We start from the raw sequence: 144,179 nt of genomic DNA, 5'->3' as shown, positions 1-144,179 counted from the left end.
AATGACTCGGTCAAAGAAATTGAAAAATAGATCTTTGAAGTCTGAAAATCCTCCCCAAATTGATATAAAATCCAAAGGATATCCTCTTTTAATGTTCCATGTCAGCTTGGAGAAAAGGGATCCTGAAGGACACTTGCTATCTGATCCTATATCCTGGCAAATCTTCCGACTAGAAAGAATTCAGGGACCAGACTGAATGTGGAGTGGATGTTTGTCCTCCCAGCCTACCTAATGGAGGGACTTTTCATCATAAGGGTAGCCACCATTAAGGCCAGGATCTGCATTGATGGATGCAGATATCTTGGTATATCTGTGGTGGATTAAGAATCCAAGGATCTAGATTCCAATCCTATGCCTGCACTTAACCCCTAAAGAGAAATGATTATCAATAACCAATATCTTGGGGGAAATTCAGGAGTTTTCTCTTTCCAAATCCCTGATTTAAAAAAGTTTAGTCTTTTGAATTAATTTGAATTAATGATAATGAGATTTTCTTGTTCAGACTCCACTCAACTTTTCCAGGAATTTAATTTAAAGTGGGAAAGCCCATTGTCCTCTACTCAAGCTTAGATGGAGATAAATCCTTTTGTCTAGATAGCCTGAGGCTGGGAGTGGTCTGAGAGTCGGTGATATGATGTCACTGGCAATCCCTCATCGAATACCTACTTTTAATAGGGTCTGTAAACTGTGATTCCTGTTGCCATGATGGTCTTTGGTCTAAGAGAGATGGCTAAATGGTCAGCCTTTTATTAATAACCTGCTGTCCTTATTAATAAAATTACTAAATTATTGAGAAATTATGTTCCTTAAATCTTTTTTTAACCATCACACTTTTCTGCTTTAATTTCCTTGTGAGGAAAATGAAGTGGTCAGGATGGGTGAACTCTGAGATCTCTTCTTTAATTCAATTGATTAAAGAATTATTAAGTGCCTATTCTGGCTCTATGATCATTGTTAAGTCACTCACTAGTCCCAAGCTACTCTTTAATGTTCCTAGAATCTATAAGTCTGTGAAATTGATGCACTCAGAAATTAAGTGATTTGGCCAAGGTCACAGAAGTAAAAATCCTAAGTTATTGGAAATATGAATTTCCAATTTTCATGAGTGGAAATAGGTTCCATATCTTGAGTTAACCTCATTGATAACAGCTATTAGGACTATTACATAAGGAAAGGACTAGTCTTGTTCTGCTTGGCCCCTGAAGGCAGAAGTTGGAAAGTTGCAGTCTCTGAGAGTCTGATTTTAGCTCAATAGAAGAAAAATTGCTTGGTACTTAGAGCATTTAGAGTTGTCAAAAAATGAAATAAGCTACTGATGTGGTTAGGGAACCAAGTGATGAGGTCATTCCTGGTCAGGGAACCAAATGATGTGGTTAGTGACAGTGCAGAGAGTTGTGGGAACCCCTCTTTGGTCGGGTCAGGTCCTATGTGAAAGAATTCATGAAACTGAAATATTAGACTGGCAAAAGGAAATTTATTGGCACTGAAAAGTCAGCTTTTGCTAGGAGACTGACTTCTTCAGTGGCAAGGTCCTGACAGAGAAATAAAGGTCCTAGCAGAGAAATCCTGGCAGAGAGATAAAGAGAGGTTAATGCTGAGAAGAGAATGTCTTCACAGTGGGCAGGGGTCCTGGCAGGCAGCTATGCCAAAGAGAGGTCCCTTGGCAAGACATGGTCCTGTGTTAGGCCTCTGCAAAGAAATGAGCCCCAAATTTCTCTTTAAATAGGAAATCTGAGACTGAAGTTTCAATTAACTGAAATTACTTCAATGTTATCACTGCCCCCAGGCCTAGATTTCCAATTGAATGAGACCACTTAAGCTCAAGCTAAGTAGGAGTGGTCCTGGACTAATTTTCAGCTCAATAGAGGGTGCAGTTACTCAATAGAAGTATCAGGGACAGATCTCCAGCTAAATGAGATCACTTGAGTTTGAACTAAGTAGGGAGTGGTCCTGGGCCAATCTTAATGAAACCACTTACCTGCCCCACGGGTGGGTCCCTGTCAGCAGAGTTTCAGGGACCACCCCAAAAGTCAAGGACAGTTTCAGGGTTCCCCCATCACTACCTTGGAAGATTGTAAATTCATAATCACTGAAGTTCTTCTAGGGCATCTTGGGATTCTGCAGCCCATCTATCATTCATTAGAGACCATCTAGTCTATACTTGAATAAAGATTTTTCAATACTGTATTCCCATCAAATGGTCACTTTGCCTTTGAAGAACTTACTCCTCTACATATAAAGGGATCTCTCAACCATTATCTTATTCCACAAATAATATAACCATCAGTGAATCCCTGCCCTATCCCAGGTCAACTGCTTGGGAATAAAATAGTTCCATCTCTTCAGTTCTTTTGTTAAGCTATTCTTCCGACTACAAAAGAGACCTCTCCCTTGAGGTGGGGTAGGGGAAGAATGTGTGACTTCAACTTTCTTCTTGGATTTGGTAATTCAGCTAGTTCAGAATCAAGGTAACTAGTTATCCCATCATCTATTATACATTTTTCCATAGTATTAGCAGAATATTGTGATCTACTTTATCAAATTACTTGCCAAATGTCACAAATTTGAAATGTTATTTCCACAGTATTCCCTGAATGTCAGTTATCAAAAAGGAAATAAAATTAGTCTGGCCTATGTGACTTGTACAGAATACACCAGGTTGGTTCACAGTGATCAAGTAATTCCTTTCTAAGGTTTTTGTGAGGTTCAAATGAGACAATATGTGCAAAGAGCTTAGCATGGTGCCTGGCACAAAGAAGATGCTTAACAAATACTTATTTTAAAAAATCTGGGTTTCTATATACTTTATCTTATTGCTTCTGTGGGCTATTAAATCACTGTAAATCATTTTTCCTATCTTCCCCACTTCTCTCTCTCTTTTTAAAAGGGAGTTGAATAACTGTCTTCTCTATGCCATCTCTGAACTCCCTTTTGTCTCCAACATAGCTATAAAAGCTCTTTTTTGTTGTCTTACAGAATCACAGATTCTCAGTCAGAAAGGACCGATATTGTATGCTGGCACAAGAATCTCCTCCAGTGTCAGTGATCAGCCAGTTTCTGCTTGAAGTCTTGCTTCCAGAGAAAGGGAATGCACCATATCCAGAGGCCATTATTATTATTAGGAATCTAATGACTTTCTAGTCTCTAATTTCAAGTCTCTAATTGTTAGGAAGTTTTCCCTAACTTCAAATCTGTCTCTACAACAATCTCCACAATTCTCTAGAGATTTACTTTCATCTCTAAGAGATCTGTCCTATGTCATGACATGGTTTAGAATACTAACTCCTGACACTTACCTATGCTCTAACAGATTTTTACTGACTGATGGACATAAAAGAGATTGATTGGAAAAATATAAACAGATGGCCATAAATCCACTACAGGAAACCCACTCTGAGCCCCTGCTGTTCTGAATGAAAAAAAAAAAAAAACTAACTTCATTATGAGAGCATAATTTTTAGTTACTATATTTTTATTTGCCAGGGAACTGTTTCATTTAGTTATTGCACTTAATTCTGTGAACATATACCCATGTATTATGCTGTAACTAAATTAAGACAGGAGAGGTTTTAATAATTTATCACAAAATTATAAATATATTACATGTTGGTCACTGAGATGTGGTAATACCAGTTGCTACAAGTACAATTAATACTCGGCTCGTGCCTTTTAGGCCTGATAAGTAATATCCACTAACAAAGAGGTTATATAAAGCAGCATAAGCATTTTACTTAAATTAAATTAAATTAAAGAAGAGAGAACTAGTTTTGATACCCAGAAAAGAAAAATGTGTGGGTAAATTATTTTTCTATTTTTAATATTTCATATTTATACATTTATATATAAAATATTTATGTTTTTAAAATGTAATTTTATATTTTAAATAATAATTTCATTAGTAGATAATTGTACATAATTGCTAATATTTTTTATTAAAGGAATAATGATAGGATATGATTTTACTGGCACATTGAATTCTGGGATAAGGAAACTAGCTTCAAATTTTGTATTATTTTAAAATAGAATAGACCCTATAAATGTATGGGCTCTCCTACAACCAAAAGACATCACTCCTAAGCTCAATACATTCCAATGACTACTTATCAAGAATGAAATATAAATTCCTCTGTTTGGCATTTAAAGCTTTTTATAATCTAACTCTAACCTATATTTCCAGCATTATTAAACACTACTCCCCTTCAGATATCCTAAAATTCAGCCAACTTGCCTTTCTTTCATGATACTCATATATGCCATTCCATTTCCCATCTCTCTGCTCTTTGCATTAGCTGCTCCCCGCCCATTCCTCTACTTTTTAGAATCTGTAATTTCCTTCAAAACTCAGCTCAAATGTCATGTTCTTAATGAAGTCTTTCCTGATACCCTCAACTGCCAGTGAGAAATTTCCAAATTTTCTTTATATATATTTTGTACATAACTACACATGACCATGTTGCTTCACCTACCTAGATTTTAAGCTCCTTGAGATCAGAAACTGTCTTGTTTTTGTCTTTGTAGCTCCCAGGTAGTGCCTGGCCCAATTCTTGTCAATATATTGAATATGTACATTGAATCATAGTTGATAATATAGATCTGGGTTCATAAATTTCTGGACATTATTTTTTAATTTTTTTCTTATTTAACATATTTTCCCCATGGTATATAAAAACTTTTTTTTTCTTCAAATTTTGAGTTCCAAATTCTCTCTCCTCTCTCCACATTGAGAAGGCAAGAAATTTTGACATAGGTTATACATGTGTAGTAATGCAAAACAAATTTTCACATAAGTCATTCTGTGAAAGAAAATGTAGACCCAGCAAACCTCCCCCCAAAATAAAGAAAAAGTATCAGCTCACATCTCTTCTTTTTATTTATGTTTTGGTTCCTTCTAACTGCCCTAATAATAAAAAAAAAGTTTTTAGGAGTTATAAATATCATTTCCCATGAAGGAATATAAACAGCTTAAACTTATTGAATTCCTCATGATTTCTCTTTCCTGCTTACCTTTTTATGCTTCTTTGCATCTTCTGTTTGAAAGTCAAATTTTCTATTTCTGCCCTGGTCTTTTCATCAGGAATGTTCATTCATTGAATGTCCATTTTTCTCCCTGATGAATTATACTCAATTTTTCTAGGTAGATAATTCTTGGTTGTAAACCTACCTTTTTTGTCTTTCAGAATATCAAAATCCAAGTCCTCCATTCCTTTAATTTAGGAACTGCAAAATCTTGTCTAATCCTGACTATGGCTCCACAATATTTGAATTGTTTCAACTCCTTCCAGCATTTTCTCCTTGATCTGGGAGAATTGGAATTTGGCTATAACATTTCTGGGAGTTTTCATTTTGGGATCTCTTTCAAGAGATTTTTGGTGGATTCTTTCAATTTCTAATTTGCCCTCTGATTCTAGAATTCAAGGCAGTTTTCTTTGATAATTTCTTGAAAGATAGTGTCTAAAATCTTTTTTTTTTTATCATGATTTTCAGGTAGTGCAATAATTCTTAAATTATCTTTTATGAAGTTATTTTTCCAATGAGATAATTCACATTGGGTTCTATTTTTTTTAATTCTTTTGATTTTGTTTGATTGTTTCTTGATGTCTCATAAAGTCATTAGTTTTCACCTGCACAATTCTATCTTTTAAGGAATTATTTTCTTCAATGAGCTTTTGTAATTTTTTTTCCATTTAGTCAATTCTACTTATTAAGGAGTTCTTGTCCTCAATGAATTTTTGTATAGCCTTTTCCATCTGACCAGTTCTGCTTTTCAGGATGTTCTTCTCTTTATTGGATTTTTATATCTCTTTTACTGTTTAGTTTATTCTGTTTTTTAAAGTGTTATTTTCTTTGTGTGTGTGTGTGTGTGTGTGTGTGTGTGTGTCTCCTTTACCAAGCTGTTGATTTTTTTCATGATTTTTTTTGCATCACTCATTTCTCTTCCCAAATTTTCTTCTACCTCTCTTGATTTTAAAAATCTTTTTGGAGCCCTTCAATGGTCTGACACCAATTTTATTTTTCTTTGAACCTTTGTTTTCAGCATTTTTTCTTTGTTCTTTTTTGATCTTTCTTGTTTTGATTTTTCTTGTAATAACTTTCTAAAGTCATAACTTTTTTCCCCCTGTTGTTTGCTCATTTTCCAAGCTATTTCTTGACTTTTAAATCTATGCTAAAGTAAGGCTCTACTTCCCAAGTAGAGGGGGCACTGTCCCAACTTCATGTTTTTTGTGCAGTTCTTTTCACTCTCCAAACATTAGCCATTGGAATGGGGAGGAGAAACAAGATATCATAAGAAGCCTGAGTCAATAAATAAGACCTACTGCCAAATGACTCCAGCCAGGACTTCAAACTGCACTTGATACAATGCTGTGTGCAGACTCCTCCACCTATAGAGATATCTTCTACATGTCCACCAATTTGGGATGAAATTATACAGCTGAAGTCATATGTGAATTCTGTCCAGTCCTTGCAGTTCCAGTTTCCAAGCATGGAATGCCCCAGGCCTCTTTTGCTATTTTTGGGGGCACATTTGAGAATTAAGGCTCTTGTTCAAAATCCCAAGGAACAATAGCTGGCTTTAGGAAACTGGAGAGGAATGTACAGCAAAGGAAGATCCCAGACACTTTTAAGACTGGAAGTAAGATAAGAATCAAGCATTTTTAAACTTCTGTCCAGTCACTGTCTTGTGACCCATGACCTGAATAAAAAGACCTGAGAAGAGTCATCATATCCAACTAGGGGAGATAATATTTCTCCTAACTATAAGCTAATGCTGGAAGTCTCCACTCCTGAATTACTGCTTTCTTCACAGACCTTTGTCACAGGATTCAATCACAATATTGGAAAGCATCAACTGCAATCCAAAGACAAGAAACATGTCTTACTTACCCCCAAAGCCTGATAGAATATAGCCCCCATTGGAAGTGTCAAGTTCCTATACCTTTGTCTGGAGACTGAAGCCAGTCAATTGTGTCCCTCAAATAGCTTCATTTAAGTCAGATTGGTATATGTGCTGTTTTTCATTTTCCGACTTACCACAAAATCACCAAATTAGAAAACATTTATTTTTGTATAATGGACAAAACCAGTAAGCTCCCCCCACCACCCCACCTCCTTAATTCATTAACATGATATGAAGACATAAAGTAGTAACTATAAAGTGAGGTGGCCATCTCTATGAAAGTTACTGTGTTCACAGCGAAAGAACTCTGGGAAATGAGTGTGAACCACTACATAGCATTTCAAATCCCTCTATTTTTGTCTGCCTGCATTTTTGATTTTCTTCTCAGGTTAAGTGTACACTATTTCAAGTCCAATTCTTCTTGTGCAGCAAAATAACTGTATGTATATGTATGTATATATATATATAGTATTTGACATATACTTTAACATATTTAACATGTATTGATCTACCTGCCATCTGGGGGAGAGGATAGGGGAAAGAGGAGAAAAATTGGAACAAAAGATTTTGCAGGAGTCAATGCTGCTGAAAAATTACCCATGCATATATCTTGTAAATAAAAAGCTATAATAAAAAAAAAGAAAAAAGAAAAAAAAGAAAGCTACTGTGTTAAGTCACAAAGACTAAAGAAAAATAAATGGTGAAAATTCTAAAACAGCCAGAAACAAAAGCCCATGAGCCTCAAAATTTACAAATGTTTAATTTGAATTTATATTTATTACAATAAAAATATTATAAAATCAGAAGTAGATTATCTCAATAGCAGATGGATTTAAGAAAAATTCTTTCTTAATCATACTGCTAAAAGAGGAAATTTAAATTAAGTTAATTTTCAATATCTTAAAAAATATTTATGCTCTCTTCTTAGCTCAATCACTGCCTTAAATAGACTATTCCAATTTGAATTCCATTCTCCTGTCCTCCATTCTGATCAGATATATTCTAATCTAATTCAATTTCATTTAACAACCATTGATTATGTGCCTCTATCTGAAAGGATGCACAATAAATTCATGCTATTGAATTTCAACAGGACAATAATAATAATCCTGTATGTTCTAGATTGTGTGTTTCTTTGTGGCCAAATTGCCTGGATTCCAGGCTGTTCCAGATTACATTCTCTGTTCATAGATCACCTATATTAAGTGTCCTGGATTGCACCTCTTTGTGTTCTAGATCACTCAGATCATGTGCCTTTGTGTTCTAGATTATCCTGATTGCCTTTCTAGATTGGAAGTTCTAGATTACCCAGATTACATGCTCCGGGTTGCTTTCCCAGATCACATGTATTTGTGGTCTAGATCACCCGAGCCATGTGTCTTTGTATTCTAGATCAACCAGATAACATACAGATCTGTTCTAGATCATCTGGATCAGCTATCCCAGATTACATCTCTTTGTGCTCTAGATCACTTGGATCAACTATCTAGGATTAAATATTTGTGTTCCAGATCAGCCAGATTACACATCCCAGAATCAACTACCCTGGATCACGTCTTTGTTTTCTAGATCACCCAGATTGTGTGTCTTTGTGTTTTAGATCACCTGGATCAACCATACCAGATTACATGTCTTTGTGTTACAGATTACCCAGATTACTCTGTCCCAGATCACATGTCTTTGTGTTCTAGATCACCTGAGCTATGTGTTTTTGTGTTCAGATCATCCGGATTGTGTGTCTTTGTGTTCTAGAATGCCTGGATTTAAAAAACATGTAATCCAAGATGATTGATCTGGGTAATCTAAAATGCAAAGACACACAATCTGGGTGATCTAGAACACAAAGACATATGATCTGGGTTGGCTGTTCTGAATGATCTGGAACACAAAGACACTTGTTTTGAGGGATCAAGAACACAAAACGTGAACCAGGTGATCTAGAATACAAAAACACATAATCCAGGTGAGCTAGAACAGAAATATGTATTTTTTGGTTGATCTGAAATGCAAAAGACATGTAATCTGGGTTGGTTGATCTGGGCGACCAAAACCCAAAATCCAGAAAAACCTATTTTTGGACCCTTAATCTTTTCTAGATTATTTTCTAGAGCTTCAATCCAGAAAAAAATCATTTCTAGGTTATTTTCTGGATCTTCTCTCTAGAAAAGAATCTTGGCTCATTCTAGATCACTGTCTTTGTGTGCTAGATCACTGAGGCTGATGGTCTTTGTGTTCTATATTGCCTGGGTCTAAAAACAAAGGTATGTAATCTAAGATACTTGAGCTGGGTGATCTAGAACAAAAAGATGCAAAATCCATGATGGTTGCATAATCTGGGATGGTTGGTCCAAGTGATCTAAAACACAAAGACTTGTATTTTGGGGATGGCTGACCTGAATGATCTAGAACACAAAGATGTGTAATCTGAACAATATAGAATGCTAAAATGTAGTCTGGGCTGACTGATCAGTGTGATCCAGAACACAAAGACACACACTATGAGGCAATCTAGAACACAAAGACACTTAATTGGGTGATCTAGAACACAAAGACAAGTATTTTGATGTAATCCAGAATGGAAATTTCTTCTTTTAGCAAGTTGCCTTCTGTAAGACACCAAGAGGGTCCCTGTCAATAGAACTAAATGCCCAGATGGGGGAATCATACAAAACGATTGTAGAAGAAAATTGATACTAGAAGTTCTTTTTTTCCCCCTAGGATTCAGAAATACCCTAACTCCCTGGCTTTCCTCCTACCTTTCTTATCTCTACTTTTTTAATATGGTATCTTTTCAAAGCTTTGTCTTGTACCTTTTCCTCTAAAACCCCACTACTCTTCTTGTACCTTGGAAGTCTCATTGTTTTAACTATCACCTCTTTGCAGATAACTTCAAGTCTTTATCTCCAGTAACAATCATTATTCTCTCCATTCCCCCCCTCCCCCATTGGTATCTTCAATTGCATAGGACAAATGTCCTCCTTAGTGTTTTAAATTTAATATTTCCAATGCCAAATTTATAACCTCCTTCTGACTTGATTAGTTCTGTAAACACAACTGTGTTTGAAATGTTGATCTTTGACTCTCCCTTCTTCCTCTTGCCTCATATCGAACCCATAGTCTCTAGCATCCAATACAAAATCCACTATTTGATATTTAAAACTCTTCATGATTTGCTCCCCTCCTAATTTTATAATGTTCTTATACATTACTCTTTCCCATCTACTCTGAACCAGTAATACTGATCTCCTTGCCATTTCTCAAACAAGATACCCCATCTTCTGACTCCAAGGACTTGCACCCATTATTGGTTATCCCCAATTTATCCTTTACATATCTTGTTTGTTCATAGTTGCTTACATGTTGTCAACCTCCCTCTCCCCCATTAGACTGTGGTTTCCTTGAGAATTAGGAGTATGCTTTTGCTTTTTTGTCTGCACAGAGCTTAGCACATATCAGGTTTTTAATAAATTCTGATTGACTAACACCTGAAAAGAAAAGTTCTTTCCCTTCTGGGAAGACCCCAGAGACTTGAAGTTATGGGCTTTGACAGGATGGAATGGATAGGTTTTGACCTTGTAGCTTGAGTTTGAAGGTTAATATTTAATTTGACTAAGAAACCTGCAATCCATTCTAAATGGGAGGGAAATGCCAGAGATATCAGAGAAAACATTAGGCATTTTATTTGACCTCAAACCTGGTGATCTGAAGCACCAGACCTAATCATTTCCCGCTCTGTTAAAGCTGGAAATAATATCCAATCCAATTCCATCCAATCAATATTTATTAAGCACCTACTATATGTCTGTCAGGCACTTTGCCAGTGGCTGGGGATACAATTAATTATTTCTAGAAAGACAATCCCTCCTCTCAAAGAGTTTACAATTTAATGCGGAGAGATAATAAGAGATAATGGGAGAGATAAAGAGAGATAATAAAAGAAATCAGGAAGATAGGAGGATGTCAAGGGCGTATGCAGTCCCAAGAACATATTGTTATATAGAGTTGAAACTAGGAAAAACAGCAGAGATTGAATGCAATGAGTTCAAAAGACCAGTTTCTGCCCTCTATAAAGTATAGCATTAAGAAGAATTTGGTATTCTCTTGCTAGCTCTCCAATCTGCTTTTTGGAGGAGTTTGGTACGGTACCTAACAGTCTTTCAATAAGTGGGAAGAGGGGGCAACTAGGTGGCGCAGTGGATGGAGCACCATCCCTGAAGTCAGGAGGACCTGAGTTCAAATGTGATCTCAGACACTTAACACTTCTTAGCTATGTGACCCTGGGCAAGTCACTTATCCCAACTGCCTCAAAAAAATAATAATAAGTGGGAAGAGAGACTGAGGGAGATAGTGTCATTTAAATCATGAGTTAGCTGTATGGTGATGACATTAGAGGTCATGAGTTTAACCTAGGAGGGGCATTTTGTTCTATGGAGTTGAAATCAGGTAGCAGATGCAGAACGGGAGTGATTGATATGCAGGGAAATTCCCAAAGAAATTCTGAAATTTTGAGACTGTTTCCTTAAACACCTTAAACATGTTGGTGTGGGAAATAACATGTTAAATTAGAAAAGACAGAATCTCCATGGGATGGGGATCAATCTATTGTTATTCATATTCCAAGATAGAAAAGGAGCCAAGACACTAAAAAAAAAAAGAAAAAGAAAAAGAAAAAAAAGAGTGGTCTCCAGAAGGTTTGGATAGATCCCATCCATGTTTGTGCAAAGGGACTTGGGACTTAAAATAGTCAAAAGTTCCACTCCTGTACATTTAGTTATTTAGTTATTTCAGCTACTGGCTAAAGGCTTGGTGCACCATCTGGTGGCCGATCCAGATATGACAATCTATAGCATCCTACAAAACTTCACTGGATTGTACAGCCCATGCTCCTGTTGGTCACATACCCAACTTTGGGTAAGTTTAAAAAAAAAAAAAAAAAAAAAAAAAAAGCAAAAGAAAAGATCAAAGAAAAAGTGCAGTGGAGAGAGGACTGTATTTGGAATTAGAGGTCATGGGTTCAAATTCATTCTCCACTACTTTCTATATATGGAAAACTGGGCAAATTATTTAATCTCTGAGGCCTCAAGTTAACTTTCTGTGAAATGAATTGAGTGTTTTGGACTGGATAATTTCATGGTGCCTTCCCACTCTTTAAGCCTGTGATTCTGAAAAAAAATCCTTTTAAATAGCAGCACAAGAAACTACTTCAGTGTCCTTGCTGGTCTCACCTTCTCTCCTTCTCCATTGTTGCTATTTAGCTGTTTTCAATTGTGTTAGACCCTTTGCGACCCCTTTTAGGGTTTTGTTAGTAAAGGTACTGGAATGATTTTCCATTGTTTTTTTCAGCTCATCTTACGGATGAGGAAACTGAGGCAAACAGGTGGGGTTAAGTGATTTGCCCAGAGTCACACTGCTTGTAAATGTCTGATGCTGGATGTGAACTCAGGCTTTCCTCATCTACCTGCTTCTAACCCCCTTCTCTCAGGATATTCAGATAGTAAAGAACAGATATTCAAACCAAAATTCTCAGATGCCAAAGTCAGTGTTTTTTTAAAATATATTTTTTATTATAGCTTTTTATTTACAAGATATATATATATATATGCATGGGTAATTTTTCAGCATTGGACAGTTGCAAAATCTTTTGTTTCAACTTTTCTCCTCCTTCTCCCCACCCCCTCCCCCAGATGGCAGGTTGACCAATACATATTAAATATATTAAAGTATAAGTTAAATACAATATACGTATACATGTCCATACAGTTATTTTGCTATACAAAAAGAATTGGACTTTGAAGTAGTGTACAATTAGCCTGTGAAGGAAATAAAAATGCAGGTGGACAAAAATAGAGGGATTGGGAATTCTATATAATGGTTCATCGTCATCTCCCAGAGTTCTTCTGCTGGGTGTGCTGGTTCAGTTCATTACTGCTCTATTGGAACTGATTTGGTTCATCTCATTGCTGAGGATGGCCAGGTCCATCAGAATTGATCATCATACAGTATTGTTGTTGAAGTATATAATGATCTCCTGGTCCTGCTCATTTCACTCAGCACCAGTTCATGTAAGTCTCTCCAGGCCTCTCTGAAATCATCCTGCTGGTCATTTCTTACAGAGCAATAATATTCCATACTATTCATATACCACAACTTATTCAGCCATTCTCCAATTGATGGGCATCCACTCAGTTTCCAGTTTCTGGCCACTCCAAAGAGGGCTGCCACAAACATTTGTGCACATACAGGTCCCTTTCCCTTCTTTAAGATCTCTTTGGGATATAAGCCCAGTAGTAACACTACTGGATCAAAGGATATGCAGAGTTTGATAACTTTTTGAGCATAGTTCCAGATTGCTCTCCAGAATGGTTGGATGTATTCACAATTCCATCAACAATGTTTCAGTGTCCCAGTTTTCCCAAATCCCTTCCAACATTCCACATTATCTTTCCCTGTCATTCTAGCCAGTCAGTGTTTTTTCCTACTGAGTTACCCTGTCTCAGGGTTCACAAGGCATTATTACTGTTTGTAGAGTTCAGAGACAATTTTTACACCAGAAAAGGAAATAATGAGTGATAACCAACTAAGAATATTTATGGGTAAACATTGCCAGAATTTATTGGATTAAGTGCTAATAAGTGTTAGGATGTTAAGTAATGACTGGTTTTAGAAAGTTTCAAAGCTTCGTTATTATAGCTGCTGGCACTGAGAGAAGCAGATGGAGGAAGACTGAAAGAAAAGTAAAAGGATCTTTAAGTGACTATTAAGAATCAATGGTGATGGGGTAGAGAGAGAAATGAGAGTTTTCTGATCTTGTCTCAACCATGGGGAAATTGATAATTGTAATAATACAATAATAACAATAACAGTGTGAGATGATATTCATTTGGACCTCTATTCTAATCAATATTAATCAATTTGATAGAATCACATCAAAGTTCTGTATATAAGGCATCAAAGCTGTGAGCTGCAGATTCTAAGTTCATTTGCTTAACTATAGGAAATTAACTAAAGACTCACCCTTGTTTTGCCTTGTCTTGGTGACCAAGTCCAGTGTGGTAGAGATCCAACTACATGGAAAGTCCCCCAAAATATTTTTGTACCTCTGGATCAAACACTTGTTCAATAGGAGCTGATAACCATCTTATGACCATTGACTATCTTATGATCACTTAGATCATGACTATGATAGCTTCATCCAGTTTGTGACCTTGCTGGTATTCATATGTTAGCCTATGCCTTATATGTTAACCAATGAAATTGCTGTTCTATATATAGCATAAATATAACCCTACAAAAGTATATCCTTAAGAGAAGGTGGCTTTTCAGATCCTGAGGAAAATATGAGCTCCACTTTATTAGAGGGAAACATGGGCCCTTTAGCAAAGTGCCATTGGCTCAGAGGTCCACCTCAGGCTTTTTTTGTTGGTGGGAAAATTTTAATTCCCACAATAGCAACAATGCTATAATTTCATTGGATTTCTTGTGTATTTATTATGCTCTGCAGTTATTGTAGTTGAACATGTGTCTATTTACCCCATAGATTATAAATGTCTTATAGAATCTAAACTTTAGAATGGGTGCTTAGAATACCAAAGTGTAGTACTTGTAAGCCCTCAAACATCCTGATCCCTATTCCTATTCTCACTGATGAGTCAGTCTCCAGGGTTTGACTAGCTCAGGGTACTAGATCTAACCCTGAGGGATCAAGGACAATTCTGTAATGCTATAGATTTGAGTTCAGACTGGTGTGCTTACCCCAAGATTATCAGGTGAGGATCATTTAGTCAGTCGATCTTAAGTAGCTTTAAGAAAGGGAGCAATTGCTTACTTGGTACAATAAGAATGATTGACACAAAATATTCTTCCAAAGGTTTATGACATCTTTTCCCAGTAGTACAAGGCTAGCTTGTATTTGTATCCCTAGCACTTAGCACAGTGCCTGGAACATGGTTAAGTCCTTAATAAATACTCTGTCTCTCTTTATCTATTTCTTATATCTAAGATGGTGGTCATAAAATCCAATTCCTTCATAGACTGATTGTGAGGGAAATGATTTTTAAGCTTTGAAGTACTATGTGAATGTAAATTTTTTTATGTCATTTTAAATTTCTTTTTAAAGTTTATTTTTAATACACATTGTTTTATGAATTATGTTGAGAGAAAAATCAGAACAAATGGGAAAAACCAAGGGAGAGATTAAAAAAAAAAAACAACAGAAAAAAGAAGCGAACACAGCACATGTTGATTTACATTCAGTTTCCCTAGTTCTTTTCCTGGCTGCAGATGGCATTTTCTGTCCAAAATCTATTGGGGTTGTTTTGGATCACTGAACTACTGAGAAAAACCAAGTCTTTCACAATTGATCTTGGCACATTGTTGCTGTTATCGTGTACAATGTATTCCTGGTTCTGCTAGTTTTGCTCAGCATCACTGCATGTAAATCTCTCCAGATCTTTTTATAATCAGTTTGTTCATCGTTTTTATAAAAAATAATATTCCATTACCTACATGTATCATAACTTGTTCAGCTATTCCCCAATTGATGGACACCCACTCCTTTTCCAATTGTTTGTTACCAAAAAAAAGAGCTGTTACAAACATTTTTGCACATGTGGATCCTTTTCCCTCCTTTTATGGTTTCCTTGAGATACAGACCCAGTAGTAGTACTGCTGGGTGTGAATGTAAAATTTCATTAACAATCCTATGAGCTTACCATACTTAACACAGTTGGTTGATGCTTGGTTATATTTGTGAAGCAATAAATACTTCTGGGATCAAGGAGTGGGTGCTTACCCTGTCCTCCTGCAAAGGGGTTCCAAGCTCTAGTTCATGAATAGATCAGGTTGAGTACTGGATAGTTTGGCCTCCAAAGGATTTATCGCCATGAAGCCATATAAAGCTTAAATGGGTTCATATCTAAAATATCCTCAGAGGACCTAAAAAAGTACTCTGGGACAGGCTTCATTTTTTTTTTTCTCACACAAAAGAAACACTTAAAACATAAAAGATTTGTAAGTGTGCACTGTTAAAGAGTTAAAATGTACTATAGCAACCTATAATTCCTATTATATTCTCCCAGGAGTTTGATACTTAAAATATTAGAACATTTTTAGTGGGATTGTTAAAATGTAGCTCTTTTTATCTCATCACTGGCTTGCCTAGACAACTCATATGTTCTGACCAGTTAAGTTAGGGATCGAGTTAATAATCCCTTCACATTTTCTTCATCTTTTCTGAGAAGTGTTCAGGTGCAGAGATTTCCTTTTACTCCTAGTCAGACCAAGGATCTAGTGACCCCCTCAGCTTCTCAGATTAATGAAGTTTTTCCAAGATTGGAAGCATCCATCTCTGAATCTCTGTTCAGTCACCTATGCTCAAGTAAAGAATAAAAGCAGAAGAATCAGTCAAAATCACGGGGCCCAGTCTTGGGCTTGCCTAGGTAGTACATTGTTAGAATCCTAGTGTTAACTCAATGGAATTGATACAATGCTTATTGCTTCACACATTAGAGCAAATCCTTACAAAGTGTTGTCACTAGTATTGACAGAAACAATGCTTAAGTTAACACCTTTGAGAGTTCATATATTAGCTCACACATCAGTTCACACTGTTGGGGAGATTTCAGGGCTTAGTATGAGATATCCAAATTCACACCTCCCACAATCCCACTCTCAGAGGAGGAGTCAACCTTTGAGTTTACACCTCTAAAAGAGCATAAAAACAGCTGAGCTCAGTCAGGAGAGTTCAGTTGAAAAGATTGAGAGGGGAGCGTCAGTTGGAGATTGAGAAGGCAAGAGTTGGAGTTGAGCTAGAGGCAGAAACAGGAAGAACTAAAGGACAAGCTGCAAGAGCTTCCTTGCAGATTCCAAGAGGAATAAAGGAGGGAGAGAGGCCTCTAAGAAAGCTAACCGGGCCCAAAGAAAGAGACAAGACTTAGAAGGAGAAAATAAACATTTGCATTTTAACATCTGGCTATTTGAAGTGATTATTACTCTGAACTGAAACTAAGGCTGCCTCCAGAGAACTTCCCAAGAAACCTGCTCCCAGAGAACCATCATATATTATACAAAAGAAGAAGAACACCACAGTACATGCCAGAGAGGAGAGATGAGAGAGAACTACTAGGAAAGAGGGAGAAAGGGGAAGAAGGAGATGGAGAAGGAGAGGGAGAAAGGGAAAGGGGAAAGGAGAGAGGGAAAGGGAAATAGTGAGAAAGAAAAGGAGGGAAGGAGGAGAGGGAGACAGAGAGACAGAAACACAGACAGCAAAACAGAAACAGAGACCGAGGGAGCAAAGACAGAGAAAGGGACTGAGGGGAGCTGTGAGAAAGGAAGAGGAGAGATTATACATGCTCTGGAGAGAGAAAGAAGAAAATAAAAGTAGAAATTGTCTGCAATGCAATGCAAGATAAGATCAGAATTCATTAAGCATCTACTATGTGTGTGGCACTGTGCTATATACTGGTGATTTAAACAAACAAATAAACAAAAAAGGGCAGTCCCTATCTTCAAGGAGCTTATGATCTAATAAAGGAAGAAAATACACAAAAGAAACCTGAGGGGATAGCATCCCTACAATCTAATAAAGGAAGAAAATACACAAAAGAAAGCTGAGGGGGGCACCCCTGTCTTCAAGGATCTTACAATCTAATTAAGGAAGAAAATACACAAAAGAAAGCTGAATGGGGGGCACCAGAAAGTATTGGGGAAGGGGCATGATGATAGTGGAGTTGAAACTAAATTGAAATCTGTTGGGAAATGAAGAGATGGCTGGAAATTCTGAGCCCCTTATAAATGGAGGCTTTGGGGGAAGTTTTTTGTTCTGCCTTCAGTCAGAGAAACAGAGGCAACTGTGCTGAGACCAAAGCCGATACACTCCATGATGGTGAATTTTCTGGTGGTAAACTTATCCTGTGGGGAAGACAGGATGCTGGCAGAGTTCAACCAAGCAGAGCAGCTGGTTGTCTCCCCCTTCAAAGTCTACCGGGCATTTTTTCCTGGCTCAGTAGCTAATCCCCTTTGACATATACACCCCTTGCCTCTGGCATTTGGGCCAAGCAACCAATAAGGCATATTGCTTCATCACCTCAGAACACCAAGTCCTTTGGTACTGACTGAGTCAGCACACATGATCCACCAGAAGCATCTCAAGGGAACTCAGCTCACCTCCACACATGTGCCACATGGAGGATGGCACCTGCTACATTTGCTAGACAATGTTTCTCTATGTGTGATTTTTGCTTCACTCTTTCTTACACACTGGAGATAACATGATTGCTTTGAACAATTTGTGTCTGTTTATTGTGTATCTTGAGCTACAATGGAGTCAGAGAAGCAGTGGGGAATAGTGGAGGCAGCTACTGTTGGAGTGAGGAAGACCTCAGGTCAAGTTCTATCTCTGACATAAACTGACTGTATGATTGAGCCAGTTACTGAGTTCCACAGTAACCCAGGTAAATCACCAACTAAGTAGGTGCCAAATCTAATTGATGGAAGGAACACCCTCACTGGATGTTCCCTACAATAATGAAGTTATATTTAGTCTCCGTCCAGCTACTTTCCTACCTTTCACACACACTCAAAAAGATATGTAAACTTGATGGATTTTTTTTTTCCATACAGTGTTTGATTTTTCTTAGTAGGTGAGACTCAGGGATAGTCGTGACTCTAAATAAGTCCCTAGATCAAATTTGGGGTATCCAAGTCCCTAGATTAATCCTTCTTTCTAATACCAACTTCTGTTATTAATTTCTTTATTGTCTTGGTTGTTCTGTACTTGGAAAAATTAATAAGTGCTAATGCTTAAAATCTGCACTTTGTTTTCAAAAGGAAGAGAGGCAAATGCATCCTGAAATAACGTCACCATTTCCAGAGGAAGATATCATCTTGGTTGACTAAACCTATTTTCTTTAGGGTTCGGCATGAATGTGTAATAGATGTATCTTAGATAAGAAAGCGGTAACTTGAATGCAGTTATATAAACAGGAAGATCAGTAGGGAATTATCCTGAAGGGTATAAAATAAGCCAAGAGCTTTCCGTGTGGCTCAGTGCTGTGCCTGTTCTTCATTGCAGTCAGGTATGTGTGCATGCAGAAAAGGTTCTTCTGAAATACAGCTCTCATGCTCTTAGCTGCTTTGAGTGTTCATTTTGTTCACTTGTAATTTTTAGCCACTGAAATCTGTTAGTATGGGGGAGGAAGGTAAAAATGTGAGTTTGCAGACTTAAAAACTCAAATGACCATAATCTTGTGGGTTCAGTGGCCCAGAAAGATTGGGACAAAAAAAATTCTCCTGATTCATTTGGGACAGTGGCCAGCTGGTCTATGAAATCATAAATGATATTGGATGGTGATAGTGATAGTTTTCTTTCCTCATTTATATTTTGGATAGTTTTGTTTTGTTTTTTAATCAAATGAGATCTGTGGTATGATAGGAATAACTTTGTCAGGGTTCCATGATTTGTGGTTACTTTTGGAAAAAAAATGAATTATAATGTTGGACTAGACATTCTTATAATTCTATTTCATTTGCCTCAACCTTTATGAAATTTAGTGATATAAATGTCATTAACTGACATTTATTGAGAAACATCTATATGCAAATGGCTGGACAAAATGGAGAAAATTAGTAAATATGTCAAACAATGAAGGGAAGACACAGATTGGAGAAAGATGTCAATGCAAGGTAGGCAATAGATGGTAAGAGATAATAGGAGTAGCAGGGTATCACTTTAAAAAATGATCAATTTCTTCAATTCAGAGACTTTTTAGAGCCAGGAAAACTTTTTTTCTTAAAGAAATTGATTTCTTCATTCAAATAAAACTTCCTCAATTAATTCTCATATTATTCTTCTATGATAAATAATGTCATATAGCTGATCTAGAATTAACATCTGAGCCAGGAAGTCTTGTGTTCAGCTCCAGCCTTAACTTCTTAGACAAATCTTCTCTCAACTCTTCCTATAATTCTTCTAGTCCTACTTTTTTTTTGGGGGGGGTATCATCCCCTTTCTGGGTCACACCATCATCAATTCACAGCAATAACATATGTAATGTAGTGGAAAACTATACCAATATAAATCTTTTAATTATCTGTCCTGTTGGTGGACCTCACTATTATTCTACATGGACTCATTCAGGAAAATCTTTTTAATGACTTCCTTATCACAAAGTCTAGGCCACCAAGCTGCCCCTAAGGTTACAAGAGTGAGGATGTGTCAGAGGTAAAATTGTACCCTGGGCCTTCCTTGTGTGAGGCTCTTTCCACTATATCACATCAGAAAGAATAATGATAGTATATATTTGTATTGGTTTTTTTGGGGAAACTGAAACTCAGAGAGTTTATGGGATTGATAGTAGACATGTAGCTAACAAGTATCAGACCTGGTTTCTAAACTTAGGTCTTCTGCTTCCCACTCTGTCACATTTTCATTGCAATGAGATTTAGAAGTGTCTTTAGATACCATCGAGTTCAATCTCCTCATTTTACAGATGAGGAGACTGAATCCCAGCAAAGTACTACATGATTACTAAGTGGGACAACTAAAGATTTCCTGATTCCAGTTCACCTCTCTTTTCCCTACACCATAAGAATCAGCCCTATCAAAAAATGGAATGAAATTTGCTCCAAAACACATTTAAAGCACCCTCCCCATCAATCAATAAATTAGCCAGCATTTATTATGCATCAATTATAACACTAGGGATATAAAGACGAAAAGAGTGTCCTTGACCTTAGGAGTTATCATTCTACTGGATGATTCCATAGCTAGATAAATCCAATTGATTTGTACCTATTTTTTTTTTACCATTCATATAGTATAATAGAGGGGAATATTAGAATTGTAAAGCATTATGAATGATTTCTTGAGAGTAAAGGTTTGTTATCTAAGTTGAACAGACGGACACCTCAGTTAATGAATTGCTTAGGGCCTGAGGTAATAGGTGGAATTAATTTTCTGGTTAGCTGAAAGATGACCAGAAAACCTCTTCTGTTGACTGACTGATCTTAGTGTAAAATCTTTATAAAATGGATTAGTTCACATTCACTTAAATAAAATAGAAGTAGATAGAACAGATCCGTTAAATGATGACTGAGGATCTTGCAGTGCTTCTAGGAAATCATTCTGAATTTTCATCATGCTTTTTTTAAAGGATTTGTTCTACCTCACATTTATCTATAGTTTACAAAGCGATTTCTATATAATAACTCTGTCCAGTGAGTATAGAGATTATTGCTACATTTGTAAAATGAGCTGGAGAAGGAAATGGCAAACTATCCCAGTATCTTTGTCAAGAAAATCTCAAATGAGATCACAAAAAGTCTCAGATAGGATTGAAAAACAATAACAATATTATCAGTGGAGCTAAATGTATTAATTTAATTATTTATTAGGTCATAACATTATCTATCTCATAAAGATGTGTGATAGACACTGGGCTCTCTCATTCATAAGTATTCACATTTAGGAACAGCACAATGCCATGCTGCAGAACAATAGCCCTCAGTACCATATTTAATCTATCTTTAATGGTGGCACCAATGGCAGCAATGGTCACCCTCCATATGTCATATCAAAAGCATCAGGGTAGACCACAGATATCTTATCCAACCTCTAATCATGATTGTGAAACCCACAAATTTATTTAAAAATTTTGGAATCTATTTACATTTTTAACTTGTGTGAATGATCTTTTGAGGGATCAAATCAACAAGCAATTATAAAAAGCCTACTCTGTGTCAGCACAGTTCTGGGAAGAGAGAGAAAAATGAAACATTTCCTTGTTCAGCCATTACTTTGCCTAGTTTACATTTGAACAGGGGAGAAAACATGCATATATGTGCAAAGTTATATCTTACATGAAAAACAAGAATAAGGTAACTTATAAGGGAAAGCACTAGCAACTATGAGGTGGGCAGTCAGAAAAGGTCCCATGACAAAGGTGGTGCTTTGGTGTTGAAGGAAATCAGGAACTATGAGAGTGAGAAAGAGAGCATTTCAGACATGGGAACCTGTAAGGTTAAAGGAATGGAGATAGATATGGAGGCCTCTCTGAAAGGAACAACAAGAAGACCAATATGGCAGGTTAAGAAGATATATGAAGGGGAGTCATGTGTGAGTAGGCTGAAAAAGTGGGATGGGGAAAGATTATTGAAGAACTTTAAATGACAGAGAAACTAATATTTGATCTTCAAAGGTAATAGGGAACTATTGGACTTTATTGAACATATTGGTTTGGAAAATAGCCCTGAATTGGAATCAGAAAGCCTGAATTAGAATTTTAGCTCCTGCATAGCTGGGCAAGTCACTTAATCTCTGTGCTTCAATTTCATCATCTGTAAAAAGGAATAAAATGATATTACCTAAAAATAAAAATGATTCACAATGTGTTTCTTTAAAGTTTACAAAATTCTATATACACATTAATCTCATAACAATAACAACAAAAGGTCCTATTAGTATCATTATTCCCATTTTACATACAGGAAACTGAGGATCAGAGAATTTAAATTTGCCCTTGATCTCATAGTCAGAAAGAGGTAGAATAGGGAATCTAGATGCAGTCCAATAAATTGATAAGCTGGCAACGAATCTTATGACACCACAGAGTCATACAATTTGGATTAATTCCCCTAAATGAATTGCTTTACACTTAAATCAGCTTACATCAGGGGTTCTTTTTGGGAATGGGGGTGAGGTCACAGACCCTTTAGACCAGTGGTTCTCAAAGTATGATCTAGAGAATCCTGGGAATCTCTGAAACCCTTTTAGAAGGTCTACAAATTAAAAAATAGTTTTTATTTCCAATATGGTAAAAGTCTATAAATATAATCCAGATAAACAAAAACGCTTTGGAGATATCCTCAATAATTTTTAATAGGATAAAGATATTGAAAACAAAAGTTTGAGAACCACTGCTTTAGACACTTTGGTGAAGCCTTTTTCCCCCCTTTCAGAATAAGGTCTTAAACTCATTGAAAGAAATTCTAAATTTCAAGTTAGAAATTGGTGAAAATAAAGTAATAATTTTTTTCCTATTAAGTTCACACACACCCTCAAAAGTATTCTAAGGGGGACGTAGGCAAAGAACTTCTGACTTAAGCTGACCTGTCACAGAGCTTGGGATTTCATTACCCAGAAACCAAAAGGCTCTGCATGTGTTAGGACCCAACTGAGCTGCGGTTGGTTAGCTACATCTAATGGTAAATTTCTAATCACTAGTAATGCTCTCTCTCTCAAAATAGTGAACATCTGATTGGTATCTGCATACAGCTAACAATCCTTGTAGTGGGCTCATTTTAACATTTTTGTCTTGGTCTTTAGCATGACTGCTACTTTCCTGATGTCTCTGCTTTTTGGACTTGCATTTGGACAAACAATGTCGTTTTGTGTTCCAACTGAATATATTATGTACGTTGAACGAACAGAGTGTGCATACTGCCTAATCATCAATACCACCGTTTGTGCTGGATACTGCCTGACTCGGGTATGCTAATATATAGTTGATTATTTTAAAGAAATTATATAGAGCGGGGAAAAGAAGCTTAATGGTATTTTTCATATTGTCACATTTGTCCACGTTACATTTTAGAAGCCAACAGATTTGAGATATTCATTATGATTTAGAAGGAGGTTTAGGAGAAATGATAACCCTATAATTTTCAGCTGGTGCCTAAAAGGAACTTGCATTGGTCTGATAAGCTACAGCAGGACACACTGTAACTTGACTCTGACATAATAATGTCACTTTGGTCCTCTTCAAAACCAAAGACAACAATCAACCAAGAGGAGACATACATATGGTTGTCAATGTCCACAATACTATTGTTTGTACCATACAAGACCATATTTTGTTCATTTTACATTTTAGATGTTGTTACTAATGACTAACTCTGTGTGACTTGGGTAAGTGACTTCACTAATCTGAGCCTTGATTTCCTCCAATGGAAAATGGAATTAAATTGGGATTCTCAAGACTTCTTTTAGCTCCATTAACATTCTAAAATTCCATTTTTAATTTTTACTCTTTAAATGAAATTTATAGCATTTTGGAGTAGAGAGGACTTTAGAGTGATTATCTTATTCAATCCTTTCCATTTTACTGATGAGAAAACTGAGGTCCAGAGAATAAATAGCAAGTAGCAGAGCCAGGATTTGAGACCAGGTTCTCTTACTCCAAATTGAGTATTCTTTTTGCCATAAACCAGGTGTCCTTTAAATAGATCCATAACCTAATTGATAGATGTATTTCCAAGTCTTCTCCTCTATAATTCTTATCCATGTTCCCCTATAAATATTCTGAAGAGACTTAACACAATATGTTGGTGGGAGGGGGCTTCTCTAGGTTTTTTTTAAACCTTGATTGGATGGCCTATCCAGATCTTAACTTTCATTCTTGATAAATGTACTTGATACTGTGTTAATGATAATGATGATGGTGGTAGTGGTAGTGGTAGTGATGGGGGTGATAGTGATAATGATAGGATGGTAAATATTTGTTGAAATGAATTGTAGAATCGAACCCAGATCTTCTCATTCCTGGATCTATGATCCAGAGAAGTTAAATAACTGTGTTAATTAGATTCTAAAAGCCTTAAGAATCTGAAATACTTGAGTTCAAGTCTTGCCTTTGCTACATACTAATTGCAAGTCACTTAACTTCTTCTGCCTACAGGTCACTCTCTGAGTTGTAGAGACAGCACCAATTTGGGAGCTCATAATGTCACAGGTCCATTTTTCCCTCTTCCCCCGGCCAAAAAATCACTGGGGTGGCAGAGGGTTTTGAGAAATATAATGCAGATTATGAGGCACAAATCCTTTTAAAACAGAAAGATCTTCAACTTCCTCTTATTTAGAGATGTGTGATGGTGCAGTAGAGTAGTAGGATATAAAGTTAGGAAGATTTTTCCCCTAATTTAAAAACATTTTAATTTAAAGTTTCAAGTTCCAAATTCAATCCTTCCCTCCGCTAGATGGCAAACAACTAGATAAAGGTTATACATGTGCAAATATATAAAGCATTTCATATCGGTGATTTCGTACAAGACTCTAAGAAAGAAAAAAAGAAAGAAAGGGGGAAAAAGGAATGCTTCAGTCTGTATTCAATCAACATTAGTTCTTTCTTTGGAGATAGTATGCTTCATTATTAGTCCTTTGAGATTGTTTTACATCATTATATTAAGGAGAATAGGTTAAATCCTTCAGAGTTCTTCAGAGAACAACATTGCTCTATGTACAACATTCTCCTGGTTCTATTTGCTTCACTTTGCATCAGTTCATGTAAGTTTTTCCAAGTTTTTCTGAAATCATCCTACTTGTCATTTCTTATAGTACAATAATATTCCATTGCAATTATATGCTACAACATGTTTAGTCATTCCCCAATTGATGGGCACCCACCATCAAAAAAAAACTGCTATAAATATTTTTAGTACAAATAAGTTATTTATCCATTTTTTGTATACCCCTTTAGTATATAAACCTAGCAGTGATATTGGTGGATCAAAAGAAACAAACAATTTTATAGGTTTTTTTTTTTTTTTTGGCATGGTTCCAAATTGCTCTCCAGAATTGTTGGATCAGTTTACAATTCTACCAATAGTGCGTTGGTGTCCCAGTTTTCCCATATCCCCTCTAACATCCAACATTTTTTCCTTTCCTTTTTAAAAAAATCATATTAGCTACTTCAGTCAGGAAGATATCAGTTTTAATCTGGTTTCAGACACTTACTAGCTGGGGGAACCTGGATAGGTCACTATAAACTGTATGCCTCAGTTTACTTATGTGTAAAATGGTAATAATAATAATACCTCCCTCCCAGGGTTGTTGTGAGGATCAAATGATAAGATGCTTGACACAGAATAGATAATATATAAATGCTAACTATTATTATTATATTATTTTCAATGTGCTGGTATCATTTATGCTCAATTTATAAAACTGTCGTCAAGTAATGACCACTTTTCTCTTCTCTTTTCAGGACAGCAATGGAAAGATGTTCCTCCCTAAAAGTGCTCTCTCCCAGAATGTGTGCACATATAAAGACATCACCTACAGAACAGTGATGTTGCCAGGCTGCCCTCGCCATGTCACCCCCTATTTCTCATACCCTGTGGCTAGGAGTTGCAAGTGTGGTAAATGCAACACAGACTATACTGACTGCATACATGAGAGTGTCAGGACAAACTACTGTACAAAACCACAAAAGCCCTCTTTGGTGGGATTTCCTGTTTAAGAGAGCTGTGTGATCTGCCGTTCAAGGTTAAATGTTAACTCTACTTCACCTATGTCAACTTAACTTAGAGCACCCAGTGATTAAAATATTTCCGTATTTCATAACAATTGTGTGTGACTTTCTATTTCATCACCTTCCCCTACTTCAAACATGCAGGAACATAAAAAGGAACTTTAAAAGTTCTTGAAAGCTGGGGGGAGGGGGAAGATGGATTAAGAATTTAATAAGCAGAGGCAGCTAGATGAGCCAGTGGATATGAGCATCAGCCCTGAAGTCAGGAGGACCTGAGTTCAAATCTGGTCTCAGATAATTAACACTTCCTAGCTGTGTGATCCTGGGTAAGTCACTTAACCCCAATTGCCTCAGTCAAAAAGAAAAAAAAATTAATAATAAAAATAATAATAATGATAAAAGAATTGTTCCAAGCATTGTGCTAAATGTGTTACAAATAATCTTCATAATGATATTGGGAGGTAAATATTATTATTATCTCCATTATCCAGTTAAGGAAACTGAGGCAGACAGAAATTTAGTGACTTGCTCAGATTCCCAGTATATAGTAAGTATATAAGGGTGTATATGAATTCATCTTCCAGACTCCAGACCCATCATTCTAATATTGCACCACTTTCCTACTCAGCTAGGTGAGAAAGAACTTTGACCACTTCAAAGGAGTTCCATTCTGAGAAAAAGAGGTGAATTAATATGAAAAAGCAGCCTGGAAAGTTCCCTAAGAGGTATCCACTTATCAGATCAGCCCTGTGAAGGGAGTTGTAGCGACAAATTAGTATTTGTATTATATGGAGGAGGGTTCAGGTAGAACTCACTGCAGAGTCCCAGGGAGAGAAGTGCTGTGGGTACAGACAAGAAGGTCATAGCCCCCTGCAGAGAGGGAGAGGAGAAGAAGGACATACAGTCAAGGGTAGGGCTGTGACAATGATGTGTGAGGAAGTAGGGCACAGGCAGAGGAAGTAATCCATTACCCTACTCCCTGGAAGACCAGTAAACAACCTAGGAACCATTCTCTCTAATTTAATTCCTTTGGTGGGCCAACCGGCTTATGAAAGTTATACCCCAAAAGGTCAATTTACAAAGCTGAGTAAAGAGGTCATGATCATTTTACATGTGGAAATTTAAATCCTTTATAGCCCTTAAGTAATAGGAGATTTTTCCCGCCTCCAGCATTTATATTAAATGCAGTTTGCCCTCTTTTCACTGCTGGTATCATGAAAAAATCATGTCACTGTGATAGGATTTTTGAGAAAATGCTTAGTGGGAACATAAAATGGCATTACCCTGAATTATAATCTGAATTGCTTTCAAGAGTGAAAAAGCTTTTCTTGGTACTTGTGCTTTTTGTTTGAATATGTCATGGTGATTGTACACTATTTCTTAAAATGGATTTATCTTTTATCTCCAAGGTCTAGCATAGTTTTTGTCATATGATATGTGCCTAATAAATGCTTGTTTAAATCAAATAAGATAGTATAATAAAAGCACTTTGCAAACCTTAAAGCATCATTGCTGTGCTTTATTCTTTATTCTTGAAGAAAACCATGACCTTAGAGAGTGGATGCCATGAAATGCAATGAACTGGACTTAAGTGAGGGAGGACTGTGCAAAGTCACCTGTCTCACTTTCTCCATCAGAGCCATCTGGATCCACTGGCCGGATATAGATCAGGATGATTGAAGATGGTCCTGGATGCAGTGGGAGATCTTGGCTTTTTAAAGCTCAATTTGACTGAGACAATGCCCTTAATCAGTGATTAAGGATTGGGAAGAAATGAGGCAGAAAAATAGCCTCTTTTACTAATAAAAAAATATATGTAAATAAATGCACCATCCTGTGTCTATTTGGCATTTACTCCCACTGCATCCAGGGCCATCTCTTGCTCTATGCACTGCAGCACTAGCTGCTTCCTCCATCTGCTATTACTACTACTGAAGTATATGATTTCCTGTTAACTTGGACATGGCCTAATTACAAATTAGGACATGAATTCTTAGGGATCAAATGCTTTACACACATTATCTTTTCTGATCTTCACAACGTCTCTATGGAATAGATACTCTTACTGTCATTTCTATTTTACAGATGAAGAAACTGAGACCCATAGCATTTAAGGGATTTGCACAAGGTCTCACAGCTAGGTTCAAAGGCAGCAACACTTACATCGAAGGTCATCCTACTGATTATACCAGGCTGCCTCTATGGACACAATGGATTGATACATTTACAATATGTTTATAATGAGTAATGGATCAACACATTAAAGCTTATGTTAATTGGTGGGATTTTCCAAAGTCATGAATATCAAGAATTACAGTATTCTTATCTAATATTCTGGAATGGGATATTAAAATTGTTGGATAGTGTCTTATCCTCCCATAATGCCAGAGAAACTGAGGCAAGACAGATTGGTTTTTAATATTTTGATTGTGGAGAGTTTAGACTAGCCAGTCGAATGAGACTAAAAAATTCGACCCTGAGCAATTTGAGGCTGAGATCTTTTAAAGGGTCCTCAGCTAATTAGCATTTACACCAGGATATAGAAACTGGGAAGGCAATTAGTCTAACATTTTACAGTTGCTGTCTTTACTTCAGAGAGAGCTGAGAGTATTTACAGCCTGGATCATGGCTCAGCTCTTGTCAGAGAAGGGAGTAGGACCATTCTTGGATAGATAGGGGCATAGGCAGGAAGGGAGATAACATAATTCTACTCCAGGGTAGTTTTGGACAAGTTTTGGTCAGAGAGGTGAGCACCTGGATCATTGTTTTTCTTTTCTATCCATCAATGTTTCACAATGGTATATAAGACTCAGTTTCCCTTCTTAATGGCAAGGAAGAGAAGGGGGGCACTCTCCAACTCTCTTTGAACAATGGACCGAGGTCCATCCTGAAAAGTGATGCTTTAACATCACAAGAACTAAAAAAACACTTTCAAAGAACTTAAAACACACACACAACTGTGGAATACAAGGAAGTTCCTTGTCAATTGCTCGCTTAAGGACCGCATTAAAGAAGTGGCCCCAAAGGAAAAAAATAAAACAAAACTAGAGATGGATTTTTGGATCAATGTCATGTTCCTTCTACTTTGCAATAATAACAGTATTTAAAAATTTTTTTGTTTATTAATTATTTTTGCTGAGGCTATTGGAGTTAAGTGACTTGCCCAGGATCACACAATTAGGAAGTGTTATCGGATTTGAACTCAGGTCCTCCTGACTTCAGGGCTGGTGATAACAGGTATTTTTAAAGCTGAATTTTCTTTTATTCTGTATAATTCACTTATACCACTAGTTTACATTGAATGATTTCCCAATATGGGGTTGTCTAAGTTGAATGCTTAAGATGAAGAGGATAATTAAGATTAGAAATTGCCACTCTGCTGGTAGAGCTCAAGGATAACTATTAGGCAATGAGTGAACACCTGCCCCAGTGGAAAGGTTCCTCCAACTCAGCATGCTGGGGCTGAGTGTAGTGCTCATTTAATCCAACTTTCTCATTATCTAGCTAATCTATTTTTAAACAGGACAACTTTTATTTCACTCTCTCACACACAAAAGCATACAGGTAATACCCATAAATAGATATGGAAATCACACAAACTATTGAAAGAACTCACAGGCGTTCCCTTTGGAAGAAATGAATCTGAGTTAGCAGCAGGCCAGCCACTCCGAAATCCCTGTGAGTCCCTACCTCTCCCACACAGTTCCTCCCAGACCTGGGAGTGCCCCCTGTGGTTTGGACTCTTCCCAGAAGGCAAACATGTTTTGGGCTTCCGGACGGGCAATCCCTTTCTTTTTTAAACCAGTACTTTCCAAGTCATTTTCAGTAATAGCAGGGAACTGCAAAGTATATGTCTTCTGCTTTCCCATCCCCAAACTTTGATCATTTGTTATTCTCCATTTATGGGGTCCGTTGGGCTATCTTCTTCTTCTTCTTTTTTTCTTACATTTTTTTTAATCTTTTTTTCTCATTTGAGGATACACAGAAAATCTTACCCTAGAAAGTCCCTTCCATATCTTCTTAAATCTGGGTATTCTTGATGCCATCTCTAAGACTGACACTGCCGCCTGAATCCCTTTTCTCTGATTGACAGCTAGATTATAGGACTGTGCTACCTGGGAAATAAAGATCTCCTTTTCTTTATACAGGAGGCTGAGATTAAGAGTATGATCTATGAATTCTCCTCTTGGCCGGTAAATACATAGTAGGGAGACAATAAGCATTTATTAAGTACCTGTTATGTGCCAAGAATTGTGCTAGATGCTGTGGGTGTGAATGCAAGCAAAAAGAAAGTCTCAGATGCTTAATCCAGTGCATGGGATATGGTAGACACATAATAAATATGAATTGAATTGAACTGAATTCAAGGGTGTTACATTCTAACAGGGGAAGATAATATCAAAAAAAGGGAGTTGAAAAGCAAGGGGAAGATGAATATGGAGGTGAAGTTCTAAGATTCAAAAGCAGAGACAGGACGGGATGAAATGGGTTCTTCCTCAGAATGGAAGCCCCTGGAAAACCTCACCAATGGAAGAACAGAGAGTTATTTCAGGGTAAGAAAGCCCCAGTTACTGAGGGAAATTCAGGGTGAGAAGGCAGCTGAGACAAAGAAGTAAATTCTAGGGTCAGAAAACGACCTGGGAGAGGAATTGAAGCTTGAGAGGGTTAGTGACTCAATTGAGGTCAATTTTTTTTTTGCCTTGCTTTGTATCCCTAAATGCTGGCACATAGTAAGTGCTTTAAAAATGTCACTTGCCTGCCTGCCTGAGTAGGTGATTTATGAAGCCAGAATCAGAGGCCAGTTCCTTCTGTTTCCCAAACATAGACCTTTCTCTACTAGAGCATTAAATGACATACTTTGTGATCAATGTAGTTCTTTTTATTTTCAAATAATTTTATATATATTATTCTTATTGGTTCTTTTTTATTTAAATAGTGGAACACAAAAAAGAAATGATTCAAAAATTAAGGCAATGGTAACAAAATATAGCAGAACCACAATACACTTCAGTACAGATTTGGGTGCAATATAATTTAGTTAGATTGCATTCCCCAAACAGGTGTATGAACAGGGGTGTGCTGGTAAACATTCACCAACTAGTTCTCTGACAGAAAATTGGATGCCTAGTGCACATTTCAGTTTAACTTGCAGTATTAATATTTTCTCCCTCATTTCCTTGACTCTAGACAATCGACAGAACAATAAATCAAGCTCCAATTTGTCATATTTGCTGATTTCCAAGGTGTAAACACTTACAGTGAATATTGAACTACGTAGCTCTTGCAAATCGGCACATTCTTGATTTTGTGTCACACATGTATGTATATGCACACAACATACATATACATGTATATTATATAAATATGTATACACACATATACATACATCCAAGACTAATAAAATAGCCTCTCAGGTGGGAGTTAATCCTTATACCTTCAGTATTACTGAATATTTCCATTTCATAGTTGATTCTCAGTATGGGATGATGGGTAGATACTTAGACTTATTTTCCCAAAGAGTGAGAATTTGCATAGGAAATCAAATAAGAGTTTTTTTTTAAGCCAATATGTGATTGCAGTTTAGAGAAAATATAGTATAAAATAACTTACAAAATTTTTGGCCATTATCAGGAAGGTTGGGTTTTGTATTTCTGCCCTAAAGTCTTGAGACAGTCTCTGAGATTAAGTTTAGATTGGCTCCAGTGCAGAGAAATGTAAAAAAAAAAAAATTAAGTGACCCAACACCTAAACTGTCACCTTTTTAATCTGATTGTCACACTTTCAATAAGTCATTTCCTTTAGAGCTGAGATTTCACTTACAAACAAAAATTACTCTCAGAGAATTATACAACTGGAGGGGTCCCCTGGTGGTTGAGTGTTATGGGTCAGCCCTTTCTGATTCTGGGCACACGGATGACTAAAAAACCAAATAGAAATGGTTATCCAGATTTTTCTAATGAATTTTTCACTGCACAACTCCTGGAACAAAGACGATTAGCCAAGGAGTGTGTTTTATTGAAATGAAGTTGTTTGTTTGCCTTCAACTAAGAGACACAGTGATTCACCTGTGTCAGTCTGGACCTTCATTCACCTTTACCCTCTGGATGTATTCCATTAGGGGTGCATTCCATTGACATCAGTTATAGGAAGGGGGTGAGGATGGATAGGTCGTGATAGGGAGTGACAGGATTCCAAGTTGGCAAATCTCATCAGCCAAGTCCGTTGAGGAGCTCAGGACACGGGCACATACCAGCCAGCTGGATACTTTCTGAAATCTCCTACCCTGCCATTTTTGTAGGGTTTTAAAAATACCACTGGTTCTTTCAAACTACATTTAGTGAATGTACTCAGCCAAAAAAGCAGATAATTTTGATTGTGAACTTGGCTTTGAATGCCAATAAACAAACTGGCCCTGGGAGTATTTTGTATCTCTCTTTTCCAGGTTCCTGTTCTAAACAGCTTCGTTAGGAGAAAATACTCATTTCTAGGGCAAGGAAGCTCATGAGAGAATGTGAGTTTATAATCTTTCATTTTTATTTATTTTAATTAGGGGGAAATAATTTGCATTTCTTGACCTATGAAGAAGAGTTTACTAAGTGAATAAATAAGAAAAGAATACAAAAATAATTAGGAAAAAATATGTAAACTCAAGTCCTGAGGTATTTCAAAGGTACAGTGCCGATAAAACACCAAATCTCTTATCCACAACATGCAATGGGCAGATAAGCTGACTTTAACTTCCTGTTCTCATTACATCCCAAAACACACAGGAGGGCTCCGAAGAAAAGCCCGTTCAAAGGCGTGGCAGCTGCAGTAGCTTGAAGAGGAGGCAAGAAAAAAGGAGGATGAAAAGGGCTACCAAAAATCTTTGCTTGCAGAGCTAGGGAAGTGTCTTTCAATCTGAAGAATTACAGGGACGCAGGATTGTCTGTGAGCCAGGCATTTGTTTCCAAATGTGGGTCCAAATGGGTATACACACATATACAGTCATCTCGACACATTGTGTGTGTGTGTATACATGTATATATATACACACAGACATTGCATATATACATATATACATACTGTGTATATATATATCTTGCATATACACATGTGTCTATATATACACTATATATATACACACATTGTACATATGTACACCACATATATACACATTGTATCTATACATATGTCTATATGCATGTGTGTAAATTATATATATACACACTTTAAGAAAAAAATATTCAAAAAAAAAAGAAAAAAAAAAGAAAGAACATTCAAATTTAGCTGTCTTTGTTCATTTTCGTTTTGCCACTACTTTGGGCTCCAAGATTCTGGTCCATTAGCTCCTGGGACCCATCACACATCCATAGTACCAATTAATTCCCACAAACAAATTCTATCTCCTCTTCCCCGGAATCCCTTGGGCCCTCACTGCTGGTGTTTGATTTTTAGAAGCTTTTCCTGTCTTGAACATTACCTTCTCAAAGTGAATCATTGCTTTTTGGTTGCTGTTGTTTTATAAGCTGGCTGTTACCCCACCCTCCCACCCCGACCCCGTGTGATCACAGAGAGAACCAGGAATTCCCCCAATGAAGGGCTTTCAGCATCCCCTGCACATACAGATGTTGCGCAGCTGCAGACAGAGCTGACAACGTTAGGACACAATCACCTGCCCCCATGGCAGGAAGGCTAGGTACCACACTCACATACATGTGCAAATGTACACTGGAAACCAAATCGTTTTAGACCTTAATGCCTTTCCACTTTAACAGCTGAGAAAGATGATGCCCTTGTGACATTTAGTAATAAAGTCCTGGATTTTCGATATCATGCAGGTGGAGTTTTAGATTACATCTCTTGAGTTACGGATCACACAGCAGAGGACCATGCTGAATATCATGCCGAAGATCTGAAACAGAAGGAACAGTGTGTTAATGGACAAAAATGGTCCCGGGTTGTTGAAGGGCCAGGGAAAGGGAAGAGTGAGATCTGGTCCACCTGGGACAAACTGATGAGTGCTGGGGCTGGTCCTTTCTCCTATTCTAGAACAGGCTATCTCAAACTTTTGGGACCAGTCTGGTGAAATCTGTGGATTCCTCAGAATCGTGCTTTTAAGTAAATGAAATAAAATACAAAGGAAAGCAATCGCATAAAAACATAGTCATACAAAATTATTGTTGTTGAGTCACTTCAGACTCTCTACGACCTCCTTTGGGTTTTTCTTGGCAAAGATGGTTTACCATTTCCTTCTCCAATTTATTTTACAGATGAGGAAACTGAGGCAAGCAGGGTGGTAAGTAAGTGAAGCCAGACTTGTACTCATGTCCTCTTGTCTCTGGGACTAGTTCTACATCCATATCGCATCTAGCTGCCCTATAAAATATTTATCAATTAAAAAAAATCAAGTTCATAGAACTTTTATTCTGGGCATGGTGGACATTGAAATGGGCACTGTTGTTTCTGGTAGCTATTCTCCTCCTTCTCATAAATAATTGGCACTAATAATACAAGGAGGCTCTATAAAGCAGGATTCAGAGGACTTCTCCTCCTTCTCTCCTTCTTCTTCCCCTTCTTTTCCTCATCCTCCCATCTCTGTCTTCTTCTTTCCCTCTTTTCATCCTCCTCCTTTTTCCCCTTCCCTGCCTTCTCATCACAACATATGTGACTCTGTGGGAAACACACTATTGTTGAACCTCTTCTGTAACACAAGGTTAATAGCTTATGTTTGTAAAATACTTTAAACGTTTCAAAGCATGTTCATGTACATATACATGTACACCATTTTCTAGAAATTCACAGAAATAGATAAGATAGGAATTATGCCCTTTTTACAGATGAAGAAACAGTCTCTGAAAGTATGATATTCATAAGAAAATCTAGTAAGGAGATAAGTGTCAAATTCAGGCCTTTTGAACCCAATTAATAACATCATCTCACTGTATTATATTTGAGATAGTGGAGTTAGGAAGACTAGAGTCATCCAGGAACTAATTCATACTGGTTCTTCTTCTTCTTCTTCTTCTTCTTCTTCTTCTTCTTTTTTTTTTTTGCTGAGGCAATTGGGGTTAAGTGACTTGCCCAGGGTCACACAGCCAGGAAGTGTTAAATGTCTGAGATCAGATTTGAATTCAGGTCCTCCTGACGTTAGGGTTGGTGTTCATACTGGTTCTTGATAACGAACTGTTAAATTTTCAAAACGAGCATTTATACCTTGGAAACAGGCAAATACTAGAAGTTAGGGTTTGATGTTTTGGTGATAATTTAGACTTAAGAGAGTGATGGAGATTAAACTTAAATGTGTACCATGCACACATTTTTGTTTTTCAGAGAGTTAATTGTTAAATATTTATCAACATTCCCTTGGTTCTGATTCATACTAGCTGTGTGACTCTAGACAAGTCACCCAACTCCTCAGTTTCACAGACAGCTCTCTGAAACGGTAAATTATTGATGAACAACAGGTTTATATTAGTAAAAGTATTTTACAAATGATTTTTTCTACATTGATAAAACCATAATTTTAGGAACTCCACCCTCCATAAACAAAACAAAGCAACCACAAAAAGGTAAGAACAATGTGCAAAAGGAAAATAGTTTTTCTTGTTTGGAGAAAAGATTGATGACAATGATGATAAATCACATTCAAAGCACTTTCCACACATGACCTTACCAAATCCTCAAAACATCCAAGTGCAATAAGTACTACAAGTATAATCTACCCCATTTTATAGATGGGGAAACTGACATCTAAAGACATTAAATGTCTTGCCCAGTGTTCCACAGAAAATAAAAGTCTGAGGTGGGGTTTGAATTCGGATCTTTTATACTCCAACAGTAATAAACAAAATCCAACCCAACAACACTATTGCTCAACCCCCACAACCATACAATAAAGATACCCCATTTCAATCCTGACCTACACAATAATTACCTAACGAATCAAACAACTCAATAGCTGAAACAACCTCAACTTTGCCAGACATCATAAATCAAATCACTTCTATTAACAAAGTAAGTAACAACATACTAAAAGCCACCAAATTCCCTACCTAACTCTGCGGATACTCCTCAGTAGCCACAGCCGCAGTATAATCAAACACCATTAACATTCTTCTCAGATAAATCAAAAATACAATCAATCCCAAAAAAGTACTATTTAAACTTACAACAATCGCACAACCCAAACCCCTGCTAATCACAAGACTTAAACCGCCATACACAGGAGAAGGCTTAGAAACAAAAGCAACAAACTCAAAAATCAATAACAAAGACAATAAAAAAATTATCATCATTTCCATAATAGTTTTAGTATGGACTCTAATCATAGCCTATGGCATGAAAACCATTGTAATTCGACTACAAAAACTAATGACCAATCTATGTAAAACCCACCCTCTACTGTACCATGCTGCCCCAATTGAGGGTTATTGTTAGTGGTCCTGAAAATAGGCAGAACCATCATTTTTTTTTCCAGTGGTGTTTTTAGAGATTCATCCCAACTCAAGCATAATATTTTAGTTTAACTTAACAACAACAAAGGTGAAAATGACAATGTTGTGTGTCCATGGCCACATTTTTGTATAAAAATCTGTTCCTCTACCTTTTGATCCAGCAGTGTTAGTACTGGGCTTATATCCCAAAGAGATTTTAAAGAAGGAAAAGGGACCTGTATGTGCATGAATGTTTGTGGCAGCCCTCTTTGTAGTGGCCAGAAACTGGAAACTGAGTGGATGCCCATCAATTGGAGAATGGCTGAATATATTGTGGTATATGAACATTATGAAATATTATTGTTCGGTAAGAAATGACCAACAGGATGATTTCAGAAAGGCCTGGAGAGACTTACATGAACTGATGCTGAGTGAAACGAGCAGGGCCAGGAGATCATTATATACTCCAACAACAATACTATGTGATGATCAATTCTGATGGACCTGGCCATCCTCAACAATGAGATAAACCAAATCAGTCCCAATGGAGCAGTAATGAACTGAACCAGCTACGCCCAGCAGAAGAACTCTGGGAGATGACTATGAACCATTACATTGAATTCCCAATCCCTATATTTTTGCCTGCCTGCATTTTGGATTTCCTTCACAGGCTAATTGTACACTATTTCAGAGTCCGATTCTTTTTGTACAGCAAAATAATGGTTTGGTCATGTATGCTTATTGTGTATCTAATTTATACTTCAATATATTTAACATCTACTGGTCATCCTGCCATCTGGAGGAGGGGGTGGAGAGAAAGAGGGGAAAAATTGGAACAAAAGGTTTGGCAATTGTCAATGCTGTAAAATTACCCATGCATATAACTTGTAAATAAAAAGCTATTAAAAAAATCTGTTGCTCTCTAAATATGCATGTTGCTGGGGAAGGTTCAAAAATTTGCTGTACTAAGGGCAACAGTAAGAAGAATCTTGCCTCTCCATTTCAAGGCTATTGCTAAGAACAGTGGTTTCTTATAATTTCATATGAAATTTACTGAATTCTCGTGATGTGATGTGGTATCTGTAACTTCTTATTTTCTAAGTATACATAGTCATAACAGGAAGTACCTAGTTAGTTGAGTGGGTAGAATGCAGGGTTTGCAATTAAGAAGACCTGAATTCAAATTCAGCATCAAACACTTACTAGCTATGTAACAATGGGCAAGTCACTTAACTACTGTCTACCTTAGTTTCCTCATTTGTGAAATAGGGATAATAATAATACTTATCTCCTAAAGTTGTTATAAGGATAAAAATGAAATAATATTTGTAAAATGTTTTTGCAAACCTTAATAAATGTATTTATTTGCAATTACTGCAAATAAATTGCAAACCTATATAAATGTTATCATTGTCATCATTGCTATCGTCATTGTTGTTACTATTATATTTAATTAAAAAGAAGACAAAAGATTGCTCCTGCCTAAAAATATCTCCCCTGATCACCTGCCAAAGTGACTGGCTTAGTGTCTTACTCAGTTAGAAACTCCTCTCATTAAAAATAGTGTTTGGGGTCAGACCACAAAGGCAAGTCTAGAGTCTCCAGTAAATGCTTAGGAAAATGCCTAGAAAAGAGAGTGCTCTGAGAGAATTGAGCCTCCCCTTGCCTTCTTTATCTGTCAAAGTGACCTCATAGAGGCACAAAGAGTCTGGCTTTACAAGGATGGAACAGAATCCAAAATGGCTAGAATTGCCTAAATTAAACTGAAGTCTAATGAGGTCACGTGATTTGCTCTGACTGGGTTGAGGAGAAAAATAGTCTATTTCTGGTATAAAAAATGGAGCATCAATAAGTTCTGGAATAATTTGAAAAAGAGTAAGCCCCAGATGATGGTAATATGGATCTGAGGCAGGTGTTGGGGCAGTGGAGGTACCTGGGGAAAAAAAGAAGCATGTATCTTTTTGGTTCCTTTTCTTGGTCCTCCTAACCCACTTCCTTCAGTTCACTCCTAGCTCTGGTCAGAATCCACAAGCTACTGGGTCCAGAACAGGTTGAACATGTTGTATTATATTCTTTAAGACAATGTAGGGCTAAGAAATGAAGTGGTGGAACCCTTAGTGATGTAGTAATAATCTCCAGATTATGGCCTTGGGAATGATGTAGAGAAAACCCCAATAGTAGTGGAGACCCCAGTCCTTTTCAAGAAATCCCCACGCTTGGGAATGATGTAGTCACCTTGGGAATGAAGTTATTGGGAGTGCTGTGATACAGCCTTGGAAAATGTGTATGAAAGAAAGGGAGTTGGACCTGACATTTTTATTCCACTGTTATCCTTCAAGGATGTCTATTTGTCCTTCAAAGGTTTGGGCTGTTATCTCACACCTGGACTCAAACAATGAATACTTAGTTTCATGAAAGAAGAAAGGAGGTGGTTATAAGCCCCCATTACCAAACTTCCCACCAATCATGTGAACCCAAACCCATGATGCCATTTTCTCTGCTCTGTCCTTTGTTCTGTACTCCCCAACTCCACCTCTAACAGTTTTCCCTCTAAATTTACCTACTTTTCCACTTGCTCTTGGATATTTTTCTTTTTTTTATATTCATTTTTTTTATAAAAGCTTTTTATTTTCATAACATATGCATGGATAATTTATCAATACTGACCCTTGCAAAACCTTGTGTTCCAAATTCTCCCTTCTTTCCCCCCTTCCCTTTCCCTAGATGGCAAGGAATTGGATATTTTTCTTCAGCCTCTCAACTAGCAGTCATTTCTGCTTTGACCAGAAATCCCAGATACATTCATTCATTCATTTAGATTTTTTTGGACTAGGCTAAAGAAGAGATTTTTTTTTGCCTCAGTTGTACTTAGTTTTAATCTCTGAATGGGTACAGCCTCAGTCAAACTAAGACCTGTCAGCTTAAAAAGGCAAAGGTCTCCCTCCCATTGCATTCAGGGCCATCTATATCCAGCCACTGGACCCAGATGGCTCTGGTTGGGGAAAGAGAGGCAGGTGCCCTTGTACGGCCTCCCTCACTGAAATCCAACTCCCTTGCACGTCACGGCATCTCTTCCCTTCGGCCATGGTCCTCTTCAAGAATGAGGGACAAACAAAAAAACAATAACCTTCTAAGCACCGCATGGTTGGGGAGGCGTTAGTTGCCTTGGTCACTAGATACATTTCCAGCCTGTTACTGGGCCATTTCAATCATGTCTGACTCTTTGTGATTCCGTCTGAGTTTTTCTTGGCAAAAGATAATGGAGTGGTTTGCCATTTCCTTCTCCAGCTCACTTGACAGATGAGAAATTGAGTTAAGTGACTTATCCAGGATCACGTCGAAAGCTAATGTGTCGGGGGCTGTATTTGAACCCAGGTCCTCCTGATTCCAGGCTTGAAGCCCTATCCACTGGGCCATCTAGCTGCCTGAGTTCTAGCCTACACATTTGATAATAATAATAGCCACAATAACTGATATTTATATGATGCTAACTATGCACCAAGTGCTGTTGTAAACACTTTACAATCACGTTCTCATTCGCTCCCCACCACAACTCTGAGAGATAGAGGCTATTTAAGAAAAGAAGGCTTGACCTCCTGGTATCCACCACAGCTAACAGACTTTGGGAGACTCTAAGTCAGTGGTTCTCAAACTTTTGTTTTCAGTATCTTTATCCTATTAAAAATTATTGAGGATCTCTCCAAAGCGTTTTTGTTTATCTGGATTATATTTATAGACATTTATCATATTGGAAATAAAAACTATTTTTGAATTTATAGACCCTCTAAAAGGGTTTCAGAGACCCCCAGGATTCTCTAGACCATACTTTGAGAACCACTGAGACTTAGATCCTAAGTGCTCCTTAAAAGATAGGACCAAGATACCCTCTCCTGCCAGAGAGATGGGTGGGGGTACAGGTGAAGGGCTCTCCACCCTTACCCTAGATTGTTGTTTCCCCCTGAGATACAAGGGATTGACGGAAAGCCCCGTTGGATAACAGAATGGAACAGATCCAAAAGTCCTGCCTCTTGAGAATCCACAGAATTAAGATTCAGCCTGGGATTGGGAGAGAGCCTCATCCTGCCAGAGGGGAGCTTCTCCTAGGGCTCTCCCTGCTTTATGCTTCATCCTGTGAGGCAGAGATTTACTGAGTCACCAAAGAAAGGCCACAGGGACCTGGGTAAAGAATTACAGCTTTTATCAAGATTAAGAACTTGGAGTTTGTTTAGCTTAATTACAGGTGGGAAGGATTAGTCTGATATTAGGTTGCCTTGACAGTCAGAAGAGACACAGAGTTGGAAGGTATATGATCAGTTCCGGTGCTAGATTTCTAAAATGAGTAGCTATAGAGATGGTGGATATGCTTAAATAAAATTGGGCTATAGTTATTATTATAATTACTAATAATATTCATGATAATAAGGATGACGATAGCTAACATTTATATAGCACTTTAGAGTTTGCAAAGCACTTTACTTGTTATTTTATTTGATCAGATAGGTGCTATTATTATTCTCATTTTACAGATGGGGGAAACTGAGATACAAGGAACTTGCCAGGTCACACAATCAGTAATTATTTAACACAAAATTTAAACTCAAGGCTTCCTGATTCCAAGTACCCCCTGCATTGATTATACCTCTAGCTGTCTACTTTGAAGTGAGTACCACAGAACTGTGGACCGGCACATCAAATTGATCTTGTTCTTTATCAAACTGACCCAGGGAACAAGAGCCGTGATAGACCGTTCTGGGCTCATCACTGATACCTTGTTTGGAAAGCTCTTCCAGGATACAGTCATAATCTAACTGAATACTAGCTGAGTCAAAAAATCTGGGGCAGAAGGAGTTTAATTCACTCCTCAAGAAACATGAGATGGTTAACTAGAACGTTTTCCTCACCGTGACGCCAGCTATTCCGATCCCGACAATCCCGATGAGCTGGAGTTTGGCACTGATCACGTTCTCAATCTCGTCTATACAGTTCTTCTGTGTTGAAAGAAGATGGGCATTATAGGAGTTTCTTTTTTTCTCAAGGTACCTTCTGATGACTCATTAGCCCGACTTACTCTCTTTAATTTTCCACAGAACATCAGATAAAAAACAGTAAAGGTTTGCCTAGCTATTCCCACACTCCAATTCACCAGTGATTTTTACTCCCCTTTCAGCTCATTCCTCATGGACACTTAGAATCACTAGGACATCCTTCCAGGTCACACAGCCAGTAAGTGTTCGAAGCAGGATTTGAAGCCAATTCTTGTAATTCTGAGTTTAGGATTCTATTCCCTACACAAGACAGCTTCTCAACAATATTGGACAGATGTCCCTTTATCATTCTTCAGGACAATAATATTTCTTTCATTTATGAAACAACTGAGAGTGTGGGTGATTTTCCAGACCCATTGGACTAAGCTCTAAACCCTTCTTTTCCCTACTGAACGAACACTCCCTCTGTCCTTTATATCAACAGTGGATGGAAAGACAAAGAAAAACTTACTTTGTGTCCTAGGAGCTCCTTTGGGCATGTGGATTGTACCTGATCAGGACTTTCTTTTCCACAGCATAGAAACTAGAGGGAATGAGAGAAAAGAGTTTAAGATAAGGCAGAGAGGAGCAGAGAAGTTCGGGCATTTTCAAGAATAAGCAGAGGACTTATTTAGTAAGCCTGCAATGGGCTACAGGAGTTATCATTCAAATAATTATATCTAAAAAGAGGAGGAAAATTGGAATCAGATAAAAAATCTGTTAGAACTCTGGTTGTCCCAAATCCGTGGAAAAAACAAAAGTCTATTTTACTGCATTAAATGAAAAAAAAAAAGGATTCTCAGAAGACATCTTGGAATTGGATGATAGTGAGTGATATGAGAAATCCAAGTGGTCTAGGAAATCAATCGTTGCTTCTATTAGCCATTAGCATTATTCTTCTCACTTCTTTTAGGGAGGGTAGATTGTGGTACTGATTGATTTCTGTATCAAAACCTTCATTGGACAGGATTTAGAATGATGGCAGCAAATTTTCAATATGAGAAGCTCAGGGCTTGCTGCTCTGACCACAGACAGTGCCAGTTCTCATTGCTGGGAGACAAACAAAAGAATGATGGAGGCTATTGGCAGAATTGAGGGGGTTTGTCCAGAGCATTCAATCAGAGGAGCTTCTATACTGATTAAAAGCAGTGGATAGCCTGAATCCAGAAAATTCACAAGTAGAGCTATAGATCCAAATGGCCAACACATTAAAGTCTGGAAGAATCCACCTCTTTTCTAAAAGCTTCCTGTTGTTTAATGCCAGTTACTATCTATCACTCTTGTCTTTACCTTCCCTGGAGCAAATTATCAAAGAATTTTGAATTAGAATTAGAAGGGGTCTTAAATATTGGATTAGTGAATCCCCTCACTTTATTGAGGAAAAAAGAGAGATGAAGTAGATTCGTTGAAGTCACAAAATGCAGCAGCAGAGCTGGGATTACAACCTATGTTTTCCAATTTGTAGCCCCAGGAGCTTCCAGTCTTCCTAGGTCTACATCACTATTGTCCAAATCAATCATGATATTTGGGAGTCTGAAATATATAGATAGAATGTCAAAATGCTGGTGTAGAGGCTAAAATATGGATGAGGAAATTGGGGCAAAATAGAAGAAATTAAGTCTATTTTCTTTATAAAATGGCCATAAGTATTTTTATAGTATATTGTTTAATCTGTTAAATTATATGCTAGTATTGATTATATTCATATATAAGAATATTTACACAATGACTACACAAGATTACATATTTATGTATAGCAAGCAAATATGCTAATGTATGAATATAATCAATACTAGCATATAATCTAACAGATTAGATAAATGAAATAATGAATGAAATTATAAATTATTTAACAGATTAAATTATATGCTAGCATTAATTTTATTAACTAACATTGTTATATATGAATTAATTATAGTATATCATATATACTATATAATTATTACATATAATATAAATCTATTAGTTAATTAATGTTAGTATCATAATATATTAGCATATGATTATATATATTAAAGTATTAGCATTATATTAGCATATATTATATATATATACTAGTATTAATTATGTTAACTATTAATATATGACAATAATTTTAAAATGGGAGGGGAAGATGGATACTGCTACTGTAGAAATTTTCTCCTAAAATTGTTTCATTCCTGTATAACAATAGGTTTCCACAAAAAGATAGCTTGGCAAACTCTGGGCTCTTATCATTTGCAGTGCTGTAGGGATCTTACTGTAGGATGAGATCTTTTTAGAGTGTACTTTCTTAGTACCTCTTTAGACAGAGGCAGGTACAGACTGACTCCAGGTTTTCTGCTCTTTTTCCCCCAGTGTATAAAACAGGATTTTGCACATAGAGGGCGCTCAATTAATGGCAAAGTTTATTTGCTGGCCTGCTTTTTTCCTCTATCCACAAGTCAGATTGATGTTGGAAGACCTGGTTCAGGGACCATTTTTTGAAATGAGGTCAGTGAAGATGGAAAAATAAATGTAGCTACTTACTGATGAATGGAAGGTGATGAGAGTTTTGTTCATCTTATCTTTAAGGTAACCATTATATGCATCTTCATACATGGTTTGAACTTCTCTTATAGCCTACAGAAAAGTCAGAGAGAATGGCAAATTTCAGATTGTTTCCTGGCCATCAAAAGCAATTCCCTGCTTTTATTCTTCCTCCTTCTCCTCCTCCTCCTCCTTCTCCTCCTTCTCCTCCTTCTCCTCCTCGTCCTCCTTCTCGTCCTCCTCTTCCTCCTCCTCCTTCTCTTCCTTTTCCTCTTTCTCTTCCTTCTCCTCCTCTTCCTCCTCCTCCTCCTCCTCCTCTTCCCCTACTCCTTCTCCTCCTCCAAAACCAAAACAAAACAGATAAAGCTTATGATTTTTCACCCTACTATTCTATATATTCAGCTCAATTTTGTTTTAAGAGTGACAGGATACAGCTTCTGTAGTCTATAGATTGCCTTAGGGAAACTGAAAGGTATTTTGATTCAACAATTATTATATTAAGTGCTACTAAGGAGTAAGTTCTGAATTAGGTGTTGGGAACATAAAGGAAAAAAAACCAGATTCTGCCCACAAGGAGAGTGCTCAAAGGATACTAATGAAGACAAGCAAACACAATAAAAGAAAAATGAAGGTGGGAGAGAGCACAATGGGAGGCATCAGGAAAAGCTTCTAGGAAGAGGTACTAAACCTTGAAGGAAGACAAGGGAAAACTGAGATGAGGTGGGTGAATATTTGGAGAATGAGAACTAGTTTATGCAAATGCAGAATGGGACATGGAGGATAGTGTTTGGGGAATGGCTAGTACTATGAAAATTTGAAGAATATGAGGACAATTAGAAGGTCATTATGACAGAGGTGATGAGCTGAGGTGATGAGCTGAATTAAGGTGGTGATTGTAGAGAGAAGGGGAAAGATGTGAGACTTGTGAATGTAAAATTGACAAGGCATGGCAAGAAACTGAATATGAGCAGGGAGGGTATGAAACAGAAGGAAGACATAAAACTAACTATGAGGTTCTAAAGATGGTAATTGGGAGAATAATGGTGCCCTCAACAGAAATAGGAAATTTTGGAATAGGGACACGTTTAGAGGTGATCTAAAATGAAGTCCATATCTAACAAATTAAGTCTGGGATGACAATGGCATATTTAGGTGATTATGTTCAGAAAATGGTCACAAATCTGGGACTTGAGTCCTCAAGAAAGGCTAGAGTTAGAAGTACAGATATGGGAGCTGCCCATATGAAGATAATCATCCAACTCTTGGAAGGTGATGAGATCTCCAAGAAAGCATGTATAAAGAGAAGAGTAGAGACTTCAAAATAGAACCCAAGGGGACACCTTCACTAAGATAAAAAAAGATAACTGATGTTCCAGGAAAGAGTACTGAGGAGTGGTCAGACAGGAGGGGAAAAGGGGACGAAGAGATATCTTGTCATAACACTGGTTTCTTCTCTCACATCTAAAACCTTAGAAGGAGTCTCCATTCAGGAGGCAGCAATACAGTAAGAAATTGATAAACTGGAAGTTAGAAGATCCAGGCTTGGGCCACTTAGCTATCTAACCATATTATAGGAAATCAGGGAAGTCAATCTCTCTAAGTCTCAGTTTCCTCGAAAGGGTTAACCTAGATGACTTCACAGGTCCCTTTCAACTTTAAATATATAAACCTAGGATCTTTCCCACTCACTTCTCAACATATCTTGCAATCTGGCTTCCAACTCTACCTCTCAACTGACACAATTCTCTTCCAAGTTACCAAAGATCTCTTAATTGCTAAATCCAAAGGTTTTTTTCTGAGTTCCTTTTCTAGTTAAGGTTAATGAGGTGGTCCAATGGCTAGAGTGCTGGGCTTGGAGGCAGGAAAACTTACCTTCCTGAAATCAAATCTGGCCTCAGAAGCTTACTAGCTGTGGGACTCTGGACAAATTACTTAATCCTATTTACCTCAGTTTCTTCATCTGCAAAATGAACTGGAAAAGGAAATGGCAGACCACTCCAGTATCTCTGCCAACAAAACCTTAAATGGGGCCACAAAGAGTCAGACAGAACTAAAAATGACTGAACAACAACATCTTACTTGAACTCTCTGAAGCTCTTGTCACTGATGGTCAAACTCTCCTTTTGGATCCTCTCCTCCCTGGATTCTGTGTCTCTTGGTTCTCCTCTGATCCATTATAGTTACTGTATCTTAATGATCTTTGCTGGCTCATTATTTGCCTCTCACCTGCAGGGCTGGGATTAGTCTTGCTTGAAATATTCTCCCTATTTGAATCCCTAAATCCTTCCATGGCTCAACTCAAGAACCACTTCCTCTTCTCTCTAGCTGACAGAACTTTTTCTTAGTTCATATTATCCTGTATTCATTTATCTTGGTACATGCTGGATCCCTCAGAAGAAGGTCGGCTCCTTGGGGAAGGGGATGGCTTTGCTTTTGTATCCCCAGTATTCAGGATACCAATACAAGTGTCTGGCATGGAGTTATTGCTTAATAAATATTTGCTGAATTGAATTGAATGCCATTTGATCTCCCAACTTTTTAGGAAATTCAGAGTTTCTCTTTTTCTCTTCTCTTCACTCCTTTCCTGTCTTTCCCCTCACAGTTTCTCTTTGGAATCTTTACAATTCCCTGGCTGATGTTTCAGTACCCATAATGCCTAGGATGAATTTAAAATCTCTTACGTCTGACAAGAATCAGGCCAAATTTTTCTCTATGAAAATGTAGGAAGAATCCTTCTCATTCTTACTCTTAAGGGATAAGGATCATTAAACAAGAGATCAGATCACATATTTCTTTTTCCCATAATTCTAATCCCCCCTTTATTTCCAGAGCGAGGATGCCCCTGACTGTTGCCTGTTTCCTGGTTTGATTGTTCTTTGTTATTCCATTTTATTTTGGGGATTGGCAATGTTACCCATATACTTTTGGAAAGAATACTTTAAACACTAAAAAGGAGACACTACAAAATATTGTTACTTACCATTCCTTTGCCTATAAATGCAAATACTCCGGTGGTTACCTCTGCAGCAAAGATTACCAGCAGGCAGGTGAAAAACTATAGAAAAGAAATATTGATCCCATTAATTTGGTTAACATCTTTTTTTTTTTATTCAAACTTAATTTTTAAGTCACTTTGCAAAATTCACAGGGTTAGAAGTGATTCAACAGGAATTTAGCAGGAAAAATTTCCCTCCAAAAGACATTAGGGCTTCTTTTTCTGGATTATGGGGAAGCAGGATATAAGTCCTCTGGATAGAGTTTTGCCTGGGCCCCCTTAGATTTCCCCCAATACAATCCTGGAAAGTCAAAGAGAGAGATGTTTGATTATTTCTTCCAGCTCATGTCCTATGCTTCTGCTAATATAGATTACATGGCATCCTTTGGACAGCTCCCAAGTTCTATAAAAGAATCTTCCCTATTTTTACCTGTTGATACCCCCTCACCCTAAGCCCAGATCAAATACTAATAATTCTATGAAACCTTCCTTGATTCCCAGATCAAAGGGATTTTCCTTTCCTTTGAGCTTTTATCATTTTACACTCATCATAGGAACTTATATTCCATTTTGTCACAGGCATCTGCATGCATGTCTTATAATGCTTCTCCCCACCCCATACAGATAACATTTTTGATAGTAAACTTATTGATGGTAAAAAACATGATTTCTTTATTTCTATTTTCCCAAATAGCTATCCCTGAACATATGGCACATAGCAAGTACTTCAATGATGAATGAATTCATATTCAGGTCATTTCTGATTCCTTTAATTCTTAGTGTCTACCCTATTACTATGTATTGGGGAATGGATATTCATATATCTTATATGTGCTTATGTGTGAACATGCTGTTGGTAACCCAGCAGAATGTAAACTCCTTGAGGGAAGAGACTATTTAATTTTTGTCTTGTACCCCCTATAGAGTACCTGCCACATAGGAAGTACTTGATAAATGCTGATTGATTGATTGATCTCTTTTGTTCATCAGATACCAGCACAGATCTTACTCTACCAGGAGTGGGAAGACTTACTGTCACTGTTAAATAGAACGTGGGAGAGAAAGAAGAATGGGAACTATGAATCAGATGTCATTTCTGACACCTAGAGATTTGAAGGAGAAAGAACAGCTAAAAACTCTACAAAAGGTATACTGTTTTCTGATAATTACCACTGCCTCTGATTCCCCATGGAGCACTACAGAACATCTTCTTTCTTCCTTCTCCCTTTCCTGTCACAGGCAATTCTGAATCCTGCTGCACATTTCCTGAACTCACTTGATTTTAGTTTTAAAAAGAAGCTACTCTCTAAAAGAGACTTCAAGAGGGACATCTGGCCAAGTTGGTGATTTTATATACCCACTGTTCTTGTAAGTAATAATTGTGTCCTGGCTACAAGGCTGTCACTTATAGACTATCATGTATATCATGAAATAGTTTTTTAAGGAGAAACCAACCATAAAGCCATAGATTTTAAGGAGATTCTTCTTCCTACTTTTAAGTAGATGATTTGATTGATTAGTTGATTGAGACTTAGTCTCCCTATCCTGGGCTAAGAGTATGGTTACTCATAGTCTTGATCCCAGTACTGATCAGTGCAGAAGAGTTTTCCTGCTTCATTTTTCCAGTCTGGGTCTCTCCTTAGGCAGTCTCATGGCCCAGAAGCTGAGTGCACCAATGCCACAATAAGTAAAATTAGTCCCAGAACTCTTGAACTCAAGCAATTTACCAGTTTCAACCTTTCTTACTAGCAGAGATCACAGGCTTGTGCCATCATGATTAGCCACATGATCTCATTTAATTTCATATCATCCTTATGAATTGAGAAAACACAACTACAAAGAGAAAATCTGAGCTCCAGAGAGTATGCAAGAGCTCCCTGGCCAAGCAGAGAACCCACGGTGGAACTAGGGCAGAATCCCTCCACTTACTGATCCGAGCAGACACTGAGACTCTCGCACAGCTCCACAGCACCCAAAGAATCCCACGGTCATCATCAGGGCACCTGCTCCAACAAGCACATACAGTCCTACCAGAGAGATGAAAGCAGACACATCAGCAAAAGAAGACTAAAGTGATTTTAAATATTTTGGAAGAAAAGTAGGGCCTGAATTTTGGAAACTTTCAGTACTGTAGACTGAATTATCAGCATTGTTTTTTCAGATACTCTGTGTGTATATATATTTTGAGAGTGCATCTCTCTATCTCATGATTCTCTATCTCTTTGATCCCACTCTTTATGGGCATGGAAGCTTTGATCTCCATCTCTGATCTGGACTTGTTTTGCAGGTCCTTAGTCTGGTGACCTCCTGCTCCTGGGAGATTTACCACATCAAGGTTGGACTTAGAGTGAATATCCAGCTGACTTTCTGGCATTCTAAAATTCAGAATTCTAGAGCTCAAGGGATCCTTCAGCCTCAGTCTACCCAATAGCAGAGATGACAGGTGTGTAGCAGCCTGCCTGACCAACTTTAAGAGATCACATAGAAATTAGGAATTGGAGGGGACCATTGGATCGTGGGCTCTTGAATCTAGATCTTGAAGGAGTCCTAAAAGTTCATCTACAAACCCCGTATTTTATAGAGGAAGAAACTAATCACCAGGAAAATTAAGTGATTTGCCTAATGTTACATTGATAAGAAGGCATCAAGTCTGGATTTGATCCCAAACTCTAGATTTGGAGGCCTTTGACTCCAAGGATAGTAATTTCACTATTTCACCCAGGATATCACATTGCCTCCATATTTGGAGATGACATGAAGAAAAAGCAGCAGGACATTAAGAATGGTTGGTAGATGGTGAGGTCCTGGAAAAACAGAGGAAATGAAACAGAACGTAAAAAGAGAGAGAGGCAAGGATTAAAGAAGGGAATAGACACTCCATTTCAAATGCTTAACACACGCCTTAGTTTTCCTGGTGACTAGTTTCTTCATATATAAAATGTGGGGTTTGGGCTCAGTGGACTTTTAGGACTCCTTCAAGATCTAGACCTATGAGTCCATGATCCAATTCCCAATTGCTATGGGATTGCTATAAGGTTGGCTACACACCTGTCATGTCTGCTATTGGACAGCCTGAGGCAAAAGGATCCTTGAGCTCTGGAATTCTGAATTGTAGAAGGGCAGATTGGAGATCCAGCCTAAGCATTTTATAAAAATGATTTCATTCGATCCTCACAACAACCCTAACGATCCTGTGGAATGGATGCTATCGTTATTCCCATTTCATAGTTGAGAAAATATGAGGCAGACAGAGGTTAAATCACCTGTCCAGGATCACACTGCTTATAAACATCTAAGGCTGGACTTGAAGTGGTCTTTTTGCCTCCAAGCCCAGCTCTCTCTCCACCGCATCATTGAGCCATTTAGAAGTATGTTTACAATTTTTTAAAAAAGGAAGAATAATAAGTGATCATAGAACCACAGAATGCTAGAGCTGGTAAGCTCTGGTGCAAGTCCATCCATTTAATCAACAAGGAAGGCAAGACTATGAAAAGGAAACAATGGTTACCAGGATTGTTGCCCTAGACCCAGTCAGGAAAACAGTTCTGGCCCCAAGTCCTGTTCTGTGGCTTACCATAGTCCTGTGAAACCCACCCAAGTCCTTACTCTCAAAGTGATGGCTTCCAGTGGCTCTCAAAGTGTGGTCTAGAGAATCCTGGAGATCTTTGAAACCCTTTTAGAGGGTCTACACATTCAAAAATAGCTTTTATTTCCAATATGGTAAATGTCTATAAATATAATCCAGATAAACAAAAACACTTTGGAGAGATTCTCAATAATTTTTAATAGGATAAAGATACTGAAAACAAAAGTTTGAGAACCACTGGCTTATTCTATATGGGTACAGTGGACGGTACAGTGGATAGAGTGCTGGACCCAGAGTCAAAAGACCTGAATTCAAATGTGTCCTGAGATACTTGTTAGCCATGTGATCCTGGGCAAGACACTTAATCCTGTTTGCCTCAGTTTCCTCAATTGTAAAATGGGGGTAATAATAGCTCCTACCTCACAAGATTGTGGTGAAGACCAACTGAGATATTTGTAAAGCACTTAGTACAATGCCAGGCACTATATAAATGCTACTTGCTAGGCTTATGTAACATTTTTAGCTTTTCAAGGCATTTTTGTGCATCTCATCTCCATTGATTCTCACTGCTCTGTGAGATGGGTAATCCATCCGTCAAGCAATATTTCTTAAATAACTACTTACGTGCCAGCACTGTGGGAAATAAAAGGGCAAAGATGAATCTTGGTCCCTTCCCTAATGATGTTTGCCTTCTTTGGGGAAGAAACATTAAATTCTTGTAGAAGTAAATAGAGATACCAGGTGTCCCAAAAGTCTGAATAAAGCTTTAAATTTTAATGGTTAAAGTTTCACCTAGACCCTTGGGAAACCTTGTATCTTGTATTTTTGGGATACTCTACATATAAAAAGTAAACAACCAAAGTAATGTTGAGAGGGTCTTTAGCAGTTGTAATGGGGAGAGAGCATGGAGCAGGAAAGGAAAAGGTTGGAGGTGGCTCCAGAAATGAGCTTTGGGGAGCTCAGAATTCTTAAAGGCAAAGACAAGAAAGGATTCCACTCTGGGTGTGGGTAACAGCGTATAAAACCATGGAGACTAGAGATGGAATGCTTCTTATATATGGAAAAATAAAAGATGGGCAAAAATAAAATAATTTGCTCCAGGTCATATGGCCGGTGGTATAACCTTGATAGACTCAGTCTAGTTTTTTTTTTTTTTTCTGTGCCATTTTCGCTTTCTGGTCTCCTTAATGATATTATTAGCTCCCTGATGACACAGACTCTACTTTATACTACGCTGTGCTATAGCACAGAGCTAGGCACATAATTGCTCAGTAATGGGGGGCTGCCATGGAGAAGGAAAACAAACAACTCACTGACCTAGTGTAGGAAGCAGAGTCTTCTATTGGGATACTGGTGAGATCAAACTTGTTATTTCCTTTGCTGATCCCTAGATGTAATAACCCAGTGTGTGTGTGAGGGGGAGAGGGGGGAGTAGCCCTCCGCCCGCTTCTCAGAATTCCCAGCATACTTAGGTTTCCTCTTAAGTCTGTACATTTTGATTGCATGAGTCATCCTGAAGCTACTGGTCTCATTCCCAAAGTATCCTGGTTTAGTAGCAACCTGGCTAAAGGTAGAAGAAGATGGGATCGTAGGATTATGGCATTTAAAAATGTAAGGATAGAATCGAATCTGATTTATAAATATAAGAGCCATTCCCCAAGTGATAAATAGTCAAGGGAGAGAAACAGGCAGTTTTCAGGAGAAGAAATAAAAGCTATTTATATTGCTCATCCATGACCTCCTAACCCCATGAACCATAGCATGTCAGTGGTGTCCATGGACTTTTCTTGGCAAAGATACTGGAGCAGTTTGCCATCTTCTCCTCTAGTGGATTAAAATAAACAGCAGAGGTTAGGTGACTTGCCACAGAGGGAGGCTAGATTTGAATTAAGGTCTTTCTGATTCCACAGACCCAATGCTCTATCCAATGAGCCACCTAGCTACTTCAAATATCCATAGTCATATGAGAAAAAAATGCTCTAAATCACTTTTGATTAGAGAAAAGCAAACTAAAATAACTCTGATATACTGCCTTACACCTATCAGAAAGGACAAGCACTGGAGGGGATAAGGTAAAAATAAGGGCACTAATGAATTTCTGATGGAATATTGAACTGTTCCAAGGCCATAGCCTTTGATCTAGCAATATCACTACTAACCTGAATCCCAAAGAGATCAAAGAAAAAGGAAAAAGACCTCTATGTACACAAATATTGATAGAAAAGAACTGGAAATCAAGGGGATGCTCATTAACTGCAGACTAGGTGAACAAGTTGTGGCATATTGATTGTAATGGAGTAATATTGTACTGTGAGAAATAATGGTTTTTTTTTTTTTTGGAAAAACCTGGTAAGACTTATTTGAACTGACTCAAAGTACTGTGAAAAGGATCAAGTGATCATTGTACACAGGAGCAACCCTGTTTTAATGCTGTGACTTATTAGTGAATAAAACTATATATACACAGTTTTATTGACTGTGAAGGACGAGGGTATTCTGATCAATACAGTGATCCAAGAAGTTATAAAGAACTTACAATAAAAAAATGCTATTTATTTCCAGAGAATAAACTGATGAACTCTGAGGGCAAATTGAGGTATAATTTTCTCACTTTGTTTTTCTTGCATCTTAAAAAAATATGGCTAATATGAAAATATGCTTTGTGTGATTTCATATGTATAATTGATAACATATTACTTGCCTTCTCAGTGAGTTGGGAAAGGAGTCATAGGGAGGGAGTGTATTTGGAATTCAAAATTTAAAAAGGAAAGAATGTTCAAAATTAATAAATGATAAACTCAAAAGAATGTTAAAGGAAACCGCAAGGACCTTTTGAGCTCAGCTAGTTTAACTGGCTCTCCTTAAATAAAAGATAATTAAAAGGTACATGAATGTAATTATCAGATAAATTAAAGGTACTAGAATTAAGAGGAGTTGGCCCAGGCTTCCTGTAGAAGACAGGATTTTTTTATTTTTTGCTGAGGCATTTGGGGTTAAGTGACTTGCCCAGGGTCACATGGCTAGGAAGTTAAGTGCCTGAAGTCACATTTGAACTCAGGTCCTCCTGACTTCAGGGCTGGTGCTCTATCCACTGTACCACTTAGCTACTCCAGAAGGTAGGATTTTGATTGGGACTTAAATGAAGCGAGAAAGGTCAATAGTCAGAACGGAGGAGAGATAGTATTCCAGGAATGGAATAGCCAGAGATAGAATGCATGGAATTGAGAGATGGACCACTCTGACACTTGTTTCTCATAATAATGCTGAGATATGACAGGGAGGGACATATTCTGTCCATTTTGTAGATGGGAAAATTGAGGCTGACAGGGACTAAATCATTTGCTAGAAATTCAGAGGTCACTTAAATCCCAGCATAAGGCTTAAAAAAAAAAACCCAACACAAAAGCTCAGTCAGCAAGGACATCCATAAGATATCAATCTCTTTTCTTGCAGAATTTTGTTGCCTTCAGCTAAGCTGGCATATCAAGAGCCTAGTTCTTAAGAGTTTCTGCCTGGAACTTGCTGACAGCTAAATCCTGGTTTAAATCTTGGAGATGAAGAACTGGAAAGGGACCTCATCTCTTCTAAGTCCCCTCCTCTAGCATCTTTAGCATGTAGTTCCAGGGGCAGATACAGGACTGCTTAACAAATCTATTGACAAGGCTGAAGCTTGGGATAAGTCCAACACTAACACAGTCTGGTGAGCCCCTGAGGAACAGAGGGCCAAAAAAGATGCAAAATGGCCAAATAATGGGATCAGTTGTGAGTGCACTTCCAGCTCTAATGTCAAAACAAATGTTTTTCTCTAATGCAAAATGAGACCACCTGAAACTACAGAACAATAGTTTGGTTGGATAATAGGAAATTTTAAATCTAAGCATTGGACTTTACATTAAACATGATAAATTTTCAAATAAATTCCATTATACTAGAATCAGGTCAATATATTTTTCATAGCCAGACTCTGCCATCCAACAAGCTAGTTATCCTTTCCAATTTTGACTCAAAGAGGCAGAGAAAAGGAAGGACAACTTCTTAGGAGACAGCCTGTGGAAGGACAGGAACAAAGAAAAAACCAAAATAGGCCATTTTGCCTGAAATGTAAAGTGGGTAAGAGGGTGTCTGTGCTTTCAGTCATTTTTTAGTTGTTTCCAGCTCTTCATGACCCCTTTGGGGATTTTCTTGGCAAAGATCCTGGAGTGATATAGCATTTTCTTTTCCCATTCATTTTACAGATGAGGAAACTGAGGTAAACAGGGTTAAGTGATTTGCCCAGGGTCACACAGCTATTAAGTGTCTGAGGCTGGATTTGAACTCAGAAAGATGAGTTCCTGACTCCAGGTTCAGCACTCTACCTAGCTAAAGATTCATTAATCTGGGAAATTCACTTATATGGAATAGACCATTCCCTAAGGATGATGGATAATGTATTCTTGTATTAATAATCATTCATTATAATGGCTTTTAGCTTTAAAAAGAAGTGGCCAGAGTTGCCTTTAGAAGAATGAACATTTTCCCCTCCCATATGGTACACCACCAGGAAGTTCTCTTTAAACATTCCCAGTGACCATCAAAAACTGGCTGTAGTTTCAAGATTCAACCCAAGGAGTGTCAACTTTGGGCCTTGTGCTCTGGGCCTGCTGAGTTGTTCCTGTTTGTGTGGGCAACCTCTTCATGGAGAAATACTGCTAATATCCTCCAGGTGCAGACATGACTTCATCTCCTAAAGCATGTGCCTTTTCTTTATAGCTTCTTGAGGGCTGATGGGGTCACATTGCCCATTCTGAACTTGCTCTGGGACCCTTAGGAGAAGAGTAGCCCCAAAGAAGGTAGGAAAAGTTTAGGTAACTTTCTTTGAGGGACTTTACTAAGTCCACTGAAAAAAGAAGTACAAAAAGTCTGGCAAGTAAGAAATGCCTGAATCATCCCTGCTGCCAGCCCTTCAACTCGTCCCTTCTTCCAAGCTACCAGAATTTCCCTTCCCTACTTTAGCAACCAGTCCCAAAAGACTCTTAACTGGTTTTTTTGGGAGGGAAGGAGGAAAAATCTCTTTGGCAGTCTGGTGAAACCTATGGATTCTTTCTAAGAATAATGCTTCTAAATATGTAGGAGAAAATATATAGTATTACAAAGGAAACCAATTACATTGAAATAAAAATATAATTTTTTCTTCAATCTGGTTCAAGGACACTCCAAAGAATCAAATGTTGCCTTTGGGACTTAACAGAGATACACAATGAATGTGGGACTCTGAAGAAGACATCTGATTAGCAAGATCCAGTATTTGAAGAGCTGCCTCCCACCAATCACTGCTGGGTTTTGCCAACCTCATTTTTTTATTACAATATGTTCTTTGTTGAACCTTTTTTCCCACTGGTTCCTTAGAAACCTCTAATCCTTCAATCCCCCACTGGACACTGAAATTGAATACCTATCTGTCATGCGGTATCTTAGAAACTAAGCTAGGAACTAACTACACTTATAGAATTGGGTGACTGATACAGAGAAAAAAAAAACTAGTAAGTGATGCCAGAGAAACACCACTGACTTATAGGGATAAAATATATCTTGATTGATTGATTGATTCACTCATTTATTCATTGAATGCCTATTAAGTTCTTTCTATAAGCACAATACTGTGTGAGGGGTAAAATTTAAGTAAAGTATCCTTTTGAACATATAAAGATGGCTTTTTTTTTCAACTATAGTACTGAAGAGGAAGAGAAAGAAAGGATGGTAATTGAAAAATTCAGAAGAATCTATGAAAGGTTTCTTTTTTTTTTTTTTAAAGGATAAGGGACATTTGAACATACTTTCAACCAAAGGGGAAACCGACAGTGGATGAAGAGAAAAAGAAAGGGAAAGGGAGCCCAAGGAAGGAGCAAAAGTGGGAAACAGACAAAAAGATAGAGATGTGAAGAAAGAAAGAAGAAAAGGAGGAAAGAGAGAGACAGAGATAAAAAGAGATAGAGATAAGAAGAAAGAAAGAGGGAGACAGACATAGATGGAGAGAGGGAAGAAGGGATGGGAAGAGGAGAGATATATACATAAATAGACAGACAGGCACTAACATCAGACAAACAAAAGATATAGGAGAGGACATCTGGGAATAAAGTCCTGGAGGGAGTAAGAAGTAATGGGTCTAAGAGAACAGATAGGATTATTAGCCTTAGTAACTAGAAGGGAAGAAAGTCAGAATTGTTGATTGGAGATTAATGCTGAGAAATTTTAAAGGATGTTTCTCATTTTTTCTTCCTTTTTGATCTGCTTTTTCTTATGCAACATGATAAATGTGGAAATATGCATAGAAAAATTGCATGTTTAACATATATTGGATGGGAGAAGGGAGGGAGAAAAATTTGGAACACAAGGTTTTGCAAGGGTGAAAACTGTCTTTGCATATATATATATTAATTTTAAAGTTATTTTTTATTATAGCTTTTTATTTACAAGTTATATGCATGGGTAATTTTACAGCATTGACAATTGCCAAACCCTTTGTTCCAATTTTTCCCCTTTCCCCCCATCCCCTCCCCGAGATGGCAGGTTGACATCAATACATGTTAAATATGTTAAAGTATAAATTAAATACAATATAAGTATACATATCCAAACAGTTGTTTTCTTTGCTTATATTTTGAAAAATAAAAAGCTAATTTGGAACTATGCCCAAAGAGTTATTAAACCCTTTGATCCAGCAGTGTTTCTACTGGGCTTATATCCCAAAGAATTCATAAAGGAGAGAAAGGGACCCACATGTGCAAAATGTTTGTTCTGCCTTTTAATGGTAAGAAACTGGAAACTGAATGTCTGCCCATTAGTTGGGGAATGGCTGAATAAGTTATGGCATATGAATATTATAGAATATTATTGTTCTGTAAGAAACGACCAGCAGGATGATTTCAGAAAGGCCTGGAGAGACTTATATGAACTGATGCTGAGTGAAGTGAGCAGAACCAGGAGATCATTGTACATGACAACAACAACATTATACAATGATCAAGTCTGATGGACGTGGCTCTCTTCAACAAGATGATTCAGACCAATTCCAATGATCCTATTGTGAAGAGAGACAGCCACACTCAGAGAGAGGACTGTGGGAACTGAGAATGGTTCACAACATAGCATTTTCACTCTTTTTGTTGTTGTTTACTTGCATTTTAGTTTCTTTCTCCATTTTTTTCCCAGTTTGATTTGATTTTTCTTGTGCAGCAAGATAACTGTATAAATATGGATACATATATTGGATTTAACACATATTTCTACCATGTTTAACATATATGGACTACTTGCTATCTAGGGGAGGGAGAAGTGGAGAATTGGAACACAGAATTTTGCAAGGGTTAATATTGAAGAATTATCCATACATATGTTCTTAAAAATAATAAGCTTAAATAAAAAAAGAAAAAGAAAAGGCTATTATTGAAAAGAAATTTTTTTAAAAGAATGAATGGGCAGGAGAGAAACTACATTAAAGGGCCTCAATTTCTTATCCCTGTTACATAATAAAGAGATTAATTTACTAGGAGATAGAAAGAGCCAACATAACCTTTTGATATTCATCTCAATAGTTGAATCCAGGAGGTTATGATATATTTCCTATAATATCTACTTGAACCCAACCAACCAAGTTTAACTATTTTTACCAAGTAACAATGATATTTTAATAGACTAATTGACTTCATTGCTTTGGAATGGGGTTCTGAAAAATGCTTCATTCAACTAGAACTGAAATCTCCTGGTCCAAAAGTACTCAGTGATTTTTCAAGATTTAGTGCTGATATTTTAAAACTTCATATTGCCTCAGAATCCTTAAATGGTATCTCAATGCATTTTTAATTTTATTGCTAAAAGATAATTATATCTCTTATTTGAAATATAATCATTATTTTTAAAAAATTGATTTTCAGTGGACATTATGGGAAGATATGGAAGGGGAAAAAAGGAACTGTAACTCTTTGGACAATGGGTTCCCTTGTCCTCAATCCTAAGAGGAGGCGTTGATCTAAGAGTCAAAAGACCTGGACTCTCCAGTCTTATGTTTATCATTACACCTACTAGATGATGATGGGAAATCTTGGACAACGCAAAATTCCTGAGCCTCAGTTTTCACATATTAAAAAATGGAATGGAAGGAAGTTGGACTAGACAACTTCAAGGTCTTTTTCTGTCAAATATTTTGTGATTCCATAGTTACCCAGTTTCCTGAACTGAGAAAAACCTGAAGTATTATTTGCAGCTTAGTTAGGTACTATCTTGGAAAGGGAAAAATAGGCAAGGTAGGAAAAAAAGAAAATAAAGGAAAACAAAATGTACCACTCTGTGGTCACTAAAAGTGACAGAATAGATATAGACTCTCCAAAGAAGTGATCCAATAGCATCATACCTTACTGATCATCATGATTTTGGTTTGAATCAGAAGATTTGTAAGATTTTTCAATTGAGATAAGCAGAAATGATTTGGAGAACTGAGGTGGAAGACTTCTGTTGCAATCATGGGTCTGTTGCTAATTAGCTGCTAGAATTTGTGTACATCACTTAAACTCCAGAGACTTAGTTTTTTCATCCATAAAATGAGAGAGCCTGCTTTATTTCTAAGGTTCCTCTCAGCTCTAAATTCGATGACCTAATTCAGGAATATATTTCTGACAGATAGAGATTCAGATCTTAAAATATACTCACTGAAGGGTTTCTGGGCTGTGTGATTCTGGATAAATCACTTATCTTGAAGTCTTAGTTTCACAAATGGGGAAAATAAGAACATGTACCTCTCAGATTGGGTATAAAAATTAAATGAGACAATATCTATTAGGCCCTTTGCAAACATTAAAGTATTCATTGTCATTAATTATTATCTCTTTTGGCAGTAGATTCAATCTGGAACAACTTTAATCGTTAGAAAGTTTTTCGTTTTGTTGAGTTTAAATCTGTCTTTCCGTTTCCCTTAGATTGTGAGCTCCAGAGAGAAGGGATTGTGTTTTTTTGCCTTTCTCTGTATTTCCAGCATTTAGCATAGTATCTGGCACATAGTAGGCACTTAATAAGTGCTTGTTGATTTGACTTATAACATTTCTCTAATAAATATATATATATATATATATTTTTTTTTTGGCTGAGACAATTGAGGTTAAGTGACTTGCCCACAATCACACAGCTAGGAAGTATTAAGTGTCTGTGACCAGATTTGAACTCAGGTCCTCCTGACTTCAGGGCTGGTGCTCTATCCACTGTGCCATCTAGCTGCCCCTCTCTATTAGTTCTTTCTGTACTTTTAGAATAATACATAAGTCCATTCCCTAAAACCTAGATTCATCTCTTAATTCCATAGGGCTAATTCACCAGGTAGGTGATGGGAGTTTGATTCACCATTTGCCTCGGTTTCTCATCTATAAAGGATAAACTAGTATTTTCAGACTGTTCTATAACTGTCACTTTAGTCAGTACTCAGCCTCAAACTATTTTTGACCTTTCAATGTCCTATTCAGTCATTCAGTGAATTCCTGTTGAATACTCACTTTGTTTTTCCAATCAAGCTTGATTTGGGCATTAGCTTCCGGCTGGCCACCCTACTCCCAGTTCTCCCTGCTCCCATTCATCCTTCACAGTTCTAACAGATTTATCTTTCCTTTCAGTCTTCTTTCACAATGCTCTCCTTCAAGGAGTCATTATTATAGTCAAGCTGGACCACTAACTGTTTCCCGCTCTCATCCTATCTGCTCTGTTCCTATATACTTCTGTACCCACTTTCCCTCATGTCTTCCTTTACATTTACTATTTGCATGGCCTTAGACAAGTCATGAGGGAGGCTGGGAACTACATGGGACAGAAGACTGACTCTAGATTCAAAGGAGCTAAATTCAAATCCTGCTTACGATGATTCCTGCCTGTGTAACCATGAGCAAATTACTTAACCTTCCTGGGACTTATTTCCTGATCTGTAAAATACGGGGATTGGGCCTATGATCACCCCTGATTCTTCAGGAGAAGAAATGTTCCCTTCCCTGAATCTCACAGTTCAGCTCTGCTTTTCCCAAGCATCTGTCTCATCTCTCTTATATTACTTCTATAAAAGAGATGAGACAGATGCTTCTAATAGATTTTAAGTTTTTGTCACTTTTCATTTTTGTAGCCTTGGTGTTTGAGCATAGGTGAGTTCTTAAAATATTTGTTTTGTCATTTTTAGGAGGAGGCAATTAGAGCTAAGTGACTTGCTTAGTCACTTAGCTAGTAACAGTTAAGATTTTGAGACTGGATTTGAATTCAGGCCTCTTGACTCCAGGCCAGTGCTCTATTTACTGCACCATCCAGCAGCCCCTGTTTTATCATTTTATCTCTCACTTTATAAACCCTTGCTGGCTGACAAGATCAAGTCCCAAACAAATTCTGTCATCCAGAATTCAAAGCCCAGCACAATGTGGTCCTGAGCTAAAATAGCTCACATCCCACTAGGGACCCTCCCCTCCAGTCAGACTGAGCTACCTCATTGTGTCCCAACCATACTTTTCACATTTTATCCTGCAAGCTTCCATTCATTCTCTTTCCCCTATCTGGTATGTTTTCCTCTTCTCTGCCTAGCCAAATTTTCCTATTTTCAAAGTTTGGGACAAGTCCAACTTGTTCCATTAAAGTTTTTTCCAGATTACCCTGGTGCACAGTGAATACTCTTTTTTTCTGAACTCTCAATCATCTTTCTGAGACTTAGGCTCCCCATCTATAAAATGGGGATAATAATAGCACATACCATTGTAGAGTTATTGAGAGGATCAATTGAAAAAATATATGTAAAATGCTTTGCAAATATTTGTTGTTGTATCAATCATTTCAGTCATGGCTGACTCTTTGTGATGCCTTCTGGGATTTTTTTTGAGCAAAAATAATGGAGTGACATGCTATTTCCTTCTCTAGTTCATTTTACAAATAAGGAACTGAGGCAAACTGGGTCACAGAGCTAATAAATGTCTGAGGTTAGATTTGAACTTCTTGGGTCCTGCAGACCCAGCACTCTATGCATTATGGCACTACTTAGCTGCCCCACTTGCAAATATTGCCCTTGCTAATATGGTGCCATATAAAGTTAGACATTATGATTATTGACTTTTCTACTTCTACTACAGTTACCCAGTTAATCTGTCCATGTTTTTCCATAGAGTTTAGGTTGGAATGGATCTCAGAGGCCATCCAATGTACCTCTTACCTAAAAAGAATCCCCACTACTGCTTCCATAACAAACAATTAACCAAATTTTGCTCTAGGAACACTTAAGGTCTTCCAAAGGCAAGCCATTCTATTTGGGAAATCATGCCAGTTTTTCTTGACCACAAGATCATAAATCTGTCTCTTTGCCCCCTCCATCTGGTGTTCCCAGTTTTTCCCACTGGGTCCAAAGCAGATGACACATAATCTTTCTTCCATTGACAATCCCTCAAATACTTGGAAGTCATAATCATGTCTCTCCACCAAATTATCTCTCCTTTGGACTCAGAAGTATCTCCAATTCCTGGAGCCCAGCTTAGAGTGACATGTTCTCAAGTCTCCCTACCATTGTGATTGCTCTCTTCTTTATACCTTCATTTGTTAGTACCTTTTCTAAAGTGTGGGGCCCACCCAATATTACAAATGTCATTCTATAGAGATAAAGTACAACCTTGAAAGTCTTGGACAATTTTCCTTTTTTCATGTGGACTACAGATGCATTAGCTACTGGCTTACCTGGAGCCTGGAGTCAACTGAAACCCCTAAATCTTTTTCACATGAACTCCTTAATAGCAGCCATTTAATAAATACCTGATTAACTGCTGAGTGCCATCTAAATGATTTTTAATCAATTGATTTACCATAAGACTTCACATTGAAATGGCAAGGTAGACAGATAAAGTTCTGGCCTTGTAGGGAGGGAGATCTAATTTTGGCTCCTGCCTCAGACACTTATTGGATGTGTAACCTCCTTGAACATATCTGTGCCTCAGTTTCCTCATCTGTAAGATGGAGATATTAACACCATTGTGCTAAGATGGGCATAATAGCATCATAATGCTATAAAGAGCTGTGAGAATCCAGTGAGATAGTATATATAAAGTGCTTTTGAAAGTATAAAGTATTAAATATTAGCGATTATTATTATTATTACTATTTTTTCCTTGCATCCTGAGTATAATAACTACTTAGATTGTGACTTTGATATTTAATAAGTGTTATTGAGATTGTACATGTATAACTTATATCAAATTGCTTACTGTCCAGTAAAGGGGGAAATGAAAGAGGGAGGGAAAAAATTTGGACCTCAAAATTTTAAAATAATGAATGTTAAAATTTGTCTATATATGTAATTTGTAAAAATACAATTTTATTTTAAAAAATAAATGCTTATTGAATTGAACTTTAAATTTTGAATTGAGTTAAATTTAAATCCTATTAAATTTTGGTTCACAAGATTTGAATTCATCTTAATTAGATCTTATATTCCCTAACTAAATTTGACTTCTTAAAGACAGCATCGATACTGTCTACTTTTTTTTTGAATTTCCCACAGTGCCTAGCCCAGTACTTTACAAATTAGATCCTCAATAAATACTTCATTGACTCACTACTCTGTTATTATTTTCTAAAATTAGAGTATGGGCTAATAATGCCAAATATCTAGAAGAAAAACCAAAAAGACTTTGCCAACTCCCTGGACATTTCCAAATATCCAAATGCTTAGTGGCACATGGGTGTAGCCTGTACTTCTTACATATCCCACATATGACCCAACTTTTAAAATAGAGTTTTCTTTAATATTCTTGGGCAATTTCTCTATTAGGCTCATAGAAAAGTCTTTTTTTTTTTTTTTTAAAGAACTTCATGTTCTCTTTCTCAAAAATGTAGGAGAAAGTACAGGAGGTAGGCAGATTTTACCATGCAAACTTCTGAATATAATGACTAGTTTATGCTTTTCTATGAGAATCAAACAATCTCTTTTTCCTTCCTGAGCTCCTACCCAAGGGTGGACCCCCTGTCTCCTCTGGGCACAATTGTACTTTCCAAGCATTAAGCCTCAAGGTTCAGGGATGGAAAATCCTGGCAGTCAGAGTAGAGGGGCCAGCACGTCTGGAACAGAAGAATAGGCCAATGTGATTCCTGGGCACACCCTGGATAAACACTGCTCCCTCAGCCCCATGCTGAGGGCCAGACAGACGGAACACTCAGGAACAGCATGCTCTGGGATTTGTAGCAACAAACTGAGTCCGTGGCTCCACGTTGCTCTGCCCTGATGGAGACAAAGGAACTTCTTGCTTTCTGGTTCTGGATGGATGGAAGATTAGAATTGGGTTGCCTGCGTGACATCAGGAATGCTGCCCCATTGTCTGAACTACCACTCCCTGTATGTACCTCCTCAAGCCCTGCCCAGTCTTCCAAGCCCGGAATGATTTTACTTTTGCCATAAGGCTTTCCCCAAACACTCTAAGCCAGTGATTCTCAAAATCTGGTCCAGAGCATCCTGGGGATCTCTGAAATCCTTTCAGAGAGTCTACAAATTCATAATTAGTTTTTATTTTTAATGTGATCAATATCTATAACTATAAACTTCATAAACAAAAACTCTTTGGACATATCCTCAATCATTTTTAATAGGATAAAGATATTGAGAACAAAAGTTTGAGGACCATAGCTCTAAGCCCACAAGCTTCTTCTATTCCTCCAAACTCATAATGCTAATTGCTTGGGCCCTTCCATGGTTCTTGACAGCCATTCCCCCAAAATACTGGAAGGCATTCAGAGGAAGCCAAACTAGAATGATCAGAGGCCTGTGCTACGTGAGAACACTTGTGGGGAACTGAAAACAAGAAGCACCAGAAATATAAAATAACTGTTGTCAAGTACTTCAAAGGTTCCCTTGGGAGAGAGCATGAGGCTTGGGATCATAGGATCCAGAGCTGGAAGGAACTTCAAAAACTAAAAAATTTTAGATCTACCTCTTTATTTTACAGATGAGAAAACTGAGGGATTTGTTTAAGGTCATCAAAGTAATTCAAGAAATTGAATTTGAACCTAGATCCCCTGACTCCAAAGTTAGTGTTCTTTCTTTCTTTCCACTGTATTCTAGTATCCTTTTTACACTGTTGAGCTCCAGAGAGCAGAAATAGGAACAATGATGAGAAGCTATATTGAGGCAAACTTTAGGTTGGAATCCAAGAGAAACAAACAATGATAGTGATTCAGAAGTGGAATGGGATGGTCTGTGAAGAAATGGGGTCTCCCACAGTGAAGGGAGAACAGGGGTCCTGTTCAGGTTTGGTTGGATTGCTATGTGGCTACTGGTCTCACCCCTCTCAGGGGTTCTGGGATTGATTCTGTCAGAATGGTCCCATCCCACTCTGGGGTTCTGGGATTGATTCATGAGAACCAGCCCCATACCACTCTGGGATTCTGGGATTGATTCTATGAGAACTAGTCTCATCTCACTCTGAGATTCTGAGACTGATTCTATGAGAATGGTCCCATTCTACTTGGGATTCAGGGATTGATTCTATGAGAATGGTCCCAACCCACTCTGGGGTTCAGGGATTGATTCATGAGAACTAGTCTCATCTCACTCTGGGGTTCTGAGATTGATTCTATGAGAATGGTCCCATCTCACTCTGGGATTCTGGGATTGATTCTATGAGAATGATCCCATCCCACTGTACATTATAGTTACTTAACAAAATGCTCATTGATTGATTAATATATTTATTTTATTGCATCTGTGGAAAGAACAAAGCCTAGGAACCAAAGGACTGGGATTCAAATCAGACTCTGCTACATACAGGTAACTTAAAACCTCAGTTACCTCACATGAGACACAAAGGAGTTGGACAATGCATCCTTTAAGATCTATTCCAGATATAGATATAATGATCTCATGATTTATGCTCCTTACAACTCTGGGGAGAGAGGTGCCTCATTTCCAATTTTTTTGATCAAGCCTGGGGTTTCTTAATTTAGGGATCTCCCATAAAAGACAGCCTCCACTGTCCCCTTCCCCCATTCCATCAGTTAGGTCTTTGAGGGAAGGGACTAGCTTTTCCATTTTTCTTTATCCCTAGAAGTGCTGTTATATAATATAGTAGGTGCTGAAGAAATGTTTGTTGATTGATCCATTGTTCAGCCACAAAGAATAAGGGAAGCAAACGTGGGAGCTCTCTTACTGAGGGCTGGGTCTAACTGCATGGGGCTGGACATAATGGCAACTAGGATACTACCTGAGGAAGCTGAGTTCAAATCTGGCCTCGGACACTTATTAGCTGTGTAACCCTCAGCAAGTCACTTAATCTCAGTTTGCCTCAGTGACCTCACCTGTAAAATGGAGATAATAAAAACACCTGCCTTCCAGTGTAGTTGTAAGGATTTAATGAGATAATAATTTGCAAGCTCTTAGCACGGTAACTGGCACACCAGTAAACACTGCATAAATGTTAGCTGTTATAGAAACAGGCAGATGTCCTCACAACCAAGTGTGGCAAATTGAGGCGATTCTTCACCTTGCTCAATGACCCAGAGCCCTGCTATTTGTACTGATACTAAATGAGACGATGCAGAATGATACAGATGTAAAAACCCCAGAACAGTGGTTCTCAAATTTTTGTTTTCAGTATCTTTATCCTATTAAAAATTATTGAGGATCTCTCCAAAGTGTTTTTGTTTATCTGGGTTATATTTATAGACATTTACCATATTGGAAATAAAAACTATTTTTGAATTTGTAGATCCTCTAAAAGGGTTTCAGAGACTCCCAGGATTCTCTAAACCATACTTTGAGAACCACTGCCCTAGAACCTTACTAAGTTACTGTGGCTCTCTTAAGCCTCAGTTTCTTTACCTGCAAGGTGAGGAGCTTGGACTAGAGGATCTTTAGAGTGCCTTCCAGATGTACAACAATGACTCTGACTGCATCACCTTCTGAACCTTGAGCCTTGTCCTCCACTGTTCCTCTCAAAACTTGGGATTTTGGTGCATCTACTTCAGAAGCTCCCACCCTGCCCCTTTCAGCTCCCAAACTAATCATGGTTTTTGAGCCTGTCACTGAGATATTGCCCCTTAACCAGAGAGGTGACTTTTTCCTTATCTCTCTTCCCTTCCACTAATCCAACATGTTTTTCCCAAACTGAGGAAGCTTCAATCCATCTGCCCCATAGAACCTGCTCAACCACAAAGACTCCAGACCAATCTTGCCCAGCTTGGGGCAGGGGGAAGTGTACGGCTTTGCCCACTGTGATAGGAATGCTGAATGACTTTGAATCCAACTGGAGAGAGGTTTCAGGAAAGCATCCTCGATGCCCTCTTAAACCAACCCCAAGGAAACCAGCTGAGTATGTGGCAGTGACGAGGGCCAGCCTAGTAAGAGAGGGCTCTTCTGGCAGAGAACTTGAAGAGAAGGATAGGAACTCTAAGCCTCCTCTGAGGTGCCTTGGTGAGGTGGCTGGAGCTTAGTGAAGTCCCAGGGCACCATCTTGCTGCTCCCTGTAGGATACAGTTCTGCCTGTGATTCATTTGGTGACCACCTCCCCTGCCCCCATCTTCATGAAGCCCTTTCGCTAATCACCGCCAAGCAGATGGATGCTCTTCTACACTCTGCCTTAAAATAACCATATACCAAAAATGAAGGCAAGAGAAGTAACTATTTTCTAAGTCACAGCTGGCTTGCTCTTAATGGAAACCCTTTATTAAATCAAGTGAGAGAATGTGAGAAGTCCATCCTATAGACTGGGGTGATATTAGATTAGAGATATTTTGGTAGAAGAGGCAGCATTTAGAAAATAATTTTAAAATATGGTCAGTCCCTTACTGATAAATAATTGACTATTAATGACATTATGGCCACAGTCTCATCAGTGCCCCTTTCCCCAGAGAAGCAATGTGACAGAAGGAGAGGACATTGAATTTGGGAGGCAGGAGGGACCTGGATTTGCCTCCTAACTCTGGCATTCGTTGGCTGGGGAATCCTGAGACATCACTGGTTGAATCTGTTTTCTCCTCTGTAGAATAATAAGATTGTGAGCTGTAAAGGATCACAGAATCTCAGGTCTCCAAGACTGTTTTGAATCACACCTGAACAAGAATCCACTCTACACAGAAAGTGGTCATCCAGCTTTTGCTTGAAGGCTGCCAGTGAGAAGAAACTTGCTCTCTCCCAAGGCAACTCAATCCCCTTTGGGATGGCTATTTGGTTCAACTCCCCCTTTTATTAAATGAGAAACTGAGATCATAAAGATTAAATACTTACAAAGTTATAAGATCATAGAACAGAAACTAGATCTCTGAGTTCAAATACTACCTCAGACACTTAGTAGCTAAGTGATCCTGGGCAAAACACTTGTTTGTTTCAATTTCCTCAACTGTAAAATGGGGATAAAGATAGTACTAACTCCCAGGATTGTTTCGAGGCTCAAATGAGATAATATTTATAAAGTGCCTGACACATTGTAATCACTGTATAAATATGAGTTATTATTATTATTATAAAGACCAGACTTGACTTTAGACCTTATCTTGCTATCCTATGTTCGATTGGCTACACTGAGGGAATTATTGATGATGCTCTTTCAAGATTGATCAAATTGCTTAGACTTGTGAGGTCTCAGATTTCTGATCTATAAAAGAATGGGATTCAATGAGAAGCTCTCTAAGATTTCTGCTAGTGCTAAGACCATATGACTGACTTTTCAAAAGCAGCCCGGGCCAACAAATCCCTGGGATATCAGGTTGTTGGGCAGTTTCTGAGGGCTTGGGTTACTGCTGACTCTCCATCCTTCTTCCTGTTGGACATTAATATGGAAATGACTTCAGAAAAGAAGCACCATTCCCCTTGGCTTTGTCACTGTATCTTAAAGAGTAGAGGGTTTGGCAAGGGTAGGGGCTGGTGGGGGAATAGCTTTCCATCTGACTTGGGGGCTGACATCTCCTATATGTACTATCTCCTCCATTAGAATGGGAGCTCCGTGAGCAGAGACATTTGTACCCCTAGTGCTTTGTACACAGTAAGTGCTTAATAAATGCTCATTTATTTATTTCCCCATTTCCCTCTTGGAAAAGTGGAATGGAAACTGTACCAGATTGACAGGCAGCACACACAGATTCAGACACTGAGTCTAACACTGACCTTGGATAAGTATGTCCTAGAATTTCTCTGATTTTTCATTTCTTAATCTGCCAAGTGGGAATCATTACACTTTGCCATTCTCTGCCTTGCAGGGTTGGTGTGAGGAAAGAGCTCCAAAAATTCATTTTTGTTATTATTACTCCTTCTACCTTCCCCATTCCCCATCCCGACCCCCACCCTTGTCTATCCTAAGCTAAGTTTAGGAATCTGAATTCACTTACCCATGTAGAAATACTCAGGAGTTTTACCCTCTGAGGACAAATCCTTCACTATGCCTCCAAACCGAAGCCACAGGCCAAAAGCAATGACAGTGGATCCTGCCAACTGAAAGATAAACAAGATCATTAATATCTGATCCAGCAGATCTGTGAAGGCAGCTAAAGGTGCTGCCAGTGTAAGGGAACAGACAAAACGTGGAGGGGAAAGGCAAGAACACCATAACTCCCAAAATCAATAACAATAATAACCAATATTCACTACATGGCTCTAATATTTGCCAAGCACTTTCTATACATCACCTCATTTGATCTTCACAATAGCTCTGGGAGGTAGGTGCTATTATTACCATCCTTTTACAGATGAGGAAACTGAGGCAAACAGAAGTTATACAGCTAGTGTCTGAAGCTACATCTGAATTCAGGTTATATGATAGTAACAGCTCACATTACTGGAGAGCACTTTACAAGATTTACAAAGTGTTTTCCACACAACGACCCTTCAAGGTATATAGTACAGGTGTTATTATCATACCCATTTTTCTAAAGCTCACCAAACAACTTGCTGAAGGTTTCAGAGTCAGGATTTGAATCCAGCTCTCTTGAATCCAAGTTCAGTTACTCCATGACACTATGTTACCACAGAACAGGAAAACTACTTTTTTTGATTTTCATTAGGAATTATTTAGGACAGCCAGGTGACAGTAGATAGAGAACACTGGGCTCACCTTTATAAATTCGAATTTATCCACAAATTTTTAGCTGTGTGATCCTGGCCAAGTCATATAATCCTGTCTGCCTTAACTTCCTCAATGAACTAGAGAGGGAAATGGCAAACTACCCTATTATTTTTGCCAAGAAAAACCCAAATGGAGTCAAGAAGAGTCCCATACGACTGAACAACAACAACAGGATTTCTTTCCCCCCTTTTCTCAAGGCTACATTGCTGGTACTTTGAGCTTGGCAGAAGGCTCTCAAATAGACATGAGCCCTTTGTCATGTGGACCTACACAACAACACCACAGAGTAAGAAATGTCGGTAGACACTGAGAGTGGCAAAGTCACACTGAGTGAAATAATCCCCTAAATCCTGGGATGGAGAAATGGGGAAGGGGAGAAAGAGAACCAAACCCACAAAGTAGCCGACCCACAGATCTTCTGAGTCTGCAGTCCCCAATTAGAAAGTTTCCTCAGATGTAGCCCATAACCCTTTCATCCCCCACACCCTTTCTGCCCATAGCTATTGCCCACTATACTGACAAGTGATGATGGTGCAGGGAGACAGCCCAGGCATATTTTTTTTGGTTGCTATTTTGAGTTTCCATGGAAAGTGAGAAAGGAAAAAATAATTTTCTGGAAAAAAAAAGCAAAAAAAAAAGCGTGGTCTGTGTGCCGTGTCGCCTGAAGTGGAGTCTGAATTGCTGGCCCAAGCAAAACTTGGGCAGACTCCGCAGCTGGTAGAGTAATCACTCCACTTCCTTTCTTTCACCAATCTGAAGCCTTCGATTTGAAGGCTAAGTTTTAGAAGCTAAAGCTGGAAGTCTTCCTGCTCCCATAGACCTTGTCTCTCCAGAACTCTGGGATATCTGAAGACTGGCCAGTGGCCTCGAGGTTGTGAGAAGGCATGCCGTGTCCTCAAACGGCCTACTTGAATTTTAATGAACTCATCGATGAACAGAAATGTATTAAGTACCAACTGTATGCAGATGAATCCTAAGATCAGAATTGACATTTTATAGTCACATGAAATGAACTATTTGCAAAGATCTTATTCTCTCAAACATACATGAAGACACATACATACTTTCTCCCTCTCTCAAACATATATGAAAACATAACATATATGTTCTTTCTTTTTTCTCCTTTCCTTCTTTCCCCTTTTCTCTCCTCCCTCCTTCTCTTCCTTTCCTCCTTCCATCCTATCTCTCTTTCTCCTTCTTCTTTCCCCTTCTTTCTGTCTCTTTCTCTCTGTCTTATCTCTATGTCTCTGTCTTTTTCTCTGTCTCTGTCTGTCTCTGTCTCTCTCTGTGTCTGTCTGTCTGTCTCTCTCTTTTTGTCTCTCTCCTTTCTCTCCTCTTTCATCTTCCTGAAAAAAAAGGCTATTTATATGAGATTCAGGAAGTGTCTGGCATATATGTCATCTCAATAGAAGGCGGGAAGAAACCTTTCTATAACTATAATAACTAGACCTGTCCCAAAATGAAATCAACCTTTTCAAAAAGTAATAGGTTCCCTCTCACCAGAAGACCTTAGACAAAGGCTTCATGGATATTCATTGACAGGTATATTGCAAAGGACTTTCTTCCTTGGTTCCCTCTGACTAGGATTTCCTCTGAGATTTCTTCTAACTCTGGAGTTCTGTGATCTTTGAGGATTTCTTCCATGTTGGTACCTTCCTTTTCCTCCTGCTCTTCTTCCTCCAACTTCTCCTCCTTGTCTTCCCCCCCCCAAATCCAAGTTCAAATCTAAGAAGATGACCTAAAAAAAGAAAAATGATGTTGTTCTAGCAAGGAAAAGAAAAGTAAGATCATCACATCAGGAGAGTCCTAGCCAGTGGACCCTAATATGAAATATCTGAGACTCTTAAATACTAGGAAAGAAGGCTAATTGAATAATGAATATGATACATAGCTGTGGAAACAGGGCATGCCTGCTTTTTAATATGATTTTTGTGCTTTATAGAATTTGATTTGAAAGCATATCATGGCATCTTCATTTTCAGTCCATGAAAAGACTGGAAAGAACTAAGACGGACAGAGCTTGGTTTGAAAGGAGGCAGTAATGGGATTGTGGGTTTCCCCCATGTAAATAGAGGGTTTATCCCCAAGATTTGTATCCTCCCTGGCCAGGACATGAGGCTTCTTCTATCGACCCTCTGAGGGAAAAACCTCATGGCCAAAAATATCATATTTTAGCCTGTGGAATTATCTTAGGGAATGACGAGTTTTCAAAAATACAACGCAGAAATGCTATTGATAGAGGAAACCCGTCCAAACCTGTAACCACGGAGAACCCTGAGGAGGAGGAGGAGGAGGGAAGGAAGTGACATGGGCAGGGAGATCCCACGGTGGGGCCACATTTTTGGAATCTCTGTACACAAACTCTAATTTATAGCTGTCTGGGATTATTCCACCCAGACGGAACACATTTGTCCACTCTGGCACTGATGGATTTGATGCCAAATGGAAAATCAGAAGAGGGGTTGCAGTTTAAAGTCACCAGGCCACAAAGGAGCTCTGCCCTCTCTCACCCACCCCCTGAAACCACAAGGATATCCTCCAGGGAAAAGGGAACGGTGACTGACATGAATTTCATCACTATATGGCAGAAGGGAACTGGCTTATTGGCGTGATGGCTCATCAGCATGCACATGCATCCCTGGATGGTTTTTTTTAAAATTTTTATTTAATAATTACTTTATATTGACAGAATCCATGCCAGGGTAATTTTTTTTACAACATTATCCCTTGCACTCGTTTCTGTTCCGATTTTTTCCCCTCCCTCCCTCCACCCCCTCCCCTAGATGGCAAGCAGTCCTTTATATGTTGGATATGTTGCAGTATAATCCCTGGATGGTTTTAACCAGATTCTTTTAAACTTGGGGTAAAGGACAAAGCCAGTGCTGTCTTGCAGTCATATAGTTATTCCTAGCACCAGGCTTAGGCTCAGAAAGACCTGGGGTTCAAAACCAGCCTCAGACACTTAATATTTCCTAGGTATGTGACCTTAGGCTAGTCACTTAACCCCAATTGCCTCCCCCAAACAAAACAAAACAAAACAAAAAGCCAACAGCAACAAAAACAAAAATGGCATCAGGCATGGTTCTGGTACATTTGAGTTCAACAAATCCACAAGTGCAATAGGGAAAGAGCCTGTGATTTCACCAGCACGGAGAATTCCTTTTATTTTACAGAGGCTCTCTCTATCAATGAAAATCAAAATCTATCTTTGGTTCAGTAATACGCAGGAGCATTGCTAAGCTCAAATGAGATAATGGCCATAAAGAGCTTTGCAAACCTTAAGACACTATATAAACACCAGTTATTGTTATTGTTGTTATTATTCTTATTAGCTTCCAGTTGCCAGGCATCCAGCTTAATAATGACTTAATTTCTTCTACTAAAATCTTAAACTCAAGCAGAACCTATAAAGAGGTATCCTGGTAAATATTTAAGGACTCAGATGGGCGGTGGAGAGGGAATATGCGTGCAGACACACTTTCAAATTTAATCTCATTATTAACACTTTTTAAAGTCTAGACAAATAATAACAATAAATCAAGCCCTGACTTGTAGCAGTGCCAGTTTCTGAGGTATAAATGTTCAAACTGAAAACTTGAGAGGCTGGCTCCAGCTAGCTGCCTGGTAATAAGAAGTCCTTGGAAGTATCTGAAAGTAAACTAAAGTTGTGACTTATATGAGATCACACAGCTAGTATCAGAGGTGAGATTTTATTAAGATAACACATTTAGAGCCAGAAGGGATCCTGGGAGCATTAAGCCCAACTATCTTATTTTATAGACGAGGGAAAACTGAAGGAGACAAAAGTTAAGTGATATATTTCAAGTCACATAGCTAATCTTCCTGATTAGCTTCAATCATCTGGCTGTTCCAGATGTTCCTAATTTTAAGCCTTAGTCTTCCATAGAAAACTGCCTGGTATGATTGCATTCATAGCATTCCTGGGTTTGCTTTAGCAGGTAAGCTCCCAAGTATTTTATATTGTATGCAATTATTATTTTAAATGGAATTTCTCTTTCTATCTCTTCCCGTTGGACTTTGTTGTTACATAGAAATGCTGATGATTTATGTGAGTTTATTTTATATCCTGTAACTTTGCTGAAGTTAAACATCTCAACTAGTTTTTTTTTTAGTTGATTGTCTAATAAATACATGTGGATTGTTATTGTTAGGAAGAGGGCTGCAGGAAGAACCTAGCTACTCCATATTCTTCTGCAATCTGATTCCAAGGCCTCCCTTTAGCATTCTTCTTTTGATGGAAGAGTTGTTATTTCCAGAAGGCCAATGATAAAATGCATATGTTAGATAGAAAGTCTGAAGAGCTAGGAAAGGGGTAGCCCATTCCTACAAATATATTAACATGAGCAATTTGGTGGATCTACTGGCTATCACCTTGAAAAGCCAGTGGCAGGCCCCTGAGGAAATGCAATGAAAAGAGAGTTTTGTTGGAAAGGCATTGAGTAGGGGAGTTGCTTTAAGTGGGACATTCAAGGTGAGGTTCCCCTGGCAGCAGCCAGATGACTTCTTTAAGAAGAAAGCCTCACAGACTTGTTTATTAAGTCCCTACTATGTGCCAGGCACTGTGCTAAATGCTGAGGGTACAGAAGAAAGGAATAATGTCCCTGTTCTCAAGGAGTGCATCCAAGCAATTAAATTCAAACAAGATATATACAAGATAAATTGGAGATAATCCACAGAAGGAAGATACTAGCATTCAGGGGAATTGGAAAGAGTGTTAGAATTGGAAAGAACCATAGAAGATATATGGGCCATTTAGTTCATTTTACAGAGAGGATGAGTGATTTGTTTAGCATGATGCCTTGTACATAGTATAAGGACATAATAAATTCATGTTCAATTTAATTGACTTGCCAAGGTTTTGTTACTGAGTGCTCTTGACTCTAGTTCTGCTCCCATGCATCCCTGTTTCTTTGCTTGGAATGCTTTTCCTTTTTTAGGAATTTCCAGCTCCTTTCTGGGTCACTGAGCTCCTCCCAATCTCATTGTTGCGTCCTCCAATCTTTAGTGCTCTCTCTCACCCAAGAATTTCATATTTTGCATTAGATTGTGAGCTCTTAGAGGTAAGGGATTGTTTTTTGCCTTTTTGTATCCCCAGTGCTTGACACAAAATAGGTGCTTAATACATTTTTTTTTTCAGTTAGATTCAATTCTTTGTGATTCTATTTGGGGTTTTCTTGGCAAAGATCCTGGAGTGGTTTGCCATTTCTTTCTTCAGTAATAAATATTTGTTGATTTTATTTACTAAATATCTAATTTAGTACACATGCTAATTTTTTTTTTTACCAGTAGCAAGGAGACCTCCTCAAGATAAGGAACCATTTATATGAATATTATGGAATATTATTGTTCTGTAAGAAATGACCAGCAGGATGATTTCAGAAAGGCCTGGAGAGACTTACAGGAACTGATGCTGAGTGAAATGAGCAGGACCAGGAGATCATTATATACTTCAACAACAATACTATATGATGATCAATTCTGATGGACGTGGCCATCTTCAGCAATGAGATGAACCAAATTAGTTCCAATAGAGCAGTCATGAACTGAACCAGCTACACCCAGTAAAAGAACTCTGGGAGATGGCTATGAACCACTACACAGAATTCCTAATCCCTCTATTTTTGTTTTCCTGCATTTTTTATTTCCTTCACAGGCTAATTGTACAATATTTCAGAGTCCGATTCTTTTTGTACAGCAAAATAACTATTTGGACATGTATACATATATTGTATTTAACTTATACTTTCACATATTTAACATGTATTGGTCTACCTGCCATCTGGGGAAAGGGGTGGGGGGAAGGAGGGGAAAAGTTGGAACAAAAGGTTTTACAACTATCAATGCTGAAAAATTATCCATGTATATATCTTATAAATAAAAGCTATAATAAAAAAATTTAAAAAAAGATAAGGAACCATTTTCATGTTACCAATACCTAGAGAGGCTCCACAATGAAAAGAGAGCTGGTCTCAGTCAACTAACATTTTTTGAATCAGAATGAGAAGACCTGGGTTCAAAACCTGCTTCTGACATATACTGGCTTTGTCACTTAGCGTCTTAACTCTCAGGACTATAAATGGCACAGAAGGTGTGGATCAGTATTGGAGGAGTCCCAATACCAATTAAATCACAAGTCTAGCCCTACTTCTATTCCCTATTTCCTAGAACAGAGTATGGCACATAATAGGTGTTTAATAAATGCTTGTTGAATTAAATACTTTAGGAAAAAAATATGGTAGAAGCATTATTACTTTTTTTTCAATTAAAGCTTTTTATTTACAAAGCATATGCATGAGTAATTTTTTAACATTGACCCTTGCAAAGCCTTCTGTTTCAAATTATCTCCTCCTTCCCTCCATCCCCTCCCCTAGATGGCAGGTAGTCCCATATGTGTTAAATGAAACACTATTACTTTTGTAGAGACTTCTATGATTTCCATAAGCCAAAGAGGCAGGTTGCAGCCCACATGAGATGGGTTTTGATAGCATTATTTGAGCCTGAAGGATTCTTACTTTCAACAACCAATGCCCAAAATAACACCAGCACTTGAAAATGGGACAACTGTAAGCGGTTGGGAAAATTATGTTCACTGTTTATGCAAGGAAGAGAAGGAAGATGGAAAATACTAATGGAAAGATATCAGTGGAAGAATTTGCCAGTGCCATCCAAACCAAGAGAGGATTGTATATTTTCATGTGTAATTTATAAGAAGAAGCTGGGTCTCAAGAATTTCAGTAGCTAACTATATTTCAGAGAATTTTCAGAATATGAAATTACAAATTACAAGCATATGTTTTTAGAACACGAACTGCCTCTTCAAGAAGTAGTTTTTTTTTTTTTTTTAAATCAGAAGAATCCCAGAAGGGATTAGAAAGCATTTAGGCAAAGTGGATAAACAAAAATATTTCCTTTAGGTGTGGCCATCTGCCCAAACCATGTCTATTAGAATGAATAAGAATTTCTTAATGTATTTCAATTTTATTATCCCTTTTCTGAGGATTATTGATGAAGTGACTATATTTGAGTATGTTTAATATCAATTGCCAATTAATTTCTTCAGCATTTCTTGAATAAGTTCCCTTCTTTTTACTCACATTGCCACCATCCTCATTCAGGCTGGCCCTTATCATGTTAGGTGAGTCTTGGTACCTCTGGTGTTTCTCTGCCCTTATTCCTTCTCCTTCTTCATCACCACTGGTTGAATAAAACACAACTCTGAACACATTACTCAAAAATCTTCACAGGTTCCTCATTGCCTAGCACATAGAGCATAAATTCCTTCTTTAACCTCCCACAATCTGGACTCAACTACCTTCTCTTCTATGATTCTGTTGAGCCTGGATTATTTAATGTGTGCTCTGTGTCACCATCTCCCTTCTAATACTGCTGTCTTCCAACTTCTTTCTTCACATCAATGCTCTCAAGGGATTTAGAATATAATTGGGAAGAAGGAACTAAGACATGTAAATAATGGATGCCCCCCCTTGTCATCTCCACCTTTCAAAACATCTCCCTTCTTATAAAGGACAAACTTGGACGACACTTCCCTTATTAATGCCTTTTTTTAATTTCCCTCGTCTGAAAATGATTTCTATCTTCCATGAAATTTAACATTAGGTACCTTGACTATATGATTTTCATTCTAATTTGTGTTATAGTTATTTGTGGTCATTAAATCCAATTTAAATGATAAATTCTTTGAGGAAAAGGGCTGTATTTTTATTTGATCATTGCAGCCCTATCCTTATTAAAATGGTTATTTTAGAGAAGGCAATGGTGGGGATCATAGTGGGGATGAGCAGGCTGCAACTTGGAAACAATGAGGAAATCTCCAGAAGAACAGGAGTGAAAGTGATAATCAGAGAAATGTATAATAAATAGGAAGAGAAGAAGGGCTGATGATGTATCAAGGGTGAGGGATGACAGATGGATAGCCAGAATTTTCCACTGGTATCCAAGTGATATCAGGAGAAAATAAGGAACGCCCCAAGCATGTTAGGTTGGCCCTCTAAGGCAAACTTCTGGGAGAACATGAACAAGAATCACAGAAAAGACAAGCACAAATGGGCTGTGATCTGTGGAGAGAATTTCCAAGTGGATGAGATCACTGATTCATGTGCTACATGTTGTTGTTGAATTAGATCAAAGTGAAGGAAATCTAAGACCACTTTATGATTCACAAGCATGATTAGATTGTTAATCCAAGCAACTAAATGGTATGCCGGGTTGGGAGTTAGGAAGATTCAGAAACTTCCTAGCTATGAAACCTGGGCAAGTTATATCACCTGTCTGCCTCAGTTTTCTCATCTGAAAAATGAAATAATAATGGCACTTGCTTCCCAGAATTTCTGTGAGGATATTCTTTGCACACCTTTAAATGCTATATAAATGCCAGTTGATGTTATTATTGTTGTTATTATATTGTCTTAAAGGGCAAATGGGCATTTGTCCAATTGTGCTAAGTAGGGAAGTCACTTTTCCTTTGTGAGGTTCAGTGATTTCTGCTGCAAAATGAGTGGGGTGGAGCAGATGATCTCTGTGGGTCCAGCTAGCCCCAATATTCTGTGAACAACTAATACTTTGAACTCTTGAGATTAAAGAGCCTGACAAATGTGGGAGTAGAAACTCTGCTTAATGTGGTAATTTATTCATCTACTTCTAGCATAGCTTAATCATTGGGCCTAATAGTGTTACTCCAATCAGACAGCCACAAGGTCTTGAAAATACTATTCACAGTACTTATACAGCATCAAAATTTCTCCAAAAGGCCTTTCTCCAAGAGATACTTGAGGAAACTTAAGTAAGGGTTATTGTATCTCTTAGATCTGCCTTTGGCTAACCAATCTGAACATCTTTATGAGAGGCTGGAGGTAGAGAACCTGAGTTCTAATTCTGATTCTGCTATTCCTAAGTATGTGATCTTAACTAATAAATAGAAGGGATTTTTTTCCTTTGGGAATGGGTTGAACTAGATGTATTTTAGGTCCTTTCCTGCTCTGAGATTCAAAAACTGATTATTTCTGGACCTCAGTTTCATCATCTATAAAATAGTCACATTTCTCTAAGGTTCCTTCCAGATCAAAGTTCTGGGATTCATTGAACTTGCATGTTAGAAGTAGTGACAGAGAACCATCATGTGTCCTGGAAGCAAGAAAATACTGATAAGAAACACTGGGTTCAAAAATTCAAGTTTGCTCAGGAAACACTATACAAATACTTCTGGGAGTACTTTAGAAACCTTCAGCCAAATATAGTCAATCAAATTCTCCCCCATTGGAAAAAATGGCAATGTTGGTCCTGTATAGCTAACAATTCATAATCCTATGGGTCTTTGTAATTTTTATTCTGGACAAGTCATTTTAGTATAGAGGATGAAAACCTTTTTCTTCTTCCTTGAAAAAAATGCCACATCAGATTCTAGAGCAAATGTGCTTCTGGGTTGTAACTCCTAATGGTTCTTGTGACCAGAATTGGTCAGCAAAGCAGGATAACAAATATCTCATAATTCAATAGTCATGGAGAGGCCCTGAGATTCTAAGTGATTTGCCCAGAATCACCAGTATGTATCAGGGGAAAGATTTGAACCCAGTTTTTGGTTCTTTCTGACTTTGTGGCAACTTAGTACAGATATTACCTTTTATGGTGAGGAAACTAAGATTCCAAGAGTTTAAGTGAATTGCCCATAGTCACATAACTGGTAGATGACAAGAGAAAAAATGGGAATCAAGTCTCTCCCAGCTCCCATTCCAATGTTCTAGTCCATCACTCTCCACCATTTTACATACAGCTTAGTCTACCTTAATCTCTACTGTAGATTCAAATAAGAATGAAAACATCATCTCAGGCCTAGAGCTGTCTTCATTAAAAGCTTTTACCTAATAATTGCTCTTGTTGGGAAATCAGATCACAGATGGGAGTTGCATTGCGGGGCACTCTTTCCAATTCTGATCACAAGAACCATTAGGAGTTACAAACCAGAAGCACATTTGCTCTAAGATCTGATGTGGCATTTTTTTCAAGGAAGAAGGAAAAAGTAGGTTTTTCTCCTATTATTATGCAGTATCAAAATTGGGGAGTTAGCAGGAGAGGGGTATGAATATAGGGGATTTGAGAGAAAAAAACAACAACCTGGAAACAAATATCATATTGCTTTCACTTAGAAAAGAATCCAAGGGACCACTTAGCTCAGTTTTTCCCAGCAGGTCTAGGTGAGGTAGAATTGGATAAGATGCTAATGGTTCGTTAGTCTGGAAATACAGAACACTGAAAGTACCTGAGCTGCTAAGTTATACTTCTCTCCTCATGCTCTGCATGAGGCTTTCTGTGAAGTTCCTGGAGGACCAGCTCCATTGTATCCTGGGCCATCTCAGTCGTCCTGATTTCTATCTGGCCACTGGACTCAGATGGCTCTGGAGGGGAAAGTGAAGTGGGTGATCTTGTCTAGCCCTCCCCCACTTAAATCCAATTTACTTCCTTGTCATGGCATTAGCTCCCTGATGTGGGAACAAAGGATAACAACCATCAAAACAACAACAGCAGCAGCAACAACAGTAACATCATCTTCAGATCGGGTTATATTTATATATAGTCAACATTTGATTCTCTCAACTAGAAAAGCAGCAGATACAAGGTCTAAATTGTAACTATATGATCTTGGTGTGGAAGACATCTTTTTTTTTTCCTTTTAGTTGACAAATTCTGCTTGCTATGAACCAGGGATTCTTAAATTTTGGGGTATTATGAATCCCTTTGGTAATCTGGTGAATTCTATGGACCCCTTCTCATAGTAATGTTTTTTTAAAGGCATAAAATTAAATATATAGGATTATAAAGGCAACTAATTATATTGAAATATAGTTATAAATATATAGCTGTATATATAAAACCAAATATATAAACACTAGGTTAGGAATACAGATCTAGGGGCAGCTAGTTGATGCAGTGGATAGAGCACCAGTCCTGAAGTCTGGAGGACCTGAGTTCAAATCTGACCCCAGACACTTAACACTTCCTAGCTGTGTGACTCTGGGCAAGTCACTTAACCCCAATTGTCTCAGAAAAAAAAAATTACCGGATCCAAATCATGAAAATTATTTGAAATAATATTTTCTACTAAAATTAACATGTATAGAGAACTGTTCGGTTCTGCACACACATATTGTATCTAGGATATACTATAACATATTTAACATGTATAGAACTGCTTGCCATCTGGGGAAGGGGGTGGAGAGAGGGAGGGGAAAAGTCGGAAAAGAAGTGACTTTAAGGGATAATATTGTAAAAAAAAAATTACCCAGGCATGGGTTCTGTCAATAAAAAGTTATAATTATTTTTAAAAAATTTAAAAAATTAACATGTATTCCTTGAATGTGCATCATTTGACAATAGAATGGAAGTGATAGGGGTGTGAATAATGATGAAGGAAGAAGGAAATAGGAAACTAAAATGTTAGCTTTAAAAAGAGATTCTTTATCCTGCAATACTGACATACCCCATATTCCTATCAATCAGCAAGTAAATCATAGAATTATTGGGATATTAAAACTTAAAACAACCACCACAACAAACCTGCCCAAATCAGAAGGAGGAAGATAAATTTTCTTCATTCCTACACTGTCAGGGTGAAGGGAGATGACTGTATCTTTTTTTTTCTCCCTTTTATAACACTGTCCCCCATAGTTCCTGGCACAGCATCATGCATACTATGGGCCAAAGATGAAGAAATGAGTGCCCTCAAGATGGGTAGTAAGGATCCATTCATTCTGTAATTGATGTCTTCCTCCTCAGCTTTTCTCACATTTCCTATTAGCAAAGACATTGCTAAGGGCATCAGAGAGAGAGAGAGAGAGAGAGAGAGAGAGAGAGTGTGTGTGTGTGTGTATAGAATGAATGCTAGTTTTAGAATCAGGAAGACCTGACTTCAAATTTGCCTCAGACACTACGTAGCTGTATGACCGTGAGCAGGTAACTTAACCCTGTCTGCCTCAGTTTCCTCATCTTTAAAATGAGCTGGAGAAGGAAACAGCAAATCACTCCCAGTTTTTGCCAAGAAAATCCAAAATGGGGTCATGAAAAACTGGACTCTACTGAAAATAACAACAAATATGAATAGATAAATTTGTAGCTCTGTAGGTAGATATAGTTTCTTGTTTTCTAGATTGCCAACATTTCTGCTATTCATGATTGTTTTCACCATTTTTAGCCATGCCAGGAGTTGAAAGCAAATAAAGAAAAAAAGTGTTTCAGGAAAATATTGGTTTAGACATGAGCAGGAGTGTTGGTGGCAACAGCTCTCTGTGGTCAGCCCAGTTAGCATTATCTAGGCAAAATATATGCTATGAAAAAGCTAGCTTGGACAGCGTTCACTAGGAAACATTGGCTTATAGCTTGGGTTTTGATAGTGCTTTTCCTCTATAGCATTTTCACAGTGACTCATTCGGCTTCACCACATCCTTATGAGCTCAGTAAGGCAAGCGGTATCTACTCTTCTGCAGAAAGGGAAACGTTGGGTTTAAATGCCTCCCTAAAGACAGGCAGGTCAATGGCCAAGTTTGCTTAGCACCCAGAACTTCTGCCTCTCCTTGTAGCTCAAATTCTGCTTGATTTGAACCAGGGATTTTTAACTTTTGAGGTATTATGATTTTACCCTTTGGAAATCTGGTGAATTTGATGGACTCCTCATAATAATGTTTTTTAAAGGCATAAAATGAAATATATAGGATCACAAAGGCAACTAAAATATAGTTATAAAGATAAATAGCTGTATATATAATGCTGTTACTGAAGGGGTCAGAAACCCAGGGCACACTTGTCCCCTGCCAAGAGGCAGAGGCTCAGAGATTTGGTCTGCTTGGTGTCTCTGCAGTTATTTCTGCCAATCAGCTCCTCTGGGCAGGATACCCACAGGAGCCGGCGAGGCTGCCAAAGCTCCCCAACTTTTCACATAGGAGAACTACTGTTACTGGGCCCTTGACCCGGCACTTAGGAGTCGCTACCAACAATCATCTTTGCCAATCTGTTTCTCCCTACTACCATAAAGCTAAGTAACAAGAGGGAGAAAGAGAAGCCTGGCAACTCTTACATAGGAACATATCTCTTTGGATAAATTGGATTAAATAAGTCCATTCAATTCTCCTTATTTTAGTCCATCCTCCAAAAAGATCTAAAATCCCAAGTCTGACTATCTCTCTCCCCCATTCAGTAAACTTCAGTGGCTTCCTATCATTTCCAGGATCAAATATATTTATTATATTTATAAAATTATAAAAATATTATATTTATAAAATATCTTTTAAAATGAGGTTCACGGGCCTCTATAACTTGTCCCTCTTGTATCTTTCCAGGATCCTTACACCAGATTTACCACTATCTCTTGTGCAATATAATCACCGGGACCTCCTTGTTGCTCCTTAAACAAGACTCTCTTTGAAGACTCTGGGCATTTCCCCTGGCAATCCCCCATGCCTAGAATGCTCTATTTCCTCCTCTGTGCCTCCTAGCTTTCCTGGTTTCTTTTAAGTCTCAACTAAAATCCCATCTCCTACAAGGAGACTTTCCTGAATCTCCTTCATGCTAATGCCTTCTCTGTTGATTCACTCTAATTTATCCTGCAAAGTGCTAGTTTCTACATAGTGGCTTTCTTTGTATTATTAATGCTTAGCACAGAATAGGAGCATAATAAGTATGTGTTGACTATGGGCTAGGTATGGAACGATTTTTTTTTTCTGTCTCTGACTTATGATTTCATGCGTAGGGAATTCCAAGTATGAAGACTCCCTCCCCTGATGCAGATCTGTAACTGGTTTGTAACTTGCACTCATTGCTTGCTCAGATTACTACTTGGTATCAGAGACAGGACTTAACTGACTTCATGGCTAGCTGCTTTTCAGGCACCGGAGATACAAAAATAAAAAGAAGAAATGGTTCATTTGCATGATTGTGACTTTTTAGAGGAAGAAGAAATACTGGGTTGGGAATCAGGAAGGCAGGGTTCAAGATCTGTCTTGAACACTTTTGTGAAACTTTAGGCCAGTCTCTTAACTCTATAGGCAAACAATGGATAGAGCACGAGGTCTGGAGTTAAGAGGACCCAAGTTCAAAGCTGGTCTCAGAAATGTACTAGCTGTTTGACCCTAGGCAAGTCAATTAACAATTAACCTGATTTGCCTCAGTTTTCTCATCTGTCAAATGAGCCGGAGAAGAAAATGGCAAACCATTCCTGAATTTTTGCCAAGAAAACCCCCAAATTGGGTCCCAGAAAGTAAAAACAACTGAAATAGCTCAACAATAACTTTACCTTCTCTGTCCCAGATTTCTCCCCTGAGGCATGATGGAGTTAGACCAAGTTTCTTTTAGTCTTGTAATTCTGAGAGTTTCTTACCATCTCTATGATATCAATAATAGAAATGCTAATGCTGCATTAAAGTTGAAATTTTATGCTACATAAGAAATACTTCCCAGACATCAATAGTTTGACTTGCCATTATTTAGTTGTTGCTACTGTTTTTAAGTTCTACACTGCTTGATTGGGTGACAGATATTTCCTGGAATTTAGCCTCAAAGTATGGGGCTTTTAAAAAAAATACTCTTTAGTTTTTCAAGAATAAGAGAAAAGATGGAAAATGATGTTTTTATGGGAGAGAACCCAACCCCACACTAAGCATTTTTGTTATTCCCTTTAGATCATTCAAAAATATTGTTTTCATTCTCAATTCAATTTCATTAAAAAAAAATACAATCTTTCTTTGTTCCCCTATAATGTAAGGCATTATATGGCAGACATTGTTTCCCATTAGTCTTTGTCTTAGTGTCTAGTGCAGTGCATCTTACTTGAGGAAAATCAAGGCAATCTGGTTGAAATGCCAAGTAAAGGAAGAGGAGTAATGAATAACAAGGTTGGAAAGGTAATTTGGGGGCAGGTTTTGAAGGACCTTAAAAATAAATGGGATTTTCTATTCAATACTAAAAGCAAAAGGGAGACACTAGGTAGTTTATTATGCAGGACACAGATGTGGTCAGATCTGCATTTTAGGAAAATCGCTTTAGCAGTTTATACAGAGGATAGCATGGAGATTGAGATTTGAGACAGAGATGGATTAGGAGGTTACTATAAAAGTCCATGTGGAAAATATTGAGGATCTGAGTAAAGGTAATGGTTTAAAGGAAGATGAATGCAAGAGTATTTTAAAAGACAGAAATGGAAAATTTGGCAAGTGACTGGATATGAGAGATGAAAGGAAGTAAGAAGGTGAGAATATCATTGAGATTGTGAACTTGGGGGGGTGATGCCCTGAACAGATATGGATGTTTGAAAGAAATGAGTTCTAGGGAAAAGATAATGAATTCTGTTTCCAACATGGTTTTATCTGAGATTCCTATGATATCTAATTTGAAATAATCAATTAAATAATAGAGATCGAGCCCTGGAGCTCAGGAGAATGACGAGGGCTGAGTCTTTTCTAGGAAAGGAGTCCTCCATGCTTCATTTTATTCATTCCTTGGCTCTCTTTAGAATCTTCCTCCTTTTTTGGTGCATCTGCCTTTCTACATTATTAGGTAATCTAGGCCCTTAAATCCTTGACTTCTTAGATCTACTCCAACCTTCTTAATTTAGCCAAACTTGCCCTCTGCAAGATTATCTTCTACCATGTTGTCTCTATCTTGAGAAAATTCAGTAGATGCCAGGCCACTGGACAATACTTTTAAAGTATCTAGAATAATTCTGCTTCTTTTCCACTCTGAAAAGGTACAAAAACAAAGAAGTGTCTATAGGCAACTAAGCAAAATGCTTTGAGGCTGTGGGAGACTGGTTCATTACTAGTAGGGGGTCCCAATACTAAGAATGCAAAGCTTTCCTAATGAGTCTTCTCTCTTCCAATCCATCTTTCATATGAATGTCAGAAAAATCTTTCTTACATATAAATCACGCTGCTTCTCCACTCAAATACCCTCAGTGACTCCCTATTACCTATTAGTAAAATTCAAATTTTCTTGTATTTAAGGCCCTTCACAATTTTCCCACATTATCCCCCTTTACTTCCTTCCACATATTATTTTGTGTTCTTGCCAAACTGGACAACTCTTGGCTCCAGGGACACACGCTAGACTTTCCTGTTTTGGTGTCTTTGCTCCGGCTTTTTGATATCCCCTGTCTAGAATGTCCTTCCCCTACCTCGTCCCTTCACCTGTCCAGCTCTTACTCTTCCCTTAAAGGCCAGTGCAAATGCTACTTCCCTTGTATAGTTCCTTCCATTTGGGCACAACTTTCCTCATCAGATTTCACATAATACTCTTATTTCATAACTTTTTAGTGTAACTAACTAGCATCGTGAAATTCTGAGTATTAAAGTTATCTGCTTTAATATCTTATTCCCCAATTAGGATGTAAACATTTTGAGGGGAGAAACTGGTAGATGTATACTTTGATTTTCACCCCTTTCCTCTCCCCCAGTCCTCACCCAGTCCTTACTTAGTTTCTTAGCTATACACAGTAGAGGCTTAATGATATATGTTTGGTATATTGTATTGCAGTTATTTTTTTACTCAACAGATCTCTCAGAAAGCAAGTTATAAAACCACAGATACTATCTCCTGATACTACATTGTAGCTGGATTAAGTGGGGGACGAGATTGGATGTGAGCTGAAATTACTGGGAAAAAGTAAAAAAAAAATTCCATTCCCAATGCAATGACATTAATGACTCCAATGTGAAATATTAAAATTAATTAATAGAGCTTGCTTGGAGTTTTAGAAAGAGTGTGGACTTGGGATCGAATGTCATTTCTGACACATCGGCTCTGTGACCCCGGGAACATTTCTTAATCTCTCTGAGACTCAGTTTCCTTAACTGAAAAATGGGGATAATATCTTTAGTGCCTACTCCTCTCACAGGGATGTGGTGAGATCCAAATGACTTGTGCTTTGTAACACTTAATGGGCTATATAAACGTCAGTGTTATCGTCATTGTGGACACGATTTTCTCTTCTCCACCCCAATGAGGGTGATAACGGCATGCTCTCTATCTTCATTGCCCCATGAGCAAGGGTCAAAAGCAAAGTGGAACGGCTCTGTTTGCCATATATGGCATCTGACTTTCATCATCTGAGTAGCTCTGTTTCCTGTTGGGTCAGTATAGCCTCAAGAGCCCAGGGTACAGAGCACAATGTGAGGAAAATGCTGAGCTCACAACAATATACCAAGGAATAAACAGCTCTTAGGTTTGTCTTTAAATCACCGTAAGTGGACAGGGTGGGTGGTGGCGTGTTATTCATATTGCTATGCAACAGAGGAAAAAAAATAAAGGTGATTTCACCAAGAGCCCCAGGAATACTTTGTTCTATCTGTCTGAATTTAGACATGCTAGAGGGAGGGCTTTCGTGTCAGACATCAGCCACAATATCAGAAAGTAATTCTAGGCTAGTGATTGCTGATTGTTGATTTTTTCCCCTCTTGAAATTCCACAGTGAATATATTTAGAGGCACTCAGGGAAGGGAGTATGCTGTCAGAATGGGTTTGATAGAGTTCAATGTTTATAAAGCCAGGATCGGAATCGTGGAAACCAACTTGCCACCAGGATACAAAATGATTCCTCAAGTTGTGGATTAAAAAACTACACCTTGTAGAAAAGGCTCAGGGACAGCCATGACACTGGAGGATGGGGAGATCCTAAAAAGGAAGAGGAAGTGTTATCCTGTAGAATTCAGGGAGCATGTATCTCAGGAGAGCTCTGGCGTACCTGAATACATATGTAAATAAAAGATGTTTAAGGATAGTCATCCTGTCAGTTTTCAGGGAAATAGTTCTTCATCCCAACTCCCAATAGCACCCTATCTACCAAATCTCTTCGTTCAGGAAACAGCTACTAGATGAACAAGGTGAGGATTTTTCTGGATTTGGGCCTCCCACACAAAGTGGAGGCAATTATTTAGGTAATTTGTCCCAAGTAAATGCTGCTGGCCAAATCATCTCTCCTCTTACCAGAATGTGTTATAGTGCTAGATTGGGCTGGGTTGGCTGGGAACAAGGTCCCTGCTTTCTCTTCTGGGATCAAACAATGCAATAAATTTTAATAAATATACCAAATAAGTACTTGCTAAATTGAATCGAACATCTGAAAACTAAAAATGAACCAAAAAAGCAGAACATAAAGACAGTAAGACAGAGGGATAAAGGACAGCTGAGAAATGCACTTTTGGAAGGAGTTTCCACATACAGTCATGAAAACATTGTAGAATAAAGCAGACCAAGTGACAAAGGGGGAGAGTAAAGATTTTTTCCCCCCAAGATGCAGCTAATTAAAGTCATTAACCAGACTACCTATCAAAAGGCATACTATATTTATCCTCCCTCATAGCTCATCAGGTTCCCTCCTTTGTCCCCCGCCCCCTAACCTGGCAATGCCCTTTGCTGTCTTTTATCTAGTTCGTACTTATCCTTCAAAGGGCCAAGTGTAAGGGATGAAGTGTGGGATTTGGAGTTGGGAAGACCTGAATTCAAATCCAATCTTAGACACTAGCTGTATGATGTTGGGCAAGTAACTTAACCTCTGTTTATCTCAGTTTCTTCATCTGTACAATGGGGATGATAATAGCACCTGCGTCCCAGGGTTGTTCTGAGGATAAAAGTATTTGTGCAGCATTTTGTAAACCTTAAAATGTTATATATAAAGTTATGATTATTATTTTAAAATAATAATAATAATAATTCTTCCATGAAAGTTTTTTTCTGACTACTTGGAAAGCACAGTGAAAGGGAAGTCAGGAAACCTCACCCACTAACTGTTCTAATCTTTGAAAAGTCCCTTCTTTTCCCCTTCTGGAATTTATTTTCTTTATATCAAATTAGGAGACGGGCCTAGATTCAACATTTTAACAAATATTTATTAAACCTATACTATGGATCAGACAGCATGGCATATCGGTCTCCCTAACACGAACTCTTCTCTCCCGTGACGCCGGTCTGCGCTCTGTTCCATGAACAAGACACTCCATTCCTGGGCTCCAGGCATTTTCACTGGCTGTCCCCCACTCCTGGAATGTTCTCCCTCCTCATTTCCATCTTCTGAATTCCCTGGCTTCAAGTCTCAACTAAAATCCAGTCATCTACAGAAACCCTTTCACTGCCCCTCTTAACTCTAGTGCCTTCCCTCTATGAATTTATTTCTTATTTATCTTGTATAATCAGCTAGATGGGGCAGTAGGCCTGGAGTCAGGAAGTCCTGAATTCAAATCCAGCCTCAGCCACTTATTAGCTGTGTGACTTAATCCTTAGCTTCAATTCCTCATCTGTAAAATGAGCTAGAAAAGGAAATGGCAAACCACTCCAATAGTTCTGCCAAGAAAATTCCAAATGGTGTCACAAAGAATTGGGCATGTTATCTTATAGTTAGTTTTGTTTGTTTATAAATATTAGTTTGTTGCCTTTCCACCTCCTCTCCCCCTCCCAATGGATTGTGAACTCCTTAAGGGCAAGGAAAGTCTTTAATCTCTTTTTATATCCCTAGAGTTTAGCACAGTAGCTAGCACAAAGTAGACACTTAATAAATGTCGATGGATTTCCTCTGACACTTTCTAACTGTGAGACCATAAGTATCATTTAACCTCTCTATCCCAACACAACTGTAAAAAACAAATGAACTCTAAAACTTCCTAGAGATAAATGAAGAGAGGACTTTTTGATCTGCATTGGTAGAGGGAATTTCTGTATCTGCAAGTTCCCTACATGAATGAACTTGCAAATTTGATCCTCTCCTCAAATGTGCAATGCAGTGTTGGGGATTCAGAGATGAAAAACAGCAGTCCCAATCCTCAAAGATTTTATCATTCAAGAGGTGGGTATAAGACATCTATGTAGACAAGTAATAAATATAATGAAAATACAATCAGGACAGAGTCAAGATCTACAAATTTGAGGGAAGATCCATATTGGAATTGGATGATATCTTAGTTCAATCTCTAATCAGGCTGAAGGAGACAGACTGAGTAGGTTAGGTACCTTGCCCAGTCAAGGAGAGAGGTTAGAAATTGAACTCAGATCCTGGGACTCCTTTTCGATCCTGATCCACTGCCTCAGACCACTTTCAAATCCAACACGCCATGAGTCTATACTCCAATACTGCAAAATCCTTGTCTAATCCTTAACATGCAAATTGATACCATACAATTTCCTGTCCATTAATAAACTGTGGTATTATTAATTTGTTTTTGTCACAATCTTTTTTTAAACAATAGAATAACAAAACCCTTAAAGGCAGGAATTATATTTTATTCTTCTCTTATGTGCTATTGAGTTATTCTGGAGAATAACTCTAGTATAGCCGGGGAAGTCAGGAAGTGTTATGTTCAAGTCAGGCCTCAAACACACAAATTGTGTGACAATGGGCAAATCATGTAACCTTTCAGTGCTCCAAGATAAGTCTCAGTCTCAGTAAAAGAGAAGTTGCCCAGCTTCATTTCTACATCAGAGCACAATTGTTCCCTACAGTGATTGAATCATAGGTCAGGACCAAAAAATCAAATCCCCTTGCTAGATCTAAGACCAATTCTGGCCATATAATTAATACTCTGTAAATATAAATTAATTACCTCTCTAATTATACTCTTTTCAGGCAGATGTTAAAATTAATTCATCTCCATGAAGAGAAGGGGAAAGATTATCCAGAAAAGGGTTGCAATTGCAATTAAAAATGTGTGGCCCAGGATCCAGAGTGGATAATTTGCATCTGGATAATTAAGGCCTGACAACACATTTCACGTGAAACTTTACAATCTGAAATTTCGTGTCCTGATAAGCATTTATTCATAAGACAAACTCGGTGAAAATGCTTTGGCTGGCAGAAATCATGTGTTTGACATTTTAGGAGACATCAGCTCAGTTATATGTTTCTCTTCCAAACCTGCTGTGCTGGAAACTCCTGCTGAGGGCAGCCCGGGTCAAGGGAGAATGTAGTCTTTGAGAAGATCCAAGTGGAGACTGCCCCACTCTCGGGGTCCCAGTTTTTATTTAGTCATAATTGGGAGGTCTTTCTAAAAGTGAACCTTTCCCAAACCAGAAAGAATACTTTCCCTCTATACCTTCCTCGAAGCCTGAGAAACTACAAATGGCTCAGATCACTGCTGCCCCATTCTTATCTCAGAATACCTTAAATTATTTAGTACTTTAGTGTTAATAGGATATTTTCTTCCCAGCAATCTTGGTAGTTAGATGGGTCCCACAAATATTATCTCCATTTTACATATGACAAAACTGAGGTTTAAAAAGTCACCCTCACACAAAGCTAGGAACAAGAATCCAAACCCAGATTTCCTAATCCTGGTCCTAAAGTTGTTGTTTCTATATGGCTGCTGTCTCTCAGATATCAAAACAACCCCCCTCCCCCAAAACAGCCCCTACCCCACTATATAATCTGTTGTCCTTTGAAGCAGTTCTCCTGCCCAGTGGAAGTTTGCATCTTGTGATAACCCTAAAGGGAGTTGCTAAGGGATAGAGAGAAAACATTTGCACCCTATTTTGATTCCTCTGAGATGTAGCCATGGAATGGGGCAATGAGAGATCTAGGAGGGATCTAGTCTTAATCATGCCGGCAAGAATTTGAAATCCCCATGGCACCATGACCCTCCGCCAGAGACCAATGCCTCCCCTTATGAAGCAGGAACCATATTTGGTTCTTGCCCCTCCTATTGTCAATGCAATAAACTCCTTCGGAGTTGGATGAGATCATCTCTGAAAATCAAAAGGTGCTGGGGACATTGGAGGATTTTGAGAGATCGGGTTGGCTGCTGGGATGAGACTGTTTACCTCGGGGAAACCCCCTTACACAAACATCTGGTCTCCAACAGTACTTCCTCCTCTGGTCCTGGGTCTAAGGTACACCAGCGTCCTCCCCGCAACTCCCCCGCCCCCCTCCTCCCCCAAGAGATTTCACTCCAAATTTGACTGTTTTCGTGCTCTCCCTCAAAGGGGCATTCTGCACCTGCCAGGACCTTCCTGGCCCCTCCATCAGACCCCGGTTTTCGAGGGGAAGCAAGAAGAAACTGACGGATCAGAGGCTTGGCGGTGGGAGGGGAGGCGGGGCTGGGGAAGGCAGAAAACCCACACCTGGTGGGGAGAAGCAGGTGGTGCCCCATTCAGCCAGAACTGCCCGGAGGGCTGAGGAGGATGGGGGAGGCGGGAAGGAATCCCTGCCCCAGAATGAAACCTCGGTTTAAAATTACTGCCCCCAAACCCAACGTTTCTGCCTCCCCCGCTGGTTTTTCCCCTTTGCCTCTCCATCCCTTTTCCCTTCTGGTTCTCTCCTCTTTGTGTCTCTGTCTTATTTCCCCTTTAGGTTCGCGCGCACACACATACACACATACATGCACACACACATGCACACGCCCCTTCCCCTCCACCCCCCTTCTTCCTCGCCCTCTCACTGTCACTCTCGGTCCCACGCCCGCCCGGACCCGGACTCGGCAACTGCAGTCCAGTCCCTCTTTCCCTCCCTTCCTCCCTGGGGAGCCCCTCATTCGTCCCGTTCCCCTCGAGCTGAGAGCGCCCCACTCCGTTCCCCGCTTGCGGCTCACCCAGAAAAGCAGGTTGAAGGCGAGTAGCATGTACTTGATGCAGCGCAGGCCCCCGAGGACGCGCCCCATCCTGCGGCCCCGGCAGCGGCGGGATCCCGAGTCCCCAGGCCCGGCTCCGAGCTCAGCTGGAGCCCCGCGGGGAGGGGGCGGGGCCACGGAGAGGGCGGGGCTTCGGGAGGCGAGGGATGGGGAAGGGGGGCGCTGTGTGTGAAGGGAGGGAAAAGAGAGGTTGGAAGGGGAAAGGGAGCGGGATTTGGAGAGAGGAGTGGGAACAAGAGGGCGTAGGAGAGTGATGGAGAGAGGAGGGGCGTGGAGTGGGGGAGAGGAGAGCTGGGGGAACGGGTTGGGGGCCAGAATTAGCAAGTGTTATGCTCCCTCCTAGGGAGTAGGGAGGGACTCTCTCTTTCCCTCCCCGCGCCGTACGGAGAGCTTCCTTTGACACCCCAACAAAGATAAAAGGAGCTTTTGGTGAGAAAAAGCCTCCAGGGCGAACCTTTCGATCAAGAACCGTTAGCCTCATTAGGCTGAAGGAGAAACTGACCACCTCCGTGGGGCTTGTCTATGCTCAGGGAAGGTAGTTTCAGGTAGAAGAGGTCAGTAGACCAATTCAACAAGCATTCATAAGTTACCTACTCCAGGTAAGTATTGGGGAGACAAAGTCAGAAATGAAAGCAGCTCGCTTCAAAGAGCGTAAGCATTCTTTGGGGAGTAAATACCCTGCACACACATGGTAGAGTCAAAAGAAATGATAGCTATGGACAAGACCTGTGATTTCATTGGTGTAAGGCAATCCTAAGTGAAAAATTCCCCAATGTAGGCAAGTCAGTACTTTTTCTGCAGCTTAGTCTTACAGAAGGTGTATGAAACAATGGGATGTTTGGGTCTTTAAGGTCAGTGCTTTTTCTACAGTTTAGTCTTACAGAAGGTTGCAAGGAACAATGGGAGGTTAGGTCCTTAAGGTCAGTACTTTCTCTGCAGTTTAGTCTTATAGAAGGTGTATGAAACAATGGGATGTTTGGGTCTTTAAGGTCAGTGCTTTTTCTGCAGTTTAGTCTTTTTTTTTTTTATTTTATTTTGTGGTTTTTCATTTATTTATTTATTTATTCTTAAAAATAACTTTTTATTGACAGAACCCATGCCGGGGTAATTTTTTACAACATTATCCCTTGCACTCTCTTCTGTTCTGATTTTTCCCTTCCCTCTCTCCACCCCCTCCCCCAGATGGCAAGCAGTTCTGTACATGTTAAATAGTTACAGTATATCCTAGACACAATATATGTGTGCAGAACTGAATAGTTCTGTTATTGCACAGGGAGAATTGGATTCAGAAGGTATAAATAACCTGGGAAGAAAACCAAAAATGCAAGCAGTTTATATTCATTTCCCAGTGTCCTTTCTTTGGATGTAGCTGCTTCTGTCCATCTTTGATCAATTGAAACTGAGTTAGGTCTCTTTGTTGAAGAGATCCACTTCCATCAGAATTCATCCTCATACATTATCATTGTTGAGGTATATAACGATCTTCTGGTTCTGCTCATTTCACTTAGCATATTTTGTGGTTTTCTAAGTTAAAAATCAGCCAGATCTATTTAAACTTGAATTTGATACCCCTGGACTTGATGATATCCTAGGTCCTTTTCAGGTATTGATTCCTGATCCAATTTAATAATATCTTAAACTACTTCTGTGCAAAGCACTGGATTAGATCCTGAGGGAAAAAATTCTGAGATCAGAAGCAACTCCCTGCAGTTTAGTCTTACAGAAGGTTGCAAGGAACAATGGGAGGTTAGGTCCTTAAGGTCAATACTTTCTCTGCAGTTTAGTCTTACTGAAGGTGTATGAAACAATGGGATGTTTGGGTCTTTAAGGTCAGTGCTTTTTCTGCAGTTTAGTCTTACAGAAGGTTGCAAGGAACAATGGGAGGTTAGGTCCTTAAGGTCAGTGCTTTCTCTGCAGTTTAGTCTTACAGAAGGTTGCATGGAACAATAGGAGATTAGGTCCTTAAGGTCAGTGCTTTCTCTGCAGTTTAGTCTTACAGAAGGTTGCAAGGAACAATGGGAGGTTAGGTCCTTAAGGTCAGTGCTTTCTCTGCAGTTTAGTCTTACAGAAGGTTGCAAGGAACAATGGGAGATTAGGTCCTTAAGGTCAGTGCTTTTTCTGCAGCTTAAGTCTTACAGAAGGTTGCAAGGAATAATGGGAGGTTAGGTCCTGAAGATCAGTGCTTTCTCTGCAACTTAGGTCTTACAGAAGGTTGCAAGGAACAATGGGAGGGTAGGTCCTTAAGGTCAGTGATTTCTCTGCAGCTTAGTCTTACAGAAGGTTGCATAAAACAATGGGAGGTGTAGTTCCTTAAGGTCAATACTTTCTCTGTAGTTTAGTCTTACAGAAGCAAGGAACAATGAGAGGTTTAGGTTCTTTAGGTCAGTACTTTCTCTGCAGCTTAGTCTTTCAGAAGGTTGCATGGAACAATGGGACATTTAGGTCCTTAAGGTCAGTGATTTCTCTGAAGCTTAGTCTTACAGAAGGTTGCATGGAACAATGGGACATTTAGGTCCTTGAGGTCAGTACTTTCTCTGCAGTTTGTCTTACAGAAGGTTGCATGGAATAATAGGAGGTTTAGATCCTGGCCGGAAGGTCAGAGAGCACATATTGTGTCAAAAGTGGGACCTGAACCATTTTCTGGGCTTAAAGGTAAAACTACCCATGTAAGACATTCATACATAGAAAGTATGATGTAATTTTGGGAAAGGTGCCCAAGAACTGGTAGAACTGGGAAAGGCAATGCTTAAGTATGGGGTTAAAATGAAAAAACCCTATGTAAGTGGATACTATAGACATAATAATAATATCTAGCAGTTGTATACTTTGAAGGTTTACAAATCACTTTACAAATAAGATCTCATTTTATCCTGTGTATTATTATGGTCACTTTATAGATGAAGAGACAGAAGTGAAGTGACTTTTCCAGAATCACACAGCTAGTAAGTTTACGAGGTTGGATTTGAAGTCAGATCTTCTTGACTGTTAAGTTCTAACATTCCACTTTCCCCAGTTGCCTCTTATATGTGATAATTTGAGGAGAAAGCACACCAAAAACGAACGATGACCACGAAAGGTTTTCTGTAGGAGAGAGAATATTAGCTGAACCTTGAAGGGAGCTAGGGATCCTGGGAGATGGAGGTGAGTAGAAAGTGTATTTCAGGTATAGGAGACAATTTTTGAAAAGTTGATATGGAGCACCCTGAACTGGGAACAGTCCTGAGCTTAGCCCTGTAAGGAAATTTTCTGAAGTAGGCTGGAAATGGCTCCAGGATGCCAAAGCAAAGGGCTGGTAGTTCACTTTCCCTTTCCCCTCCTCCTCCAAGAAAAGTAAGACTCATGTCTCATCCCACAAAGAACAATTTCTCTAGGGAGACTGTGCTGGGAGGAGCAGGATTCCCCCTTCCCCCCTCATTTTCCAAAGAAGAATCCTTACCTTAATAGGCATGAAGTCCAGAGACAGCAGGGAGACAGCTGCCAGGAGGATCCCAGCTGCGGTCACCACACCAGCTCAGCTTGCCAGCTAAGTTTGTAGAGTGGGAGGGCTGACACCAGCTCTGGACTCCTGCTAAAGTCTGCTAATGAGCGATTTTGAAAAAAAAAGAATCCAAATCATCAAGATCTAAATGGTATTATGGAGATTTGAACAAAGAAGCCAAAGAAGGCTTCTCGAATAGGGTATTCTGATAACTAGTAGTAAGAGGACAGACCTCATCTAATCCCACATCTTCATTTTTCAGATTAAAAAAAAAAAGTGAACTTCAGAGGAATTAACTGATTTTTTTTTCAAGGTCACACACATAAGTAGATATCAGAGATATCTGAACCTAGATTTCCTAACTTCAATCCATCAGCTAGGTACCCAATCCATCCTCTGACTTCAATCCATCAAACTGAGGATTTACTGATCACCTATAACCCAAAGATTTATTTTGATTACTGTGCAGAAAATCAAAGACAGGTAGAATTAGAGTTGGAGTTGTGCGTTGGAGGGGACCTCAAAAGCAATCTAATATAAACAGTAATTGAAGAATTAATCCCTTCTACAATATACCGGACAAGGTAGGAACCCATTGTTATCTAAAGCAATGCACTCCATTTTGGGAGTACTCTAATTGTTAGGAAGTGTTTCCAGACACCAGGCTTAATATCTGTCCTTCAAAGAGCTTACAGCCTAGACTATGTTGGTGTGTATGTGTGTGTGTGTGTGTGTGTGTGTGTGTGTGTGTGTGTGGGCTGATGGTAGACATCATCAACAGGACACAAAAAGGGAAAAAGCTGTGTGACAATTGATCATCTCATACATTTCTGTGCAGTTGCTTTCCCCTGACTCCCATTCTATCCTAAGACTTCCCCACCAGGGTCTGAAATGTTAGTCTAGAATTTACTTTGGAAAGGGTCTGGAAATGGAGGAAGAATATGCATTAGAACAAAAGTGTCAAATTCAGGTAGTCTCAAATATTGCTCACAACACTCTGGAATGGGGCAGAACTAAATTAAAATGTAATTGGGAAATATTTAACAAGATAAATAAAACATAGATAACATTAGATTTTAAAACTAAGTCAATAGGTGGCTTGCAGGGATCCATATTTACAGATTAGTGGCCCCCATTTCTATTGGGATTTGGAAATATTTAACAAGATAAATAAAACATAGATAACATTAGATTTAAAAACTAAGTCAATAGGTGGCTTGCAGGGATCCATATTTACAGATTAGCGGCCCCCATTTCTATTTGGATTTGGAAATATTTAACAAGATAATAAAACATAGATAACATTAGATTTAAAAACTAAGTCAATAGGTGGCCTGCAGGGATCCATATGTACAGATTACTGGCTCCCATTTCTATTTGGATTTGACACCACTGCATTACAGTATCAGTTGAATAGGAGACTCCTAAGGAGCTATCTTTCCCTGGAAAGCCTAAATGGAATTGTTTTTCATTAAGTCATTAGTCTCTGCATCTTAAGAATAACATGGGTTCCTTTGTTATGAAATTTATAGGAAAAAGTTTATCAGTTTGTATCATAACTGCCAATGAATAAATATAAACATGTTATTCCATGATGAGGCAACATCTTACTTATATTTTGCATTCTCCACCCCAACTCCCTCCATGCCTACTTATAGTGCCAGGGAAACAATAGGTAATTAGTGGCTACTGAATTGAACAAATACAATTAAACAGTCTATGATACAAAAAATTTGAAAATGAGCAATAGTTTATTCTAAATACAGCATGATAAAACCTCAACCAAAACCAAATAACTAGAATTTGACGAGGATTGTTCTTGAGTTCTGATTTTTGGAGATTCAAGTGTCTAGAGGGAATTTTTAAAGGGTGCCTGTCCCATGTATGGCTGCAGGCTATGCTTCTTTGCTTTTGCCTCTTGAAATCTGTTGACCACTTTAGTATAAAATCTCCTGATTTTTTACTCTTTTCAGTAAAGTTTTTTGAGCCTTTCAACAAATAATCTACATATATTTCTGTACTGGTATATTATGTGCATTATAAACCATAGACATAAATAGAAGCTTCAAAAGGATGTTAAAGATGATAGCTTTAGTAGAGCTAGAAATGCCATTTAGATGGCACTTTAGAGTTTGAAAAGCTTTATCTATTATCTCATTTGATCCTCACCACAAACCTGGGAGGTAGGTAGAAAAGATGAAATAAACAATTTAAAGGTATTTTATTACCATCATGATAAACTCTCCTGTTCTGATTGGCATTACTGTAAAATATACTGAGAGCTATGTAATTGAATATATTTTATTACTTTTTAAAGTCTTGGCTTAACACATTATGATAATAATTCAAAAGTTTGCAGTTCAGTTTATTTCCATTTTATTGGCTATGATTGGTGAAAAACATATGTAGATCTGAATGGAAATGTATTGTTGGCAATGCTTACTAAATTTCAGTACTAATTTTTCAATCCTACCCACCAGCAAAGCAAATGTTTTTGTTGAAAATTTGCCAGTAAATTTCCATTTTCTTTGATAGTCTTGCAAACTAACTGGATGGTGTAACATTTTTATATATATATGTTTTTAGCAGATTCAAACTGACTGAAATCATTTGGGAAAAATTTTTAAAAGAGTTTAGACAATTCTGTTTCCTAGTTTAAATATGCAGATATCAGTTAACACAGACACATTCACAGACATAGACATAGACACGTAGACACACACACTATTCCTCCCAGATGTTTCGTTTTTCTCTTCATATTACTAATGCTTAGCACTGAACCCTATATATTTTGAGCTGTTTCTGTCATGACCCCATTTGGGATTTTCTTGGTAAAGATATTGGAGTAGTTTGCCCTTTCCTTCTTCAGCTCATTTTACAGATAAGGAAACTGAGATAAATAGGGGCATAGTAGGGGCATAGAGCTAGTAAGTGTCTGAGGCTGGATATAAACTCAGGTCTTCCTGGCTTGGCTTGATGCTCTATCCACTGACACCTAGCTACACAGTATATATATATATATATATATGCACACACACATATATACATATATATGTATATATATATACACATATATACATATATATGTATCTCTCTCTATATAAAACATATATATATATATATGTATCACCTAATATATATAGTAGGCAGTTAATAAATGTTGAATTGAATCAAACTGATCTGCTCAAAAACCTTCAATAGATTCCAATGCTCAATTAATAAAACTAAAACTCTTTAGCTTGTCATTTTAGGTCCTCCACAAAATGGCTCCAATCAGCTCCAATTCCATTTCTTTACTACTGACACAAATGAATCCTCCATTCTAATTAAAGTATCCTACATGCAGTTCCACAAACATATTCTGAACTTTGCTGCCTTGACACCTTTGGCCATACTATTCTATTCAATTAAAATTCCTCTCCCACTGCCTCTATTTATTGAAATTCTACCCATCCTTTAGAAGCCAGCTCTAGGGTTACCTTGGAAACTTTTCTCTGAATAATTCCCATATAATTGTCTGGTTCAGTCAAATGCCATTTATAGGCAGCCATCAACATATTTCCGAATTTACACGGGAGGAGGGAATAAGTATTTATATAGTCAGGCACTGTGCCATGTACTTTACAAATCTCATTTGATGCTCACAACAACTCTCACTTTTTGTTGTTTAGGTTATTTCAGACTCTTTGGGAGCCCATTGGGGGTTTTCTTGGCAGAGATACTGGAATGGTTTGCCATTTTCTTCTGCAGCTCATTTTATATGTAAGGAAATTGAGGCAAACTGTAAGTATTTGAGGCCAGATTTGAACTCAGGAAAACGAATCTTTCTGACTCCAGCCCTGATGTGCTAACCACCACTAATCTGGCTATCCCCATTTTATAGTTGAGAAAAAATAAGGTTAAGTGACTTGCCTAGGATCATAGAACTTGTAAAGGTTTGAAGCTGAATTTGAACTCGGGTTTTTCCAACATCAGGCTCAGCACTCTACCTACTATAATACTGAGCTGTTTTTATTACAGCATCTGCTAATCACAAAATGTTAAAGCTCAGAGACATTAGAGACCATCGCATCTATTATTATATAAATTAAGAAACTGAGTCACAACAAAGTCAATTGATTTGCCTGAGATCCCACTGGTAGCATGTCACAGAACCCAACTCCAAGCCTAGGATTCTTTCCATTCACTACACACTGCTTTCTCTTCAACAACCTCTAATATCATCTCACTCAACCACCAATATCCAGACCCCTTCCTCAGTACCCTCCAAAGGTGATTATGGAGCCTCTGATGAACACTGTTAGTGACAGTGAACTTATTACCTTCATAAAATCCAATTTTGTAAAGCTGTGATCATTAGGAAGCTCTTCCATATATTAATCCTGGCTCTATCCTCTTGGGTGAAACCAGATAAAAATAATTCCTCATTCACATGAATCTTTCAGGCATCTGAAGACAGTAAATGCATCCTCTGTAAGTCTTTACTTATTCAGTCACCATGGTTTCATTCTTATTTGAGTTACTTTCTAAAATATAATGGCTAGACAAATATGATACTTCAGATGTGGTCTGATTAGTTCTGTTAAAACAATAAGAAATCATTAGGTATCTAGAAGGCACCTTACAATATTGATTCAATTTATTTTTCAAACGAACTAACTATCTATGTTTTTCTTGGCCTATAATTATTCTGGCTTTTGAACCCATGAACCCATCTGGCTTTGTTGAATTTTATCTTTTGGGGTTTGGGTCATTCTTGCAATTTGTGAAGTTCTTTTCATATCCAATATAATATTCTTTCTCCCAGACTGATATGTATACTCAAACCTACCATTTCATCAATGTGAATATTACCTTCAATAAAGTAGATTACAATTCATCCATGCCTGATCACTCTGTGAATCTTGTCCATATCTTTCCATAGATCAAAGAAAATCTTCCTAATGTATGTGGAGGATTTCTCTTCTTCTAACATCTTGGGAATACCAAGAAAGAACATAGGCTATCCATCAGTTATTCCTTCTTTGCCTTATCACGAAACAATTATTTTAATTTAGTAAAGCCCACCATTAAAAATTTTCCCATGACATTCTTCTTTTCAACTACTTGTTATGTTTCAGTCTGCTCATATCCACAATATTCCTCTTCACTGCCCTCTGAGTAATAGTCATCTTAAATTCTTTGCTGACTATTCTATAACTAGTCACTATACATTGATAAATTTTTAATATTAAAAAATGGGCCTGTGTTTCTGGAAAAAGTTCAGGTTACCAAAGATCTTGCTCACTTTTTTCCTGCTTAATTCTGGGCCTATCAACCATTTAAGACAAACCCTTGTGTATACACATATGATATATATCATGTATATAAACATATACATGTGTGTACAGGTATACAATACATACATATACTGGTGTATGGGTTGGTACGTAAATATATGTATGTTAATTAATACTGATGAATGCACTTTGAAATTAGGCCAAAAAGGCCATTTCTTTTGGAAGTCACTTCTATATATACATCTCAGTTGTATGTGTATTTGTTTACATGTGTATATACACACAATATACATCTTGGTGTATGTGTATATACATACATAAACACATATACACATTACTATACATGGATACATATTAGTTAATACGCATGAAGCATCTAATTACATCCGGGCAATAAAAGCCAACTTTAAATGAAGTCTTTCCCATTCCATCTCCTTGATCCCCACCACCCATAATATCTCCATCATTTGATCCTTACAACAACCCTGTGCAGTGCGGTAGGTGCTATTATTAATGCCCATTTTACAGATGAGAAAAGTTAAAGTGTGAGCCCTGGACTCACAAAACTAGCAGATTCCAAGTCAGGGCTTTCTGACCCTAAGGATTCTATGGACTGAGTCACTTACAGGCCTTTCTACTTTGCACATATCTGTACAGAGGCACATGCTGCCATCCCCAGGCTCCAGGAAGGCTCCTGTCTTGGCATCCCCTGCACCTAGGACAGCGCATGCTTGAGGCTCCGACCCTTTCCAGAATGCACATTTCTCTCTTCCTGTGCATTTCTTCAACTGCTTGCTGCTATATTGAATTCAGTCTGCTTATACCCATAACAGTCCTCTTCACTGCTCTCTGAGTAATTAAATGCACAGACAATTCTGTTGGAATTTTTGCCAAAATACTTTATATAAAAACCAGGTTCGTCCATCATCGGGCCACAGCGAGTCTCTGTACAAGTTTTGCCCTCTAGATCTGGCAGGCGATCCCAGAGCGAACCAAGGAGTAATCTCTAGGAAAGACCCCTCCCTCAGAGGAAACCCCGCCCCCCTCCCGCCTTCCCCTCGGTGACTCAATCCAGGGTGGCCAGCTCCTGCAGCAGCTGCTCCTTTTCCTGCTGCAGTTCCCGCGCGCGCTGCTGGTTCTGCTGCAGCCGGTCCTCCAGCCACTGCAGCAGGGGCCCGCTGATGGCCGACATCTGGCTGCACAGGTTCTTGGTGAAGACGGAGCCGTTATGGATCATGGTGACCGAGTCCAGGTGGGGCAGGCTGTGGATGCGCCGGTACGCATCCTGCTCCTCCTGGCAAAGGATTTTGGGCAGCTCGATGGCTGACTCGAGGCACACCTTGCCGATAGTGTCGTGCGGCACTACATGGATGGGGATCTCTATCCTCTCGTAGTCGGCGCTCTTCTGCGCCTGCACCGACTGGAAGCACGTGTACAGGAGGCGGCCTGTCTTGGTGTTCTTGTCCTCGATGAAGCACGAGAAGATGAGGCCCACGAAGCCCTGGTCCATCATCTGGTACATGGCCTGCGTGCGCACGTCCACGTGCGACGGCCACACGGTGATGTGCGGGTGCGAATGGTACCAGCCTACCACGCGCACCGGGCGGCCCGTGAGTTCGGCCAGGCGCTCGGCCTCGGTGGATGCGGCCGACAGCTGCTCGGGGGAGATCTCCACGCGGTCCTTGCGCTTGTCCGAGCGCCGCAGGATGATCACCGAGTGGATGTGCACAATCTTGCAGGCATCCACCTCGCCGATGCACAGCCCCATCACCTCCTCCTTCTCCGTGCTCAGGGCGTGGTTGAGGCACACCAGGAAGGCGTCCGAGTCCAGGTGCACGGCCACCACGGCCATGGCGAATCCCGCGTTGCCCACTTCCGGTTCGGAGGGCTGCTCGCCTAATGCAGCTACAGCGCTTGCGCAGATTCGAGCGCCTTACCGGCGGAGGCGGGGGTGGAAGGGCGGGAAAGGGGCGAAGCTCGAGCCGGTTAGCTCCGGAAAGGAGGAGGGAGGAGGTAGTGGGAGAGGAGAGGAGAGAGGAGGCGGAGCCTGCGCCACGCAGGGCAGCCTAGGGGAGGAGGAAGGATAAAGGAGGCGGAGCTTGCGCAACTCAGCGCTGCCTAGGGGAGAAGGGGGTGGGGAGAGGAGAGGAGAGAGGAGGCGGAGCTTGGGCCATTCCGTAATATCTAGGGGAGGAGGGAGTAGGGAGGAGAGCAGGCGGAGCCCGGGCCACTCAGCTGGGCCTAGGGAAGGAGGAACTGGGGAGAGGAGCAGAGAGGAGGCGGAGCCCGGGCCACTCAGAGCGCTGCCTAGGGCAGGAGGGAACAGGGAGAGGAGCAGAAAGGAGGCGGAGCCTGGCCACTCAGAGCCCTGCCTAGGGGAGGAGGAAGGAGAAAGGAGGCGGAGCCCGGGCCACTCAGAGTGCTGCCTAGGGCAGGAGGGAACAGGGAGAGGAGCAGAGAGGAGGCGGAGCCCGGCCACTCAGAGCCCTGCCTAGGGGAGGAGGAACAGGAGAGGAGCAGAGAGGAGGCGGAGCCCGGGCCACTCAGAGCCCTGCCTAGGGGAGGAGGAAGGATAAAGGAGGCGGAGCTTGCGCAACTCAGCGCTGCCTAGGGGAGAAGGGGGTGGGGAGAGGAGAGGAGAGAGGAGGCGGAGCTTGGGCCATTCCGTAATATCTAGGGGAGGAGGGAGTAGGGAGGAGAGCAGGCGGAGGCCGGGCCACTCAGCTGGGCCTAGGGAAGGAGGAACTGGGGAGAGGAGCAGAGGAGGCGGAGCCCGGGCCACTCAGAGCGCTGCCTAGGGCAGGAGGGAACAGGGAGAGGAGCAGAAAGGAGGCGGAGCCTGGGCCACTCAGAGCCCTGCCTAGGGGAGGAGGAAGGAGAAAGGAGGCGGAGCCCGGGCCACTCAGAGCGCTGCCTAGGGCAGGAGGGAACAGGGAGAGGAGCAGAGAGGAGGCGGAGCCCGGGCCACTCAGAGCCCTGCCTAGGGGAGGAGGGAACAGGGAGAGGAGCAGAGAGGAGGCGGAGCCTGGGCCACTCAGAGCGCTGCCTAGGGGAGGAGGAAGAAGAAAGGAGGCGGAGCCCGGGCCACTCAGAGCGCTGCCTAGGGGAGGAGGGAACAGGGAGAGGAGCAGAGAGGAGACGGAGTCTGGACCACTCAGAGCGCTGCCTAGGGGAGGAGGAACAGGGAGAGGAGCAGAGAGGAGGCGGAGCCTGGCCACTCAGAGCCCTGCCTAGGGGAGGAGGAAGAGAAAGGAGGCGGAGCCCGGGCCACTCAGAGCGCTGCCTAGGGGAGGAGGAACAGGGAGAGGAGCAGAGAGGAGACGGAGTCTGGACCACTCAGAGCGCTGCCTAGGGGAGGAGGAACAGGAGAGGAGCAGAGAGGAGACGGAGCCTGGACCACTCAGAGCGCTGCCTAGGGGAGGAGGGAACAGGGAGAGGAGCAGAGAGGAGGCGGAGCCTGGGCCACTCAGAGCCCTGCCTAGGGGAGGAGGAAGGAGAAAGGAGGCGGAGCCCGGGCCACTCAGAGCCCTGCCTAGGGGAGGAGGAACAGGGAGAGGAGCAGAGAGGAGGCGGAGCCTGGGCCACTCAGAGCGCTGCCTAGGGGAGGAGGAACAGGGAGAGGAGCAGAGAGGAGGCGGAGCCTGGGCCACTCAGAGCCCTGCCTAGGGGAGGAGGAAGGAGAAAGGAGGCGGAGCCCGGGCCACTCAGAGCGCTGCCTAGGGGAGGAGGAACAGGAGAGGAGCAGAGAGGAGACGGAGTCTGGACCACTCAGAGCGCTGCCTAGGGGAGGAGGGAACAGGGAGAGGAGCAGAGAGGAGACGGAGCCTGGGCCACTCAGAGCGCTGCCTAGGGGAGGAGGGAACAGGGAGAGGAGCAGAGAGGAGGCGGAGCCTGGGCCACTCAGAGCGCTGCCTAGGGGAGGAGGAAGGAGAAAGGAGGCGGAGCCCGGGCCACTCAGAGCCCTGCCTAGGGGAGGAGGAACAGGGAGAGGAGCAGAGAGGAGACGGAGTCTGGACCACTCAGAGCGCTGCCTAGGGGAGGAGGGAACAGGGAGAGGAGCAGAGAGGAGACGGAGCCTGGACCACTCAGAGCGCTGCCTAGAGGAGGAGGAAGGAGAAAGGAGGCGGAGCCCGGGCCACTCAGAGCGCTGCCTAGGGGAGGAGGAACAGGGAGAGGAGCAGAGAGGAGGCGGAGCCCGGGCCACTCAGAGCGCTGCCTAGAGGAGGAGGAAGGAGAAAGGAGGCGGAGCCCGGGCCACTCAGAGCGCTGCCTAGGGGAGGAGGAACAGGGAGAGGAGCAGAGAGGAGGCGGAGCCCGGGCCACTCAGAGCGCTGCCTAGGGGAGGAGGGAACAGGGAGAGGAGCAGAGAGGAGGCGGAGCCTGGGCCACTCAGAGCGCTGCCTAGGGGAGGAGGAAGGAGAAAGGAGGCGGAGCCCGGGCCACTCAGAGCGCTGCCTAGGGGAGGAGGGAACAGGGAGAGGAGCAGAGAGGAGGCGGAGCCTGCGGTCGTTACGTCTCCTGTTTTTAAACTTTGAATTGTGAAAAGTCATCAACAAATATATTAATATACAAAGAAGAAAGAGACTTGTATAAGAAACTAATCTTGTATTGAATACACTTTAAAAATAAATTAAAAGGTAAAAAAAAAGTATAATGAGTATTAAAATTTTAAAAGAAATTTGTATGATAGATATTAAAATGTAAAGTGAGAGTATTTTTGTTATACATAATACACTTAAATATAAAATAAATGTCGATTATGTATAACGTGCAACATTAAATTTTTAAATGGTATTAAAATATTTTAATATTTTGTTTAATTTTTATAATAATTTAATATTGAATATTTAAATATAAAATAAATTTTGTTATACAGTATTAAATGTGATCTAAATGTTTATATAAATATCGATTACATGATATGAGCTAGTAATGTATTTTATATCGCTTATACTGGATAGTATATTGAATTGGGTCTGGACATGCCATTTCATTGGTGCTATGTGCACTATACCCATGCAGGGGGGCAAATTAACCCCTTCTTTGCAACTTATAGTCTTAGAGAGTCAACTAAAACAAGGAGAGTTTAAATTATTGTCCAGGTGCTTTCTCTGTTCCCTGCCACCCTCACCCCAATTTCCTCCACATAGGAACAAGCAATCCTCAAATGAAGAAATGTAAACTAACAATCATATTGTCAGGTCACCATTTACAAGGAGATACACAAATCTGAACAACTGTGGTTTACACATCTGTCAAAAATTGCCAAAAATGCCAATGATAATATTTATATAGTATTTATTATATGCCAAACTTTATGATTATTTTCTCATTTAGCCAGGATTCAAATCCTGGTGTTTCTGCCTCCAAATCCCAGCACAAGACTTGCGGACAAAGACTGACTAAGGAATGTTAGTGGAATCTTCAGTTGACATCCATTTTGGAAACAATTTGTAATTATAGCCCCAAAGTTATTAAACTGCACATAGCTTTAAGGAAATCCCTCTCTTCAAATAAAGCACCCCTTCTAATAAATGTGTAGTCAAGCAAAACAAACACATTGGTAGTGTCTGAGAATATGTCTCATATATATTAGGTAAGGTGTAAAAACAGGAAGAGAAATATGTTTTACCAAAGATGTTTGCCACCATCATGGAAGATATCCAGGACAGAGTTCCGTTTGAATAAGGATTCTTTATACGTGCCAGATGTTCCTTTTTGCTGAAGTCATGTACTCATTGCATTAAGAACTCTATGGAGATTGTGACAGGTTCATTACAACTCAGAGCTGGTCTTTACCCACAAAGGAAACTTTGGTGCCCACCATTGAGTGGGCTATTTTGGGGTTAATTCTTTCCTCCCCTTCTCCCCCCTCTCCTGGGGTTCAGATAGATGCTCACAATGGCTGTTTGAAGATTCCTGAGTGAGGGAAGCTGTACTTAGAGAATCAAGTAATTTTACTGTGTGGATGGGATGGCTCAATGGAAGAGAACCTTTGGCCAGAATTTTGTCCTATTGGATCAAATTCATTTGACAATAAACACCAGGCAGTCGGATCTTGTAAGCTCTATATCTTTCAGCTGACTATGTGATGGTAAAGATATATTATGTTAGTGTTTCTATTAGACCTATATCCCAAAGAGATCTTAAAAAAGGGAAAGGGACCCACAAAAATGTTTGTGGCAGCTCTGTTTGTAGTGGCAAGAAACTGGAAACTGAGTGGATGCCCATCAATTGGAGAATGACTAAATAAGTTATGGCATATGAATGTTATGCAATATTATTGTTCTATAAGAAATGATCAGGAAGATGATTTTAGAGAGGCTTGGAGAGACTTACATGAATTGATGCTGAGTGAAGAGAGAAGAACCAGGAGAACATTGTACATGGCAACAGCAAGATTATACAATGATCAATTCTGATGAACATGAGTCTTTCCAATAATGAGATAATTCATGCCAATTGCAATGATCTTGTGATGAAGAGAATCATCTACACCCAGAGAGAGGACTGTGGGAACTGAATATGGATCACAACATAACATTCTCACTTTTTGTTGTTGTTTGCTTGCATTTTGTTTTCTTACTCATTTACTGTCTTTTAAAAATCTGATTTTTCTTGTGCTGCAAGAGAATTGTATAAATATGTTTATACATAATGGATTTAACATATACTTTAACATCTTTAACATATATTGGATTGCTTGCCATCTAGGGGAGATGATGGGGAGAAGGAGGAGAAAATCTGAAACACAAGGCAATGCAAGGATCAATGTTGTGAAATTATTTGTGCACATGTTTTGAAAATAAGCTTTAAAAAGAAAAAAATTGATTTTGGTTATATATGTGAAGTCCTGCAAAATATATTTTCAAATTAATCATGTTGTAAAAAAAAAGACAAATTAAAAAAATAAAGTATATAAAAAGATATATTATGCTATAAAATATCATTTGGGAAAGCCAGTGTTTTCCTTACTAATATTCTTGCCATGGATGTGCTCAATGCACATATAGATGATTCTTGATAAAATGTTATGTAGTTGGAAAGTAGGTATACAAAACAAATATTTGTTGATGATTTTTGACTCCTTTTTGGGGATGAATAAGGTTTCAATTTTTTTTTTTTTATATACTTCTAGTATCCTCTCCTCTTTCAGGAATAGATCCCTTAATCCTCTAACAGTCATGTTGCTTTTAGCATGTATATTTCTCCATGCTCACATGTATACTTGATCTATACCCACTATTTTGGTGATTAATTCATGTTTGCCAACTAAAGTCTTTTTAAGGTTCATTTTGTCTCCTTGGTTTAGTGATATATAGCTAGATAAGATATATATTTCTATATCCATAAAGATTTCTCTCTCTCTCTCTCTCTGTCTCTCTGTCTGTCTCTCTGTCTCTCTGTCTCTCTCTGTCTCTCTGTTTCTCTCTCTGTCTCTCTCTCTGTCTCTCTGTCTGTCTCTCTGTCTGTCTGTCTCTCTCTCTCTCTCTGTCTCTCTGTTTCTCTCTCTGTCTCTCTGTCTCTCTCTCTGTCTCTCTATCTCTCTCTGTCTGTCTCTCTCTCTTTGTCTGTCTGTCTCTGTCTGTCTGTCTGTCTGTCTGTCTCTCTCTCTCTTGTTTCTCTTTCTTTCTTTCTGCTAAACTTCTCTATAGGGGCATCTAGGTGGTGAAGTTTTTAGAGCATTGGGCTTGGAATCAGGAAGACTAATTTTTCCAGTTAAAATCTGGCCTCACTTATTAGCTGTGTGACTCTAGGCAAGTCACTTAACCCTAGTTGCCTCAGTTTCCTCATCTGTAGAATGAACTGAAGAAAGAAATGACAAACAATTCCAGTATCTCTGCTAAAAAAAACCCCGAATGGAGTCACAAAGAGTCAGACAAAACTAAATAACAACATGAAGTCATTAGAGTCTATGTTTTCCCCTCATATCCCATGTTTTCATAATAACTTGTTTAAACAGGTCCAGTTGGAGTTGTTTTTATTGCATACCATACCCTTTTTTACCCTTTTAAAATTCTCATAGCTTTGTACAATTTTGTTTGACCTTTGCTCTAACAAGTTGGTGTTCTGATTGTATGCAGATTCAGGGATGCCTCCCACTTTGGTAATGAGTCATTTCCTGTTTGTTAAAATATAATCAATTTCATATTTTTGTCTGTGATGTTATTTGTTCTTTTCCATGTCCAATGATTTTCAGTTCTTTTCTCTAAGGATTCTTAATATATGAGTGAGAGCCTTGTCTAAAAGTCTTTGATCTTTTGTTCCTTAGTCTTGATCCATATTTTTCAATATATTTCTCATTCCTCTATTCATATCAAAGTCATGGAGTACCTAAATTGATTGATTTGGAGGCTCTTATTGATCAAGACTTTCATAGAATTCATTTTCTTTTAGTTCTTCTGCAACAGTCATTGTATATAAACTGTGATTTTTTTCATAGTGGTCATTTTTGCAAACATTTATCATAAGCTATTAAATATGAGGTAGCTAATTGTTTCATGAAATCATGTTTCTTATTGCCATTTGTAGTATGGTGTTCCCCAAGGTCACCCAGTTAGGAAACTGAATTGAGTCCTGTGGCTTCTGACTCTAAATCCAGCACACTTTCCACAGAAAGGAAACAGAGAGAATAGCACAGTTTGGCAGTGTTGAGGGAAAGCAGAAGTGTGCTATGCTGGACCCAGCTTCATGGCTTTGGAAGGATGAGTGATAAATTTTCAATGCCAGTTTTTACAACAAAGACTGAAAATTAAGATTTGGTTTATTTTATTGTTTTCTACATGTAAGAAAATAATGGAGAAAACAATAATGCAGATTAAAATTAAAAAGTGTGTCAAACTATCTTTGGAAAGCTGGTTATTAAACATTTACCAGGTTTTAATTAAGCATTTACCCCTAGAAATAGGAGATAAAGTGGAAAAGTATCTGGCCATATCATAGCAGACTTAGAATGTGAACCTGAAGAATATGGATTCAATTCAATTGGCAGTGAGTAAAGTTTTTGTGTATTATATCAACATGGCTAAAGTTGTGTTTATGAAGAGTTATCCAGTGGTCTTGTTCACAATGGATGGGGAGGAGAGAAGACTAGAGATGCAAATTGAATCAATCAATGAGTGTTTATTTTTTAATAGTATTTTAATTTTCCAATTACATATGAAGTTAGTCTTCAACATTTATTTTTGTAAGATTTCGAGTTCCCTGACAGGAAGTTTCCTTTGTTGGTACATCTCCCCAGCACTAAGATAGGACCTTGCACCAAGTGAAGCACCTCTGATTTTATTCCTCTGGTGCTTTGTTGAACACTGGCTGGGGATTGCTTTATAGCTGGCAGCTAGTTGTCTACTTAGTTCTTACTCCATGCAGGGTGTCTGCCTCCCCAGGCTCTTTCTTCAGAGCAGCCCAGTCCAAATAGGCTTTCTCTCTGAGTTGTTCTTTGGCACTGACTACTAGCATAGCTGGGGCTTCCATTGGCAGGACAGGAAGCTATTTCCCAGCCTGCTGAGTTTGCAGTGTATTGATGGTGCTACTAAGAAGCTGTTGATGGAAAATATCTGTGGGCTCCTGGGCTTCTTAGCAAATTACCCCCCGGGTGACAGGGAAAGGAGGAAAGCTGGAGCCTCAGATTCATGGCTGTCCAACGTCTCCATGGTCACAGGTTTCCTTCTCCCACCTCTGACTCGGCTTGCAATAGCAACAGCAGCAGCAACTGTTTCCTTCCTTAGCTGGGCAATGTCTGGTGTTCAGTGATGGAAGGAGAGAGGGAGGGTCCAGGATGTATCCCAAAAGGTGGATGAAATAAGTGGAAGAGGCAGTGTAGGTTTTTGATGGAAATTGAAGAATGATGAGACCATAAGGAAATTGAGAATATTTTCAGGGTCCTATTCTTGGTCCGTTTTGACTGTCTCTCTGATGTGCTTTCTCTCTCTCTCTGTTTCTGTTTCTCTCTCCCTTTCTCCTTCTTTCTCTCTTCCTTTCTTTGTCTCTGTCTCTGTCTCTCTATCTCTGTATGTTTGTTTCTCTGTCTCTGTTTCTCTCTGTCTTTTTCTCTGTTTTTGTATTTGTCTCTTTTAGTGATGTGACTTACCCTCTTCCCCCATCAGGCAGAAGCTATTATCAGACAATTCTATTATCAGATAACTCCCAGACTATCTGAGAAGGAACTCTTTATCAATCCTTATTATCCATCCCCCAACCTCTGAGTATCTTCAAACAACCTTCTGAGACATTGATTAGCATATTTTAGGCAGCTCTGGGAACTGGTCTGCCAGATTCCCCCATCTTTGAGCTCCCTGGCACTTCCTCTCCTCCTTGTTCCCCTCTCTCTCTTGAGTTCAGGCCTTTACACCTGAGAAACCCTCAAGGCTATTCTTTTCCCTATAAAAGATCTGCTTATGATGAAGATCTTTGCTAAGTTTTCTTCAGGACTAAGTCCACTATGTCTCCCTCATAGTTCCTTCCCTTCAGTGGCACCTTTCTCCTTGGTCTGCTAAACTCCTCTCTGGTTCTTACTTTTCTGTCAATGGCATGCTTAAGCTCATGACATATTCCTTTAATGGATTCTTCCAAAAACCTTTCCTTTCTTACTTTATGCTTTCCTAACTTCATTTCATATTTACCATTCCTGGTGTCTATTGTATCCCTTCATTTTGTCTATAATCTATTTCCCTAAATAAATCTATCTTTAGTCAAAGAGAATGGCCATTGTGAATTTATCACATGTTTATTTTGAAGTAAGTATTACTATCCTCACCACAACATTAATAGTGAGTTGATTTTATAGAGAAAGAAGGATAGGAATTAGAGATAGAGAATACAAGAAGACCCAGGCTGAGATGGAGCCCTTGGCTCCTAATGATTGTGTGACCTTGGGCAAATAATTTAACTTCTGAGTGTCCTCAAGTGACTGTCTAAAACTATAAACTTCGGAGCCCTTCCAGATCTACCCAGGTGAGGAGTTTCCTCATCTGAGAGTTTCCAGTAATAAAGAAGTCATAAATTTAATCTCAGTCCACTTCCCAAAAAGCAATAACCAAGAGGTATATTGTGGAATAAATAGCCCCACTTGGAGTTTTGAAAGTCTGGGTTCAAATCTTGCCTCTGACACACACTAACCTGTTTGGTCCTGGGTTAGTCATTTATTTCTGGGTCTTATTCCTGAGTTCAGAGCAGAAAGGGACCCTTTAGGGAGAGAGTAAAGGGAATGGGAGTAAGGTACAAGAAAACCGGAAAGCAGAGAATTCTGGGAAGATGGCAGATTAGAGTAAATTTTAAGCTCTCCTGATTTCCCCTATAGATAGAACAAATTTGCTCCTCAGGGCGAACACAGAGTGATGAAAAATCAAGTAGATTTGGGGTAAAACAGAGGTCCTCCACATACAACCCAAGAAGATCTGAAGAAAGACCAGGGGACAAAATTAACTTGTGCGAAGTGCAAACACTTGAGGCTAGCTGGGCAGAAACTGCAAATGGGGAGCCCTGGAGCTAACTGGTGTGGCTAACTGCAGGAACCATTGAAACCTTCACCTCCTGAACTACTTGTGGAATACAAATCTAAGTCCCGGAAGACTAAAGGAACTTCTGCTTATTGGGAATGCCAGGCCCAGCTGGGCTACAGGACATGGCCCTGAGCAAAAACAAACCAGCACCTGGTGAGTGCAGAGGTAGCAGGGCAGGGACACTGCTGGCTGTGGACTGTTGCAGGAGGGGAAAGCTCCTGGATGGGGGTTCCTGGTTAGAAGGAAGAGCTGAAGGGAAACCAGAGACACCATCCCCTCCACCCCAGGATTAGAGATGCTTACACTAATACCTCTTAATTTAAAAAAAAAATGAATGGGCAAAGAAGAAAGAACCCCACCATTGAAATGTACTTTGGGAATAAGGAAGACTGGGGTTCATTTTCAGAGAAGGGACACTGAAGTAAAAAAAGCTTCTATGCCTAAGAATAATGTGAAATGGCTTCTGTCCAGAGAGAATTTATAGAATTCAAAAAAGAATTTAAAAATCAAATGAGAGACATTGAGAAAAAACTAAAAAATAAATAAATAAAAGCGATCCAAGAAAACAAGAAGATTATGAAAAAAAAAAAGTTAACCAACTAGAAAAGGAGATACAGAGTCTCAAAGAAGAAAATAACTTTGAAAATTAGAATTGGACAAGAGGAAGACAGTGAAGCTATGAAAGACCAAGAATTAACAAAACAGATTATAAAGAATGAAAAATAGAACAGAATGTGAAACATTTTATAAGAAAAATGACAGATTTGGAGAAAAGATCAAGAAGAGAAAATATAAGAATAAATGAACTGCTAGAAAGTTGCTATCAAAAAAAGGACCTTGACACAATAATGCAAGACATAATCCAAGAAAATTGCCCGGGAGTAATAGAACATGAGGGAAAAAATTCACCAATGACCACTTTAGAGATCCTTTATAGAAAATACACAGGAACATTATTACTAAATTTCAAAACCCCAGATCAAAGAGAAAATTTTGCAAGAAACAAGAAAAAAACAGCTCAGATAGACTGAAGCTACAATTAGAATTGTGCAGGGCTTAATCAGCAGCCACAATAAAAGACTGCAGATCCTGGAATCATATTGATAGACAATCAAAAGAACTAGGCCTGCAACCAAAAATATCATATCCAGCAAAATTACTCATAATATTGAATGAGAAAAGAAGGACATTTAATGAACTTGCAGATTTTCAGGACTTTCTATCAACCAAGCCCAAACTTAATAGAAAAATTAACAAATAAGAGCCAATATCAAAGATCAGTTCCAAGAAACTCAACATGAACAAAATGTTTATGTTTTTTTTTTTTTTCCAACATGGGAAATTTATAGTATATGTTTAAGATTGATATCAACAATATGACAGCCCAAAAGAAAGATTGGGGCAGAGTTAAGGTAAACATAGTAATTTTGTCATACAAATTAGGTGCAGAGGCATTAGAGAGGGAGGATGACTCAGTTCTGAAAACCTACTCACATCAGGAATGGGTTAAATAGGTAACATTACATATATGCTATGAAGAGTATACCACCCTCCAAAATCTATAAAGAAATAAGCGGGGAGGGATGGGTGGACCAGAATGAAGAAGAAGACAAGGGGGGATCCATGGGAGGTTAAGCAAGACAAGTTAGGAGCAAAGAGCAGTTAGCAGGGATAGAAAAGATATATGTGTATGTATATATCTACATATGTATATATAAATGTGTCTTTTTTTAAATTATAGCTTGCTTGGGGGAGGTGTGGGGGATGAAAAAGGGAAAAAGAATAAAGTAAAAATGACAAGTAGTAAAGAATAAAAGAACAATTTTCAAGAAAGTAAACATGGACACTCCTGAATATAATTTCTTCTACTAATATATATATACATACACACACACATCCATTTTGAATCTGCCCTGATGTTCTGTTGGGCACATGATAATGTTCTCTTTTGTTTTGTATTCCTTTTCTGTTTTTCTTTTTTCTTATTCTATTTCTTTAAATAAAATAAATTTGGGGGGAAAAAGAGAAATGAAAAACTAGGAAGGGGCTATGTTAGGAAAACTTTAAAAGCTAAACAGAGGAACTAATATGTTGGCAAGACCAAGTTAGCATCCTGGATACCTTAGAATCAGCTGGAATCAGGATAAGCAAAAGTCTTTAGTCTTTATTCTTGGTCTTTAGGGGTAGGAGTGAATTGGATGGACGTAGGATTTCCACGACCTCTCCTCTTCTTCTCCTGCCCAAAAGTGACTCTGGCTAGTCTTACTCCACCCCCTAGTCCCTCCTACAATTCTCTGTATACACCAAGTATTGAGCCAGCACAGAATAGTGGGAAGAGCCATTTTCCAAGCATATGCTAATAGAGTATTGTCCAACCAGTAATTAGCCTTAAGTGCTTGGTTGTCCCACCTCAATGCATTAACTCAAGAGATTCAGCCCTTTACATCTCCCACTTTCTTGTTTTAGATCACAGGGGGTCACGCCATCCCTGACTTTTCAGGGAGGTGAGAACCTCAAAAAGGAGGTGATCATACCTCCTCCTGACTTCTCAGAAAGGGAGTGAATGCACTAAAAAGGAGATGATTACGCCCTCCCTGACATCTCAGGAAAGGGGATGAAAAGCACCAAAGGGAAGTGGGGGTTGCTAGCAGGTCTCTAGGTTGAAGGGTCTTATTAGAAACAGGTATGCACAAACCCATCAGCATGGGAGGTATTACACAAGCACATAGCAATAATGCATAGGCTATTAGTGGTGACTCTCCCCACAGCCAGTGCAGGCTCAATGTGGTGTAACAAACATGAATATATATGCAAGTAGTGATATAACAAACAATATAAATCAACATAGTGTTGTAAAAGATTCCCAGAAGTCCTAGAAGGAGAGTATGTAAACAAGAGTCACACATACATTTCCTTCAACAGCCAAGAGATAGTCCAAAACCAATCTATTGTCCATTACTTCATGTCTCAGAGAATCCAGAGATTCCTGAGAGTTTTGAAGTCCAACAATTTTTGATGTCCTTGAGTCATACGCCAGAACTGCCACACTCTTTCAATGGTGAGCACAATCATCAAGGGAACCACCTGATGTTTCTTGGATCTTCTCCTTTGTTTCAAGGGTCTGCTCTGTCTCTCTCCAATGGACAAGGCAAATACGACTCATTGGCACCCATCTGATTCCTTCTCCATCTGTAGAGATATAAGCAAACCCTCTCCCCCAAGCAGTTAACCTATCTGGTCCCTTCCATTCACCACTTTCTGGGTCTTTCCACATCACCTGGTGATTATCTAAAGATAGTGGAGCTGCTTGCACTGGACATTGCCCTTCCATTGGGTTATAAAACCTGTCTGCCAGAGTCAGTGCATCTTTGTCAAAAATCAAGAAGTTAATAGTGTAAAGAGCTAGATTTAGAAGCTCTCTAGGGTTACCTGTGGCTCCCCATTTCTTTTGTTTTTGGAGGAGTGTCTTGATGTCTTTGTTTCTCCTCTCCACTATTGCCTGTCCTTGAGGATTAAAAAGTATGCCAGTGGTGTGTAAAATCTTATACTGTGCACAAAAGTGTGCAAAATGTTTAGCAATATATACAGGTCCATTGTCTGTTTTTATTGTTTGTGGCACACCCATAATTGCAAATGCTTGTATAAGGAATTCAGTGACCACCTGGATTGTCTCTTTTGCTGCTGGTATTGCAAAAGTGAATCCTGAAAAGGTGTCTACCACAACGTGGATAAAAGACGGACAACCAAAAGATTTAAAATGGGTCACATCCATTTGCCAAATTTCAGTGGGTCTCAAACCACAAGGGTTCTTCCTTGGAGGCAGTGTAGGAGTGTGGAAAGCTGTATAGGCTTTTACTATGCTCCTAGCTTCCTCTCATTATTCCAAATTGTAAACGTAAAGCTTGAGCGGCCTGATAATATTTAGAATGAAGTTCTTAGGCTTCCTGAAATAAAGGAGTATTGGCCAACATAATTAGAAGCCTCTCTGCCTTTGAATTACCATCAAAAATAGGACCTGGAAGTCCACTATGAGAATGGACATGCAAGATATAAATCTTACCTGGATGCTTTCTCACTTGCTCTTGAAGTTCCTTAAAGAGCTGATATATATTAGAGGCTACAAATTTTATTTGGGCTATGGCAATTCTTTGCCCCACACCTACTGAATAGGCTGAATCAGATATTATATTTAGATCTCCTGGATAATAAGTAAGAGCTAGAATGATTGCATATGATTCATTCTGCTGAGTGGACTGAAAAGGAGTTCTGAATACTCTCTTTATAGTTGTCATGAGAGTATACAGCACAAATATTATGTTTGGATGCATCTGTAAAGATAGTAGGTTCTTTAAGAGGAACTTTAGAAACCTTTTCTTCAAGAATTCATTGCCAATTATATAATAGTATGGTTATCTTTAATGGAGACCCGTGTGTAAAATTTGGAGCTGTGGCTAATAAAATTTTTCACTCTGGGATGCTTTCACAGCATACATTAATTTGTGCATCAGTATAAAAGGTGTATATCTTGTCAGGTTTTATCCCAGATAATTGTATTGCTCGCTTAATGGCCCTTTAATAAAATTCTAGCCACAAGCACTGGGTAAGGAGTAAAGCTTTGTTCTAGTTGTGCTGGGAGGTTCACCGGCTCTATCACACTGTTTCCTTGATGAAGGACTGCTGTGGGTGCCTCTTGTGTAGCAAAAACTGATATTTCCAAGGGTTTTTGAGCGACTCTTTCAACCACATTGAATAAAGCCAGTTCAACTTCTTTCAAAGCCTCCTGAGCTTCTTTTCTAAGCTGATGTGGTAAGTTTAAAGCACTGTCTCCCCTTAAAATGTCATATAATGGTTATAATTGATAGGTAGTCAAGCCTAACACTGGATGCATCCATTGGATATCTCCTATCAATTTCTGAAAGTTATTTAAGGTGTTTAGCTTCTCTGTTCTTATGGAAAGTTTTTGTACTGTGAGCATCTTAGGAAATACTTCATATCCTAAATATTGAAAAGGAGCATGTCTTTGAATTTTTTTCTAGAGCTATGTGCAATTTTTAGTTCCTTAGTGTTTCCATGGTCTTTTGTAGACATGCTTCTAACATTGTCCCTCCTTCTCCTTTCCCTATTCCTCATACCATCTGCCACTCCATCTATGTTTCTAGACACATGAGTTATCTCCTTAATATGATCTTACCTTCTGATACTTATCTTTAATCTTAAAATTTCCTCATTTTTTGACAAGAAGATGATCATTTTCTTAGATTGCACAGCAAGTCATTCTCTTCTTCCTTATTCTCTATTTGCAATCAGTTACCAAGTCTTGGTGATTCTACTTATATGGCACTTATTCCCATTGTCTCCTCTTTGCTCATTCACCATCCTAGTTTAGGCCCAAATAACCTTTCATCCAAACTATTTCAAAAGACTCCCAATTGATTTCTTTGCTTCCTTTATCTATGCTCTTCAATTTTATATTTTCATAACCACCAAATTAATATCACTTAAGTAAAATTCTAATCAGGTCCCTCTTCCTATTTTTCATATTTTAAAAAATGGTTTCCTATAACCTATAAAATAAAATATAAAATCTTTAGCTTGGAATTTTAGAGCCTTCTACAATATTAGTTCCCATCTACTTTTTTTTTTTTAATACTTTATAATCCTCTAGATGGAATAAGAGCTAAAGAAATTTCTCTAAAGTCATTTCCACTTCTAAATCCTATGACTGACACACAGTTTTTCATTTTCATACTTTCAAGATTGAAATTTTTCTACTTTGATAGGACCTTTGAGAACAATCACTCAATCAAAGCTGGACATTAGAAAGATTATTATTATGGAAGCTGGAATGGATTAATGAAGGGAGAAAGTGGAGGTAAAGAGAACATTTAGATGGTTATTGTAGTAGTTATATAAGAAATGATGAAAACCTGATTTGGGGTGGTGCTTTTGGGTGTAGAAAGGAAGATATTTGTTTCTGAGACCTTAAAAAGGAAAAATGCAACTGTTTTAGTTAGTGATTGGATAAGGGGGGGAGGAAATCTATGAAAACTTTGAAATTTTAAATTCGAGTGTCTTGGTAGAAAAATGGTACTATTAACAGAAAGGTAGGAGAAGGATTTAATTTTGTGGATAAGATAATAAGCCTGGTTTCAGATATATCCAAGGGGAGACCCAGGGATAAATTTGGGCCTTGAAAGGCCTCAGAGGTCGTTATTATCAGAGTATTTACACTGGAAAGAAACTATGCTAAATGCTTTACAAATATAATTTCATTTGGTAATCCCAACAATCCCGGGAGGTAGGTACAATTATTTTCTTCATTTTATTGAGTTGAGAAAAAATTTGCAACTCAATATCTTACAAAAATGAGCATTGAAATATCTTTATATGTAATTAGAAAAATAAAATACTGTAAAGAAAAAAAAAGAAGCTAACTAAATGTGTGATTCCTGAATGTGTCACTTAATGGCTCTCAGCCTCAGTTTTCTCATTTATAAAATGGGGATGATGATAATAGTACCCACTTCATGAGGTTGTTGGGAGTATTTGATGAGATAACATATGTAAAAATTTTTGCAAATTCTTAAAGCATTATGTAAATGCTAGTTATTATTGTTAACATGTTTTTATGTATGTCAACCAGAATTAAAGAGATCTGTCAAAGTAGCAATAACAAGGCTCTTTAATTGAAGCAAAGAAACTGTAATTCTGGAACAGCTCACAACACTTGAATGCAAGAGAGCTTAGGAGGGATGAGAAGGGCAGGGTTTAAATATACTTCAACCTGGAGGAATGTTTGGGGACATAGGAAGAAAGCACAGGGAGAAGCCACATAATTAATGTTCTGGCAGGGCAGATGCATTGAGTTTTCAGAGACATCATAAGACCTTTTCCCAACATGAGGTCAGTGAAGTGATGATGACTGCAGTCAACGTGGATGAGAGAGTTATTTGGGCTAATCTGAATGGTTAAAGTGCCTTGTTCCAGTCAACTTGACTTTCAGGATGGCTCCCTAGTCCTTATAACACAGAACCTTGTAAGCAGAAACACTGAGATATTTGAATTGAACTGTTGAGTATGAAAGTCAAGGAGGATTTCTTAGTATTCCATAAAACACCCCTGCCTCAGTTTAGGAAAGTCTCTGAACAGGATGTTCTGAAAGCAGACTAAGCAAATGAACCCTGGATTTTTCTTCTCCCTCTGGGAAAAGCACAAAATATTCAGATTATAGTATAAGTAAATGCCTCATTACTCTCAGAGGGAGCCCATTCTAGCTTAGACTGAAGCAGGTTGGGACATTTTCTCCTTGCTAAGATACTGGTATTGCCTCTTTGCCAGTTAGTAGATACAAGTCCCTTGACAGCTTGTGGTTATCAGGGACCAGTACCTGCCACCCTCTTTCTGGGCTTAGTCCAGTCAAAAGGATTATTTCTTATTCTTTTTTCCCTGGGGTTCTTTTCATCCCACCACTAAATATTTAGGATTTCCTCCTGGTTAGCACAATTTTCTAGGATCCTGATGCCTCCTGATGCTGGAAAGTAGTTTTACTGGGACTCACAGCCTGCCCCCCAGAATCCTCTGGGCTCTGACTTTTCTTTCCCAAGATAGATCTTGCCTGATGTATTTCTGGCTGACCTGGAACTCTGTGAGCAGGATTGTATTCCTTGTTTGTACAGAATTTATCCCTAGTGCCTTAACGCCACCTCCTGGGGACTTGGAGAATGTTTTCCACCGAGTGATTTGAGGGTTGAGTTTTATACTGTATTTCCTATCTCACTGAGCCCTTGGGCATGCACCCCATAAAAAGCCTAGTGTCAGGCATTTAGAGTGTGAAGAGAGTCTAAATGTCTTTTGGGGTAATCCTGTTTTTCTACAACTTGGGATCCTCAGGCCCAGAGCTGAAGGCACTTGTCTAAAAGTATACAAATAATTGAAGTGGAAAGCTAAAGTCAACTAGCACTGGGGAGAGTCTATTGTAACATTTTCAGTGTGAATATTTACACCTCTGTTATCAGCAAAGGTGATTAAAAAAAATCAGGGCTCAATTTGATTTGTTTATTGTCTAGACTTTAGAAATGATTGCAGAAATGTTAAAAATACAGATCAAATTGAAAAATATGTCCCTAGAGAAGTGGTGGTAAAACTGACTGAATTAAGCCCAGAAAGGGTGTGGCAGTTACTGGTCCCTGATAACAATAAGGGCAGAGCAGGGATTCCAAACGAGGTCTTCTTAGTAAGTTGCTTTTCTTCTCTTACATTCAGGCTAAATCTGCCTTTTGATTTTGACCATGATTTAAATAGTTCTGGCAGCACAGTTGGGGCAGCTGGGTGGCAAAGTGAATAGAGCTCCTGGCCTGGAGTCAAAAAAACTCAACTATCTGAGAACAAATCTGATTTCTGACACTTGCTAGCTGTGTGGCCCTGGGGAAATCACTTAATCCTGTTTGCCTCAGTTTCCTCATTTCTAAAACGAACTGGAAAAGGAAATGGCAAACCCCTGTAGTACCTCTGCCAAGAAAATCCCAGATGGAGTCATGAAGATTAGGACATGAGTGAAGAGACTGAACTAGTATAGTTAAATTTTTCAAGTACAGAGCCTATGCCACTTAAAAATATTTGTATCTCTCCTAGTATCTAGCATGGGGTCTTGTACAAAGTTAGTGCTTAATATGTATTTGAATTGAATTTCTAATACAGTCCCAATAAATGCCTCTTAGAAGTCTGGTTAATTCTGGAAATTTTAAGGGGACTGATGAATTCAAATTGAGGTCCCATAATTCCTATTTCATTGCTCTTTCTGCTTCTAAAGGCGACTATTTTGCCTAAGAAAGCACCATTACCACTCTTGGGAATACCAGTCGTTCAGTTGTGTCCAACTCTTCATGACCCCTTTTAGAGTTTTCTTGACAAAGACACTGGAGTGATTTGCCATTTCCTTCTCCACTTCATTTTACAGATGAGGAACTGAGGCAAACAGGGTTAAATGACTTGCTCAGGGTCACACAAGTAGTAAGTATAGGAGGCCAGATTTGAATTCAGGAAGATGAGCTTTCTGATTCTAAGCCCAGAACTCTATCAACTGTGTCTCCTAGCTGCCCCAAATGGGAAGACCAGGGCATTTGCTAAATTGAGTGCTTTGCCGGGGGTTTCCCTCCATCTTGAAACCTGTAGAACAACAGAGACTGGACCTTTGGTCCCTAATCCTGTTTGCCCAGAGCCCTGGCTGAATGTATGACTGAAGGTTCAAGAGAAGGACTTGCAAAGGGAAAGAGGAAGGAGGGGAGAGACATTGTTCTCTCTGTAGGTCATTCTGTGCAGATGGCACTCCCACCATTGGCCTCCCTCATCATGTGAGTGATCCCCTCTTTTCTTGAATTGCCTTTGGCTGCAAAAAGCACAGTCCCCTAGTTGCTCTCAATGATTTGCCTTCACAGAGAGAAACACTTATATGGAAAATTCAAAAGAGAACTTCATCCCTAAGGGAATCATACCAACACAATTTGAAAATACAATCTGATTTTGAAATACAATCCCTGCATCTTCTGCCTCCAAGTCCAATCCTCTTTCTGGTTCCATGTCTTTGAAATCCCTATTAGCTTCTGGAGTTAACCTGTTCCCTTTGTCCTTTGTGATGGTGGTGGGGAGCTGTCTGAATACCAGAGAAGGCAGGAGCAGTCCTGTCTTGTGGCCTAAATCCTTGGCATCAGAGGGGCTTGCATGGTATGGTCTCCTAAGTCCTCTAGGCCTTGCTGCCTGTTTCCTGTGAAACAGGCTTCAGGGCTTGTGGCTTTGGTGCCCCCTTTCATTGTTTTCCTGTTATATTTCTTCCCCTCTTCTTGGTTTCCCAAGTTCTAAGTACCCCTATCAAGACAGTCTCCCTGAGGTTTGTTTCCTGGCAACAAAGATTGCTTAATTTTTCAATTGCTCATTAGCCCCCGGGCCAACATTTCCAGTTCCTTTATAGCTTGTTTTTTTTTTTTTTTTCCCCTATAGAACCTAGAAGGGCCAGAGGCCACTGCATCTATTCTTACCCCAGTTCCAGAGAATGACAGTTGGATAAATGTCTGACCCACCTTCTTCCCCCAGCATCCTTATCACTCAGTCCAGAGCAGTAGCCAAGTCAGCTGTAATCTGTGATGGGTAATTAGTCAGAGTAGGTCTTATTCTTTTTCTGGAGCTTCTTTTCAGATAGTAGGATTAACCCTGTTACCTCTGATGGCAACTTTATTTTATTTTAATTTTGACAAAAAGTATTTTATTTTGACATCTGAATAAGTGTTGACTCCTCAGGACACGATCTTTGACATCTTTTCTGACTTGTTGCACCATGCCCTTCTCAGAAACATAGATACCATTCAAAAATTTTCTGATATCTTTGTTTTTGACTGTGGGAACTTGCTGGATCAGGGCAACTGAGTTTGATACAACTTCAATATCATTTCTTTCAAGAATTAGCACATAGAGCCATCTACACCCACAGAGAAGAGTGTGGGAACTGAGTGTGGATCACAAATAGCATTCTCATTCTTTTTGTTGTTGTTTGTTTGCATCTTATTTTCTTTCTCATTTTTTCCTTTTTGATTTGATTCTTCTTGTGCAGCAAGATAACTGTATAAATACATTCGCATATATTGGACTTAACTTAATATATTTTGTCATGTTTAACATATATTGGATTACTTGCTTTTTAGGGGATAGGGAGAGGGGAAGGAGGGAAAAATTGGAACACAGGGTTTTGTAAGGGTTAATGTTGAAAAATTATTAATGCATATCTTTTGAAGATTAAAAAGCTTTTATTAAAAAAAAAAACTGAGGCAAAAAAGTATAGTGATTTCCCCAGGATTATATTGTTTGTAAGTGTCTGAAGCAGATTTGAACTCAAGAAGATGAGTCTTCTTGACTCTGGGTCTGTCATTTTGCCACTTAGCTGCCCTACTAGGTATTTATTAAATGCTTATTGAAAGCCTGCATGACTGACAATAGATAATTGGGACAAAGTGTTCTTTCTCTGTCCCCTTCCAAAAATATCTTGTGTTTATTTTGAATATATGTTTTATTTATGAAATTGTGTATGGTATCTGCCTTTTTTGTCCTAGAATGCAAGTTTCTGAGAGAAGTGGCTTTTTTGTCTTTATATTCCTGGCACCTAGCACATAACATAACTTAAATAATACTTACTCATTAATTGACTGGCTGAAGTGCTATTAAACTGAAATTCTCCTTTACCAGGATATCTCTAGGGACAAGAAAAAAAAAGTTAAATTCTCTGGTCTTTTTTATTCCTGAAGGAATAATGACTTTTTGGAAGTGATGATGCATTTATGAAGCAGAGAAAATTCTCTCTCTCTCTCTCTCTCTCTCTCTCTCTCTCTCTCTCTCTGTTAATTCAATTCAAATATAATGGGAATTTTGAATTTTAATTTTCTTTAATTATACCTGTAACTTTTGGTTAATATTAACGCATCCCATAGGATGTGAAAATTTACTTAGAGCCTTTGACATTCCTTAGATAAGAAACCAGAGGAAGGATTTCAACTCTCCCTGACTTTTGGTGACATGTAAATCCTCCTCCTCATTCAGTCTATTTGTCAACTCTCTGAATTTAGTTTAATCTATAACCTAAGTCAGTTTACCTATAGTTTGTTTGACTAGATTTGTTTCCTTGGGGGATACATAAGATTATGACTCTGTTTTATTAAGTTTGTTCAAATTTGATGACACTGAAGAAAACTTGGGATTCTGTATCTATCTTCTCTTTAACTTTTTTGGCCTAAGAGGAATGTACAAGATGGTAATACATAACTTAATTCTTTTTTCTGCCATTCTGATGTTATTCTGCTTATTAGAGGACTTGTAAGACCCTTAAAATGGTTTTATCTAAGGCCTGAAAATATGCTTGAACATAATAATAAAAGGCTAGGGTTTTACCTCTATAATTTTTGCAAATATATTTTGACATCATTCATCTTGCATATGAACTCAAGGAGGAGATATTTCTTAGGTGACACAAGCAACAAATATTTATTAAGTACTTAAGACTGTGCAAACTAACTAGTCCATTCATTCATTTCTTGATTCAAACAACATACATGTATTAAATGCCTACTGTTTGAAATGTATTATGTGAAAAGCATAGTACATGGCTCTGAGTGATACATCTAGTTCATCTCTTCCTCCCTCCTTCCCTTCCTCCCTTCCTCCCTTCTTCCCTCCTTTCCTTCCTTCCTTCCTTCTTTCCTTCCTTCCTTCCTTCCTTCCTTCCTTCCTTCCTTCCTTCCTTCCTTCTTCCTTCCTTCCTTCCTTCCTTCCTTCCTTCCTTCCTTCCTTCCTTCCTTCCTTCCTTCCTTCCTTCAGAGCCTTGCACTAGCTTCTGAGTGAGCTAAAGAGTTTAGATAAAACTTGGTCTGATTTCAAAGTTTAGTGGAAAAGGAAGAGAGCAATAGTGGCCTTAGCTCCTGAATATTCTACCTACTGGCCTGACAGCCTGATGATTTTCTTGGCCTGCTTTGGGATATCAAAATATATAAAGCACAGGGCAATAAGGATGGAGAGATTTTTCTAAAGCTCGAGTGCTCATTGTAGCTATCATTGGTTATTGCTTCTGTCTGACAGAAGTGTCAAAGCCAAATATTCCACTGGAGGCAAAGTCTGAGCACTTCAAATAAGTTAGTGAACCATCAAGTCTGAAGGGAATAGGAGACTGAAATACCCTGCGGGTTACAGGAACATTATCCTGCTAATCCTCTTGAAGATGGATGACCTGCTTCTTTTGGTGTTTAGGTTTTGAAATTTCCTTTCTTCTTAATAGAGGAAAAAATGGGTTTTATCTGAGGCTGGTAAAAGTGGTGGAGACCTCTGGCAGCTTCAGTTAGCAGAAAGTGACAGTATTGTGCTCTCAAGTCTGCCTATATATATAATCTCGGGGCTAAAAACATCATCTCTTAAGCCTGGGATTCTTTTCTCTCCTAGATCACTTGGTTGAAGGAACTAGGGCAGATCCAGGCCATTGGTTTCAGTCTCTGGAAAGAAAGCTATTCATTTGACCAGAAGGAAGTGGGATGGGGACTATGCAGTACAATAGACAGAGTACTGCCTCTCCAGTTGAAACCTATCGAATGGCAAATTCTTAAAAATAAAAAATAAAAAAAAAATTAAAAAAAACATATTGCGAAGTTAATTACAATAGGACAAAAAAGAAGAAAAAAGAGAGAGAACATTTCTATGCACATAGCACAACATAAAAAGAGGAATCAATATAAAACCATGAATTTCCATTTCATAGTTTACTTTTTTTGAAAAACTATATTATAAATACTATGCATCAATTTCTTTTTTTAGCAGTTCATTTTTAAAATTTATTTTTTGATTAAAGCTGTTTATTTTCAAAACATATACATAGATACTTTTTGACATTCACCTTTGTAAAACCTTGTGTTCCAATTTTTTTTCCTTCCTTTTCCCCGACCCCCTGATGGCAAGTAATCCAGTATATATTAAATATGTGCAATTCTTCTATACATATTTCCACAATTATCATGCTTCATGAGAAAAATCAGAGCAAAAAGGAAAAAAAATGAGGAAAAAAACCAAAAAGCAAGCCAACAACAATAAAAAAGATGAAAAATAGTATGCTGTGATCTGAACTCAGTTCCCACAGTCCTCTCTCTGAGTGTAGATGGCTCTCTTCATCACAAGACCATTAGACCTGGCCTGAATCATCTCACTGTTGAAAAGAACCAAGTCCATCAGAATTAATCATTGCATAATCTTGTTGCAGTGTATAATGATCTCCTGGTTCTGCTTACTTCACTTAGCATCAGTTCATGTCAGTCTCTCCAGGCCTCTCTGAAATCATCCTGCTCATCATTTCTTTCTTTCTTTCTTTCTTTCTTTTTTTTAAATAATTATAACTTTTTTATTGACAGAACCCTTGCCTGGGTAATTTTTTACATTATCCCTTGTACTCACTTCTGTTCCGACTTTTCCCCTCCCTCCCTCCACCCCCTCCCCCAAATGGCAATGCTCATCATTTCTTATAGAACAATAATATTCCAAAAAATTCACATACCAAAACTTATTCAGCCATTCTCCAATTGATGTGCATCTGCTCAGTTTCCAGTTTCTTGCCACTACAAAAAGAGCTGCCACAAACATTTTGCACATGTGGTCTTTTCCCCTTTTTATGATCTCTTTGGGGGTATAGATCCAGTGGAGACACTGCTGTTTCAAAGGGTATGCACAGTTTGATAGCCCTTTGACCATGCATCATTTTCAAAGCTACCCTGCTTTTCTGTGCTTCCTTCTAAGCTTTCTTTTGTTCTCCGCTGTTCCCTTTTTTCCCTTTCCTCCTCACCCTATCCAATAGATGTGTGTGTGTGTGTGTGTGTGTGTGTGTGTGTGTATGTGTGTGTGTGAAATATATATATTTATCTCCTTTTGTAGAGGGACACAGACAGTGGGGGAACTCTGGGTGAGGTATAAGATCCTCCAGCCCAGAGGGAACCTGCTGACAAGGTCTGGTTCAGCTCTCCATCTCCCCTAAGGGCTTTCGACCTTCCTGAGAAGTCAGTGACAACCTGTGTTGTGATTGGAGCAGAGTGATACTAGGTGAAAGAGTGATAGCAGGTGGCAAAGAGTCATCTACATACAATAGCAAGTTGTTCATGTGGTCCCACATGTGCTATATATATATATAGCGCATGTGCAGTATTCCTTTGGTTATATTAGGGTATATAAAGTTGAGAGAATTTAGAATAAACAGATTCCATGTTTGACCATCCATGTGAATTCTGCCTCATCATTCCTCCACTAAAACCAAGGACTCAGGCTGGTACTGAGATCCTCCAGAGAGCTAGTCTGGACACAACATCCTCTGAGAAGCTTCCCCAACTCTCTTTGATCAGTTCTTTACTCTGAAGTCTCTCAGTAATTATTTTTATTCATTCTGTATTTTAGCTCCCCAGTGTCCCTTTGCATCTCCTCTGTTAGGACTTGCTCAAAATCTCCCCGATAGGAGGAGAGGTGGTGGTCCTGCCAGTTTTTATTTCTAACTCATAATCCCCTTAGGTACTTTCCACTTCTCCCCCTACCTCCTGCCCTCTGACAGCTCTGCTTGAAATGAATGATTAATGGATATCTCTCATTTTACACTGCCAGAGGGGAATAAGAGTAAGAAAGCTGAATGAATGGAAGAGAAGCTTTAACCTAGGGTTCTTTTCTTTTCTTTCTTTCTTTCTTTTTTTAAGTAGAATTTAGCAATGTTTTGGGGGCACTATAGAATACTTACAGAGATTTTTCTGTGGTCAGTCATATGATGAATTTTCAATTAATTTTAAAAATTTATTTCATTGCTATGGGAAACATCACAACACTTTGCAGTGATTCTAAGCTGTTGGTTGCTATCAGAGCCCATATTTTTATTACCACAGTTTTTTCAATGTGGCTATATGGTCGTGAATCAAGAAACAAAACAAATTTTAGAAGAATCATAAACTTCAGGAGATCCAAAGGGAAATGGAGAGGTTCATGGTAGGTATGGGTTGGCTGTAGCATATTGTTAACATATGGAAATTTGAATAGAAGATATCATGAAAGATGTCCCTTGGTTCACCATTTTCTTTTCTTTTTTCCCTGAGGCTATTGGGGTTAAATGACTTGCCCAGGGTCACACAATTAGGAAGGTTTAAGTGTCTGAAACTAGATTTGACCTCAGGTCCTCCTGACTTCAGGCCTGGTGCTCTATCCACCCTGTCACCTAGTTGCCCCGGTTCACAATTTTCTTAAAAATTTTAAAATATCTACTATGTGCCAAATGAGCATGGGGCAATAGAAGGCTAGCTATAGAGTCAAAATGCAGGGTATGATGGATAGAAGGCTAGTCATGGAGTCAAGAAAACTCAAGTTCAAGTTCCACTGGTAACATATATATATATATATATATACATATATATATATATATATATATATATATGACTCAAATCTCCTAATATTCCAGGATACTCTCTTAATACAATAGATTGCAGAAAAGTTCCTGATCTTGATGGGTTGCTCCTCAGCAGGAGCTGTCTGCATGCATGAAACCACAAGTCGAAGGCAGAAGCATATCAGACATTATTCTAGGTGTTGGGGATCAAAGAAAAATAAAAAATTTTCTTTCAAGGAACTTACCTTATATTATGGAGGATGGCTAGAAAAGGAGGTGGAAAGAAACATGATCTATGTTTAGATAAGTAAATAACATATATGTATTTTTATAATATATATGTGTGTGTGCGTGTATACATATTGATAAATAGATAGTAATTTGATGGGAGAAGGAAAAGCCTTAAAAAGTGTGAGTGCTGAGAAAATGATTTATATAAGAGGTAGCACTTAAACAGAGACTCAGAGGTATTCTAAGATATGGAGCTAGTATGTAAGAATTGCACCTATAACTAGAAAACATTAAAAGAGTCATATATATATTTATATATATATATATGCATATATATGTATATATATATATACATACATATTTAGTTTTAGTATATTGAGCAGCTCTTCTGTGAAAGGTTTTCATGGTTGATTGGTTAATATCCTTCATTCTCAAAGAGGACCAAAAAAGCATCTCAATGTTGTAGTCAAGGTACAATGTGTCCAACTGTGGCTGATCAGACCCATGTGAGCTTGGAGGCCTCTGCCACAGGTCAGCCACAAATAGTTCACATGAACATTTGAAGTGGAAATGTCTTTAAATTTGTGCGTCTTGTGTTTCTTTTGAGCCACTGCCATTCTGCTTTGCGTATAGAGCACAGTATCTTCTTTGATGGGGGCACACTAGGCTGGGTGGTCCTGTGCTCGTGGCTCTTGCAATTGATTCCAAAATTCTTCAGAGAGAAGGGTTTCCATAGAGATTTGGACAAGCATCTCAAAAAAGATAAGCTAGCATAAATGAGTTGTGATAAAGATGTTAGGTCCCTTGAAAAACTGATGTATTAATAAGGATATGGCCTGATAGTTCCATAATGGAAAGTAGGCCATTCAGTGAATCTTTTGTTTATGTTATTTATGTATGTGATGCCTTCCACCTTCTCCAATAGAATGTAAGCTCCTTAAAGCAAACCTCCTTGGTTTGTCTTTGTATTCCAGTGCATGACATACCTTACATGTGTTGTTGTCCCCAGCTTATTAAGCTGTGAGTTGCAATCCCATATGGGTTCTCATAACTGAATGTGGGGTGTGAAATTGTGAGTTATTATCAGTAAATGTTTGATTTGCATATCTATTATATATATACCGGAGGCTTATGTAAAAATTTCTCCAGCATACTTCCTAAATATGTAACCCCAATTGCCTCAGCAAAAAATAATAATAATAATAATAATAATAAACAAATAAATAAATTTCTCAGGGAAAATCATGAATAGAGAAAAAAATTTAAGAAACCATGGTTTAGTGGATCAATTGTGTCTGACTCTTCATCACCTTGTTTGAGGCTTTTTTTTTTTTTTCATAAAGATACAGTAGTGATTTGTCATTTTTTTCTCTAGCTTATTTTGCAGATGAGGAAACAAGGTTAAGTGACTTACTCAGGGTCACACAACTAATGAGTGTCTGAGGTTGGACTTAGCTCAGGTCCTCTTGTCTCTGGCACTGCTTCCTCCTAGAAGCTTCTGCTTATTCACTTGAATAATAGGTAGTCAATAAATATTTATTAAATTGAATAGAAAGGAACTGAGCATCTATAATCCTGAGGAGTTGAGAGAAGTTTTTCTAAAGGGAAAGTGAAACAGCAATTGTAAATCAGTATAGTACCAGTAGGTAACAATGGTGGAAACTCTTCAGAGAATATTTTGGTAAGAAACAAGATGTAGGGGGAGAGGAGAATGCAACTCTATTCTCATTTCCTTATGACTTCAGAAGAGAGAGGATGGTGTATTCCTGGCTCTCTGGATTTTCATTCTTTTCTACTGGACCTTTTCCCTTTGTGCAGGGAGGCAAGGTTAGAGGATGATCTTCTGAAGAGTTTAATGCATATTTTCCCATTTTTTTGTTGTGGCTGTTCAGCCCTTTGATTCATGTCTGACTCTGTGTGACACCATTTGGGGTTTTCTTGGAGTGGCTTGCCATTTTCTTCTTCAGCTCATTTTACAGATGAGGAAACTGGGGCAAATAGGAGTAAGGGATTTGCCCAAAGTAATATGAGGAGTTATTGTTAGGGTAGGGAATAAAACACTCAAGTTTTCTCGACTCTAGCCCAGAACTGCCTCAATACTGATGCTTTTCTTAGAAGTATACACATAACAAAGGTTGGTCTTGAATGCCAAATAGTCAACTGGAAGCATTTCTAAATGCTCTGAACTGGAGTTTGTGAGAATTGTGGTTAAGTACCAGGGATAAAGATAATAATATGAATGAATGAATGAAAAAAAATTTATTAAGTGTTTATTATGTAGCAGTTACTGTGCTAAGCTCTGGTGATATTGCTATAAAATCACAGACAATCTCTGTCCGCAAGGGGAATAGATACATACACAGAGGAATGGAAGCCAGGCAAGAATACTTTTTCTAGAAGTCATAGGACTCTTGGGCTATATGGGAGTAGATTGACCATCCCATTCAGGAAAAGTGGAAGAGTTGATTTGACCATGGTTCTCTGTTTTTGTAATTTGAGTGGAACAGGAGGCTATGGAATAAAGTGGTTAGGGAAGGAGGGAAATGAATGAAGTATGCCTGGGATTTCCTTAAATCATGGACCAGAGAAGGCTGCCATGATAAACAAAGTATCTATGTTTTTTAAAAACTCTTGGTGTGGTAATGATTATCACTATATAAATGGAAAGAGCAATCACCACAAAAAAGCTAAATATCTAAATAAAAATAAAGCTCAAAGTAAATATCATAAAATCAACAAGAACAAGTGTGACTCCAAAAAAGTTATGGGAAGATATCCAGACCCCACTCCTTGGCAGAAATGGGTGGTCCATGAGTGTAAAACACTGTTTGGATTTTCAAGTTTTTTTTTTAATGTATTGATTAGTTTGCTTATTCCCCCCCCCCCCCTTTTTTTTTTTTCTTTATAAATATTATTTATTATAGGGGATAGTTCTGTGGGAAAGGATGGGGAAGTGATACTGGGGGGAAATTCTGAATATGGGAAAACAAACAATATTAATACAAATTTATTTTGAAAACAAATTCCATGACAAGTGGTGTGGAAATTCCCTTTACCAACATAGTTCTCATACTCTTTTTTTTTTTTTTTAGTTCTCATATTCTTTATGACTTATCAAATGAAACCTAGAAAGTTGTCTGAGGTTCACAGAGATCAGATGACCTGCCTAACCAACCAACCAACCAATCAATCAGTAAGTATTTATCATTACAGGTCTTTAAGTGTCAAACAGAAGAATTGGTACTTGATCTTCTAAATATAATAAGGATACTCTGGACTTTATTGGGCAGAGAAATGGCATGAACAGAACTGAGTTTTAGGAAGAATGATTTGGCAGTTAGGTGGAAGATGGATTGAAGAGGAGAGATATTTAAGCAGTAAGAATAATTACAGGAAAAAGCCTGGGTCAGAGTTGATGAGGTTCTGAGCTAGGGAGGTAGCCTATGAATAGAAAAAGGGGGACGAATATGAGAATTGTTGTGGGGCAAGATTATTAAGATTTGGCAACTGATTGGATTTTTTGGAATAAGGGAAAATGAAGAATTGAGGATATCTCTGGAGTTGTAATCTTAGGTACTTTGTATGATAGTGTCAATCTTTCAAGTAATAGGGAAGACTAGAATGAGTTAGTTAAAGGGGAAAGATGGTAAACTCTGTCTTTTTATATAAAGTTTGAGATGCTAACAAATATTTCAGTTTGAGATATTTGATAGGTAGTGATGTGAGACTGGAGCTCAGATAAGAGACTAAATTTGAGAATCATCTACATAAATGTGATAACTAAATCTATGGTATCTTATGAGAACCCCAAATAGTCATTTTATATGAATTTTAGCCTTTTGGATTCCAAATCCAACATGTCAGTGACCATGTTATGGTGCCTAAGAATAACACTTGTTATTGTCATTGCATTGATATAGTACTTTTAGTTTGTTTTATATATATATATATATATATATATATATATATATATATATATATATAGTGTTATATTCATCATTTTGTTTTGATCCCCACAATATTCCCATGTAGCAGTTACGTACAAATATTGTTACCACATTTTATTGCTAAGCAATACTTATTATAACAAGTATTATTACATTTTATAGATTAAAAAATGATTTGCCTAGAATCACACAGCTTAGAAGAGGCAAAATTAACATTTGGAAACAAGTCTCCTGATTCCAGGTCTAGTGATTTTTTTCTTTTTTTCACTATAACACTGCTGCCTACAGGGCAAGGAGAAGATAAATGAATAGAAAAGATAGAAAAAACTATCTAGAATATTGCAGGGAAAAGAGTATTTGGAAAATCTGCATTCAGATCCCACCTGTGGCACTGATTGGGAATAATGAGTAAATTACTTCTCTTCTTTAGGACTTAGTTTTCTCAAATATAAAACTAAGGTGCTTGAAAATATATTAGATTGGGAGTCAGAGGACCTAGGTTTGAAATACATTATTGCCATTTATTGTCTGTGTAATTTTGGGAAAGTTTTTTTTTTTTTTTATTTTTTTTGTCTCAATTTCTTCATCTGAAAAATGAAAGGGTTGGGCATGATCACTGAAGTCCTTCCTGACTCTATGATTCTGTTATAGTTGCACTGGGATAAGAGGTAGAATCTAAATTCCAGGAGAGAGTTCAGAAAACCAGACTTTGGCACACTCTTGGGATAAGTTATTATGATTGTATCCCATTAAGCAGCTCCACCAAATTTAGGAATCTAGGTTTAGAGAACCTAAAGTATCTTTTTTTTTAATTTAATTTTTTTTTTTTTTGTGAGCAAGCTTGCTGTAATCTTCAAATTGCCTCCAGCTCCCCCCACCCCCAAGTTGGAATGGATTGGAAATGACCTCTTCAAAGCTGACTGGGAAAATCTTCAGGATGCCAGGCCAGTGGGCATGATTCCCAGGATAGCAGGCAGATGCTATTTCTTTCTGCCATGGAAAATTACAGAAAGTGTAGGTGCCTCGATAGCTTTGGAAGCAAGGGCCTGAATCCCCCTGGAGGAGGGAGGACAGTCTCAGGGAATTCACTCCTTATAGAAAGTCAAATGCTTGACATAATCCCTGATGAGAAAAAAAAAATCAGTCTCCAAAAAGAGAATGAGAGAGAAGGGAAAAAAGGTAGAAAGTGTAAATCCAGAGCATCTGAATGGGGGTGGGAAGTTCTCTCAGATGGACCTCCAGCCACAGATTCTGAAGTCCTGCAACAAAGCCAATATGGAATGTGAAACTTAATCACTTAGTGGAATAATGCCCTGTGTGCTTTTTTTTTTTTTTTTTTTACTTTCCATCCCAGTTTTGGAGGCCCTGGGGATCTGTAACACACTGGAAAATCCCAGTTTCCCAAGAGGCTGTTTCAGATGCCAGTGGTTCGGCTCTTGGGTGAGTCAGGGTATTTAGCCCGTCTCCCTAAGACTTTTAGTTGAATCCATAGAACGATGGAATTTTAATTCTCAATAGAGCCTCAAACATATCACTTAGTAAACCTTCAACCCCTCTTTGCATTTTATGAGTGAATCCTGCAGAGGTGAATAGATTCCATGTAGGTAACAACAACAGCAATAACATCTATATAACTTGTTAAAGTTTGCAAAGTTTACATGTTTCCTCATTTGATCCTTACAACAACTTGGGAAGTAGATGCTGTTATTATCGCTATTTTACAGCTGCAGAATTTGAGACCCAGAGAGCTTAAATGACTGGGCTAGAATCACATAGCTAATCATCAGAAATGCAAAAACTGTCCCCACCCTTAAGGAGTTCATGTTCTAATGGGGGAGTTAACATGCAAATAATTATGTACATACACGATTTACATAGATATTTGTGCAAATGGAAGGTAATTAAAGAGGGAAGAGATTTTTTGTAGGAAAGAGTAACAATATCAGTTTAGAATGGAGCTGGGACTAGACCCCAGATTTCTCATTGTTCTCCTAGATGTTTGGATGTTCTCCTATATGTCCACTAGTTGTTTGAGCCAGATATTTGAATTATTTGTCTCTTTTCTATGAGGTTACTTAGTGGATACCCTCACTTGCTACCCCTAGGGAGAGATACTTCTCTGATAAATGATAGCGCTTTGGCTCTGTTACATAAAGCGATTAATTTCTCAGTCCCTATAATGGATTCCTAATGAAAAAGTAGTGTTGGACTTATTGCCAAGAAGACTTGAATTCAAAAATCTGCTTTTGACATTTACTAGTAGTAATTTTATATGAATCAAATAAGATATGAAAATGTTTTATAAACCTTATAGCATGATAGAAATAGGAATTATTTGCATAATTATCATTTAATATAGGTATGTTAATTAAAGGTGTATTAATTAGATAGAGCACTGATCTTAGAATCAGGAAGATTCATCTTCCTGGTTTAAACCTGGCTTTAGACATTTACTAGCTATGTGATCCTGGACATCTGTAAAATGAACTGGAGAAAGAAATGTTCAGACACTGCAATACTTCTGCCAAGAAAACCCCTAATGAGGTCATGAAGAGTTGGATGTGACTGAAGTGACTCAACAACAGTCACAAAATATTAATTGAGCTTAACTTCTCAACCTCACTTTTCTTATCTGTAAAACATGGTTAACAATAAGTAAAGTACTTACCTTACATGTTTATGAACATCAAATAAGAAAATGTAAAATGTCTCAAGGTTTACAAATCAAAATGAATTATTTTTTACCATTATAATATTAATGTATTGACTATATTATTTACACAATTAGGCCATTAATATAGTTGTATTGATTGATAGTGTCATATATTTTTATATTAATAAAAAAGTTAAATTAATAATAGCTAACATTGATATAACACTTACAATGTACTAGACACTATGCTAAGTACTTTATAATTATTATCTCATTTGATCCTCACAATGATCCTGTGAGATAGATGCTATTATCATTCCCATTTTGCAATGCAGAAACTGAGACAATCACAAGATAGGTGATTTACCCTGGAACATCACATAGCTAGTAAATATCTGAAGCCAGATTTGAATTCAGGAAATTTATCTTTCTAATTCTAGGATGCATATTCTATTTACTGAGCTACCTAGAGGCCCCCCATAACATGGTTATGTTGCTTGCATAGAATTGGTGATGGTGGTGATGATGATGACGACGATGGTGGTATGGTGGTGACATCAATCATCATCATAATGTCTGTCATATGGAAGGCATTATGATGCTTCCAAACCTACTTTTATAAACCCAAGATGGGAAAAGTATGGCTAGATGCAACTGGTCTGGAAAAGATCTGGAATTTTTGTCTATTGCAAGGTCATTTGTGAATCATTGTGGCAGCTCCAAAGGCCAATGTGACCCTAGCCTTCATTGAGGGGCATAGAGATCAGAATGAGGGAGATGGTAATCCCACTGTGTTCTGCCCCAGTCAGAGGGTTGTTTCAGTCCTAGATGCATTTTGGGAAGAATATTGATAAATTGGGGAATATCAAGAGCAGGGCAGTCATGATGGAAGAGGACCTTAGATTCATTTCAAAGGAGGAAGGAACTGGGACAGTTGAGTTTGGAGAAGAGACTTAGCAGGGAATAATGCTGGAAATTCTTAGGTATTTGAAGCATTATTAGATGGAAGAAGGATAAGATTTGTTCTGTTTGGTCTCTTAAGGGCAGAACAAGGAATAGAGGATAGAAGCTGCAGAAAGACATTTAAGCTTGATGTCAGGAAATTCTCCCTAAAAATGACCTATTTAGGAGTGGAATGGGCTGCCTTGGGAGGACCTCTTTATATGCATATTTTCAAATTATATGTTGTATATATTGTAGATTCCTGTTCAAATGAGAAAACATTTATATACTCTTCAAACCTTAAAGCCCTGAATAAATACTAGTTGTTGTTGTTGCTGTTATTGCTGTTGTTGTTTTGGTATGATTTGGACAACATGACCTCTGAGGTTCTTTCTAGCTCTGAGGTTCTATGGGATTCTGAGAAATTCTACAGTGAAAAGAACCACAGCTTAGGAGTCAGGCTCAGCTCTTCTGATAATCATATGTAACTTCTGCTTTTATCTTTGGTCATTACTAAGGGTTTGAAACATCCCACCTATTCCAACATAAAATCTTGTTGAACAACTTGCAGTATCCTTAAAGGTTCAGACTAAGAATCATGTCATTTGTGGAACCCTTCCCTGATAGCCTTCTTTGGAAGAAAGTTCCCCTTCCTGTGAGTTCTGCAAGAATTTTCAATCTGTCCTTTAGATGATAAGCTCCTTCATTAGATTCTTGAGAACCAGGTTTTGTTTTTTTTTGGTTTTTTGTTTTTGACTTTTTGTATCCCCAATGCTTAGTACAGTGCCAGGCTCATGAAATTGCTGCCATTTTTTCAGTCATTTCAGTTGTGATCCCATTTGATCCCATTTGGAGTTTTCTTAGCAAAGTACTAAAGCTTCTCTAGCTTATTTTAGAGAAGAGGAACGGAGGCAAACAGGGTGACATAGGGTCATCCAGCTAATAAGTGTCTGAAGTTCTATTTGAACTCGGGAAGATGAGTCTTCTTTGTCTCAGTCTCCGTACTCCATCTCCTGTGCCACCTAGTTGCCCACTGAAGTCACACAGTAGGCTCTTAATAAATGTTTATTACTTGGTTGTTTTAATTTAATTTAAATTACTTGTTATTTTCAAGTCAAGAGTGACAATATAGTTTTTGGGAAAAAAATACCAAGTTTGAATTCTGAGACTTGAATTTAGTTTTCTCTGACAATTCCCCTCTCTGACACTCAGATCCCTTTTCTATAAAACAGAAACAATAATATTTACACTTTCCATGTCATAAGTCTATGAAAGGAATCAACATGTATTATTGTTAGTTTGTATTAATATAATCTTATTATTTAGTATCTGTAGTACATTACTATTTTGAGTCAATATAATTGATTGCTATTTTGTATCAGTATGATAATATTGTGATTTTGTGTTAGATTGTATTATTTTCTATCAGTCTGGTTATATGATTGCTATTTTGTATTAGTATGATTGCTTATTGTTATTTTATATTATTTATAATTTATGGAAATGTCTCCTTTGCCTTACAATACTACTTATTTCTTGAAGGAAAGAACTGTTTTCTTTATCAGTGCCCAGTCCTTAGGAGATTTTCCAGTGAATGAATGATTGGAATTGAGTTGGTTCATTCACTTCACCTTCCAGGGCTTTAGATTTCTTATCTCTTGAATGTGAGAACTGAACCAAATGTTGCTTTCCTATTTTAAAGTTCCAGGATTTTAGGTTATATTGGATGACTTAGCCTGACCTCAACTAGTTGTTTTACGATACTTCACTTCATTTCCTTTCAAACACTCTCTATGCTCCATGAAGGGGAAAGGAAGGACATAAGCATTTATATAGCACCTACTGTATGCCAGACATTGTGCTAAGTGCTTTACAAAAATTGTTCAATCATTTTTCAGTTGTGTCCAACTCTTCATGACTCCACTTGGGATTTTCTTCGCAAAGATATTGGAATGGTTTACTGTTTCTTTCTCTGGTTCATTTTTAGAGATGTAGAACTGATGCAAAAAGGGTTAAGTGACTTGCCCAGGATCACACAGTAAGTTTTTGACACTAGATTTAAATTCAGGAAATTGAATTTTCCCCCCAACTTCAGGCTGAGCACTATGGACCTTCCTAACTAAGAACTATAAATTGAAAACTGTAGGATATAAATATGAATAAGTGTCTAATCTTAAAAGTTAAATTTCTTTAGTTTAGACTGAGACAATAATAATGATGTTTCCACTTCCTTTTTCATACCTACACACTTAACTTTCTCCTCATCAACAATTACATCTAGATAAAAGAGTGTGCTTGTAAATATTTAATTCTCTTTTAGGTTCTTTCTCCTACCCCCAAACTGTGTACTCAAATACAGTTTTAAGTTAAATCTGATCATTAACAATTTCTCCATAACTTTAAATCTAGACAATCAACAAAACAATAGAGCAAGTCATGATATATAGTATTTACTGATTTTTTTTAAAATAACTTTTTATTGATAGAACCCATGCCAGGGTAATTTTTTACAACATTATCCTTTGCACTCACTTCTGTTCCGATTTTTCGCCTCCTTCCCTCCACCCCCTCCCCCAGATGGCAAGTAGTCCTTTACATGTTGAATAGGTTACAGTATATCCTAGATACAATATATGTGTGCAGTATTTACTGATTTTTGAGGTGTGAGTACTCATATTGAAAACTTAACCATGAGCTTTTGAGATCTAGTTGATCCAGCTCCAGCATTACAAAATGAGGCCAGTCAGGGTAGACATTAAAAAAAATTTCCAATATTTTATTTCTCCCTCTTTACATGTAAAAAACATTTTTTAGACATTGGCTTTTAAAAAATTGAGTTCTAAATTCTCTTCTCCCTTCCCTCCCTAACTCCCTGAGACAGCAAGCAATCTGATAAAGATTATACACATGCAATCATGTAAAATTATTTCCATAGTAGTCATTTTATGGAAGAAAGCCCCCACCAAAAAATCCTAAAGAATAAAGAAAGAAGGAAAATGAAAAATAATATATTTTGATTTGCATTCAGAATCTATCAGTTTTTTTTTTTCTGGAGACAAATAGCATTTTTCATCACAAATCCTTTGGAACTGTCTTGGATCACTCTATTGCTGAGAATAGCTGTCATTCACAGTTGATCATCATACAATATTGCTATTATTGTGTATAATGTTCTTCTGGTTCTGCTCACTTCATTCTCCATCAGTTCATGTAAATCTTTCCAGGTTTTTTCTGAAATCATCCTGCTCATTATTTCGTATGTATTAAACATTGGAAAAAAAATCAAAATACCACCCTTGCCTTCAAGAAATTTATAATCTAATAGTATTTTACTGTTTTGCAATCATATATGGGGTTGTCATTCTTGTTCTGTATATGCCCATAGTGCCCAATTCTGAGGTCTCTATAGGGGTAAAAGGGAAGAGAAAGGAAGAATGCTCATCTAGAGTGGAGTGAGGTGGGAATGGAGGGTCTGTGAGGATTGTGAAAGAAAAGGAAGGAAAATTAACTGTGATAGAAGGCAACATAGTAGAAATGATGTATTTTAGAGTTGGAAAACCTGGATTCTCCTTCTTACTGTTTGCAAGACACTGTACAAATCATTTCTTTTCTGTGGATTGTAGATTTCAATAACAATAAAGTATGGAACTAGATGATCTTTTAGGTTTCCTTTTTAATCTAACAGCCTATGTTTGGGTATGGGCCACAATGACCAGCAATTTCTCTTCCTTTCTGTATTTTGCTAGACCATCATCTTTACTCTGGTTATATTCTCCTCCCTTCCTGACATGAATTAATTCAATTTTCCTTTATCTTCTACTCTCAATTCTCTTACTCCTTTGTCCAATTGCTGCTCATACCTTGCCAAACCCCAATTTTGATTGCCTTTGACCATCTGCCTCCTTGATCCTGTGTGAGTGCTGCTGAATGGAGTTGGAAGAATTCACGTAACTGTGCTTATTTGATCCACTACAAACTGATCTTATTTACCTTAAATTGACACCTCAGCAAGATAATTCTTCTATTTTTATCCAATTTTCTACTCCCCTCTTCATAGAGCCTGTTCTAAACCTTTTCCTTTTCTTCAAGCCTCTAACAATAATTCCTCCCCAGTCTTTTCATTTAAGGCCCCCATCTCATACTTTACTTAAAAAATGAAGGTGTTGCCATAAAGACTCCCCCATTCCCATTCCCCCTATCAGTTCCTTCTTTCCTCTAGTCTGAAATAAGAAGTTTGAAATGTTGAAAGCTGGTAATCAAATTCAGCATGCCCCAAAGTGAACTTATCATCCCCCCAAACTCCCAAATTCTTCTGAATTTCTCTGTTTCTATTTGAGGAGTCACTATCATCTTCTTTGTCATCCAGGTTCATAATCTGTGTACTCTTTTTTCCCTCCTGAGACATTTGGGGTTAAGTGTCTTACTCAGACTCTCACAGCTAGTGTTGTATCTGAGGTGAGATTTGAATTCAGGTCTTCTGGACACCAGAAGTGGTGTTCTATCCAAATTTAGTTGCTCATTCTCTTGTATCTCAGCTATTTAATCTGTTGCTAAATCTTGTTGATCTTACAAGCATGACTTTTTTCATATAAATCCCTCCCTTTGCATTCACATAATTACTATTCTAGTTTAGATTCTTATTACCTCTCCCCTGGACTATTATGACAGTCTCCTGCTTGGTCTCTGTATCTCAGGCTTCTCCCCGCTCCAATTCATTCCCTATTTAGCTGCCAAAGGGAGCTCTAAAGCTATAAAGATGCAGAAGAGTTACAGATCTGTGTTGGTGGAGGGAATTTCCTTCCCGGGAATTCTATGAAACCATAGATCATTCTCACCTCTCCTCTGCATGTCCCAACAAGCTATTGCTATTGGCCTATCAGCTTGTATGGGAATGGGCTCACCTGGCTCCTTTCTGGCTCCATGAATGAAACTCACCTCAGAGGCAGGTCAGGGGTTGGTATGGATGTCATGTTCCTAGGCAACAATAAGATTTATATGTAGAGACCCTCCATTCTTGGAGGAAATAGAGAAGTCCCTGTGTAGGCCTTGGTTTTGAGAATGTGCACGGTGTGTGTGTGTGTGTGTGTGTGTGTGTGTGTCTAGCAGTGACTATGGGCTGTGGATTTTCTAACCTGTCTACCATGTTTTAAAACCCATTTTATTAAATTTACAGTAAATGGTTTATGGGGCTTTCCTGGAAGCTTCTCATTATGGAAAATCTTGTGCTGGCAGTTTGGTTGCTGGTGTCTGGTTTGCTTGGGAGAGGTTGAGTCAGGCCTTGTCCCAGTGGAAAGTTCCTGCCCCTGGATCACTCCAGGGGAGTCACCATCTAGGCTGGAAGAGCTGGGGCCTGCCTGAGAACTTGGGGTGGGATTGAGGCTCTCCTAATGTCTGGGGCCTTGAATGAACTCACATTCCCTAACTGGTTCCTCTCAGATCATCTTCCACGGGCAGTGAAAATTAGTTTTGCATAATAACTTTTCACTGTTGTTCTGTTTCTTGGAAAAAAGACATAAGGCTCCTGGACAATGAGAAGGTTGCCCCAGTTGTTAAAACCGATTTCATTGTTTTCCACGTATCTGAAAGAAATTAAGAACTGTTCCACTGAAGGAAACAGACTGACTCCAAGAAACGAACTTGGTCATTAATTACAAACAGTAGAAACATAAAGGTCACACTGAAGGGAAGGGGCACATGTGGATGCATATGTGTGGGTCCTTCAGACAGTCAAGAAAAATTAGAACTCCACCATGAGAATCAAATAGTTGCTCCTCTTCCAAAATCAACCTCTCTCTCTGTGTCTACCCCTCTCTCTGCGTATCTCTGTCACTGTTTCTCTGTCTTCGTTTATCTTTCTTTGTATCTCTGTTCCCATTTCTCTTTTTGTCTGTGTATTTCTATTCCTGTCTGTCTATTTGTCTCTGTTTCTCTGTATATCTCTGTCCCCATCTCTGTCTTTGTCTGTCTTTCTGTCTCTCTGTATATCTCTGTCCCTATCTTTGTCTGTCTCTACGTATATCTCTGTTCCTTCTGTTTGTCTTTTTGTATGTCTTCATCTCTCTGAATTGTCTGTCTGTCTGTCTCTCTGTGTGTCTTTGACTGTCTTTGCTTATCTGTCTCTCTATTATTTCTGTCCCCATCTGCCTTTATCTGTCTGTCTCTCTGTGTATCTCTGTCCCTGTCTCTCTGTCTTTGTCTCTGTCTTTGATTGTCTGTTTTTCTTCACCTCTTCCCCTTTTCTTTTGGCTTAAACCATACTATTCAATACACCCTTGCACTTAAACCTTGTATTTCACCCAGGAACTCTGATTTACTCTTACTCAGACTTTCTATGGTATAAATGCATATAGATTAAGCACATGAGAATCAACTTCCTAAACTCAGTTGGAGGAGGTTCAGAGGTTGTGACTTCACAGTCTTTGAAAAAAGCAAAAGTGTGGCTGGGTCCTGCTGGAGATGCCTTGTAGTGAGGATCAAAAGTTAGCAATCTTCTTTTGTTCAACTTGAGTGTATCTTACCCGTCCTTCAAACACCAACCTATTGCCCCTTTCCCATGTGTATCCCCTTTTTAAGAAGCAGCAAAAGTAAAACCTGCTTTCCTGAAAACATCTCCAGTTATGCTGATCTTTATCTTGCCATTGGACCCAGATGGCTCTGGAAGAGAAAGAGAGACTGGTGACTTTGCACAGCCCTTCCTCATTAAATCCAATTCACTTGAATGTCATGGCATCACTTCCCTGATGACAAAGTCCTCTTCAAAAACTAAGGACTAACTACAAACCTCTTTAATTCTGTTTTCTTTTTGAAGGTCCTTCGTTTTCTTCTTGGCTTTTTAAAGTTTTGATTCCCTAAGGAATTGGTCCTTTTCTGTTCTCCCTTTATATAAGCTTCCCCTTGATAACCTCCTTCACTCCCTTTATTCCTTTACTTCAAACTTTAGAGTGAGGCAGATGATCCACAAATGTACATGTTCCATTTAGAACAGAGATTCTGACTTTGCATCATGGACCCCCTTTTTGTCAGCCTATCAACTCATGAAGGTATGATCTAGAGACCCTTTCTCAGAATGTTTTAAAATGACAATTTAGATCCAGAACAATCTTAGAGATTACTTAGTTTAACCCCCTAATTTTATAGGGGAAGAAGTTGACATCTAGATAAGGAAAATTAATTATGTTAGTTTATGAGCATTTGAGTTCCTGTTTAGGTAAAAGATAGTCCCTGCCCTCAAGGAACTCACAGTCTGTGGTGGAGATGATGAAACAATGTGCAAACATGATCTCTCTCTCCCTTCCTCCCTCCCTTCCTCCTCCTCCTCCTCCGTTTCCTGGAACTCTTCCTCCTCCTCCTCCTCCTTCCTTTTTCTTCTCTCTCTCTCTCTTTCTCTCTTTCCTTCTCTCTATTTCTCTCCCTCTCTCCCTTTCCATCTGTCTGTTTCTGTCTTTGTCTCTCTGCCTTTCTCACTCTTTCTCTCTGTCTTTCTCCCTCCCTCCCTCCCCCATCTGTCTCTTTGTCTCTGTCTTTGTCTCTGCCTTTCTCTCTCTCTTGAAATTTCTATCTATATCTATTTCCATACATAACATGGATATAAATCTCTATCTATCCATCCATCTGTCTATTTAGATATAGATAGATATCCAGCAGAGAAAAGGCACTAGCATCAAAAAGAATCAGGAAAGTCTACTTCCTTCAATAAAGTGGAATTTTAGCTGAGACTTGAAGGAACTCAAAGAAGCCAGGAAGTGGAGATGAGGAGGGAGAAAGCTCCAAACATAAAGGATAGTCAGTGAAAATGTTTGGAGTCAGGAGATGGAGTATCTAGTATCTAGCAAGGAGGCTACTTTTAATGAATTGCTTGAAA

The 144,179-nt window shown here is 38.6% G+C and overlaps 3 protein-coding genes across 3 annotated transcripts; 1 reads left to right on the top strand and 2 right to left on the bottom strand.

Annotated features, from left to right (window-relative positions):
• Window positions 1-23,191: 23,191 nt before the first annotated feature.
• TSHB (thyroid stimulating hormone subunit beta) lies at window positions 23,192-26,469 on the top strand. The gene is made up of 2 exons (XM_051997912.1): window positions 23,192-23,379; window positions 25,873-26,469. The coding sequence occupies exons 1-2, from the start codon at window positions 23,218-23,220 to the stop codon at window positions 26,125-26,127; spliced, it is 417 nt and encodes a 138-aa protein (XP_051853872.1). The 5' UTR covers window positions 23,192-23,217; the 3' UTR covers window positions 26,128-26,469.
• Window positions 26,470-30,996: 4,527 nt separating this feature from the next.
• TSPAN2 (tetraspanin 2) lies at window positions 30,997-92,443 on the bottom strand. Its single transcript, XM_051992944.1, has 8 exons — window positions 92,327-92,443; window positions 69,007-69,109; window positions 49,011-49,108; window positions 47,067-47,141; window positions 44,087-44,179; window positions 42,051-42,122; window positions 41,456-41,542; window positions 30,997-34,033 (listed from the first exon to the last, which is right to left on the bottom strand). The coding sequence occupies exons 1-8, from the start codon at window positions 92,393-92,395 to the stop codon at window positions 33,968-33,970; spliced, it is 663 nt and encodes a 220-aa protein (XP_051848904.1). The 5' UTR covers window positions 92,396-92,443; the 3' UTR covers window positions 30,997-33,967.
• Window positions 92,444-100,855: 8,412 nt separating this feature from the next.
• On the bottom strand, window positions 100,856-103,502 carry LOC127559273 (lys-63-specific deubiquitinase BRCC36). The gene has a single exon (XM_051992942.1). The coding sequence runs from the start codon at window positions 102,972-102,974 to the stop codon at window positions 102,189-102,191; it is 786 nt and encodes a 261-aa protein (XP_051848902.1). The 5' UTR covers window positions 102,975-103,502; the 3' UTR covers window positions 100,856-102,188.
• Window positions 103,503-144,179: the final 40,677 nt, after the last annotated feature.

Source organism: Antechinus flavipes, chromosome 4 (genome assembly GCF_016432865.1).
Source record: "Antechinus flavipes isolate AdamAnt ecotype Samford, QLD, Australia chromosome 4, AdamAnt_v2, whole genome shotgun sequence".
Taxonomy (NCBI): domain Eukaryota; kingdom Metazoa; phylum Chordata; class Mammalia; order Dasyuromorphia; family Dasyuridae; genus Antechinus; species Antechinus flavipes.
This window is presented reverse-complemented; position numbering and strand designations above follow the sequence as displayed.

What these genes read in the sequence shown, in the direction of transcription:
- TSPAN2 (XM_051992944.1), bottom strand. Translation starts at nt 92,395, where the DNA reads ATGGGGCGCGTCCTCGGGGGCCTGCGCTGCATCAAGTACATGCTACTC. An exon ending in CCTTCAACCTGCTTTTCTGG is followed by an intron (nt 69,110 to 92,326) that starts GTGAGCCGCAAG and finishes TTTATCTTTCAG; the next exon opens with TTGGCAGGATCCACTGTCAT. An exon ending in CATTTATAGGCAAAGGAATG is followed by an intron (nt 44,180 to 47,066) that starts GTAAGTAACAAT and finishes ACTTTTCTGTAG; the next exon opens with GCTATAAGAGAAGTTCAAAC.
- TSHB (XM_051997912.1), top strand. Translation starts at nt 23,218, where the DNA reads ATGACTGCTACTTTCCTGATGTCTCTGCTTTTTGGACTTGCATTTGGA. An exon ending in CTGGATACTGCCTGACTCGG is followed by an intron (nt 23,380 to 25,872) that starts GTATGCTAATAT and finishes TTCTCTTTTCAG; the next exon opens with GACAGCAATGGAAAGATGTT.
- LOC127559273 (XM_051992942.1), bottom strand. Translation starts at nt 102,974, where the DNA reads ATGGCCGTGGTGGCCGTGCACCTGGACTCGGACGCCTTCCTGGTGTGC.